This window comes from Mustela nivalis, assembly GCF_964662115.1.
Source record: "Mustela nivalis genome assembly, chromosome: 9".
NCBI classification, from domain to species: domain Eukaryota; kingdom Metazoa; phylum Chordata; class Mammalia; order Carnivora; family Mustelidae; genus Mustela; species Mustela nivalis.
This window is the reverse complement of record NC_139028.1, coordinates 9,268,628-9,412,806: the sequence shown is the minus strand read 5'-3', so window position 1 is coordinate 9,412,806 and position 144,179 is coordinate 9,268,628. Positions and strand designations below refer to the sequence as shown.

The 144,179-nt window shown below is 45.6% G+C and overlaps 1 protein-coding gene and 4 long non-coding RNA genes across 7 annotated transcripts in view; 3 read left to right on the top strand and 2 right to left on the bottom strand.

Annotated features, from left to right (window-relative positions):
* Positions 1-37,050, top strand: part of PDGFD (platelet derived growth factor D) — a 218,623-nt gene extending 181,573 nt beyond the window's left edge. For both annotated transcript variants that reach the window (XM_082684002.1, XM_082684003.1), the window contains exons 4-7: positions 8,723-8,785; positions 11,223-11,421; positions 25,028-25,242; positions 34,429-37,050. In XM_082684002.1, coding sequence (XP_082540128.1) covers positions 8,723-8,785; positions 11,223-11,421; positions 25,028-25,242; positions 34,429-34,554 — 603 coding nt within the window. In that variant the 3' untranslated portion in view covers positions 34,555-37,050. The remainder of the gene's footprint in view (positions 1-8,722; positions 8,786-11,222; positions 11,422-25,027; positions 25,243-34,428) is intronic.
* A 10,178-nt stretch (positions 37,051-47,228) lies between these two features.
* LOC309841122 lies at positions 47,229-48,376 on the top strand. The gene is made up of 2 exons (XR_014298953.1): positions 47,229-47,612; positions 47,925-48,376. It is a non-coding gene; the product is annotated as an uncharacterized lncRNA (long non-coding RNA).
* Positions 47,795-50,141, bottom strand: LOC309841129. 2 transcript variants are annotated; one of them, XR_014298961.1, is made up of 2 exons: positions 49,992-50,141; positions 47,795-48,331 (listed from the first exon to the last, which is right to left on the bottom strand). It is a non-coding gene; the product is annotated as an uncharacterized lncRNA (long non-coding RNA). The 2 variants fall into 2 exon arrangements; XR_014298962.1 differs by lacking the exon at positions 49,992-50,141 and adding an exon at positions 49,655-49,882.
* A 13,721-nt stretch (positions 50,142-63,862) lies between these two features.
* LOC309841125 lies at positions 63,863-93,840 on the top strand. The gene is made up of 5 exons (XR_014298956.1): positions 63,863-66,823; positions 81,786-81,881; positions 89,339-89,441; positions 92,304-92,492; positions 93,727-93,840. It is a non-coding gene; the product is annotated as an uncharacterized lncRNA (long non-coding RNA).
* Positions 93,841-134,501: 40,661 nt separating this feature from the next.
* Positions 134,502-144,179, bottom strand: part of LOC309841133 — a 22,541-nt gene continuing 12,863 nt past the window's right edge. The window contains exon 2 of the long non-coding RNA XR_014298965.1: positions 134,502-134,667. This is a non-coding gene — a long non-coding RNA (uncharacterized lncRNA). The remainder of the gene's footprint in view (positions 134,668-144,179) is intronic.

Sequence of the window (144,179 nt, the reverse complement as noted above, 5' to 3'; positions counted from 1 at the left end):
TCAGCAGAAATCTGCAAGTAGGTCTTACCTGTGGGGGCTATTTACAATTAAAGGTATACTTATTAATATTTTATTTCCAGTCATAGTTGACTCATGTCCAGAGCTTCTTAGAGCTCTCCGAATATATGTTACTAATTTCAGAGGCAAATTCTCTGTCTTTGAAAGACGCTCTTTGAGAAAAAAAAAAAAAAAGAAAAGAAAAAGAAAGAAAGATGCTCTTTGATTCTTGTTCATTATTGATTTTGGAACTCATGATATCCTTGTACTAAACGTTGTTGCCAATAAAAGCTGACCTCCAGCCACGGCCTCTCCCATATTCCTTGTTATAGATCCGATTGGATCACAGAGTTTGATGGAACCAAAGGGTTCTCAATTTTGGCTTTATTCCGTAGACGCCGAGCCATCGGTGTATCATTATTTGCATGTGCACTGATTGCACTCCATGTCAGAAGTGCAGGTACCAGAGTACCAGGAGTCTTTGCTCTGAAGGATCTCCTCCATAGAATGATCTCAGGGCCCAGGCCTGCAAGGTCAACATCATCTGAGTTTTCCTCCGTGGGTCATGAACGGAGGAGTGTCAGGACAAATGAAGATTCACTTAGGGGACGAACGTTGACAGGGCATTTGTTTGTTATCGTTTTACGAATCCAGACAAACCCGTCTGTGTCTTCCACATTTCCAAAGGAACACCTCTAAGCCTTCACTTAATCAAGAAGCCCAGCTTGACGTAGGAGAGGACTTCATTATTTTAGTACCTGCCTCTGAGGAGTAGACAGAAGACATCAAACAGAAGCAGAGTTTTCAAGGTGAAGGAAAATGCTCCGACAAAAGTCCCTCCAAACGTCGCCCCAGTAAGTCACACTTGGTCAGTTAGACATTGTGTTGGGCGAAAGCTTTTTTAAAATCTCTAAGTAAGTGCGTACGTTTTGTTTGAAGAGATGAATGAGCACATCCCTCTGAGCAAGAAGACTTTAAGGCTCGTCTCCTCACGTACTGCACAGTCACCTCGGATGGAGATGAACAGCCCTCCTCCGTGAGATCTGGGAACAATGATCCTAAATGTTGGGAACAGTGGCCTGGACAGTTGTCTCCAAGACTCTAAAGACAGTTGTTCCCGGCTCCACCAACGGGGCTCAGAGAGGGAATCACGCGGACATCCAGCGCTGGCATCCGGTGACTGACCGCGGATCAGCTTGCCGTGGCAGTGGCATGAGTGGCTCATTGACCTGTTAGCGTGTCGTGTACTACCTCCCTCCGCAGTGTACTACCTCCCTCCGCAGCGGCCCCCAGGTGACTGACGGCCAAGGAAGGGTTATCTGGCCACAGCCTGTCTGCACGTGTAATCCCCAGTCAAGTCTGTCTTTCATAGTGAAGATTATTATGGAGAATTTCATGAGCAATAGCGGCATCATGTCTTCAGCTCGATTTTCTTTCAGACTTTGAGTCTGTCCTCACACGAGGCAGACACATGCCTATCGGACGCTGAGCTGATGGGTAACGTCGTGTTTTCTTTTAAGACATCAGAAGTTGGTGTTGCGTTAACCATGTTTTCGGTGGAGCCGAATGTGCTGATTCCAGAACAATTCTTCATTGTCCCATCTTTGAACAATTCTCTCTAGTAATTGGTGAGAATTATTTCTAAAAAAATGCTTTTATTTTCCATGGAATTTCCAGGGACTACATGGTTGACAACAAGTCAGTCTAAGGATATAATGTAAGGCTTTAGGGGTAGGTGCTCCATACACTCCAGTCCATTTCTCTTTTCCATTTTTCTTTTAGAAATCATGTGGTTTCACTCCTAAAAAGGAATAGCGCAGGGGATCCTAGGGGAAGAGGGAAGACTGGGAAGAATTCAGAGACGGAGACAAACCGTGAGAGACGCTGGACTCCAGGAAACAAACTGAGGGCTGCAGGAGGAAGGGGGGTTGGAGGGATGGGGTACAGGTGACGGCCATGAAGGAGAGCACGTGATGTGTTGAGCCCTGGGCATTACATGCAACTACTGAATCATTAAACACTACATCGAAAACTGATGATGTACTATATGTTGGCTAACTAAATAGAATTAAAAAAAGAAATTTATCAATTTCTTATGAACACTCGGTATGTATTATAAAAAGTCAAGGCCCCGTGAATAGACAAATGGAAGAGAGCGAAAGCGTGTGTCATTCCGTGTAGCAATGTGGTGAACGTAGTGTCAGTCTTGCTTCACTCAGACACCTGTGCGTTTTTCTAGTAGAATTAGGTAATTGAAAGATACTCTTATAACCTTTTCGTGTGTAAGGTTTTATTTTAAGGACGTTAACTGTTTATTATGTCTGTTACAAGTATAATTGTGCACTTATCTTTATGCTTCTAATTCTGTCTTAGTATTTGTTTGGGAATCATGCAACACTTAGCGTGTGTGAGGGGCGTCCGTGTTGGTGCTCCCTGACTTGGCTAGCATGAGTGACGTAGCTAGCATGAGTGATGTAGCTAGTGTGAGTGCTGACGGTACTCTTCCTCCCGCACTTCAGTTACACGGGTACCATGTGTGTTTTCAGATGCTCTTAAGATGCTCTTTTTCCAGCTCACCAACCTCCTAGTGAATAACTTTTCTCTCCCACAGATCAGACTTCCAGAACTAAGCTATTTAAAAAGCACAGATCTCAGAATCACATTTGTGTTTTCAAAATTACTTCAGATAGACTGTAAGGGAATGGGTTTTATTTCAAAATGCCAAATAATGAGTTTCACCACCAAAATATGATTATGAAGTGTTATAACATGACGACATAAACTAAGAATAAAGTATTTTTAATGATGTAAATGAATTCTTCGTAGATTAAGGCAGTGCCGACAAAGATGCCTGTAATTAAAGGGTGTCATGTGCCCTGGTTCGGTGGGCTGAAAACCACATGACCAAGAGGGAACACTAGCTTCTTGGAGCCCAGTCCTGACTCTAGTCGTAATTAGTTCAGAGATGCTGGGCAGTCTCTCTGGCTCTCAGCCCCAGAGTGTGCTCTCCTCTCAAAGGATGGCTTGGACCCTGAGATACGGTCCTAGTAATTCACCCACAGCTCCAAAGTGCAGCCCCTGCAGGAAGTAAGGGAACTGAGTAGTCAGAATAGCAGCCTCTTTCCTTCAGGATGAAACAGGCTGCTGTGTAGGCGCAGGAGGTAAGGAAACAAAGCACCGGATTGGTACCCGCTTCTTGGAGCTCACACATACTTCTCTCTCCTCAGAAGAATGGGACATAGCTCTTAAAGCACTTGCTGGAGTTTGTTGTAATAAAACACAGAAATGTGTTTTTGTAAGCTGGACTGTTTCAATTTATGTTAAATGATTATTCACCGTTCTATTTTAGCATTTAAGTCATGCTAAGGGCACTGCTCTGTGAAAAGCACCCACAGTAACAGAGTCTGACTTTGAAAAAGCAAGTTGTCTACCCAGGATGATTCTAAAACCGTGCAGCGAGCAGTCTGACACCGGTCCCGACTGATCAGAACGAGCTCTGGCTCTAGGGGGATGTGGATGAACGTCATCCCCGATAGTGCTCACTGAACCAGTGAGATCGGAGTGTGTACTCAAAACTCCAGTGAGAATTTGAGGTAAAACACGTAAGAACCATACAAGCACCCTGTATTCTAGAGCAAGCATTCTAAATGGGGAAGGAGATCATGAACAGGAGAACAAAAAAAATCTATTCAGATCATCATAAATGTTTAAAGAAAATTAAGCAAATTAAGTGGCCAGGGTGGCAAAGAGTGCAAGTATTTTAAATAAAGTGTTCGAGGAGGGGTTCCCCACTGATGTGGTGTTTGAGCGTAGAACTAAATGATGAGGGGCCAGTCACGTTTGGGGAAAGTGCATCACGGGCAGAGGGAGCAGTAGCAGACTTAGATGGAATAGGAGAAGCCTGGAGTGTTATTTGCTGTAAGAAGGCCAGTGTTAGTGGGAGTGCAGTTTTTGAGAAAGATAGAACATCAACTCAGAGAGAGACGCTGGGGAGGAAACAAGATGGGGTCAGATCACATAAGACCAGATCCTAACTGTGATGGACAGCTATCAGAAGGATTTAAGCAGAAGACCAAAGTAATTTGATTTATACTTTAAGAAGATACCAGTAGAAAAAAGTAGCCCCAAAATACACCCATGCATATACAGTTAATGAAGATTTGACAAAGGAGCCAAGAATACTTGATGGGGAAAGATGCTCCGTTCAATAAGTTGTGTTGGAAAAATTAGATATTCACCTGTGAAAGAATGAAATTGGACCTGTATCTTAATACCGCTCATAAACACTGACTCGATACAGAGTCGACTTCAATGTAAGACTTGAAACTGTAAAACTCCTACAAGACAACAGAGGCAGAAAGCTCCTATACATTGGTTTTGGCAGTGACTTTTTTGGATAAGGCATCAAAAGCAAAGGTAATAAATAAGCAGTGGGACTACATCAAAGTATAAAATCTTTGACACAGCAAAAAGCCAGCATAATGGAAAGGCACCCGAGGGCATGGAAGAAAACATTTGCAAACCACACAACTGAAAAGAGTTTAACATCTAAAATATATAAGGAACTCATACAATGCAATAGCAAAATATCCAAATAATCTGATTTAAAAATTGGCAGAGGACCTGAGTAGATTATTTTTTAAAAGAAGACATATAAATGCTCAATGGGTGCAGGTGCAGAAAAGATACTCAACATTACTAATCAACAGGGAAACCCGAATCATAAGCCCAATGAACTATCACCTTATACCTATTACAGTGACCAGTGTCGAAAAGACAAGCGGTAACAAGTGTCGACACGGGAGTGGGGAAGAGGGAGCATCAGTGCACTGTTGATGGGAATGCAGATAGATGAGTACAGGCCCTGAAGGAAACAGCACGGAGGGGCCTCAAGAAATTAAAAAAAAAAAAAAAAAAAAAAACTATCATGCAATCCAGCAATCCCACTTCTGGTTGTGTAACCAAAAGGAACTCAGTCACGTAGCGGGGAGACTTCTACACACCCACGTTCACTGCAGTGTCCTTCACCACAGCCAAGACACGGAAGCAACCTGAGTGTTCATTGACAGATGAACAGTTGAAGAACACGTGAGAGATATAATTCCACCTGAGAAAGAAGCAAATCCTGCATTTGTGACAACAGGGATGGACCTTGAGGACCTTGGGGACATGAGACATTAAACTAAGGATAACAAGTCAGACAGGAAAAGACAAAACCTGTATCTCACCTCTATGTGTGCTCTTAAAAAGAAGGGGGGAAAAGGTCAAACCCACAGGAACACACGAGTAGGGCACCTGCCCGGGGCAAGAAGGTAGGAAACTGGGAAGTGGTTGGTCAAAGGGTTCAAACTTGCAGTGATGAGATCAAGAAGTTCTGGACATCTGCTGCTCAGCACAGTGACTATAATGAACGATCTCGTTTATACACTTCACTTGAGAGTTGCTGAGAAAGGGTCGTTCTCAAAGATTCTCACCACACACACGTGCACACAGTTGTAATTACGTGAAGTGATCGATGTGTTAACCAGCCTCATTTGGTAACCACTTAGCAAGTTACACGTGTATCAGATTATCATGTTGTACACCTTCAATTTACACAGTGTGGTCTGTCGGTCGTCTTTTGTAAAGCCAGAAAAGACAAGAGCATGGCGGCTGCCGTGGGGAGTGTGGACTCTGGAGACGGCAGCAGCATGTAGAAGCTGGAGTCTGGGAGCCCCGCCAGTATCTCTGACGAGATTGTGGTAGAGGAGATGAGAAATGCATGTGAAGGATAGATTTAGAAAGCAAATGGCTATGTTCCTTCCTGTGCCAAGTTTGTCCTTTCGGGTCTAAATTCTGCAGTTCCGTCTTAGAAGGGGTATTTTTCCCTTTTTTAAAGCTCATTTTAAATGTGTCATTTATAAATAATGGCAAATTTTGAAATAACCTCAAAGAAGGTTGGTTTATTTGAAAAGTCTAATAGTCATGTTGCCAAGAGAAGATAAATTTACTTTTTATCTGGAACTTAATGAAATCCTCTGTCATTGGTGCCTATTAAAGCTTCTAAGCAGACAGTGAAGAAACGAAAAGTTCTTTGTGTAACATTTGTCTGGGTGCATGTGCACGAAGGCCCTCTATACTTAAAAATGCTTAACAAAACACTTTAACCCTATATCTGTGCAAGAAAACGAAGTAAATCTTAGTCACGGAATTTAGTAAGCGTAGATGTAAAATCTAAATCACTAAGAGTACTTCAGGTGATATCCTCATAGAACCTTCCACCGATTCTCTGCTGTACGTCTTTCCTACTTTTCTTTTACCTTCCCTCTGGACCCTGTTTCATCCAAGCCAGCTATGAGGATGTGAAAGACCAGCACACAGTGCATACTGAGAAGTGTGCTCAGGTGGCCTTGAGAATTGGTTTTCTAATCATTAAAATGAAGAGTTTGCATGAGATAATACTACAGTTCTTTCCAGGTCCACGATTTTGAGATCGTCCCTCTCCTGATGTCACACCTGACCAACACAATCCATCACTTGCGTCCTTGCCATCACTGTGCTGGAGGTTCTCAGACCTGCATCCCAGGTGCTGGTCTCCCTCAAGGGGTCCTCTCCTAGAGCAGACAGCATCCTGAGCTTCAGTAGCTGGATAGAGCACAGGCACCTCAGACGTGCTGTACCCAGCATGACTCACTGATTTTCCTCAATAGCTTCCTTTCCTTACATGTTCCTCATGTTTGTCTAGACGTCTGTCTCTCTTGGAGTCTTCTACCCCACCTCTCTCGCAAGCAGCCATCTACTCACTCCTCTCCTTACCTGAGTCTACAAGACTCAGCTCCAGGGTCACAGTCTTCATGAAATTTTCCCATGCCCATTTCCTCCTGGGTAAATTTCCTACTGCCTTTGTTGATGTCTCCAGCAAACCCGAATGATAGCACACACCTGAGTTCACTGCAGGAGCTCTTTACCTGGCTATGGATATGTTGACATTCTGAACTCCTCGAGGGGGAGGTAGAGTTTCTCTGTTCCTTGTGATTCTAGTCTCAGCTTAGAATGCATCATCACGCAGTTGGTGACGAGCCAGTATGAAACTGAATGAGTGAAACGAAAATTCTAGGATGTGAGGATTCCTACCGGCATAGGCCCTCCCCCCAACAGTTCCTTCACAACATGGAAAGCTGGTGGCTTTATGGCCCAGTGTCACCTGTTCTCCTGCTTAGGAAGACTTCTGTCAGTGCCAGTCTTCATTTGTGTTCAGCCATCCTTTAGCTGGAGGAATTCACCATTCAGTGTGCAGAGACCAATTTTCTCTTTCTTTCTTATCTTTCCTGAGGTAGAGATGAGAATAATGATGTCTTGCCAGTTTTTAACAGATCATTCTTTGAACCCCACATTTGACTTAGTTCTATCTCAGTAAACAACGAAAATTTTTTTAACACAGGCATTTATATCTAGACCAGTCTCATCATGAGCAATTAACAAATGCACTTGCAGCTCCTCAAAATGTTAATGAAATTTAGACCTGATACTTAGCTTCATTCGGTAAGTATACTTGGGTAAATAAGCTGCCAGATTTGAAAATCTGAATTTTTCTCAGCATCGTCTTAAAATACATCCTACTCCCTGGCTTGGCTGGAAGGCATCAACCAAGTTGAGTGGTTTTAGCAGGGTCAAGAAACCATCTGTGACATGTGAAAATGGTAGAAATCAGCTTTTTCTTCCCATTATGTTTTTTTTTAAAGATTTTATTTATTTGACAGAGAGAGATCACAAGTAGGCAGAGAGGGGGAGAGAGAGAGAGAGAGGGAGGAGGAAGCAGTCTCCGCACCCAGCAGAGAGCCCGATGCGGGACTCGATCCCAGGACCCTGAAATCATGACCTGAGCTGAAGGCAGAGGCTTAACCCACTGTGCCACCCAGGCAGCCCCTCCCATTATGTTTTTAAAGCTACTGGTGCTGGAGTAATTAATAAGAAACACACACAAATTGGAGACAAATTCACCTTTTAAGAGAAGTTCTTTTTCTGAGATCCATTGCTACCACAAATCCTTCAAGGCTTCCTGAGATAACTTTCTTGGGTCTGCCCTTTTTCCTTCTTTCTTTGAGTGGGCAGTACTTTGCCATTCCATGGCCATCGTCTTCCCACTGCCACTCTTCCTGGTGTGTCCTGACAGAGTCAAGAATAACTCTTTGCTGCTGAATTTGTCTTTGAAAAGATCGCTGATATTAGAGACCAGCTCAGGAAGCAGGACTGAACATGATGCAGAACTAGTTCAAGCCAAATCAATATCAATATGGATAATGGACATTATTACTCTTTATTAAGGACCTAATTAAGTGCTGGTTATAATTACATAATTAGTGCATTTAGTTCATTCTCAAAACTACTCTCTAACTTAAGCATTCCGTACCAGCCTTTTACAGATGGATTGCAGAGGCTAGGTACAGTGCCCCAGGTCACCCAGTGGGCAGAAGGCCGACTTAAATGTGAACTCCCGTCTGCACATTTTCCATTTCACCAGGATTTAGGAGTAAATGTACCCATTATGTCCATAAATGTGCATGTCTTGAATGAGAAGTGTTCTTGAGGAGAGATTCTGAAGACAAATGGTGAACCGTTCAGCAAGTAACCTTATTTCTGTTGTCACTTAGTGGGAAGAAGATTCTGATGGCTGAGATATAGAAACTGCACATAATGAATTGCACAGAGGTTTGACTGACTCACATGGATGTTTCTTGCCTTCTAGGAAGATTTCCAACCCGCAGCAGCCTCAGAGACCAACTGGGAGTCAGTCACAAGCTCCATCTCAGTAAGTAATTTGCTTTTCTGTTGCCAGAGAAAAAAAAGCTGATGGAGAAGCTGAGCTCAACCCCAGAACGGCATCAGCTGCATGAAGGTCCTAGGGCTTTACTCACAATAATGATGTGTCCTTCCATTTCTTTTATGGTTACAGCGGGCTTTGTTACATGCCCTTCCCCCTCTCTTCAAAAAAGTTCTCAGGAAATGCCAGTACCCATCGTAGGATCACAGGCTAGACAATGACTTCAGTATTTATCAGTTTCAAAGTAGAATGTTCCAACTAGACGACTGTCCAGATATATCAAACATAGAAAACTTGTCCATGAGCCCAAGTTCCAGTGGGGAATTTTGAAATAGTGTTTTGAATATTCCAGGGGAAGCTGTTAACCTTTGTGGTTTTAAGGATCTTTGCAGATGTGAAAAATCGCAGTGTTTACAGTAAGATAACTTAAGTGCAAACCAGGCGTGTGTTCTGTTGGACCTCGAAGTAAAACATAACTCACCCCAAAACTATAAAATGGTTCATGCTCTCCATTTTTTCTTCCACGTTTAGTCATTTCTCAGTATTCTATTTCTCTTTGTTCAGAAAGATCAGACCTTGTTTTTACCAGTCCTCCTATAGGTAGCACGTAGATAGCAAGGATATACAAGATGATAAATGTAGGTGTTCACTAGAAGGTCAAGAGCATGGAGAAAGCTTGCCCATGGGTCTGACAGCGTCCATGTGGCTGAGTTAAGAGTGGAATTTTTTTTCAAGTAATATTCCATCCTTTGCTCTCTGGGGGATTTTTAAAGAAATTCCTTCAGAGGGCAGGGTTTCCTTAGCAATGGATTCTGTGACTAATTCACCTGGTGCGTCCGCTGGACTAGAACAACATGGCCTGATCAAGAGGTCAGTGATGTTTCTAATGGTGATACGAAAAGTCTTTTATTTGTTCTCAACAGCCCCAAACCTCTACGTAAAGCATATTTTGTTTTTGTAGAAAGTGGCTTCTAGTTTTCTGAGCATTTTTTTTTCTTTTACAAATTGTTATTTTAAAGTCATTCAGTTAGCTTTAGAATGGATTTTTATAGATAACGAAAGCTGAATGAGATCAGGTCTACAGGGCTGTGAAAACAGGCAGGACCAGTTAGTTCTTTCTCACAAAAACAGTTTTTAAATAATTACAACAAATAACAATTTATAATAATAATAATAATGATTTTTAATAATAATAATAATAAAAGCCCTTCCCCATTCCCTTTCCCTCCAGGCATATTTGAAAACTGCTTTTAAGGCACACGCGGGTGGGTTAATGCTTTGCTTTTGCCATAGAAGGACCACCTGAAAGCAGGCGGGCATCCATTCTCTGGCTTCCAGACCTTTGGACCTCAACTGGTTAACCAGAGAGAAACCCTGAGTTGAAAGTGAGAGTGAGAAGTGTGGGCTTGGCCATCTGAAACGCTGTGGCACGTAGGGGTTCTTGTTAGGACGCTGCCTGACGTCCCAGGAACGCAAGTGCTCGTTAATTCCCTTTCCCGGAGCAGGAGGAGATCTTTGCCCGTGAGGGATCCTATTCGCTTGGCAGTTTCTTGAAAGACCTTTTGAAACCCTTTGTGGCTCTGCTTTCTATTTCCTTGTTATGGGTCATGAATTTGTACAGAGATGTTTGAATCATGGCTCATTGGTCTCTAGATTATCCAAGGGGTAGTGAAGTAAGGGCTTGGGAACTTACGTGGGGACGTAGTGCACGGAATCCCTCCCAAACTTTCAGTGTGTTGCATGCCCCATTTAAAGAATATTTCTGAGAGTATTTTAAGGACAGCTGGGATCGTGAGCAAGCATCAGCCCTTTTAAAAATACATATATGTATGCTTCCCGTGAGGATCTCCCAGTCTTGGTCGAGAGCAGGTTTCATGACTAATTATCCTTGTTGATGCCCAGTAAATAAGCTGGTGAATGTGCCAGATTTTATTGGATTCTCTCCAGAGGAGATTCGAGCCCTGCTCACATGACCCCTGTGATGTGAGGTGACCCGTGAAGAGGAAACACGGAGACTGAACATGGCGGGAGAGAGTGGATTATGGAAGCAGTTCACAATTTAGATTCTAATGCTTATTTGTGAATGCAGATATGGATGCTTTGGGAGCTCGAACCAAGACATGGGATGATGTAATTTAGATATTGCCACTGAGTCGATATCTTCTTTAATGATTATATTTCAGATGTACTGGAGGTTTTGTGATCTGCCTGGTTTTGATTTGCAAAAATGTGAATGACTATCTTTTCCAGTTAATTGCTCTTATTTAAGAACATGGCAGAACTATAGTAGCTTGAGCATGATATCTATGCGTAGAATGTCTCACAATCAGAAGCCTGTTTATGTTCCTTCCGTACACTTGTATGACTATTGTATTTCGTAGCGATGGACCTTCTCTGAGTACACTGAGCTGTATGTCACCCTTAGGGGGTATCCTATCACTCTCCATCAGTAACGGACCCCACCCTCACGGCGGACGCCCTGGACAAGACAGTCGCAGAGTTTGATACTGTGGAAGACCTACTCAAACACTTCAATCCAGAGTCATGGCAGGAAGACCTTGAGAATCTCTATTTGGACACCCCCCATTATCGGGGCAGGTCCTACCACGACAGGAAGTCAAAAGGTAAGAGACAGACCCCTGGCAGTTCTTCCTGAGCACACAAGACCACTGATAGTAACTCTCAGTGAGGACTAAACTCGCAATATATGTAACTCACTAAAATCAGAGGATTACTGCCAGTCTTGTTCCTTATCTCTCCGACAGCACCTTCAGATGAGGTTCTAGGTTTATCACAAACTGTTTTGTTTGTACAGGATTAAGAAAGAGCTAGAAGAAACTTTGTAAAATCGTCTGGACCAGCTTCTTGCATCTTGGCAAGTAAGGTATTATTAGCCTCGCTGTCACTGGAAGGAAGTGTGTTGGTACAAGCTATGTGGCAGTAGAGAGAAGATGAGCATCATGGTCTCTCACCCCTAGGGCCAGTGCCCATGTGGTGGTCCGCTGGGCCTCTCCAACAGATGTGAATGTTGATTTAGCTCAGGACTCGATGATGGTAAGATAGGCTCCTGGGAAAGCAGTGGTCAGAGCTCTTTGGAAGCTTTCACGTTTTCCCATTCAGTGTCTATATTCTTGAATGATTTTATGAAGGTCTACTGTGTGCTTGGTGCTCTGGAGGCTTCGTAGGACGTACATGTCCCAGAGAAGACTCAAGGAAGGCATGGGGTGACTTGGAGGGGGGGGGTCTGGGCATGCGTTCCACTGGAAGTTTCAGGCAAACATCATGAGGGGAGGAGAGAGGAACACTCACAAGAAAACATCTTGAGTTAAAACAATAATACTGAAAGTCACAAAAATTAGTATCTTACTCATACGTCTGAGCAATAGGATCTGAGATGAGGGTGTTTCTTTGCATGTTTAAATTAATAGTGAAATATCTTATAATGACTTTTATTGAATAAAACTATAGTTTCTAACCCTTTTTATTCTTGCTTTATTTGCTAAAATTTATCATTGAAATTTTCACTAAAAGTCTCATAAGGCTCGTTTGCACCACAGATGTGAAGGTATTTTGCTAACATAGAGCTTGTTTCCTACAGTTTATAATGTCAGGGGCGCTTTGAAGAACCATGAACTTGGCCTGCTCTGGTAGAAAATGCTTGTGTCAGTAAGCATGAGCTGTTAGAGCATTTGTCCTGGAATGACTGATTAATTAGATCCTGCCTGGGCCTGCAGCTTATGGCTCAGGTCTGGAACTTTATCTACTTTATCTACTTAAAACACACAGTGAAGGGGTGGACAGGGAGTCCCTGGTGTCCTTGACATCCTGAAGATATGCCGTAGGCAGATTGCCGGAGCTCTCAGAGTCTCCCCGGGTCTCAGGCTGGATTCAACTCAGATAAGAAATTGCTTTTCTGTAGTGTTGCTGTCTTTAGGTCTCTACTTACATCAACTTGAAGGAAAGTAAAAGATTCACAGTGTTTTGAAAACCCCGAAAAAAAACAGGAAAAGATGGTAATGGACAAAGAAATGAAAAACTCTGACTCTTTCTTATCTTCCGTACGATAGCTACTTGAGGAGCAATTCTGCTTGGCACCTATCATTTGGATTTTTAAAATTAAAAAATCACCTAAATCCATTACTTTCTTTCCCCCAGAACTTATGTTGAATTGGAGGCAGAGCATCCAGGTTCGAATCCTAACTGCCGTTTATAGGTGTTTTGACGGTCCAGCAAGTTGCTGGTCTTCCTGTGCCTCCATTTCTCCAGGCAACGTGTGTGATTACATCTACCTCTGGTGGTCATTAGCAGGGCCGTCGAGAGCCCCTGCACGTAGTACTTGTGCAAGAAGCATCAGCTAGCTCTGGCTACTGAGAATTCCAGAATATGTTTGCATCGCTGTGCTGGCGAAGCCTTCCTTGTCCCTCATCCTCTCCCCCTGAACCCCGCCACCTCAGAGTCTGGAGTCCTGGGGACGCTATGGCCTTCCTATGCCTACTACTGCAGTTAACTGTGTCTGGTGTCTTTTGTAAGGCAGTGTGAGATCCTAGGACCTCCAGGTCCGAGTAGTAAGTCAGCTGGGGAACGGCAGGAAGCCGCGCGCGTCTGGTCCCAGCCACACTGACTCCCGGCCTCTGGGGGTGGGCTGAGCAGTCGGTGCTGTTTTACGGCCCATGGGAGACTGAGACCCATCCTGAGTGGCAGCCAACGCTGAGGGCATGGTGTTAGACATTGTTCATCTGTATCTCGGGCTCTCAGCACAGCCTCCGTGAATGTGTGTGGAATTAAAGATATTAATCCAGCAGGAGCATTTATCCAAAGTTTGCAGGAACCCGCCCCATAAGACTGAGGACTGTAGCTTATTAAGAACGCCTTTGGTCCTGACAGAGCCTCGCAAGAACTCTCAAGGTGACGTTCTGTGTAGTCCTGACGGAGTCAAAACTTCTTTCCCCGGTTGGCTTGGGTTCCATTTCTTAATCTCTTGTTTAGGATGGCCCTAAGACGGGTCTGTACTGTTTCTGGAAGCCCTGGCCAGTGTCCACGGTCCCTGCGCTTGTATAAACGTGCTGACTTCATTGTTTATCATTCTGCGCCCACCACACCACCTGCATGCCTGTCTCTCACACGCATGTCTCAGCTGTCACTGTCAGCTTTTCAAACTCAAGAAGTACAAACTCATGGTTTCTGATCTGTTGTATAAGGAAGGGAGCAGTGAATGCAGAGTGGGGACAGAAACATAGTTACAGATAAGGGAGGTCTGTTGGATGGCTAATACAAGAGTGAACTTTGTAGGATCCTGAAAAAATTTCCTCTTGTCAGTATGATAATTCTTTAATGTTGTAAAAAGCAAATATTGGTTATGGATAGCTGTTGAATATTCATTCCTCTAATTTGTCCAGATGGATCAAAGGGACATTTTTTGTGATATCAAAGAGAGGATTCTAAGATGACCCTCCAATGTGAACGTACAAACACAGAGTCTTATAAACGCTAAAATAAAACACAAACACCCTGGGTGTGGAATGTTTGTAACGAGGTGGGGATAGTACCTATTTAGAATTAATGTGTATGCTTCGATTTTAGTGTTTGTTTGAAAGCAGATTTGGTGACAGGGAGATTCAAGGTCTTTCTAGGAAGAGACTTGTACATGGAGAGCAAGAGGTCAATGAAGTTTGGGGAAAAGAGGAAGAGAAAAGGGGCAATAACCTCGCCACATATTGGAGCCAGAACTTCAGCACCTAAGGTCGACTCAAAAATTCGCAAATAAAAGCGAAGCCCAGACTTGTGTATCGCAGCTTCTGGACTGAAGACAACACTACAAGCCTGTGTTTCCCATGTTCTGTGTCTTAAGGGATATGGAGAAAGAGACGACAAGGATTATCAAAATTTGTCCATAACTGTAGTTCCACAACTCAGTTTTTACCAATAATTTCAACCTCATACTTTCACTGAAAGCTGCCGAAAAGTTAAAAAAAAAAAAAACAAGTTCAAGTTGCATTTACTTTTTCTGATGACTCTGCTAATAATAAAAAAACATTTGTACATAATTTGGTAAAAAGTTACATGGATCTTCTGCAAACTATAATCATCGCAAGACCATGGTGGCCTAAACAAAACCACACTGTGATTTCTTTACAGCACAATCCTTTGAATTTAGGGGCAGCACAACTTTATTCAACTTCATAATGGATTTTAGATATCTTTCACTTAAAAATGATCAGTCTTACACTCTATTAGAGTGGAGAGCTCATTGAGATGCCGTGTATGGTCATTGACAATGTAAATGAGATCTGTTGGGTTTTGTTTTGGTTTTTTGGTTTTTTTTTTTTTAACTTATTCCAGAAGAACTTGACTTTCCCCAAACATTTTGTGTCATAGGGAAAAAATCCAACAAATTAGAACGAGGGAGAAGCCTATTTTCACAGCATCAGTGTTGGTCTTCAACTATGGATACAGTTTTTGGAGCATTCCAACCTAATAGTTTTGAACGACAGTTTTACTTACCACAAGTAAATGCTTCCCCAAAGGGTTGCTATTTTTTAATGCGTGTGCCAGAATTCATGTGCACTCTTCTTTAAAAAAAAAAAAAAATCAGCATTTCTACATTAAGTGGAATAAACATATTTATATTAAATTGATTCTAAGTGATAGGGTTTGAAATATGTTATTTTTTAAAGGATTTTGTCTATTTACTTGACAGAGAGAGACAGCGCATGAGGGAACACAAGCAGGGGCAGAAGGAGAGGGAAAAGCAGTCTCTCCACTGAGCAGGGAGCACAAAATGGGGCTCGATCCTGGGACTCCAGGATCGTGACCCCAGCCGAAGACAGACGCTTAACCAGCTGAGCCCCCCAAGTGTCCCTGAAATATGTGATTTTTACAGACTCTAAGTGGTTGGGGGTTCTAACCCTGGGACAGTTAGTAACCCATTTGAGAGGCTCTGATACCAATTCTGTGATTTCTCACATGGCATTATTTTGCTCTACGATCTAAGCCACTTGACTTCTTAATTTGAAGACGATCTGTGGGTGAGCAGCTAGCCTAGAATCTGAGGGTTCAGTGACATACATACATTTAAGATCAAAATGTTTGACTTGGTTCTGAATTCTCCCAGGTCAAAATACTTCTAATTTTTAAGTTTGTCATGTATTGCCACTTCTTTGTCATGCCCTTGTCTACGAACTAGGACAATCAAGTTTTGTTCTTTCAAATATGATTTCGCATGAGGGAAATAATTTCATAGCATATTAAGATGTGAACGTAGTCTAGAACGGGCTGAAGCCATCACAACACCAACGCCTTCGCTTGGCCTATTTGCTATCTGGTAGCAACCTGCCGGGGGCCTTTGGCTGACACTAGTGATGAATCCGTTGAGTCAGTCTGGAGATAACATCCCCTGTAACTATCTCTGTGTCAATTAAACGAGGTACAGGGGACGTTAAATCAAAACAGATTTATTTTTCTAATTTCTGAGGTTGAAAGAGGGTCAGTTTCCTTGAACTTGCTGAACCATGTCGTATGCCCCAAGTAAACAGCCGTCCTTATCTGGACGAAAATTGTCTTCCACAAATTTGATGGAATGGGAGCAGGAGAACGGCTGCGGCAGCAGGAAAGCATGGACTCTGTCATCAAGTACGCTTGTGATAAAATTCTAACTCACATCCGAAGAACTGTGGCCTCGGGGAGTCACTGGTAGCCCGTGGGCGGCCGCGTTCTGCCCTTTGCTGGACGGCTCTAGTTACAACCACTTTGCAAAGCTGTGCTGGGATGAACAAGAGACACTAACACGGGCCCTCGGCACATTACAGCTACTACTGTTACTTAGGTAAAACGGCACAGAACCAAGATATTTCTGTGAACTCTTCCGCTTTCTTCCCTGGAGGGCGGTCAGATAATCCTCGCTAATCTGAAGAGCCTCCTACGGAGTATCCAAATATTGCCAGGTTTAAGGATCCGTAAAATCAGTCCACTCCTCACAAGTTTACAAAATAATCGGCAAGTACTAAACTTTTCTAGGATACTGTTGACCCAGAAACTTTTCTGGCTTGTTAGATGTTTCCTTTGAAAAGCACTTTTTTTTTTTTTTTAAGAGTGCAGCCCCTGTTGATGACCCGTAGGACTTGTAAGGATCTGGATTCCCCACTCCGTTCGCCAGAAAGCGTTAAGGAAAGACGCATTTTTGTTGATCACATTGTGTGTATCTGTGCGGGCTCACGTAAAAGCTTTGAAGGAAGTCTCCGTGCGGGGACAAGGATTTGGGTCCTTTGCCTCCTGGCGCCTCGCTTTCCTCCTACATGATGAGGTTGTCCACCTTTGTGGGTATCCTGACCCCCTTTAATTGCCCATTACCCCCCTCCCATGAGAGCACAGTTTACTGGAAAACATTTAATGGTGGAGAATAGTAGGTAACTTTGGTGTCTGGGGTGACGTGTGTGCCTTTCGCCCAATGGTCACTCTGGCTAATGATGGATGTCTTTGCCTCCTGGGTCCCTTATCCACTTTTTCTGGGAAGCATCCTTTTGTCCTGTGCCCCTGTGGATGCAGGGAAAGCGCACACCCTTCCTACAGCACACACTCCTTTCAGAACCACCAGTGCTGGAAAAACCAGCCCATTGACTCTTGACTTACAAAGGACCATGTTAAGCCCCAGGGAATTAAACTGAACACATGCCTTCTGACATGGGGGGTCGAGGTGAATGTGATGCTCCTTCCCTTAATGACCTCGACTGCAGCATCGGAGCTGTTTGGGGCATCCTGGGCTTAACCCTACTCATTTATCTCTTTTATTCATTGTGACAGTGTTGTGGGGGACACCTGCCGAGGGCTAGGGTTTGGATCTGTGCTTCAAACACCCTTCACTCATTCAATTTTTAGATTTTTTTAAATTTATTTTCAGCATAACAGTATTCATTATTTTTGCACACCACACCCAGTGCTCCATGCAATCTGTGCCCTCTATAATACCCACCACCTGGTTCCCCCAATCTCTCACCCCCCGCCCCTTCAAAACCCTCAGATTAAGTTTTTCAGAGTCCATAGTCTCTCATGGTTAAGATTGTATTTATTTTAGAGAGAGAGAACATGAGAAGAAGGGGTAGATGGAGAGAAAGAGAAGACGCCACACTGAGCGTGGAACCTGACGTGGGGCTCGATCCCACGATCCTGAGATCAAGACCTGAGCTGAAACCAAGAATGGGACGTTGAACTAACTGCATGACCCAAGCGCCCCTTAACTCATTCAATCTTTATACATTTCTTGGCAGGAAAGTACCGTTATTGCCAATTTATATACTAAAAGAAAATCAGAATGTCTGATGGTAGCTGCGAAGGAGAGAGTCGTGCCACGGACTGGGGTTTGTTCGCTGCCCAGGCCAGGCCTTGGGGAGCTCAGCGGTGTTTGAAGCTCCGAGACTCAGTCTCTTCCGTGAGAGAAAGATGTTTCAAGACCCGCTTGATTCAGATTCCCCTCCTAGCTTGTTTTCCTGTTTCTTGTTGCGTTGATGGACTTCACACGTCCTACCAGGTCACAGTTCTTAGAGTTCAGAGAATTGCCGTCTGATGGTATCAGCGGCCGTCTTGCCTCATTCAGCACCTTGCAGACGGCCGTGCACTCACCCCCTTTGTTGCACGTGTTTGTCAAATGCCTACTCTGTGTCCAGCGACCTTAGGCAGGTCAGTTAAGTTCTCTGCCTGTCAGTCCCCACATCTATCAGTTGGAGACAGTTGTGTCTCCCATGAGAGTTTGTTACCAGAAGTCACTGAGAGTTGCACATATGACAGCATCTCACAGAGAACCACGCACACAAAAGGTGCTCAGTACCTTTCTATTTACGTTTTTAAACCCCGAAAATTCACTGTTGTCTGATTGGGAACCTGGTGACGTAGGTTAATCACTATAAATACACGTGGTAAATATGTCCGTTCTTGAGAAACTAAACCAGCAAACGGAGTCGTGAAATTCATGATTTTAAGTTTAAGATATCCTGATATTTTCTCATTAAAAGTTATAAAGTCATTGCTCTCTCCAGATTTATTTGTGCTTCCAAATGGGGGTTGAGGTGTGGAAACAGTTTTCACAATTATGGGCTGATTTATGGAAGAGGGAGTCTGAAAATCACAATGAGGTGTAATGTCCGTAAAAATGAACAGACTCCTCCTGGGGAATTTATGAACCTTGAAAGGGGCTGAGAAACCCTAGTTACTTGGTATAAAATACTACAATTACTCATCTATCCCTCTTCCCTCCCACCCTCTCCCAAAGCCTCATAAATCTAGGGTTGTAGAATCAAAGGCTTATTTTTAGTGTTTTCCGTAACACATTGTGGCCCTTCTCCCCATGGGGCAGAGGGCGCGTCGAGCCACGTATCTGAAAGCGAGCCTTCCTGACGCCCTCTTCTCCCGGGGGCACTGCTTCTAGATTCTGTGGGTCTCAGAGCCAGTCATTGCCACGCGTCATGGTTCCTCCTTGGTAGAGCTGGTTCTCGAAGGCTAGTTTCTCTGTCCTGCACCAGCAGCAGTCTGATTCCTTCAGATAGTGCAGAGAGAAAACTGGACTGAGGAGTAGGGCTACCAGTGTCCGCAACACTCTCTGACCTTGACTTTAAGTTTATGGGTATCCATTCAGAGTCTCGGAAGTCTTCCGATTTAAGGAAAATCTGGTGAAGTCCCTACTTCACCAGACAGAAAACACCTGTCTGGTGAAGTAGGGACTTCAGTTGTTTTTACTGGCCTTGGTTATTCCAGACATCCTGAAATGGCACACATGCTCTGTCCTCAGAGATGCCGTACGTCTTTCAGCAGGATTTGGTTGAAACCAAATGGTTTTAGGAGACCAGGTTGAAACCAGATGGTTTTAGGAGAGCAGGACTTAAATGACCTCCGTTCGGGCTAAGCCCTAGGAGAGGAGGAATCAAACGGTGATTAACTCTCTGCTTCCATGAACCTTATATTTTAATGGAAGAGAAACGCCTAAATAAAAGAAAGGGGCAAAGCAAGGTCTTTGAAGTAAGGGCTATGGCAGAAGGCAGAGAAAGTGTGGTGAGCCTGTAGCAGGGGATCAGAGGAGATGGAGGCTGAATATGGCTTTTGACTTGAGCCCTAGAAGATTAAAATGACATAGTCGACTTGAGTGCTAGGGAAAGTGAACTAGAATGACAAGAGCACGGTCTTAAAAAGTTACACATATATTTTTTATATATAAAATATGTATTTTTTATATTTTAAATTTGTTTTTATATATAACATATGTATAACTTATATACATGTAATAGGTATATATACATGCATATATAGCCCTACTTCAAGCACACAGACTTCCCATGCCTTCAGCACATGCTGTGTGTGTGTGTGTGTGTGTGTGTGTGTGTGTGTGTGTGTGGTAATATATTGCTGGTGTGTGGCTGCTAAAAGAGTTTATAAAGAATTTGAGCACTGTGAAGTCTTGGTCTGGTTGTTAGAAAATGCTTGCTGGCTCTAAGAACTTGGGGAAGTCTAATTGGAGACCCAGGGGAGTCCGGGAGATCAAGCAAAGGCTGGGGACACACGCAGCCGAGTGGCGACGGTTGGAAGACCAGCCCGGCGAAAGCTGCCAATCAACTTGACCCCCAGGCGCTGACCCAAGGGGATCATCTCCCTGTTAAGCAAAGCAAGCAGCAAATCAAACCTGCGTAGAGAGAAAAAAATCAAAAACAAAACCAAAAAAACAGTGCTTTCCTACATTCAGAAGGAGGACATTATTTTGTTTCGCAGAGAATTTTTGTATTCACCAAAAACCTTGAAATAGATTGACTGGCGTCCATGCCGTGTGCCAAGCCCGTGGGTCCTCCCGCAGGCACACGTCGGAGACACTTTGTGCTCGGCTCCAGCCCGGGGGGTCCACGGGAAGAAAGCAGATACTGCAAGGGAGCAGGTCAGAGGAACGCTGTGGTTTCCTGGTGTGTAGAAAAGTTGTTTTTACGCCGTGGTGTGGTGTCGTGTGCAATCGCATTCCGTCGGAAGAAACAATGTTCACAGTTTGGTTAAAAAAGGCTTTAGAACTGAAAATGCTTACCCGCCACCTGAGCTTTGCGTGAGCCCCAATCGCTGGTCACAGATCACTGTAACAGATACCATAATAATGGAAGAGTCTGAAATATTGTGAGATTTATCAAAATGCGACAAAGGGGACAAAGGCTGGTTTGTACAACTCGTGTTGCCACACCCCTCCACTTTGTGAAAAGGGCGGCGTCTACAAGTATCTGCAAGTGTGGTGAAGCGAGACTTGACACCGCGAGGGAGGTGTGCCTATCCGGCTGTATCTGTCCCGTCAAAACGGTCGTTAGGGCCCCAGCACGGGTTCCCTCTAAAGACAGATTTTTGTTACCAATCCGTTCAGCTCTCGGCGCGGGCTTGCGACCGGTTTTCATGGCTAAGGCCGCAGTCCGGCGAGGGCAAAAAGGTGCTTGTCTCCATGTCTTCTTCAGATGCAGATCGTGCACAGACGTGGGCTCCTTCCGTTTGGGGGCGATGGAGAAATGCATTGTGTTGTTCGATGCCAAAGAAGAAAGTAGGCTCTAGGCGGTCAGCCAGAACCTGGCGTACTTCTCCTGCGGAACCCAATAAATGAGTGTGTGTGCTCGGGGCGCACAGGCTTGGGGGTACGTCACCGGCAACATCTTGAAAATGGCAGGTCACGGTCTGTCACAGACTTGGGAAACCTGGTCCTTGGGACAGCGAGTGGTCCTCCAGTGGGGAGACCCCAGCATGGTTCATGGAAGCTGTTCTTTGCCCCACAACCCCCTGCCCGCCTTCAGATCCTCAGACCACAGTCAGAAGCGTGCAGAGGCAGGAGAAAGCCTGGATTCAGACTCTAGCCTGGGCGGCTGGGATCATCCAGACCAGGCTGACTCTCCATCCTGTCCTGCCACACTGGAGCCTCCGTGGGTTGGAGACTGAATGCTCTCTCCTGCTTGACATGTCCCTAGTGTTCAGACCCCAGAACTCATCACAGCACAAGGATCTCCAGCGAAGGACCTGTGTTTGAGGCCAGGGCTACAAAAAGAGGGCCTCTCCCACTGCCCTGTGCCGGGCCCCACATTGGACTAATATGTCCAGGGAAAGCCTCTGAGGACGGCCCCTTCTCGGCCCTTTGAACAGATTGTCAGTGCCCAGCCTGGAAAACTGATGTTGAAGATCCATGGAAAGACAAGACTCAAATTCAAAAGGACAGCAAAAGAAGAATTGTAACATTATGTACACCAGGGTGAAATAAGGGAAAATAGATGAAATTCCAGGGCCCTTGAATCACATTGGGGACTTCCTTGCTGCCCTGTCCTGTTCCTGTCTGGAGACCGAAGCAGAAATGGAAAGCAAAGCCCCCTCCCTGGATCTCCCTCCAGAGGCTCAAGCCGAGCCCCCATCCTGGGAGGCCCCGACGTTTGCTCACCACTCCGCCTGCTGCCCGGCGTCCTGCTCCGGGCGCCGCCTCATGCGTCCCCTTTGACGGAGAGCTCAGTGTCCCCTGCAGAACGCCCACAGTCACGTCTGCAGCTGTTTGCATCTGCTCAGAAGCATGTTTTATGCCAAGTTCTATATTGAGTGCCTTGGTGGTTTCAGTCCCCAGAGACACAGGGCTGCTGGATGCCAGGGAGTCAGCCCGGGCCACAGCCAAAGCGATCACGTCGGTGACCTGAAGCTAGAATGGACAGCGTTGTACATCTCTTCCCAGTGGGCAGGGAACGGGGGGGGGGGGGCAGTGCTGGTCAGTAAAGCACTTACGTGATGTGAAGAGTCCTGCTTCCAGACAAGGCAGGAGGACGTGCCTCTCCCTGGTTTGCTGAGGGCAACTTGAGGCTTAGCTACATCTCCGGGAGAGGCATGCTGTCTCGGGGCTCTGGGCTATCCCAGGGAGAAGGCTGCACCAGACGTCCTGCGGCACCAGGGAGCTCTTCTTCCTTTGGTTTTCGGAGACAGCCATGCCCCCGTTCTCCTAGATGTGCCAGAAGCTGGGGCCAAAGGGGGAAGAGCTCCGAAGCCCAGTGTCCCATTTCCCATTCGCCTTAACAGGGTTGGGGTGGGGGACGGTGAAGTGCGGTGATGGGTAGAAGGTGCCTCATGGGGGGCTGACCTGGAGACCCTCAGCACGCGCCCTCCTGCCTGTCCCCCTCTGCCTTCCTGCACCCCAACCCCTTCTCCTCGCTAACAGCACCTGTTGACTGCTCAGCGGTCGACCAGATAGACCCCCGTTAGCATCCTCGGCAGCTGCAGCCGCCGGCACAAGCCCCGTCCATGGCGTGGCACTGCGCCAGCCAGCATCACTGTTTGTCTCAAGGTGACACTTGGAATGGATGATGGCGGCGCTTCCTAATGCATTTACGTAATCCTTCCTGCTTTGCTGGCAGTTACTTCCAGGGCTTTAGCAGCAATAAAACGGTTCCTTTCCCAAGACACAGTTCACTCGATTTAAATCTGGATTGATTATAGCTAAACTTAGGACACGTCTTTACAAAGGAAGGAAAAAAACAGCCATACATGATGCACAGAAGTTATTCAGCATTCCTTCAGCTGCCCCCTTCCTGCCCTCCCCCCGTGTCGCAGGCTCAGCATAGGGAAGCTGGTGGGGGCAGGGGGAGTTCCCTGCCCTGGAGAATCAAAGCCCAGTCGCTCCTATGGAAAGGCTCTCGGGGCAGGGCATTAACCCAACTGCCATTAATTCCTTAGTCAGGGGGTCGTCTGCCCATATCGCCGGACCGTCCGCTGACTTCGTGGTGTGAAGGGGACCCCTCATCCCCGTGAGCCTCCCTTGTTTTGGGTTTCCCTCCCCTGCATTCTCCGGACAGCACCCCTAGCCTCTGGCTTTGACCCCAAAAGAGCACGCTTGCCACTCCTCAGCCGGTTTAGGTTTAAGACTAAGATGCTTGCAGGGGCTGGAGTGCAGAGGCAGCCTGGTGCTTGCTGTCTGCTTGCCTTTGTGGGATTCCTCCCGGGCCCTCTAGGGCGTGGTCGGGGGCATGTACCCCAAGTGCATAGAGGATTAGCTGACTTTTGCAGAACACTGATTGGAACCTATGTAAACACAGTACTATAAATTTAATTCACGGACATACTGTGACTAGAATTTGAAAATTGGGGGTGTTGGTCTTAATTAACAGAAGTCCCAGTAACCATACCCCCTTGGTTGTCAGTGACCCGGAGTCACGACCAACAGAGAGAACCAGAGAAAGGCCTGGATTTTTTTTTTTTTAACCATTTGACTTGAAAGGGAAAGATCAAAATGAATCACGAAGAATAATCCTAATCAGCACTGACTGTGTGCCAGGTATGCTAGCGTCAGCCTTCGGTATTGCTGTGGGACAGGTGAAGTTCTGCTGTTGACATTTCCTAAATGAGGAAACAGAGGTTGGAAGCAGTTGGGTGCCTTTCCAGCTCTCGGGAGGGAGGCAGCCACAGCTTTGGGGCAGAGCCCAGCCCTTGTCCTCTCTCTGTGCTGTGGCCATCTAGGATGCAGGGCACAAATACGCCTCAATACCCACTCCCCAAAATGCCAGCTCCGTGGACATTTTGGTTTACTTTGGAGTCAAAATGAAATTAAAACCTTTTCTTCTTCATACTTCCCTGTAAAATTGCATCACCAGCCAAGCATAATAGAGTAGTTGTCCCTGATGCATCCCTGATAGATTTCAAATTATATTTAAATCATGGTTTAGAGAATCATGGTTTAGGTTTTATTGGTTTAGGTTTTATTGAGAATTGAGAGGCCATGTATTTTGGGGTTTTTGTTTTGTTTTGTTTTTAAGATAAAGGCAGTTATTTTAAATTGCTAAACACTTCATTTTCTTTCCTCGGAATTCTTTTTTTATATTAAAAAAATATAATTGAACCAAGATAAAGATTTAGCCATGTTTTTGAGGCTTTTGTTTTTTCTTTGTTGTTGTTATTTTTTTCTTTTCAAGCAAATAAATACTTTTATTAACATGGTAATTTTTTTCTTTCTAATACGCATAGTATTATAATATTTATTATATATAATTTATTAAATTATCTGATTTATTTTTTTTTTTTTGAAGAGTAGATAGGATCAAAAGAGAATCAGATTTTCCACCTTGCATGTGAGGTTAATAAATGAGATCCCAAGGAAAGATTCAATGTCTGCATTAAGGTCATTGTCACATCTTCCCACACGCTTCCCAAAAACCCATGCTGGGAGTTTTTGCTTCGGGTCAGGTGCTGGCTCACACCTGTGTGTGTTTCTTACAGTCGACCTGGACAGGCTCAATGATGACGTCAAGCGCTACAGCTGCACTCCCAGGAATTATTCCGTCAACTTAAGAGAGGAACTGAAGCTGACGCACGTGGTCTTCTTTCCCCGCTGCCTCCTCGTGCAGCGCTGTGGGGGCAACTGTGGCTGTGGGACTGCAAACTGGAAATCCTGCACGTGCAGTTCTGGGAAGACTGTGAAAAAGTATCATGAGGTATGTCCTTCTCAAACATGCATGAGCTCTGGAAATGTTAGGGTAGGGTGCTGGACGACCAGGCCATGGGTTACAGTTGTTCTAGTTGTTCACTGCACAAAGGCAGCCATCTGGAAGGATGACTGGGAGCTGAAATTATACATGAGCTAAACTGAGCAAGCCAAATGCCTTAGAGGGGCTAAGTACCTCCTGAAAGATGGACTCTTTTCTCTATTCTTCTTTTTTTAAAGATTTCATTTATTTATTCATTTCAGAAAGAGCAACAGCAGAGAGGTGGGGGGGATCAAAGGGAGAGGGAGAAGCAGACTCCCTCCTGAGCGGGGTACCCATGCCAGGCTTGATCCCAGGACCCCAAGGCCATGAATGAGCCGAAGGCAGACACCTTACTGACCGAGTCACCCAGGTGCCCTTGGACTCTGTTTTCTAATCATCAGAAAGCAACCTGTGGGACAACATCCTTGTTTATTTATATGATCAAATGCATGATGCAGTGATTCAGAGCTCACATGACCTCTTTGTAGTAATATGTGGTATTTGTAAAGGCTGTCATGGCAAAATTTAGGTCATTTTAAGAAAAATCTAAGGGCCAAACCTGAATGCAGTCAAGCCCTTAAGAAATTTAGGAGAGTGAAGATAGCAAAATGTAAATTGACAGAAGATGTTTAGAGAGACTTTTTAATTCTCTAAATAGGATATTATTTTTATTCTAAAAGTACCATTTTTTCCTAAAGACTACTGAGTGCTACCTGGGAAATCAGCTGTGAAAGTAGGCAAAACTAAACAAAAGTAAATATGAAGATAAAAGAGGAATAAAATTTAGGGAGAACAGAGTTCTACAGAACCCTGTGTTCCTGACTCTGTGTTCCTATCACTAGTAACAATGCTTATCCTTTTTGAACACACAGCACTTTATTGAGCATTAAAGGATTTAAGGGGAGCTCAGAGCTGTTCCTGACCTTGGCAGCAGCTCTTACTTCCCAATCGTGGGAGTATTTCCAAGTCACAAATATGGAGACTCCGTTTTCACATATGTGAAATGAGACTAAGACATTATAACAGATAATCACTTATAGAGTGGTTCTGGGGCTCAAATAAAATAGTGCATATGGAATGCCTTTTGTAAGATGTGAAACGTCATACCAAAATGTGTTTAAGAACATAATCTAAACAATTAAGCAGACATTACCATGAGAAATGATTGTTTGTGTTGCTTTTCCTCTTGTATCCACCAAAACAAAGGAGTAAAGTGTGCCCCCTAAATAAAACCTTCAGCTTTTAAAAGGTGGTTTTTTTTTTTTCTTTTTTTAGTCCTGAAAACAGTAAGTCAATACAAACAAGTTTAAGGAGGTGACGGTAGCTAAATGAGAACGGGGACGTCATAACTGGTATTTCCAACTTGGGAAGTGTAGGAAATTAAATGCCACAGGGACCAGGCTTACCTCACATGGGAGAAACACATTATTTTAGACTTCCATGGAGCTTATTTTCTTAGTCATAAGAATTCCTTACTCCACCCTGCAGTTTTCAAGGGGAACCAAAAAAAAAAAGTTCTCCTGTCCAGAGAATGCTATAGTCTGCGTTCATTGTGTTTTATTTTTGTATGACCCAATGAACTCTAGATAGGATGTTGTCCTTTGCATCTAAGAACCTGAATTTTGTAATGTTTAGTCAGACCCTGAGGATTAGTGCTGAATACAGTAATCAGGCTAGAATTAAAATAATCTAGCAAGTGACAAGATCACTACCTAGGCATAAATGCAGAGGAAAAACAGTTAAGTACAGGCCTTTGATCTATCTGTAGAGTGTTTTATTTTCCTCTGGACTCCACTCAGTTTGAAGTTACAGCTTCATGTTTTATATTGTTTATTGCAGAAATGTCAGAGTTGAAGGTGACACCACCCCTTTAAAACAAAACAAAAAAACCTTCACATTCCAGACAGTGAATGCTAAAGAACTCTAAAGGGTCCTTTTCTTGCTTCTTTTCTTGTCTCTGTCTGCCCACCCAAGAGGTTACCTGTAAATTTCTGTTCACAATTAACATCTAGAAAAGGAAGCCCTTGATCTCTGCTCATCACAGGAGCAGGTCTGAGATGCCAGCATCTTTTTGAAGCTGCTCTCTGAAGCAGCTCTTTGAAACACTGTAGTTTAGTATTTTTACTTCTGGGGTCTGCAGAGCTCTACACGAAGTCACTCTGCCAGGCTCTGGACAAAGGGACAAAACAACATCGATCACTCTCTCAGCCGCCACATACCTGACACAAACATGTCTGGCTCCTTGACCCCCAGGCTCCTAAAATACCTTGCAACATGTTACAGTGATCCCTCTGCTGAGTGCCCCCGGGAAAGAGTAGAGACTTGTTCTCTTTCCAGCAGTGGGGGCGGCTTGAGCCTGGCTCATTAGGGAAAAATCCTGGTTCTTTTTTCTATTCTGTATCTGTGCTCTAACCCAGAGACACAAGAAATCAGTTTCCCCAGCTGCTGCTTGTAACTGATGAGATGTGAAATGAGTTTCCATGGGCCGTGAGCACCCTTAAGGGGTAACTGGAACTTGTCACATAAGCAGGCCTGTGTGACTCTGCACAAATATTTCAGCACTCAGCGTTTAAAGCATAAAATGGGAAAAATTATAAAGCTCCTAATGAAGCTTAGATAATTGTTCTGTTCTTGGGTCATGCTGTTTCCCAAGCAGGGGGTTGAGCGAGTTTCCCCCTAGCCCCACCAGAACGATACAGTGTTACCTTCTTTATGATTTCCTGTTCTCCAAAGCTGGTAGGTATCCTTTAAGGCATTTTCCCTGTTTGCTAATAATAGTTCTTTGCAGCCTCTTGGAATGCATAGGATATAAAAGTTACTTTGGGGTAGTGAGTTTTCAGAAGGAAGTTTCCAGAGAACATACCATGTAGATGCTGTTATTTCAGGTCCCATCTTGCCTGGATAATGTGCCATGGAGAAGCAGGATCTTCCCCAGAAATAAGGTTACCTTAGCGGTTTGTCATCCTCTGGTTCCCATCAATGGACATTCGGGCAACAGCCAAAAATTCACGAAGCAGCAGAGAGAGAGAGATCAGAGTTAATTTCTCTGTCCCTCCTCTCGTGATTTTGTCGCTATGCTGCTGTAACTGTCCATCGTGTCGAGTAGAACTTTCTACAGTGAAGGGAGGGTTCCCTCCCTGCCCCCCCAGTATGGCAGTCGTCGGTGACACGTGGCTAGTTGGCACTTGACGAGGACCTGACACAAACAGGAGATCGGACTTTGAGTTCTATGTGATTTTAAGTTATGTAAATGTAGATAGCTGCACATGGCTGGGGGTTGCCGTATTGAAAAACACAGCCTAGACCCATCTCTGTTTCTGGACTAAGTGGAAAAAAATAATGACTTTAGAAGATTCTTTTTATTTTGCTCAAGAATTTTATATTAAAAATCTGCTTCCTATTAACAGCTTAAGAGTCAGGACGTGTAAGCACATGTTTATATATGAAAAGAGATTAATTAGAGGTTTTAAACTGTTGAGTTTTAGACTTGGGATAAAATAATCATACTTTTAGGTTTTTACATGTTTTAAGCATCTGGTATAGAAACAAATTTAGCTAAAATGGGAAATTGAGACCAAAGAGACAGGAAACAAAATGAGTTGGTGAAGAGTTTCTACTCTGTGGCAAAAGCAATGAGATTTGGGGTTATGATTCTAACCAACCATAACAAAAGTCAAGGAAACTTGGTTCCTTTCTCTGGAAATAGCATTTCTAACGTAAGGAGAGTCTCCCTGCTTCATCCTCTTTCTGTCTCTTTGGGTGAGACTGTGAGACCACGCTCCCGGGGGCTTTTCCTGTGTTTGCAATGAGCTGAGGTAACAGAGCACAACACTGTCTGACCGGAAGGAAGATGTGGCCCCTGGTTCCAGCTCTGCCGTGTGGAAGGCAGCCTAGGGGCCTAGGAGTTCCTCAGTTCATCCCCACAATAACCCCCAATTTGGGGTTCCCAGGCAGACTTGAAATGACATGGCATCCGTTAACCATGACACCATCCTATCCCCCAAATCCTACCTTACCTTACACAAGGAATAGAAGCAAACTGGAGGTGGCAGTGCTAGGTCAACGTAAAGGAGTAAAGATAGGATCGGACAATCAGCAGTTAATGCTGATGGAGAAATTCACTCACCCATCAGTGATAACAGTGACACTTGGCTCATGGGGCTACTGAACAGATGTGAGGGCAGAAGACTGGAAAGTCCAGAAGAGATATGGGTGGAGTTTTCTGAGAGGTCTGGCTTCCCTGCAACCTCGATGGCTCCCTGAGTGAATGGACCCTGCATTTCATTACAGCCGAATGTGCACATTCCTTTCCTTGTAGACCTAGCTTCCTGCCATCGCTTCGCACACCTGCTTTGGGCCATGCTCCCCCTCAGGTAGACAAGACCATCTGTGACATGAATGGTCATCCCTGCCAATTCTGCACTCTGAATGTGGTGCCCAGTTAGCCTTCCATTACATTTTCCACAGTGTGTGGACATGAGCCCTGTAAGGTGCTGTTGGAATTATGGATGAAACTGCTTCGCTCTTTCAAGGCTGGACTGCAGCTGAGTGCACCCCCACAGTAGCCCCCGTGTGCTCCCAGAAAACATAATGTCTACAGAGAGCAAGACTGGATTTTCAGTATTCATGAGCGTTTTATGGACCCTGACTACAATCCCAGCCTTTGGTCACCTGCAGACTTCCATCAGCCAGGGAACTGTTCCTAAACACTGTCGTCTGTGTCTTTCTTCCTGAGTACCCTATCTTACCACATACAGTCAGTCCTTCTGCTGCGAGGCTCCGGGTCTGCTGGGACTGCTGCCCGCAAGCTCGGTAATTGTCCAGGCAGAAAATAATGTGTTATCCCTTCTCGAGATGTTCTCGTTCATAATCACTTAGGTTTCAGAAAAATGGTCTAGCAGCCCTTAAAAATCTAAACTCTCTGCACATTTTTCATGAAGTCTAGAAGCATGGAAAAGCTCAAAAGGGAAACAAAAATAGGAAGCTTTTTTCTTTCTTTTTTTAAAGATCAGAAACTATGTATATGGAGTACAGCCTGCTTTAGAAGTTGGGAACAATCTTAAATAAACTCTTAATGGTTCCAGCTCATACAATGCATTTCTCCTGAAATATGTGTTTGTGTTCCTATGTCAGCCATTAATCTGAGAACTATTAAAGGCATTAACTTTTTTTTTTTTATATTCCCAATCAAGAAGAACCCAACTCAGCAGATAGCTTTTCTGCCTAGTCTTGTTTTATTAGTGGAATAGCTTTATGGCAATGATTCATTCAGTGGTTTATTGGCAACGAGGCGAGTGAATGAAGTGAAAAATCTTTCGTGATGTGGTAATTTGCAGATTGAGCATCTTTGACTTTGTGTAGCGTTGCGCAAGCCACCACCCGGCTTAGTCCTTCTCCAGTTAGTCCGAGTCAACTTTGCCTGGACTCGCGTGGTTCTCCGGGTGGTGGAGAGGGCTCAGGGTTTCCACCCACAGGTAGTAAGAAGTGGCTGGCGGGTCGTCAGTGGGCTTTTACTTTGGGGTGCGCTCGCAGCTGTGAGCCCTAGCTCAGAGAATAGGAAAGCATTTTGGGATGGTCTTATTAGTATGTATCCTTCGGCAGCTGAAATTAATTCAGTGGCTCCTTCCTTCCCTTTAAAAGTGAGCAGATAACCTATAACCAGCCAGTTTGCCTTCCCAGATAAAAGCTTTTCATTTCTCTTTTAACTTCCCATGCTCTCTCAAGTCAGTTTTGCTTTCTTCCTCCTCTCAGTGCGGCGTACCTGAACCTCAGACTATTACATGGTCTGAAAGCTTTGAACATCAGCGCCGTGATCAGCTGGGAAAGCAGTCGATTTCCGCTTTGTTCAAACAGTGCTTTCCGGTCTTGTCTGGGAGAGTGTCTGCCAATTCATTTTTTTCTCTTCTTATCAGCAAAACCCATATATACCATGCTCGCGTTCCTTCATATAAAGCACAGGGAAAATCCCTGAACCATCAGGAGATGGGTTAGAAGAACCACCTGGGCTCTGTGCTCACGCCGTCGCCAGGCTCTTCTGTTGGCTGTCAGATGAGAAGGCGAAGAGCCCCAGGAGTCCAGTGGGCGGTCATCACTGCTCATTAGGCTCTTGTGACAGTCATGCTCTTCAGACACTCACATCTTGGGACTCACTTCCTTCCCCTCCATCTGCAGAACCCTCAGTCTGGTTAACGCAGAGTCTTGGACAATAGCGACTCATGCACATCGAAGAAGTGCTCAGCAAAGCTGTGGGACTCAAGCCTGAAACGCCTTCCAAGCGCGCCGCCAGGGCAGAGCTCAGCTGCACTTTTGGGCCATCACGGGTGGGGCTGTTCAGTACCCAAAATGTCAGACATTCTGCAACCACTGTTGCTGGGTGGGGTTTTTTTTGTGTGGGGGGGGAATCTTTTGGGGTTTTTTTGTTTGTTTTATTTTTTAAATGAAGAAGCAGAACCCTCAAGTTCCCAGCAGGCGAGCACATGGTGACCACACACGGAAGGCACAGACCACTGTGATTCTGCTCTTGGTATTTCAAATTTTCCAAAACTGTGAAAGCGTTACAAATAGCCCAAAGCATGGGGCCCTGTTTTTGGCCCCTGCTTTATTTCCTGGCGTGTATATCTGTCCGCTGTGTCTGTTGGAGGTGCAGGAAGGGAGGTGACAAGAGGAGATGCAGGGGGGGAGGTGAACAGGAGAGAGCAGGAGTGTCCCGGGCTCCGATGGCACCGCCCCCGGCCCGGGGGTGCTGCTTCACCCGCCGCTGTGTGCGCAGACTGCCCACGAGCCGTCCACACGTAAGTTCCCATGGCATAGGCGAGCTCAGCCACGTGGGGTCAAGTCCCCGTGCCAGCTCCGTAACGGTGGGCAAGTAGCTTATCCTCTCTCTTTTCTCACGTATGAAAATTAGAAAAGTACTAATATGTTGCAGGGAAATCCAAATAATATTTGCAAAAAAGCCCCTTATGACAGCGTGTGGCATCAGTACCGTGAGTCGTTGTTTCCGCTGTTCTCGAAGGGCTTCGATCCAAACTAAGACACAAAATAAATTGGGTGGAATCGGTGACACAGACTGTCAGAGTAGTCGAGTCGCAGGAGGGAAAGAGAACAACAGAATTAGCTCAGAGAATGGCCATTTGGACTGAGTTTACCAACAGCAGATGGTTTGGAGTGTTTGCGCCTCTGGCAGGAGCTCTCGTCGGCCCCCCTCCCCCGCTTCCCCGGTGCTCATCAGCATCCGTCGGGAGCTCTGCTGCAGGTGGGAATCCATGTCCCGCTCGGTATGCGCCGAGCGCAGACTCCGTAGCTTGATCAAACATGAAAGAGACGAGCTGATCTGTTCTCCTCCTCCCTGGGGCCCCCATGGCCCAGCCTGGCTTCGTACCAGGGGACAAGCGATGAGGTCTCTGCACCCGCTTTTCCTAGTTGAGGGTTTGGGTCTGTTCATGGCTCCAAGCAGGTAATGACGTGAGGACGAGCAAACGTCTGGGAAGGAATTCCTGGTCAAGAAGCAGAGGAGTACCATGAAACGTCCCACAGAGTCCAAAGCAAGATTTTGCCACACGTAGCCTTCACCAGGGACCAGCGTAGCCGGGCACATCCCCACTCTGGCTCCCACGTGGAGCCTGACAGCCCTTGGAGACACAAGGAAATCACGGGCTCATCAGAAGGCATGGATGCCGGGGTGCTAGGACCCTAGCGGACAGCCCCGCACACGAGTCGCAGTGGCCGGAAGACCCCACACAAGGCAAGGGGCCTCCTTGAGGATCTCGGTCCCCCCGTCTATAAAACGGGGATAAGGACCCGTCCTCTACTACGTGACAAGGTTTGTCGGAGGGGAGAAGGAACAACGTGTCTATGCTCATCCTTGGAAAACTATAACATACAATATCGTTATATGGTAGCGCCTGCTGGAGTTCAGAGTCTGAAAGGAAAATGGAAAAAAATCCAAACAGATGGCGGACGGGAGCCTGAGAGCCTACAGAGGAGAAGCGGACTGAGAGACCGTGTCGGTGGGGGCGCGTGTGTAGTTTCCAAAGGCATCGTGTCTGAGACGAGGAACGTTTGATTTCGGCAAAGGCCACTGCGGGGAAGAAGTTAGCTTCCATGTAAATATACTATAATTATGTTTCAACTTAGAGTTTTTTAAGTTTTTACTCACATTCCAGTGTGTTAACATATCACGTGATACTAGTTTCTGGTGTACAACACAGTGGTTCACTTTCCCGCCCGGAGCTCATCCCCGCGGTGCCCTCCTTCAGCCCCGTCCCCCGTTCCCCTGCCCCCCGCCCGCCTCCCCTCTGCTGGTCACCAGCAGATCGCTGTGATCGCTGTAGCTCAGTCTGTTTCTTGGTTTGCCTCTTTCTCTCTTTTTCCCCTGCTTTGCTCATCTGCTTTGTTTCTTAAATTCCACGTTGGAGTGCAATCATTTGGTATTTGTCTTTCTCTGACTTACTTCCCTTAGCACGATGCTCTCTAGCCCCGCGTCATCCCAATCAATTTATTGACTTCAGAGATTAAGGATATACTTTATGAAGAAACATTGTATCAATACAGTATTGAGGTAGAAAAATTCTGGTGGAGCTTGGTCTGTTTTAAATCGCAAAAGGTATTGCATTTTAACAAATGGATAAGGACATACACGCATTTTCAAGTAATTATGGTCACTACGCACCTTCATCAGGCATTACATCCGGGCGTTACATCAAACATTGAGCCGCACCGGCGTATTCGCCCTCGTGACACTATCCGCTGTTCTGTTTCCAGAAATAACCAATACTCGGTATTGTATTTATCCATAACATATGCTCTGTTCAAAGAATATTTATAACAGGGTTTGGAGCAGCACTTGGCACACAACGGGCCCTTGGAAAGCTGTCGTAAGTCCCGCTGGGACCCTGGAGCTCATCCTGCGCCGCCGGCGGGTGATGCTGATGGCGTTACCTTGTGGTCCAGTGACCACGCTGCCCGCGTCGGGAAGTCGACAGTTGTCAAAATGTTAACGTGAGGGCGTCATCGTGGCAAGCCCAGAGTTCTTATGGGCTTCTCAAAGGGTTGGGAACCAGTTGTCATAAAGAGCAGAAGGGGCATCTCGTTGTGCTAAACCCTCCGGGCTTTCTAACAGGAACTTTCTAACAGGCGCTGTGCTTCTGGTCCTAGGTGTTGAAGTTTGAGCCGGGCCACTTCAAGAGGAGGGGTAGAGCAAAGCACATGGCTCTCGTCGACATCCAGCTGGACCATCACGAGCGCTGCGACTGTGTCTGCAGCTCAAGACCGCCGAGATAAAGGGGTGTGCACACACACACGCTGAGCACAAATGAATCCTTAGTTTGAGGAGGGTGTGGCGAGAGACTCTTTTCCTCCCAGCAGCCGAACTTAACTACTAGCCTGCAAAGCAATGAATACAAGTGGTTGCTGAGTTTCAACCCAGCTTGGTTAGCCGTGGCAAGTAGCAAGGTATATGGTCAACGTCTATAGCCCAGAATATAGGATTGCAGCCAATAATAGTGTCAGAGAATCCATACACGTACGTACACATACGTACATACTCTTCACGTCTCTGTGTCAATACATCAAACAGTTTATTCCGTGTCTACAATGAGGTACACCAGAGCCGATGCATGGTGGCATCATTTAGACCCTTAAAAATCTTTTGACAAATTCAGGGACATATTAAATACAAGAAACATGACCTTGGAAGATTCAGAAGATTATTTAGGTTATTTTAAAATTTGAATCACAAAACAATCTTGGAGCTTGCTCTTTTAAAGAAAGCACCTTGTATATTAAAAACCAACAAATGAGCTTTTCTTATATATACCTCTTAACTGTAAAGAAAAAAAAGGAAAACTATGGATTCTGGGACAAAGGCACAGACCTAACCATGTTTCCTATGGGACACACTACGTGCTTACCTGGGTAGACAATACTTGCCCATCTCCAGAAGCATGCCATGATAATATAGATGCGTTAGGAAGTAAGTCATTGAGTCTTTTTCTGCATCCTGCTGAGGCATGCAAATTCATTGAACACCTGTCTCCAAAAAATTTCTCAGAAGGTTTATTATTATAATCCTCCCAGAGACAGTTTTTAACTGTAGCAGAAATTTGAATTGTTTCCTTCTGGAAAACACCTCCACAGAAATAACTCTTTTGGAAAACGGCATGGGGACTCTGTATGACCCTTTCCAACTAGTGTTCATTGAAAGACTTGGGTAGTTGAAAGTAAGAACAGTGAATGTAGAGACAGTAACGGAACTGGAAATTGGATGGAGTATTTGATTGGGTCCTTAATAATAACGGATCCAAACCTCTCCAAACTATGCCAGTCCATTTTATGTCTCTTGCATTCATGCTCCCGTCTATCTGATATACAAACTTGGATTTATAATGGCATTTAAATTTGACAAACATCCTGAATTATTTATAGCCTAAAAGCTTTCCTGTATAGAAACCACCTGGTTTTATTGATGTAACTTCCTAATTGTATCCTCACTCACCATTCTGAATTCCTGTTTCTGAACTAAGTGGAATCAGGTCTGGAGTCTGTGGTTCTCTCCAGATCCATGGAGCTCGTTCTTAGAAGGCTGTCCTGGGGACACAAATTTGGCCTTGCTCCGCCACTAGAAACCTTGAGTTCGGATCGGTGGTCTTCTCATTTCTCCCTCCCAGGCTCCTCAATGTCTGTTGGAAAGGAGACTGAGTCCCAGAGTAGGAAGCGATTCATCATTCTCCAGGCTCAAGAGAGAGAGAAACACTGAAATCCAGATAGCCCCAGGGCCACCCGGAGAGAGTCCCACTTTTCTTGCTGCCTGGAAACAAAAAAAGGAAAGCCGACTTCTCCCGTGAGTCTAGGGCCCTAGTGACCAGGACCGGTTGAGTGAGGGGTGTGTGACGTGGGCTGCACCAGCCCAGTGCTCAGGTGCGGGGTCGAAATACACCTGGACTTCAAAGCATGGACCACCTTCCCCACCGTCCTCACTCGTAGCCTCCTTCCCTCTCAGCTCTCGGAGACGAAGGCCATTGCTTATTAACGATGTGAAAGTTCCCTAGAAGCACCCAGTGTTCTCGCTGCGGAGGGGTGAGGGCGGGAATCCCTGCCTTGTTTAGTTGCCCAGAATCCCAGAGCACAGTCAGAAATGTCCCAAGCAGACACACTTGCGGTCAGGGACCTGCTGGTCCCCTTCACGGCCACATGCAAGTTTACCGTGAAAACATCGGCTCGGGTGCCCAGATATAAATGAGTGTCCCCTGACTGTGGCCTGTGCCGTTCACGCTGTCGTGGGTGTGTGAAAGCTGAGCATGTTCTCCCTGGTTTTCAATAAACCTTCCAGGCTGCAATAACTGCGGTGGTTTTCGGTTAAAGCCCTATCTGTGCTCTTTATTTATTAGCTGAAATGGAAGCAGGCATATTCGCTCACTTTCCTTTCTTCTTTCCTGAGTGTTTTATTAAAACGTCTCCCTTGGTTATCTGTTATCTGTTGCACTTCCAACGTGTAGCCAATAAATCTGTTCCATCGCCATCAGAGGAATAGAAAAGCTTGCCGTACAAATTACATTTCAAAACAAACCCTAATAAATCCGCAATTCTGCATGGCTCGCTCACCTGGAATAATGCCTTTCATTCACTCCGTTCTTATGGGGCAGAACACTCTCATAAGCAGAACTGGTTGTATTTTGTCATGTCGGCAACACGCACTTTTTTCCTCTCACCGCATGGTTCTATAGCAAATGTAATATGGCTCTTATCTTCGTGAAAAATATATGTTGCTTTTGAACAAAACTACTCCGTTATTTAGTCCCCAACGGCACTTTTGAAAGGAGTACAGTGCTACGACCTTCCTCTCACCAACGCATGCAAGTCTTCAGGGTGACGGGACGGGGTGACATCTGTGGGCTTCATTTTGGAAAGCAGGAAGGGCGCGAACCTCGTCCCCTAACAGCAGGTTTTGGCTCTGTCCCTGTGCCGAGCCTGGGCAGCCAGACGGGGCTTGAGTTTCGCTGTTCTGCTGTGCCACTGTGCCTCTTGGACTGTTTGTTCTCCCTCCAGCCTTTTAATAAAACAGAGTCGCATCAGACCTCCCTCCCTGAAGACAGCTCTCAGCCTGTGTCTTCCTTGGGGGCTGACATCTGGACCTTTGGGACTCATTTCCCTTTTGTCTGCCCTGGAAGCTTTTCCCTCCTCGAGGGGCAGCCCAGCCGGGGAGGGGTGCTCCCGCTCAGGGAGACCAGCGAGGGGTTGTGAGCCTAAGGACTTTGATTATGATCAGGGGCCGGGGGAGCGGGGACAAAGGGCAAAGCGAGCTCTGCTCAGACGAGAACTTGAGCCCCTCCTCGCAGCTTTGTCCTGCCGGACGCAGCCGCGGCACCGAGCTGGTGAAACTCGGCCACTTCATTTAGCGGAATGGCTTCAGGTTGCTTAGGGAAAGGCAGTGGGGACGTGTTTTCTTTGCCAAGAATCAATTTTCCCATCAGAAATACCAGCTAATGTGTGAGACAAAGTGGGGGGAGGGCCAGGAAGGAATCCAATAATGCTGTGCCTAGTGGTTAATTCAGAGAACTTGGATTTTTATATAAAAATCATGCTAGCTGTAGATCATGATTCTTACATAAAAATCCAAGTTATCAGACTATATATACACATGCACAGCTATCTGAATATGCTTATATATATATATATGTGCAGTATCTTAATGCAGAAACCTGAATCATCTTGTGTTATTTCCTGAAGTGTATACATGTGTCCAGTTTTACTCTGAGAATAACTTAACAGATGTCCAAATTGTTCATATCCTCCCGGGGTCCTCTGGTAGAATATTAAATCAAAATTCATAGATTAGTTTTCACGCCTGAACTCCCAGGAAATACGGTTTTGTTTATTGACGGCTCTGATCAAATGTGCTGGAAGAGAGAATATTTATAATTCACTGGTTTTTATTGACATCCACTTAAATTGTGTTGTTTTTAAAGATCAAGTTAAGACTTACAGCCCTGGGTGGGGGTGGGGGAGGTCTCCTCAGTGGCAGGGGAGGCATCACCAGTGGGAATGGAGGAGCCACTAACCGCTTCATTTAATACCTCATGCTTGCCGTCCGGGTTATCGTCCTCAATTATAAGTTAACTTGTATTATTTTTTTTATATAAAGCTCATTTCTATAGAGATCTGTAAAAATTCTTTAGCAGACGACATTAGAAGAGAGTGGGGCTGAATCAGGCCAAGAAATCTTCATTTTCCAATAAAACCATTTGAATTTCTAATTATTTTAAACTATTGGATATAGGCTGCCGGGTTCAGTGGCCAGGAACCAAACATTAAAATTACTCTCAGATTCAGTTTCTATTTTACATAATTCCTATAATATAGATTCTCTTTTAAGAACACATTCTGGGTCATGTTCTCGTCTCTGGTTGAGGTCATATTACAAATTCGTTCTCTTCTGATAGCTTCTGGCCTTTCCTTTCTCCCTGTGAGCCCTACCTTCCTCCTCTTTCTCATCAGTCTCTACACACCAATCTTTGGGTCAGGGAGAATCAGGATCAGTGTCTGCTTTGGGAAGGCACAAGAGGTGGGGGCCATTCAAGGAGATCAGGAGAGCAAATGCTTTCCCAAGTGAGTTGGTCACAGGCTTAGAACGCCAACTGTTAAAAAAAAAAATCCCTACTTTTTGAAAGTTGAGCACGACAAGTGAATCTTTGCTGTTATTGTCCATTTTGGTAAAAACTTCAGAATATGGTGGTGGATGTTTCCTGACTTCTATCAAAGGATATCTAGCCACCATCAATATGGGGAAAACTGACTAAATTAAATGTTTCATTAGTTCATTGAACAACAAAATGCATTAAAACACATTATGTAAAAAAAAAAAAAAAAACAACACACATTATGTATCAGGATTGCTTTGGGTTCAATACACAAGGTGCACAACAGAGGATAAAAGTAGGGATAGATATTCTAGGCAGCATAAACAAGAAGAACAAAGATCTTCCGGCAAAAATGCAAAAGGTAAATGTAGGCCTTTCAAAGAATGAAAAGTAACTTGGCAGGAAAGAACCACGATGGGTGGTAAGTTTGATAAGGCAGAAAAGCAGCTGGTCACACCAAGTCTGCGTGGATGGCTAGCAAAGTTTGGTCCTTTATGTGGAGCTGAGGAAGCCGTGGGGGCTCTTAAGCCCAGTGGGGCTGCAAGTGTCACACTGTGTCGGAACATTAGAAGGTCTTGGGTTCAGTGAACCAGCCAGCCACTTGCTGGACCTGTTTCCTCATTTACAAAATCAGAAGGCTGAGATAGAGCCTTTCCAGCAGAACAGTTCTGCATTTTGGAAAATGGCAGCCTGCAGGAAGGATGGGGCTAGGAATACGAATTATAAAGCTCCTCGGAGTTCTCCAGAGGAGGCGTCAGAGACAGGAGGGGTGCAGGCCCCCTCTGGTTGTGCAGGCTCTGCACTGCAAGTTCTGGAAGGTGCTGTCTGCATGGACGGAGGCTGCAAGGAAAGTTCACAGGGTGATTCAGAGGTCTTACTGACTCAGCCTGCAGAGCAGTGCAGGCTCAGGGCACATCCTAGAGGAAGAAGTCCCTGTGAGTTGGACTGTTGAGAATGTTCTCCCCGGAACACTAGGCAGGCAGGAAGGAGAGGCTGATTTTGAGAGAGGAGATCACAACTGTCTTAAGAGCCAGGCCTGTGACATTGACTGGAGTCACGCTTAGAGCCACGAAGCAGAACCCAAGAGAAGGACGGTAAATAACAGAAGCTAAAGGACCACAGAGAAGAGGGGAAGGAGGAGTTCACAGGCTTACAAGTAAAGGTTCTGAGGTGGGGTGAATACGTCACTGGTTACGTGTCCGGAACTCTGCCAGATGCAACAGATTTGAAGAACAATAAAATAACCATGCTTTCTGCCCTTATCAAACTAGGGAAGGGATGGTACATATTAAATAAATAATTCATTGTATTTGTGAGAAGGAAAAGGATGAGGTGAGAAGAAATTAAAAAGTAGAATTTCCCTCAGCAGCAGAAACGGATTCCTGAAGCATTGGTCATTTCCTGGAGACACTGGAGCAGGAACAGAGATTTGAATAAATGTTAGGCAGCAGGAAAGTGGAAGGAGACTGTGGTATTAGAAATGAAAATAAAATTATGACTCAATTAGAGAAGTATTTTGAATTTTTAACTGACCACAGATGATATATGGATTGGGTGTCGAGAAGCGAGCGGAGGAGGGTGTCAAGGGTTTTTCTAGGGCTTCTGGCAAAACAAACTGGGCAGATAGAGATGCCTTTATTGAGGCTGGGGCCCGGGAAGAAGAGGAAATTTGTGGTAAATCAAGAGCTTGGTATGAGACATTAGTGCCCAATGGTCTTTGACACACCCACTCGGAGATACTAGGTGGACAGGTCTGGTCTGGCACTCAGGAAGGGTTTGGAGTGAGATGTAAGCTTGGGAGCCATCATCACATAGTGACTGAAAGTCACAGGACTGGTCGAGTCCCTTGGAGGAGGAAAAGGATGACAGGACAATCGCAAGGGTATAAAAGTAGTCTGGGTGCCGGAGGAAGCAGTGGGTCCATGGGGGCTGGGCCTGTCTCATCAATATGGCGAAGAAGATGGAGCAGACGTGCCCAGAAACACCCTTCCCAACCTGCCCCCTCACAGACCTTTTCGGGGAAAAGCGGCTTGATTGATGGTTGCACTGTGCACGGGAACTTGGCGCCATGATGCCCAGCCCTCTCCTGGGGTCATGAGCTGTGTGTGCCTGTTGAGCCCCTGGAATGTGGCTTCAGGCTGAAGACATCTTTCTTGCACTACCTTAAACTGACTCACATTCAAGTGTGAATGGCCACATGGGAGTACTAGCTGCTCCTCAGAGCAGCTCTGGACGTAAGGCGTTTCCCACGGACTTGCGGCCACAGTCACACTTCACAGAACCACACACACACACATACACACACACACACACACACACACAAGCACGCGCATCTAGGCTGGATATCCAGGGTCGGCTGGATATCTCAGCGGCACCTGACCCAGCCCAGGACCTACCTTTCTCATGACATATGGAGCTGGGAAGAGATTCAAATGGTCTCTCTGGTTATTGGCATAATAAGACGTAAACATCGATGGCTGTGGCACCAAACTCCTTCCACATGGACCGGAAAGCCCAGGGAAGGCCCAGCCTCAAAGGAAGGGGAGGAATGACACCCGTGTGGGGAAGTAGTGGGGAGTCCAGAGGGAGCCCCCCACTCCGTGCCCCTGGGTCCTGAGGTCTGGCCACATTCCAGTCCTGGTTCTCCCGGAATGTCGCTGGTGACCCTCAGAGGGTCACATGCTGTGCATGGAAGAACTGTGCTGCAATCGAGGTTTTGAGTGAAAACCACTTACTGGAGAAGCTGATCAGTGAGCAGAAAGAGAGATAGTCGATCCCTGTTATTCATGGTGGTGAGGTGCTCTAATGGCGCCCCAGACACCAAGTTAGTGAGCCCCGAGTCACCCTTCCAGCGGGAGGAGACACGTGGTTAGGCTTTCTAAGCATCTGGTCGCAATACTTTCATCAAGTGATAGACACATGACCTTGTCTTCTGTGTGTCTCTGCTTAAGGAGGTCTTCTTATTTAATGCGTGCTATTGATTAACATTGAACTCACTGACAAAGCACTATAACCCTTGCCTTACCTAATGCACACATGTTCACCATAAGGCACGTCCCAGCCTTCTCGCCCTTAGGAGAAACACACAGCACGTTAGTACCATGCCTGGGAGCCATTTCAAATGGCAAAGGCACCAACAAAAAAAAACACAAAAATGTAAAAAACCTGGCACTAAAAAGACCATGAAAAAGACCCTTGTTTACCATGTGAGCACTGAAAAAAGAAGGCAGAGTGGCACCTCGTTCGACCCCAGCTGGGCGTATGTGTGCTGGACACGTCCAGTGGTTCAATGACCACGTCTGTAAAAGCACACAAGGGGAACAGATTGTGGAGGCACATGTGAATGGTAGGGAACAGGCAAATCTGCAAATACAGAAGCTGCACATGATAAATGTTGACTGTGTCCATTTATTGAGTGCTCACAGGATCCCCCAAATTTTCGGAAGCTCAGGACTATTTACCTAATTTTCAAACTTACCCAATGATAATGAGTTTTCTGAAATTGACAAATGAATCTGTATAAATGGTTCCTTCTACAGTGTCATTGTATTTATTACGTTTCCTGAAAATGAGAGGTGAAGCATAGAGACATCGAGTAAGGTCTTCAAGGTCAGCAGGCGCTAGACTCCAGGCAGTTCTGTAACCTACATCCATCATCGCATGGTCTCACCACCTGTCCTGGTCACTGGATGGGGTGGAGCTAAAGAATTTCTTCATCAAGTCTTCTCATCTAGAATCCCAGGCAAGTGTCCTGAAGTCATCAGTGAGTATTCTGGTCCACTTTCACTCATTTAACTAACTAACTAACTAACTAATTAGGACAGGCACAGTTTTGGGCACCAGGGCCAATGAACAAGATAAGGAACAACACAAAGTTCTAGCTTTTGTGGACTTGGTAGCAAGGTAGAAACAAAAAATAATCATGTATGTAATTTTATAGAATGATCAGTGCTATTTTTTAAAAAAAGGAAAAGCTAATTAGGTAAAAGGTCTCTCCTTAAGGAAGTGACATTTTTGCTGAGATCTAAAGGAAGTGAAAAGTAACAGGGGGAAGCATCTTGGGGAGGAGCATTCTAGGCAAAGGGAAACAGGAAGTGCAAAGGTCCTGAGGCAGAAACAAGTAAAGGATGGTGTGAGGAGAAGCTAGAGGGCTAGGGTAATGTGGACAAGGAACAGCAGCAAATAAACAGAAGTTTAAAAAGTAGGGAGGGCTCATTCATAGGGGTCTTCTTGGTCATAGCAAAGCCTTTAGATTTTTAGTGTATTGGGAGGTCCTTGGGGAGTTTTGACCAGGGGAGCAAAGTATTAGGACAGGTGGCTAAAAGGGCCATCACTGGGTAGAGAGTTGACCGTGAGAAAGCAGAGTAGCGGGGCCACAGGCTTGGGAGCGACGAGCGACAGAGGCTCGTTGAAGGAGGCCAGAGCAGGCAGTTTTCTGATGTCTGAAAAGCAAAGCTTTAGAGCACGAGGGAGGGAGTAGGGTCAAGAATGCCTCCGCGAGCATGGCCCTGACTCCCCAGTGGATGCTAGAACCTTTCACCCCCCTGGGGAATGTCCTAATACAGGAGGATTGGGGGTGGAGGGTTCAGTTTTCTTCAGACCTGCACAGCCTTTTCATAAATCCTAGATTCTGGAGTCGGGTTTTTTTCTTTTTTCTTTTTTCGAAAGAAAAAGGTGATTTCTGGGTCTCCTGGGAAAGTATGTTCTCAGTACATAGGAGTCAAACAGCTTTGCTGATTCACTTAAATCCCCATTTTGTAAAAACAAAAAACAAAACAACAAAAAACCAAAAGAACCCTGATATTTTTCAGGTTAAACCTTATCTCAATACCAAATTTGATCTTGGTTATTACATAAATGAAAAGTAGAAGTTTCTGTGACACATTACTTGTCCCTGCATGACATGGGAAATGAAGACTCTTGGGCTTGATAGAAACTCTGACAAGAAGCCGCGAACAGCTCTGCTGAGAAGACAGCTTGCACTCATCCTGAAGGAGAGAAAAGCCCAGAGCACATAGCAAATGTATTCGTTGGGGGGAAAAAAAAAAGGAAAACAAGGAAACACTTTGGTCCACTATTTATCCAAAAAAGCATTCAGAAAGAAACCAGATATAATTGTCTGAATTCTGGGACCTCCAGCTCACCCTGCCTTGGTCCCACAAGAATAACAATCAGTTGCTGTTTTAGCTGTAGGAGGAGGCGTACCCCTTCAGCGAACATTTTCAAGCAATGTATGAACGTCTGCACAAGATCGGACCAAATATGACTTTCCTTTTTCTTCTCATACAAATTAAAATAGACTAAAAGCCCCAGAGCTGTGAATGGTAGAGCTCTCAATCTGACGTCAAGGAGACAAGCCAGAGTTTAACCATAATCATGTTTTGTGTCTAGAATATAATGTGTCTAGAAGAGACCTACCGTTTTACTATTGTACTTTTTCTCAGTTATTCAGTCCACGATCATTTCTGAGGACCTACTACATATCAGAAACTGGAGGAGAAACGGGCAAAGGACCCGTGAATAACACCAATTCAGCTCCTGCCCGTGTAGTTCTAACCATGTCACATGGACAGGTAGTAAAGCGAAGATTACCCAAAGCAACTTCCAGAACCCCTATGACCAGGGCCTCTCCTTTCCCCCGGAGCAGCGTTTCTCCAGCTCAGATCTGTTGACATGTGGGGTGGACGATTCTTTACTGGTGCCTTGCAGACTGCGTGGCGGCATTCCTAGACTCCATGCCCGAGATGCTAGGAACATGCTTCCCCCTCTTAGTGATAACTAGATGTGCCTTTCGATAATGCCACGTGACCTTGGGGGAAACCATTAGTCCTCATGTGACAACACTGACCCGAGAGCGTGATCTTAGCAGTGAGAGTCTTACTTCCTCTATAATCTCCTTTTCATTCTGCAAAGTTGCCTTTGCCAAACGATACTGCCAGGAGAGGAGCTTGAGGACGAGGATAACGGGAAAGGCTGGCCGGTACCCCCGGGCTGGACCCCGCTGAGGATACAGCAGAACCCCTTCACTGGCTCTTGAACTAGAAAAACAATCACTGTTTCTTAGGACAAAACTACTAACTTCCAGGATATTCATTCTTTTGTTCAGCAACAACAAAAAATAATGAAACGGCTACTCTCCTATATACCAGGCACAGTTCCAGGGATTGGAGAGAGGGGACAAGACTGACCAAAATCCCTGTCCCTGAAGAGTCCAGAATGACGGGAGGTAGATAAATAAGTAAAATGCACATACCCTGTGAGACAAATAATTGTTATCACTACAGAAATATAAAATCAGGAAAAGAGGATCAGTGGTGGAGGGGAATTCAATTTTAGATAAGGCATGTAAGTAAAGGCCCAAAGGATGTAAGGGAGAAAGCCATGGAAATACCTGATAAGAGTATTCCCTGCAGAATGGACAGTAAGTGCAAAGGCCCTGAGGTAGAAGCTTGCTTGGTATGGGGCTAGCATGGCATGAGCTAGGTCAAGCTAAAAGCCAGATTTTATTGACTCTTGTAGGCCATCATAAGGACACCAGTTAATATTACTAAGGGTCGTTAGTGAGATTCAACAAACATTTCTAATCATCCTTCCAGACACACAGAAGGGTGTTACTCTGCTCTCTCAGAGGCAGGCGTGTGGTCGTCTGGATTATTTGCCCCAGTACTTCACTCCTTCTCCGCATCTGCACACATGCCCTGGCTTCACCTTGACTGTGATTTTGGCCACAGTAAATAGAAGAGAGGGTGTCCTGGCCTCAGGGTCTGGGGACAGGAACAGCCAGGGAAGGAAGACGGCCATCTGACAAGGCTGTGGCCACACCGGACATCTCGCCGGCGTACCTTCAGCTCCTTTCTTCCAGTTCTCCCCCTGGACCTCTGTCCCCGGAGGCTCATCTGTTTTATTCTCTGCTATTCTTTTTTATATCTTACATTTGAAATACTTTTATCTGTACAGGAGGTTATAGTAGTAAATCGTTTCACTTGTTTCCAATTAGATTCAAAACCGTTATCTTACTAACAAATATTCTTCGAAGTAAAGATGATACGGTATACCCTGGTGAATTAGAGTGAGGAGCACAAGAAGAAAGGGAAAGAAAATTCCATAAAAGTAAGCGACTGCTGCTGGCAAGCAGTACGTTCCTTTGTTCTACCCTCCGGGAAGTGCCGGGGCAGGTTCCTCTGTTTACTTGCTTACTCATGATTGAAGCAGAGTCGACACACGACGTTCCGTGACCGGCACGTGGAGGATGTGGGGATCGGACAAGGGTCTGCCTTACGCGGTGCCCCCTCCAGGGTCACCACCACCCGTCCTGGCCCAGCACTATCAGACCACTGCAGACTCTGTTCCCTATGCTGTGCCTTGTCTCCCCAGGACTTACTCAGCCCCAGGAGGAAGAGCTGAATGGAATGACGCCTGCGTCTTCCAGAGGGTGGTTGGGTTTGGCTCCTGGGAAGGAGCCCTCAGGGGAGATGAGGAAGAGGAGACTAGGGTTACGTCAGTGGCTCTCTGCTTTAAAAATGTGAATCTTTGGGGCGCCTGGGTGGCTCAGTAGGTTAAGTCTCTGCCTTTGGCTCAGGTCATGATCTCAGGGTCCTGGGATCTAGCCCCACATCAGGGTCACTACTCAGTGGGGAGCCTGCTTCTCCCTCTCTCCCTGCCTGCCTCTCCTCCTGCTTGTGCTCTCTCTCTGTCACATAAATAAAAAATCTTTTTAAAAAACTGTGAATCTTTGAATCACTCCCAAGGATTATTAGGCAGAGTGCTGGACCCATCCTCGGAAGGACTGATTCTTCTCTGATCCGTGGGTGAGAAACGGTTTTGCATTTGTAAGTTCCCAGGAGCTGCCGACGCTGCTTGGCTGGGGACCAGGCTTGGAGAACCTCAGGGCTGGGGTACGTGTCCCTTGCTTTCCTCCCTGTGAGACGGCTTCAGCCCGCTGTGACCAGGGGGTCACTGTTCTGCTGGAGCTGGTCCATGGTACATGACTCAGTTTCCCCTGGTGTTTCCGTCACAGCCTCCTCTCCTCTTGCCCTCAGGGTCTCAAAGGCGGTCGCGCTTCCCTCCCGAGGTCCCGAGCTCCTGTGCATCACCTGTCCTTCCCCTACGCCCCACTCTTAGCTTGGTCATTAGTTTCTTTGGAAATAGAGCTTCCCTGAATTGCCCTAATTTGGGTGAGCCAGATTCGAAGACAGAAGAGTCCTGGGGAAAAATGAATAAGCAAATTTAAAAGGCACACGATATCCACAAAGAAATCCAGTCCTCTTTAAGATCCTGTCATAGGAGGCCAAGGGTGAGGAGGTCTCCTGCTATCGGTGGGCCAGCGTGCCAACCGCTGAACCAGACGCTCACAGCCGGGCTCTCCCAACATCAAGACAAGCCCACACACTGGAAATCGAGCTGAAGGTGGGGCCTTCAATGTCAGCAAGCATTGGAATCACCTGGAGGGCCTGCTAGACCAGCACGATGGGCCCTGCCCCAGAGCTGGGATTACACTGATCAGCCCGGAAGGCCAATCGCCGGCCCTTGAACTGGTTCCCAGGTGCTGCTGACGCTGCCAGTCATGGGACCACGCTTTAGAAATCATGGCTCCGTCGGCCCTTCCTCCTCCCCCACTTCCCCTTCGGCACTGGGCCAGTCCAGACTCTCACAACGTCCACACGAATGACTGCCCGACCTTCCAAAACATCTGGTAACAAGCAGGTAAGTTTAAAAAGCCGGGTGATGGGGATCTGGGGGGCTTTTGTGCTGTGGTTCTTTGGTTTTCTTTTAAGTGGGTATGTGTGTGATTTCTGACTTCACAGGCCAAGGCGAGGCTTGTCCCCTGCTCGGGGAAGGGATTCAGGGAAATGTTCAGTCGCCTGTAGGGAAAGCAAGAGAAACACTGAACTCTGAGGTTCTTTATTGGTCTCACAAACATGGTTCTCCCTCGAGAACCGACAGGCTTATGGAGTTTTAAAAATTATTTTAATAATCATTTTTCTTACCAGTTACATGATATCATCCCTGTTTCAGAGTTGTTCCTTCAAAACCCGTCTCCCACCAACAGTTGTGTTTTCCTGTGGGATAGCGCTTAGCATGTGCGAGGAAGCAGACCGGCCCGCTGGCCGTAAGCACCAGCGAGGCACGCTCCGAACAAACTCCACGGGATTACCACGCATTTCTGCGTCACTGGTGGAAGACGGTTGTGTTATTTTCAGAGTCAACCAATCTCTTATAAACATGGCTTAAATATCCAATCCTCCAAACATCAGATATGGATTTAGAATTATTTCCACAAATGGCTGAGACCAAGCATTGGATCTGTGGAGGCTAATGGTCCTGTGAGAAGTCATCCGAGAAGAACCAGGGGCCAGGGACCAATGGTGTGGGGGGAGCAGGCAACGTGTCGAGGGACCTAGGTGATCAGGTTGTCTGGTGTCCTGCCCAGAGAAGGACATAAAGTAAATTTTATTTCCTTCAGAAAATAATCTATACTCTTTTTTTTTTTTTTAAGAGATGGGCTAAAGAAAAACTTAGAAGTTGAGGACAAGTAGGGGCACCTGGGTGTCTCAGCGGGTTAAGCATCCAGCATTTCAGCTCAGGTCACTGTCTCAGGGTCGTGAGATCGAGCCTTCTTATGTCAGGCTCTGCGCTCAGTGGGGAGTCTGCTTGGGATTCTGTCTCTCCCTCTGCCCCTCCTGCTCGTGCTCTCTCTCTCTCTCTAAAACAAATAAATCTTCAAAAAAACTAAGGACAAATAGCTCCATCTCATGTAAATGATGAGATACGAGGAGATTATGGTCAGAATCATTTTTGTAAAATGTGCTTTTGGTCAGGGGATGGTGTGGGTCGGTACCCTGGATGGTGATGCTGGGAAGGAAGGAGAGGAGGAGCCCTGAGGAAGGGGGACTGAATGGGGGGGCTGTGAGAGGAGCTCTGTGCTGGTCCAGGGCGGGGGGGAGACATGGGGTAGGCTTTGGGTGGCCACCAATGTCTACAATTTTGTTCTCTAGCCAAGGAGGAGTCCAGATCTCTGACAAACTGACAGAAAGTATCTTAGTCTTTATGGACCCAAATCAGTAGGAGCTGGGATAAGAAGACCACAGAACAAAATCTCGGGCGGGGCTGGAGAAGACCTGGAGCACGGGGAGGTCCTTGTCACCTCTTCCAGCAGAGAGGAGCGGAGGACAGTTGTCATTTACCAAAAGTCCTTCCGGGGGCGCCAGGCTGCCCGCACATCTGAGATGTTATGTAAATAGATGTTGGTAGGAGCAGTGAGGTGAGCTAAAACAGGAGCCGAGAGGGGGAGAAATACATCCCCCCTCTCCGACCCCATCCCAGGCTTGAGCGACAAGAAAGGTTCCTCCCATCCCCCCACAGGGAGCTCGACTGAGCCGTGATCTCTCCACCAGTGCCTTCCCCTTCGGGGCTCCGACGGAAGAGACCTCCCCTCTGAACAGAAGCACTGAAGCGGGGAATTCTCCCTGGGATCCAGGCAAGAACTGCTGTAACATGCGTCGAGATGGTGCTAAGACTCTGCTAGGTATTCCGTTCATCCGCTGAACTCTTAAAAATTCGTCTTCTTCTATGCACACGTTAAAGATGAGAAAAGTAAGAGAAAAAATTTTAGGAGCCAAAGCTAGAAAGGCTCCAAGCCAGAACATAATGGAGGGGGTCTGGTTCAGGGGCCTGTGCTCTTAAGCACTAAGCATCGGCTCCCCGGACCTTTGAAAGGGGCTTTTCCTCTGGTCTCTCTTCCTTACCTGCAGAAAGTGTCCCACTGGGTTTAAAACAATCGAGTTCAGACCATATTGCGGGCTGTGAGCGCACCTCGTGCTGCTTACTCTGTCGGAAGTCCAGCTCCAGCACCTTCCCCTTCTCTGTGAGCCGCCACAGCCTTCCAAGGCCCCCTGAAGGCCGCCTCACAAGGCCTTCCTTGTCCTCCCACCACATCCTGAACTGGGCTGTCACAGGCAGAGTCAGACCGCTCTGAACCTCTAATTCCCACAGGGACCTTTCACTGCAGTGTCTCTCCACCCGCAGGGCCCTCCCCTGCTCTGCCCTGGGCCCTCGAGCCCCGACACATCCTGTCTTTCTTACCTTGAACTTCCTAATGCCTGAGACCGCATGTGGCCCAGAAAAGGTGTCCAGGAAACCAGAGGAGTTAAGCAATCGCTTCGCTGTCCTGAAGTCTTTCTTGGCACTTGCGCTGCTGGGATTGTATTTTGCTAAGTGGATGCTTTGTCTAGATGTCTGTCAGAAAACAAATGCAGAGTTTTCCCTTCCCTACGGGGAAGTTAGAGGATTCCAGAAATACATCGGCTCATTTCCGCTGTGCTAATATCCTGTCATTGCCTCTGGGCCGTGTATGAGTGAGTGTGCAGCTGGGCATAAAGTCTCTGAAAGCAGAGATCTCTCCTTTTTTCTCCTGCGAGGTCCCTGTTGCACCCCTGTCCCGGACAGTACTCATGCTGGCGGGCAGGGGTGCAGAGTGAGCTCTGAGCTTCCAATCCGAGACCCAGGTCTGTATCCGCAGTGGTGTGCCACCAGCTTTCCACACAACCTTCGTAGAGCCCTACCCATTCTGGCCTCGGCCTGATTCCCCTCAGAGGAAGCATCAAGATCAGGAGACGTACAGGCCTGATGTGGGTAGACACAGCTACAGGAGGTTTTACACAGATGGCGGCGGTAGAATGGTCAAAAGGACGTCTGGTCACCAAGCCACAGGGCAGCCGTCACCGGAGGCCGTCACCAGCTGAGTGACCGGGCAGAGATGACTCACCTGGCACGGCCTAGATGAGACCCGTGAAGTCCCTTCCAGGGTTCAACACTCCAGGTCTGTGGTACGTACAGCTGAAATGACGTAAGAGGCTGTTTGGAAGGACCCAGCATCCGAGCACTCAAAGGTCACTTCAATGGCCTGAGGAGCGGACCTACTGGCCTTTCTGCTTCGTCCAAGCTCTCGCTTTGTCATTTGAAGTCACACTCTGCTTAGGGCAGAGGGCAAACGGGCTCTTCGTCTTGTTCGCATATCGGAGATGTAATCTGCCCCAAACTGGAAACGCACGGGTGCCCCCGCTCCGCCTTTTCTGCCTCCGCCTGAAAGAGCAGACGGAGGCGGCGGGAGTCGCACTGGGACCCACGTGCAAATGGGAACACGCGCCGTCACACTTGGCAGCTTTGCACTCCTATGAAGTGGAAAGTTTTCGCTTTGAGAGCAGTGTCGAAAAAATTGCAAGAGAGGTAAGTGTGATGTCGGCGATCTGTATTCCACCCAAGTTTTCTCGAAAGCCGGGGACCTGAAGACCCGTAGCATGTTGAATGGCCACAGTCAGAATTTCTAACAGCTTCTTCTCCAGGTGCTGAAGGGCTACCTCTGGCTCAGGCAGCGTCCCTGGAGCCACCTCTGCAGAGCTCTGGAGCTGGAGCGGCCGCGGGTCTCTCCTGCATCCCGCGCTCCCACAAGAGGGTGGAGAGCCCAGGAGAAGGGGACACCCCCGTCCCAGGCTGTTCGACACCAACACGGAGCAACAAACTCTGCAGCCCAGGCCACAGCTGGGGTCCTCTTCCCAGGGAGGGGTCTGTGTCTCCAAAGGGCATCCACTTCCCCAGGGATCCATGACAGGAATTTAGGTAAGAAATGGAGGGACCATGTTTTACGCAGTGTTCACGAAGTCTTCGCTGTATGTGACTACCGTGTCGTGTTTCAGACACACGTGGTAGCCTCACCCCAGAGGCTGCTGTGTTCATGGAGAAATACAGCTGGGATGGGGGCATTACTGAGTTTTCCTTCTCCCTTTGGCCGTGGGGAACCCGGAGAGACCTGCGGGCAGTCAGGGCAGTCTGTGTGCACAGGGGGCGTCCTCCGGGAGCTTGGCCAGTGCACACGTGCTGCATCCACGGGGACCCTGGAGAGGCCTGCTGGTGGTCCCGGCAGTCTGTGCACATGTGGGGCGTCTGTGGGGAATAGGGAGAGGCCTGCTGTGGGGGCAGCAGGCGCACGTGTGGGGCATCCATGGGGAACCAGGAGAGGCCTCCAGTGAGCCAGGGCGGCAGGTGCACGCAAGGGGCGTGTGCGCCGCGGGGAGTGGGTGACAGGAAGGTGACGTTTGCTGTGTGGACTGCAGGTGCTCAGAGACATACCAGGGCACGGCAGCCTAGCACAGGGGGTACAACCCGGGCCACGAGACCACGTGGCACCACACAGGCTGGTTTACTTCATGAACATGGAGAGGCTTGGGAGCCCGTCATTATTTAAAGCTGGGTTGCGCAGCAGCTCCCCACAAGAACTCCTTGGAGTTACTGCCTCGTGTAGAGGAAGACCACAGACTCCTGCAAACGGGTCCAGTTCCTGTGGGGGGACCCTCCAGGGGCAGACAGTGAACATGGATATTGGGAACTGTTGGGAACTCCGTGTGAACTCTGGGCCTGTGGAGAACAGCCGTAGAACAAGGCCGCAGAAGCCGTACAGAGAGTTCAAGACTAAGGGGCGTCCTCAGAGAAAAGGCACATTTCACTAACACCTCAATTTCCTGTGCCTAAAGAGTTTCTAGAGTGCAGCCCAGATTTTGAGAACCCCGTCCTTAAGGGGAACATGCACGATGTCTGCTGTTCTCAACCAAGATCACCCCAGGGAAGGGGACATCCGTTCCACCATGGAAGGGAAAATGGTGACCAGGGAGGGGGGAATCCAGAGCCCGGGGCAGAGGTCAAGGATGTGAGTGGAACAGCCTCACTCACTCCCGGAGGGAGAAGGTGTGAAGGATTGGAAGTGTCAGAACCACAGAACCATCTGGAGATAGGCTGAGGAGTCTTTATTTTATGTTACTAAAGGAGATATTTCAAAACAGACATGACTTTAAAGGTGTTTAAATAGTGCTAGCAAGTCCTATGCCCAAGAGTACCGAATGCACCCAAAAAGAACACAGAAGGATGGCGTCCACGGTGCGCAACTGCCTGGCACAGGGTCTGGACACGGAAGTCTCCCTTCGCCTGGAAATAACTGCTGTCAGGGTCACGTACTCCTGTGAACGGTGCCCAGCCAAGACTTGACATCAGCCCCCATGAGACAAATTCTACTCAGGACCCGAAGTATCCACCTGTCAGTCAATTCAATTGCCATGTCCCCTTATTATTTGCCAAAGTCAGACTTTTAAAACGTTTAACAAACAAGACTGCCCTTAAAGCATGTATAATTTCGTTGCTATACACCAGACTCAGCCTGGGCTCTCCGTAAGCATTCCCTAAACAGCTCTGAAAAATGCGGGACTTCTCCCAGAAATTCTGCTTGGAGAGGGGAGGGCCCTTACATCTGTACTTTTAAAGCTCCTTAGGAAATTCTAGTGTGAAAACCACTGGTCCTGCTCATCTCTTAATTAGTCCCCTATGCTACAACTTCCCCTGTACTTTGCCATCAGGAGACCTTTCCTTTTCAAATTACATCAACTTTTCTCATTAAAAATATGGAATAGTTTCCCATGGCATGATAAAATGAATTTAAATTCTAACCTGGCATTCACGAGCCTTAGAAGTCTACTTCCAACCTATCAACCAGTTCTACGTGTTGCCATATTCTATAAAGCTGCACCGTTCCATTTAATAAATCTCTGTTCTCCCCAGAAGCATGTGCATCTCCACAGCTCAGAAATGACCCCACTGCATCCCCTGTGAGGTCTCCATCCTCTCTGCAGCTCCGGGGTCTAACACACATAGGAGGTGCTCAAAAATATTTACCAATTGAAGCCAATATACAGTAAGAGAAAAGTAAGTGGAATTAGAAGCTTACAAACAAAGCTGAGAGCTGATAACTGCTGGCAAGGCAGGACACAGGCCAGTCAATGGGGAACACAACAGATAAGCACAGAGGTAACGGTTTCCAAAAGGTCCGAGCCTCCTTTGGGAAAGTAGCCGGTGCCCGTGGGGGTCAGCATGGCGCTTGTCTTCAAAGCAGCTAAAAGGCTCCAGAACGGGTTTGTAGTGATGGTGATGACCAACTTTTGATTCCTCGTGGCCGCTTCATATGCCGTATGTTCCCTAAGATACGTTATTACCTCTTCTTTAACTTGGTTAAAGAGTGTTGAAATGGGCTTCGTCATTTCTGTTTCTAACAATGAAATTGCAGTTGAGCGAAGTCAAGTCTTTTGCTCGGGGTCTCACCTTAAGTAGTGGTGGGGTCAGAGCCCACTTTCCCATGAGCAGGAGGGCTGTGACACGGCACCACCTGTCACCGCCCTGTCATCTGTGTGTCCCGTGAGATTCTCAATTATCAAGTGGTAAAGTTGAAGACGGTAGAGGGGGCTGGTTCACCAGCATCACTGGTTCATCCATTCCTAAGACTTTTCCTGTTGTTCCTCAAATGGCCTCACCTCTGAGGTCCCAGAGAACTAACTGAACTAAGAAAGCCAAACTTAGAATTATAAGCAACAGACATAAGGCAAGAAGGGAGACGTTTTAGCTTCTGGGACCCACTGAGATGAGACACAGAGAAACCGAGGGGTTGTGTATGTGACAGCTTTGGTCGGCCTGTAAGACAAAGAGGCTGGGCTGAAAGTTCCCCGCGGCTGCACTTAGCACGTAGATGAAGCAGCTCCAGCAGCCCAGTGGCCGAGATGAGCTTCTGTTGACAGGGAATGAGACAAAGTTATGGGGTCAGGACCTGCGTCTCCCCCGTGAGCTCCGTGATAGGCCACCTCAGGAAGATGGAGAGTTCGGGTCAACCCAGGCCCGTAACAGAGGAGCCGCAGAGAGCCTGTGTTCTGACAAGGGCAGGCTGTTCTGGAGAGGCTGCTCATTGTTAGCGAGGTCAGCAGAGTGGTCCCCAGCGAGAGTGAGGCTATAGGCATCTTTCACTTCTCAAGCGACTCCATTTGCCGCCAGCACATTGGTTTCATACCAACCGCACTAACCATCAAGAAATACTACCACAGCGAGGCTGCCCGGCTGCGGAAATGCCCAGCTCTGTCCGTTCCCGTACGACGGGGTAGGTAGCGCGCCGCCGTGGTAACGTTAGCTGCTGGGTGTTAAAAGGCTAGTGTGCAGCAGCGGAATGTGATTTGTTACCGTCACAAGAGGATGTAGAAGCATCAAACAGGTAACTAAGGTCTCTCGAGGAGAAAGGCAAGATTCCAAGTCCCTGGTCTTTCAAGAGAGCAAATAACTTGGAAAGACAGGAGAGGAGAAGGAAGGGGAGAGTCCTGTCTGTTGTGAAAACGTGAGCACTTGTTATGTTCAAGAGAAGCCCCTTTCTTTGTCCCGGGTCCTCCCCAGCGGCGGTTTCAACCCACAGGGGCTTCCTGAGCCTGTTCTGCTGCAGCCTTGAGATCGGACTGGAGGGCCCTTCCGCCAGCGTCTAATCTTGTCCTTAGGGCTCAGGGGTTGGTGCCAAGTGTTGGCCCCAGGGAGCGAAGGCTGGCTGGAGGGCTCCTCAAGGCGTAGGGCTCGTCATTTGCCTGGCTTCACCTCCATCATGGGTTAAAAAGGCCATTATGGGCTGGCCTAGGCCCCGGACTACTGTGAGCTCCACCCTTCCTATGGGGAAGTAGTTACGAATTCCAAAGAAGGGACTTACAAGTAAATCTGGGGACTCTTCCTTTCATAAATTTGGGACAGACTATATAGATATGACAAGAACCTATATTTTTTCTACCTAAATGAAAATTTAAGGGTATGATCTCTACATGAACACTGCTCAGAGTTAGGCAATTTAAAAATTCTGTGGGTTTTTTATCACTCACATGAGGGTGATGTACTTTTCCTAAGACCCATAAAACTGTAGTATTATTAAAGAGCTTTGTCACAGGCAGCACTTCCATAAACCACTCTCTCTTTAGCAAGCACTCCCCCATGGGATCATCCTGAGTGAGCGTTCAGTTCTGTTTCCTGTCTTTGGAATGAAAAAGGTGAGTGCGAATGTCCCCATCACCCCAAGACCACACAGGAAATAGTCCCACCTGGCTTGGCCTGGGTGCTCTTCAGGGCTCTGCAGGTGTGGCCACGTGGAGTCTCTGCGGCAGGTGCCCGATGGTCCAAAGGCGGGAAAGTGGGAAAAGGGAAAAAGAGAGACACTGTGTCTGTGCAGTGTAATACGTTGGCAGAGCTTGCTGTCGTCAGGATGATGAATTTACATCTGGAAGAAGCAGATCTGCTCTTCCCAAGGCCAGTATCATTTCTCATGAGCCTTTCATAATCTGTGCATTTGGCTGAGCTGAACTATCTAAAGTTACAGTTTTTTCTTATAACATGTGCCTTCGACTCAAGCCAACAACTTCATCTAGTTTCCACTTAAACAAAAAAATGGGGCAAATGATCATGACCAGATCAGCAAGGGATCGTGCATGAGTCCGACATTTCCCAAGAAATGCTCTGCATAGTTTCCACCTTATGTGCTCACTCTAGAGCCTCATCCCTGGGTAAACTGTGACTCTGCTCTGCCAGGCGTGAGGGTTCGATTCATAAGCCAGGTGTCGGTGTGGGCTACCTGAGTCACTGGAACCATTCATCAAACATTCTGTCGTTTTGGGCTCTTTGTTGTCTTCTGTGACAGTCTGTGATCATCTTTGCCACATTGTGCACGACACGTACACAGCTGCTGCTGGAACCACCGGTGGGAGCATCAGTGTATTCACCGATTTGGGCAGCCATAACAAAAACACCAAAAATTGGGTGGCTTATCAACAACAAAAATGGACTTCTCACAATTCTGGAAGCTGGAAGTCCAAGATCACGGCGCCGTCAGATTCGGGCATCTGATGAGAACTCACTCCCTCCTAAACGGCCATCTTCCTGCCATGTCCTCAAATGGCTGAAAAGGCAGGGGCTCTCTCTGGGGTCTCTTTTATAAGTACTGTCTTCCCATTCATGAGGGCTGAGCCCTCGTGATCTAATCGCCTCCCAAAACCTCCTCCTCCAAGACCATCACACTGAGGATTGCGTCTTAACATGAATGCTCAGAGGATATAAATACTCAGTCCATAGCGATTAGGAATTCAGACATCCAGGTGATAGGAGAATGCAGGATCCCACAGGGGAGAGGGCTAGTAGGGTCAATAGGAGTATAAAGACTCACTTATTTAGAGCTGTGAAATTATGCTAGGAAATAACACGAAAGGGGTTGGCAAAGCACGGCTGATGAACATTAAAACAGAATTGATCTTCAGTTTGAACAGTGAAACCAAGCAAGTAGAAATACGATGCCGAAATGGGCAATGAGTGTGCTGTAGGACTTCACGAGGGGGAGTGAAATGATGGGAACGGTGTTCACCCAACAGGCACGTTTCCACGAAGCATGAGCCATTTATACAAAAGAAGCAAAAGGTCTTGTGTAATTTATGATCCAGCAGTATCAAATAAGACGTGCGCGCATGTTCAAACCAGTGAACCAGATGATCTCAAATGAAGAGCCCAGCCATGTATAAAGGACTGCCAATAGAACAAGGCATCCTGGAGGGACACTAGTCTGACTGGGATTCACTGAACGGATTAAAACAAGGAAAGTATTAGAGGCTGGTGGCGGCATCTAGGTTAGATAAAAAGAAATTAAATTAAGATGGCAGCTTTAGGAGTCAAGATGGCGGAGAAGTAGCAAGCTGAGACTGCTTCAGCTAGCCGGAGATCAGCTAAATAGCTTATCTAAAAATTGCAAACACCTGAAAATCCATCGGCAGATCGAAGAGAAGAAGAACAGCAATTCTGGAAACAGAAAAACAACCACTTTCTGAAAGGTAGGACCGGCAGAGAAGTGAATCCAAAGCGACGGGAAGATAGACCCCGGGGGGAGGGGCCGGCTCCCGGCAAGCGGCGGAGCAACCGCGCACAAAATCAGGACTTTTAAAAGTCTGTTCCGCTGAGGGACATCGCTCCAGAGGCTACCCGGGGCAAAGCCCACACGGGGTCAGCGTGGCCTCAAGTCCCGCAGGGTCACAGAAGGATCGGGGGTGTCTGAGTGTTGCAGAGCTTGCGGGTATTGGAACGGGAAAGCCGGCTGCAGAGACAGAGCCGACAGTAAGCTCACAGCTCGGTGTTACCTTGAAACGGTCGCAGGCTCGGTGAGCTCGGAGCGCGGCCGGAGGTCAGGCAGACGGGAGTGACTGGGCGCTGTTCTCTGAGGGCGCACTGAGGAGTGGGGCCCTGGGCTCTCAGCTCCTCCGGGCCGGAGACTAGGGGGCCGCCATTTGTATTCCCGTCCTCCGGAAATCTACGGAAAGCGCTCAGGGAACAAAAGCTCCTGAAAGCAAACCCGAGCGGATTACTCACCCCGGCCCCCGGTAAGGGCGGTGTAATTCCGCCTGGGGCAAAGACACTTGAGAATCACTACAACAGGCCCCTCCCCCAGAAGATCAACAAGAAATCCAGCCTAGACCAAGTTCACCTACCAAGGAGTGCGGTTTCAATACCAAGGAGAGCAGCAGAATTCCAGAGGAGGAGAAAGCCAAGCACGGAACTCATGGCTTTTTTCCTGTGATTTTTTTAGTCTTGCAGTTAATTTAATTTTTTCTTTTTCATTTTTTTTTTTTTCTTCTCGCCTTCGGGTAAAAATTTTTTTTTTTTAACTGTTACCTTTTTCTTTTTTAACGATTTTTTACTAGTTTATCTAATATATATATATTTTTTCTTTTTTACATTTTTCTCAAGTGTTTTCTTTTTTTAAAAAAATTTTTTTTCTTTTCTTTTTTTTTTTTCTTTTCTTTGTTCTTTTTTTTTTTTTTTTCCTTTCTTCCTTTTTGAACCTCTTTTTATCCCCTTTCTCCCCACTCACGATTTGGGATCTCTTCTAATTTGGTTAAAGCATATTTTCCTGGGGTTGTTGCCACCCTTTTAGTATTTTACTTGCCCCTTCATTTACTCTTATCTGGCCAAAATGACAAGACATAAAAATTCAACACAAAAAAAAGAACAAGAGGCAGTACCGAAGGCTAGGGACCTAATCAATACAGACATCAGTGATATGTCAGATCTAGAGTTCAGAATGACAATTCTCAAGGTTCTAGCCGGGCTCGAAAAAGGCATGGAAGATGTTAGAGAAACCCTCTCGAGAGATATAAAAGCCCTTTCTGGAGAAATAAAAGAACTAAAATCTAACCAAGTTGAAATCAAAAAAGCTATTAATGAGGTGCAATCAAAAATGGAGGCTCTAACTGCTAGGATAAATGAGGCAGAAGAAAGAATTAGTGATATAGAAGACCAAATGACAGAGAATAAAGAAGCTGAGCAAAAGAGGGACAAACAGCTACTGGACCACGAGGGGAGAATTCGAGAGATAAGTGACACCATAAGACGAAACAACATTAGAATAATTGGGATTCCAGAAGAAGAAGAAAGAGAGAGGGGAGCAGAAGGTATACTGGAGAGAATTATTGGGGAGAATTTCCCCAATATGGCAAAGGGAACGAGCATCAAAATTCAGGAGGCTCAGAGAATGCCCCTCAAAATCAATAAGAATAGGCCCACACCCCGTCACCTAATAGTAAAATTTACAAGTCTCAGTGACAAAGAGAAAATCCTGAAAGCAGCCCGGGAAAAGAAGTCTGTAACATACAATGGTAAAAATATTAGATTGGCAGCTGACTTATCCACAGAGACCTGGCAGGCCAGAAAGAGCTGGCATGATATTTTTAGAGCACTAAACGAGAAAAACATGCAGCCCAGAATACTATATCCAGCTAGGCTATCATTGAAAATAGAAGGAGAGATTAAAAGCTTCCAGGACAAACAACAACTGAAAGAATTTGCAAATACCAAACCAGCTCTACAGGAAATATTGAAAGGGGTCCTCTAAGCAAAGAGAGAGCCTACAAGTGGTAGATCAGAAAGGAACAGAGACCATATACAGTAACAGTCACCTTACAGGCAATACAATGGCACTAAATTCATATCTCTCAATAGTTACCCTGAATGTGAATGGGCTAAATGCCCCTGTCAAAAGACACAGGGTATCAGAATGGATAAAAAAACAAAACCCATCTATATGTTGCCTCCAAGAAACTCATTTTAAGCCCGAAGACACCTCCAGATTTAAAGTGAGGGGGTGGAAAAGAATTTACCATGCTAATGGACATCAGAAGAAAGCAGGAGTGGCAATCCTTATATCAGATCAATTAGATTTTAAGCCAAAGACTATAATAAGAGATGAGGAAGGACACTATATCATACTCAAAGGGTCTGTCCAACAAGAAGATTTAACAATTTTAAATATCTATGCCCCCAACGTGGGAGCAGCCAACTATATAAACCAATTAATAACAAAATCAAAGAAACACATCAACAATAATACAATAATAGTAGGGGACTTTAACACTCCCCTCACTGAAATGGACAGGTCATCCAAGCAAAAGATCAGCAAGGAAATAAAGGTCTTAAACGACACACTGGACCAGATGGACATCACAGATATATTCAGAACATTTCATCCCAAAGCAACAGAATACACATTCTTCTCTAGTGCACATGGAACATTCTCCAGAATAGATCACATCCTCGGTCCTAAATCAGGACTCAACCGGTATCAAAAGATTGGGATCATTCCCTGCATATTTTCAGACCACAATGCTCTAAAGCTAGAACTCAACCACAAAAGGAAGTTTGGAAAGAACGCAAATACATGGAGACTAAACAGTATCCTTCTAAAGAATGAATGGGTCAACCAGGAAATTAAAGAAGAATTGAAAAAAATCATGGAAACAAATGATAATGAAAATACAACGGTTCAAAATCTGTGGGACACAACAAAGGCAGTCCTGAGAGGAAAATATATAGCGGTACAAGCCTTTCTCAAGAAACAAGAAAGGTCTCAGGTACACAACCTAACCCTACACCTAAAGGAGCTGGAGAAAGAACAAGAAAGAAACCCTAAGCCCAGCAGGAGAAGAGAAATCATAAAGATCAGAGCAGAAATCAATGAAATAGAAACCAAAAAAACAATAGAACAAATCAACAAAAGTAGGAGCTGGTTCTTTGAAAGAATTAATAAAATTGATAAACCCCTGGCCGGACTTATCAAAAAGAAAAGAGAAAGGACCCAAATAAATAAAATCATGAATGAAAGAGGAGAGATCACAACTAACACCAAAGAAATACAAACTATTATAAGAACATACTATGAGCAACTCTACGGCAATAAATTTGACAATCTGGAAGAAATGGATGCATTCCTAGAAACATATAAACTACCACAACTGAACCAGGAAGAAATAGAAAGCCTGAACAGAACCATAACCAGTAAGGAGATTGAAACAGTCATTAAAAATCTCCAAACAAACAAAAGCCCAGGGCCAGACGGCTTCCCGGGGGAATTCTACCAAACATTTAAAGAAGAACTAATTCCTATTCTCCTGAAACTGTTCCAAAAAATAGAAATGGAAGGAAAACTTCCAAACTCATTTTATGAGGCCAGCATCACCTTGATCCCAAAACCAGACAAGGATCCCACCAAAAAAGAGAGCTATAGACCGATATCCTTGATGAACACAGATGCGAAAATACTCAACAAAATACTAGCCAATAGGATTCAACAGTACATTAAAAAGATTATTCACCACGACCAAGTGGGATTTATTCCAGGGCTGCAAGGTTGGTTCAACATCCGCAAATCAGTCAATGTGATACAACACATCAATAAAAGAAAGAACAAGAACCATATGATACTCTCAATAGATGCTGAAAAAGCATTTGACAAAGTACAGCATCCTTTCCTGATCAAAACTCTTCAAAGTGTAGGGATAGAGGGCACATACCTCAATATCATCAAAGCCATCTATGAAAAACCCACCGCAAATATCATTCTCAATGGAGAAAAACTGAAAGCTTTTCCGCTAAGGTCAGGAATACAGCAGGGATGTCCATTATCACCACTGCTATTCAACATAGTACTAGAGGTCCTAGCCTCAGCAATCAGACAACAAAAGGAAATTAAAGGCATCCAAATCGGCAAAGAAGAAGTCAAATTATCACTCTTCGCAGATGATATGATACTATATGTGGAAAACCCAAAAGACTCCACTCCAAAACTGCTAGAACTTATACAGGAATTCAGTAAAGTGTCAGGATATAAAATCAATGCACAGAAATCAGTTGCATTTCTCTACACCAACAGCAAGACAGAAGAAAGAGATATTAAGGAGTCAATCCCATTTACAATTGCATCCAAAACCATAAGATACCTAGGAATAAACCTAACCAAAGAGACACAGAATCTATACTCAGAAAACTATAAAGTACTCATGAAAGAAATTGAGGAAGACACAAAGAAATGGAAAAATGTTCCATGCTCCTGGATTGGAAGAATAAATATTGTGAAAATGTCTATGCTACCTAAAGCAATCTACACATTTAATGCAATTCCTATCAAAGTACCATCCATCTTTTTCAAAGAAATGGAACAAATAATGCTAAAATTTATATGGAACCAGAAAAGACCTCGAATAGCCAAAGGGATATTGAAAAAGAAAGCCAACGTTGGTGGCATCACAATTCCGGACTTCAAGCTCTATTACAAAGCTGTCATCATCAAGACAGCATGGTACTGGCACAAAAACAGACACATAGATCAATGGAACAGAATAGAGAGCCCAGAAATAGACCCTCAAATCTATGGTCAACTAATCTTCGATAAAGCAGGAAAGAATGTCCAATGGAAAAAAGACAGCCTCTTCAATAAATGGTGCTGGGAAAATTGGACAGCCACATGCAGAAAAATGAAATTGGACCATTTCCTTACACCACACACAAAAATAGACTCAAAATGGATGAAGAACCTCAATGTGCAAAAGGAATCCATCAAAATCCTTGAGGAGAACACAGGCAGCAACCTCTTCGACCTCTGCCGCAGCAACATCTTCCTAGGAACAACGCAAAAGGCAAGGGAGGCAAGGGAAAAAATGAACTATTGGGATTTCATCAAGATCAAAAGCTTTTGCACAGCAAAGGAAACAGTTAACAAAATCAAAAGACAACTGACAGAATGGGAGAAGATATTTGCAAACGACATTTCAGATAAAGGACTAGTGTCCAGAATCTATAAAGAACTTAGCAAACTCAACACCCAAAGAACAAATAATCCAATCAAGAAATGGGCAGAGGACATGAACAGACATTTCTGCAAAGAAGACATCCAGATGGCGAACAGACACATGAAAAAGTGCTCCATATCACTCGGCATCAGGGAAATACAAATCAAAACCACAATGAGATATCACCTCACACCAGTCAGAATGGCTAAAATAAACAAGTCAGGAAATGACAGATGCTGGCGAGGATGTGGAGAAAGGGGAACCCTCCTACACTGTTGGTGGGAATGCAAGCTGCTGCAGCCACTCTGGAAAACAGCATGGAGGTTCCTCAGAATGTTGAAAATAGAGCTGCCCTATGACCCAGCAATTGCACTATTGGGTATTTACCCTAAAGATACAAACGTAGTGATCCAAAGGGGCACATGCACCCGAATGTTTATAGCAGCAATGTCCACAATAGCCAAACTATGGAAAGAACCTAGATGTCCATCAACAGATGAATGGATCACGAAGTTGTGGTATATATACACAATGGAATACTATGCAGCCATCAAAAGAAATGAAATCTTGCCATTTGCGACAACATGGATGGAACTAGAGCGAATCATGCTTAGCGAAATAAGTCAAGCAGAGAAAGACAACTATCATATGATCTCCCTGATATGAGGAAGTGGTGATGCAACATGGAGGCTTAAGTGGGTAGGAGAAGAATAAAAGAAACAAGATGGGATTGGGAGGGAGACAAACCATAAGTGACTCTTAATCTCACAAAACAAACTGAGGGTTGCTGGGGGGAGGGGGTTTGGGAGAAGAGGGTGGGATTATGGACATTGGGTAGGGTATGTGCTTTGGTGAGTGCTGTGAAGTGTGTAAACCTGGTGATTCACAGACCTGTACCACTGGGGATAAAAATATATGTTTATAAAAAATAAAAAATTAAAAAAAAAAAAAGATGGCAGCTTTAGAAAAAGACAGAAGGAGCAAGTAGAAGCATCATGGGAAAAAAAAAACCCATGATTTAAGGATGAATTGGAAGTTCGGGGTGGGGAGTGTTCCAAGAGACTCAGTGTGAATGAGCGTCAGGGAAATCAGATGTATCATGAGAAGAAACATTGTAGCAAGTGCAGGAAGTAGAGTTTAGGAAGTCATTAGCCCACATTATATCAAGTAACCTGAATTGATCCAGACAGAGATGCGTGCTGGGCAGTGAGGCTCGGGTGACAAGATGCCCCCCAAGAGGGATCTGCAGTGAGGTCAGGTCTTTATAAACTGAATCCTGAATCCAGCTGTCTGTATAGATCGTGTTTCCAAAGTTCAGAGTAAGAAAAATTCATTAAGGGTCAGAGAAGTCACAGAAAGATGTGGGAGGAAGTGTGACCTTCAGGGATGAATATGAATTGAATAGGTAGAACTCAGAAAAATTGCTTTGAAGTAAGGTGTTGGTCTGAGAAAAGGGATCCAGGATTGGCCAAATGTGGGAGCTGTCGAACATGAGTCTGCAGTCTGCCTTTTCCAGTGAAGGGTTTCTAAGGAGGAGGAAAGGGAAACAAGCTTCCTGAGACACTTTGGCAGCAGGTTCTAGAAATGGCGACCAGGTCCTGGCAACTGGAGATTTTTGAGTTTGCTGGGAAAGAACCAGCACTTGTTGGAGCAGGTCAGTGGAGACATCGAGCGGAGGGACCACAGTTTGGTGGAAAGGAAAACAGGAGACTCAGACCCAGGGTCAGGTTCAGACCTGCCAAGTACTGGGTGTGTGACTTTTTCCACACTATTGCCCTTTCTGAGCCTTAGAATTTTTCTTAAATAGAGACATAGGTGTGGGGGGGGTGGGGCCAATGCCTGGCACAGAGCGGGGCTGCCGTGTGAGTTCAGTGAGTGCAGGGGAGGGTGGGAGTCTTCAAGGAGGATTGAGTCTTCAGCCAAGTTACTTTAATAACCTAGCGTAATTCTGGATGACCGCTTTGCCGGAAGGAAAGGGAAAATTGGGAGAGATGGGAGAGACGTTCTGAGAGGAGACGAGCTGACAGAAACGGGCAGTCCGCTGGGCTGAGTAAAGGAAGGATGCAGATGAGCCCCCGCTGATGCTAAGTGCTCCGCTGGGATGAGAGTCACTATTGCCAGAACCCAGGGCGAGCAGAAAGGACCTCATTGGGCTTTTGGTGGATTCCATGGCAGATGTGGGCAACACTCGAAATAGCATCGTTTCCCATATTTCTAAGGTCAAATTAACCCCCTTTATAGTCTTTAAAAAATGGCGACCTTTTGTTGGACCCTGTCACCCTATGAAATTTGGACTCCATTGTTCCTTCTCCTAAACGGGCCAGGAGAGGAGGCGGAAGGCAGCTCAGAGTGGAGAAGCAACTGCAATGGTTTTGTGACTTTTGGTGACAGTCGCTCTGCCTTCTGGGAGCCAAGAGGGACTTTCCACGTCAGCATAGGTGAATGCCAACAGCCCCTCAGCTGGCACTGACGGCCCGTCACAATGCAGGAACTTCTCTGGAGAATGAGTCTGTGTCCGTGTCACAGGTGCTAAAAAATGGTGGCTTCTTTCCTGCCTGAGGGTGACAGTGTGAAGGTGTCCCCCCTGGGCACACTGGAAAGTAAAAATGAAACTTAGTATTCCTGCAGTAGCTTCCTACTCAAGAGGTCTCAGCACTCATGAACAATGTCTCCGTATTCCATATCCTGTCTACAACTCTCTGGAAAGTGACAGTTTCTCACAGAGAGGTGATGAGTAGGGTCTGTTATCAAGGACCGGTTGGCCATTCTTGATGTGTCGAGGTTACATGTGAAGCGATTGTGATGTCACCATTTGAAGAGTTCTCTGGAGTTCACAGACTGTGTTCATATACGTGACATAAGATTTCAGAGCAGGGTTTTGATACCCACATCGTCCAGTCAACCCCATCTCTGAGGTCTTAAACACAATAGAGTTGGACGCTCAAGGAGCAACTGCCAATCAGACACTACATTTTGGGTGTATTTTGGTCTGTTAGAAGAAACTCCCTCCCAAAATCTTAAAGAAAGAAAAATTTATGTATACACAAAATAAGGGTAAACACAATGAAGAGATGGAATGTGACAGTAAAGATGAAAATTAAAAAACATTCTAAAAAAGGAATTGATAAGAAATTGGTTGGAAAAAAAGGAAAGGATGTGATCAGGCTAGAGGCTAGAACAAAGCCATGCCCTAGATTTAGGGTATATTTTGATCTATTAGAAGAAATTGTATCCCAATTTTAAAGGAAATAAAAACCCTACATGTATACAAAAAATAAGGTTAAATACATTGAGAGATAAAATATGACTATAATAATGAAGGTTTAAAAAGATTTTTTTAGAAAGGTATTGTTAAGATGAACTAGTTAAAAATGCTAAAAGAAATAAAGTTTAAAAAATTAGAATAAGAAAAAAATTTTTAAAAATTAATTTAACTTTGCAAGACTAAAGAATCACGGGGAGAAAGCCATTAATTCTGTGTGTTGCTTTCCCCTCCTCTGGAGTTCCGCAGTTCTCCTTGATTGGTGAGCTTGGTCGTGGCTGGATGTTCTTGTTGATCCTCTGCGTCTGTTGCAGTGATTGTCACATGTTCTTGCCCGAGGTGGAATCCACCGCCCTTGCCAGTGGCCGGGCTAAGTGATCTGCGCAGGTTGGCACTCCGCAGCTTTTGTTCCCTGATCGCTTTCCGTACCGCTTTGGAGGACGGGAATGAAGATGGCGGCACCCAGTGTCCCACCGGAGGAGCCAAGACCTCGAGCCCCAATCCTCAGTGCCCTCGGAGAAAAGCCGTCAGTCCCTCCCATCTCCCTGGTCTCCGGCCGCGCTCTGTGCTCACCGGCCTGTGACCCAGCGTCTCTGTCTGGTGCACAGCCCCGTTTGGAGCCTGCATAGCCTGCCGTGCTCCCGTGCCGCCTGTCCCGGAGAAGGAGGGTGAGTCTCCTGGATCTGCCACTTGCGGGGTCCCTGGTCGAAGAGCAGAGGCCCAGCTGTGCCTTGGATCATGGGTTAAGGTAACCCTGAGCTGGGAGTCCCCCCTCGGCTCTGTCTCTGCAGCGGCTTCCCCGCTCCATCCCTGGCAGCTCTGTCGCACTCAGACACCCCCGGTCTTTCTGTGACCCCGCGGGTCCTGAGACCACACTGGCCCCGCGAGGGCTCACCCCTGCTTGGCCTCTGCAGCGCCATCCCTCCGTGGAGCGGACTCTAAAAGTGCCGGTTTTGTGCTCGGCCGCCGCTGCTTGCCCGAGCCGGCCCCTCCCCCCATGGTCTATCTTCGCGTCCTTCCGGTTCACGTCTCCGCGCGTCCCACCTGCCAGACAGTGGTCGATGTTCTGTTTCTAGAACTGCTGCTCTTCTCCTCTTCGCTCTCCTGGTGAGTCTGTAGGTGTTGGGATGGTTTGGTGACTTTCTCGCTGAACTCCTGGGGCCCGATGACATTTAGGTCTCCTACTTCTCCCCCATCTTGCTCCTCTGCCTTGACACCCTCTCTCTAAGGCAGGAAAAGAGTGAGCTCAGATTGGCCTTCCCAGAAAATCAGTGTACAAGTTTGGATTATCTTCCAGGTGTTTCCTGAAACGTTATGTAGATTTGAATGGTCAGTCTACTTAAATGTAAACTCAAACCCTAGGATCTTTGAAGTGAGCATAGCATTTTGATCATTCCTGTAAGGTCACATCTCACTGAGGCTTAGAAGTTCCTCCTCCATTGTCTTGAAGGGGATAAAGCCGGGATAAGGCAGCCCTTACTCTGAGACTAACAGGGCTATGGAGTGAGCTGACCAGAAATGCAAATTATAATGGCCTAAAAAACAAAATGAGCAGATGGCTTCACCCAGGCCAAAGTCACCATGCAGAGGTGTAGTGACACACGACTACAGGTGGGCAGTGGACACACTGGGAGCCACCACAACATGGACACCCTGATGACCCTTGGTCTGGAGCAGAGTCCAGTCTGTAGAGTAAGGAGCTGGAGGGAGCTAGGCTGTGACTCACTCGGGGCCCTGAGGAAGTGGACATAGCTCAGGGCACAGCTGCTCTCAAGGAGGACAAAGGAGGGTCCATCAGCAAGCCACAGCTCTGTGGTAGGAATGAGCGAGAAGGGCAAAGCTTGGTGGGTAAAGTTGTCCCTGGGGCTCCACTTAGGGACACTGGCATCAAGACAAACTCTGCTTTGTTATTTTATTTTATTTATTTTATTTTTTACTTCCTAGTTCTGTTACCTTTTGGCAGCGTAATCATCATCCAATATGACAATTCTAAAGCAATGTTTGGTTCATACTTACTGTGGTGTATTTCTTTTTCCTACTGGAGTCATTAACGTCATGAACCCAGAACCTATGTCTTGTACCTTTTTTTTTTTTTTTGTAGGCAAGACCAACTTTGATGGTGAGTCCAAGCCTTTCAATTGTTACTTAGACAAGATTAGTTTTAAAGGAAAGGCAGGAACATTTATAGGGCAGAGACAGGAAGACAAATCCATTCATTACATGAATTACTGGTATTTATGTGGGCTGAGAGTTGCTACCAGAGACCAAGTCTTAATTCTCTGCTGGGATTCAGAAACATCTGGTCATTTCAGGGGAACAAGTGAAAAGGGAGCATCAGACATTGCCTTTTATCAGGAGCCAAGGAATCTGGGAGCAAACCTTCCCATAACAAGAGAACTAAGGCATCCGGTTCTGCCTATTCACAAACCCATTCTGTGTTAGCCTCCTTCCAGCCCCGTGGGTATGTGTCCGTCCTTGTTCTTCCAAGGACTTAGGTCTGAGGGAGTGAATTCTAAAATTCAAGGATGGGTTTTACCGACTGTCCCATAAGTCATCAAAACAGGTGAAACACAACTTGACAGCATGGATATGTCATTAAATGATACCCAAGTGAGGACAGAGACGATCTGTGAGCCCGTGATGTTTTCTGTCCCCAGAGACTGCCCTGCAACCCCAACCTCGAAGGACCAAGACGTGTGAGCAGATGTCATGCCCGGGAATAACCACTGACTGAGGCCAGCGACTGTCTCACCCCCTCTGCTCATTTCACCCCTGCTGTCAGAGCTCTCTTTCTTTTTTTTTTTTTTTTTAATTTTTTCAATTTATTTATTTTCAGAAAAACAGTATTCATTATTTTTTCACCACACCCAGTGCTCCATGCAATCCGTGCCCTCTATAATACCCACCACCTCGTACCCCAACCTCCCACACCCCCACCACTTCAAACCCCTCAGATTGATTTTCAGAGTCCATAGTCTCTCATGGTTCACCTCCCCTTCCAATTTCCCTCAACTCCCTTCTCCTCTCTACCACCCCTTGTCCTCCATGATATTTGTTATGCTCCACAAATAAGTGAAACCATATAATTGACTCTCTCTGCTTGCCTTATTTCACTCAGCATAATCTCTTCCAGTCCCGTCCATGTTGCTACAAAAGTTGGGTATTCATCCTTTCTGATGGAGGCATAACACTCCATAGTGTATATGGACCACATCTTCCTAATCCATTCGTCCGTTGAAGGACATCTTGGTTCTTTCCATAGTTTGGTGACCGTGGCCATTGCTGCTATAAACATTTGGGTACAGATGGCCCTTCTTTTTGCTACATCTGTATCTTTGGGGTAAATACCCAGGAGTGCAATTGCAGGGTCATAGGGAAGTTCTGTGATATCCAGGATCTATAATGAACTCCTCAAACTTAACACACACAAAACAGAGCTCTCTTTCTAGAGCCGTGCTTCTCAAATGCAGTCTCCAGCATACCTGCAGAGGAATCATTGGCTGCTTGTTGAAAACACTCAACAGCTAGACCTCAAACAGGGCCCACAGACTGGTAAAATCTAGATGAATGTCCTCAGAATTGGCATTTTCGTCAACTGTTAAGTAATTCTTGTTTTCATTCAGGTTTAGGAATCATTATTCTAGAACTTACATTTTGTACCCTGGTGTTTTCATACCCATTTTGAATGTTTTTTTTTTTTTTTCTGTTGTTTGTCAAACAAATTCGACCTGGTGAATGTGTCCCTTGGAGGTCACTCACAGTAGGGCCTGGAGACCGGCTCTTCAGTCTCCTTTTCCTCTGCCCTGTATGGACCTCACTGTCCAGCCACCTTGAGAAATTGCTTCTTCCTAGACCACACTCTCCTTGTCATGCCTCTGTGGGTCTGTGTCTCCTTCTGACAGTGACTTTTGCTTTCCTTGTTTTCTTAGAGAACAAACTTCTACTACTTCTTAAAGACTAAATCTTATACATAAACCACGCTATGATTTTTTGTAACTACCCCATCCAAAATTGTCACTATTGTTTCCTGCTATGATGGTTAATTTTACGTGTCCACTTGGTTAGGCCATGATGTCCAGTTGTTTGGTCAAATCCAGTCTAGATATTTCTGTGAAGGTATCTGTGGGTGTGACTAACATTTGTAATCAGCTGACATTAAGTAAAGCCAATTGCCTTCCGTGGTGTTGGTGGGCCTTGTCTAATCAGTTGAAGGTTTGTGAGACTAAGACTGAGCTTTCCCAAAGAAGGAATTTTGACTCAGCATTTCAACATAAAAATCCTGCCTTTGTGTCCAGGCTATAGGCCCATCCTGCAGATTTCAGACAAAACTGTGGTATCAACTCTTATCTGAAGTTCCAGCTTGCTGGAAATGGACTTCATACTTGCTGGCACCCATAATGGCATGAGCTAATTCCTTTCTTTCTCCTTCCCCCCTCCCTCCCCCTCCTCCCTATGGGCCCTGTTTCTTTGGATAGCCCTGATTAATGCGCCCGACCCCTATGCCACCACTTCTATTTACCTTCATGTTAAGATGGTAACACTGGAAAGGAAGAGTCGCAAGTTAGTCAAGGCACTGGCCTTATTCCTGGAGTGAACTGTGGGGAAGACTGCTGCTCCCAGCTCCTGACCTGTTCCCCAGGATAGAGAGGAAAAAGACCTCGGCTTGCTAGACCTGTGTCTCCTCTCCAACACCGTTCTCTAACACCTATATGTTCAAAGGGGAAGGTGGCTTTTTCTGAAAATGCAAGCCATCCCCCGGATTTCTGCGAGCTCTCATGTGAAGCCTGTTGGTCCCTCACCATTAGGTCAAGCTCCCTTAACCTCCCTTCTCATCTGTAGATTTTTGTGAACAGTCCCTGTGTGTGATGTTTCCTTCTGTTGACCCCCACGACTCCAGAGCCCAGCTCAGGGACCTGCAGTGTCACCATGCCTCATAACTGTTCGGGTCCTGGCTGCTAGACGATTCTCCACGGCCTCTTCCGAGCCCTTGCATTGTCCCTGAGTGGCTCTGTGCCCCCTCAGAGAGGGGCGGTTCAGCCGTGCTACAGACTTCACAGTGTTGGTTTCCAGCGTCACGCAGAGAAGTTTCCCGGAACAAGGTGAACTTCGATTCAGAGCACCATCATCCCTCCCTCTCTTCCTCATAAACACAGCCTGACAGCTTGATCTTAGCTTTGATTGTAAAGTCAGAGTGGTGACTTGCTTTCTAACCTTTTGTTTGGAACGTGGATCACTTCAGAATGAAAGGTCTGTGCTTCCCAAGTGGAATTTTAATCAGAGGTGATTGTGAAATGAATGTGAATCTCATTCTTCTGTTGAAAACCCTCTAGCCAACAGCTGTGTGCACCTCTTCCTTCTCATAGCACTTTACATCGTGGGGAGGCCTTTCAGACCGAGTCATAAGGCTTCAGGAAATGTTAGCTGCTCTTTTTTCTTTAATCCTGACAACAGAGCCGGGAGGTGGTTATTAATATCAAATAGTGGAGGCAGCTCAGAGAGGTTAAGGGGATTGTTCAAGGTTACAGAGCTAGTCGTTCAAGGATACAGGTGTATATGTACGCATACAGCAAGAGCTACTGTTTATTACTGTTTGTTACATGCAGAGCAGTAACTAAGAGCCTTGCACGCGCGCTCTTTCTTCTAATTCTTGCAACAACCCCGTGAATTAGGGACTGCCATTATTCTCACTTGAGAGCGGCAGGAACGCACGTAAGGAAGGTGAGCAGCTGCACACGGTTGCGTGACGAGTCAGCAGGGAGCTGGGTGTCGACCGCAGGTGCTTCTGAATCCACAGCCCGCCGGCCTCCCTGCGCCCTGCTATGGCTGTGCCACCCATGGAAGCACGCGTGTGCACGCGTGTGAGCGTTTACAGGTGTGCATTATGCGTCACTGTGTTTCACGAAACAATGAAATGGTGGAGGCCACTGGGAAGAGACACAGCTGGGAGCCACGTGGGGCCCAGCACGGCTGCGGTCCGGAGCTCATGCGGGCCGTGCGCCTCACTTTCAGTTAGTCCTGATGTTTGCGCACGGCCGGGGCAGACACAAGTCCCGGAAATCCAGAAATACCCAGACACTGTATTTCAGGCCGTGTCCTGCCAGAACTTTTTGCAGTCCTGGCAATGTGTCCCGGTTTGCCTCCTTTCCCTTCCTGTCCATCCTGGAACAGCAGTTTAGACCAAAACCCAGATGACCAGGCTGGACGGCAGGGAAGGGGCCCAGGGGACCATGCTGGGGGAGAAGGGGGTGTTCATGACAGCCACGAGAGAGCGGGTAACTGAGGAGTTCGGAGTCTGCGAGTCTAGGAGCGGGAAGGAGAGGAACTAGAGAGAAGGACCAATGGGTGTGTGATGGGTGTTGGGGGCCTTCACGGAATCAGGCCCTAAACGTGGCGCTTTGTCCGTGCTGACCACTGGATAGCTGAGTAGATAAAGGACTGAATGAAGGTATGAGGGATTTGAAACTGTTTGGCCTCAATACCATATCGGACTTATTCTGCAGGCACCTGAAAGGGGGTACAATGGGCAAGAACGATTTGAGGGACTTGCGTCTGTCCTTGTCTAACACAACCCGCAATTCCTATTAACACCCGAATTTCTTAGTAATCCCTCCTTCGTGCCATTCGGGAGTGAACAATGCCCTTTCTCCGAAGGCACTGGAGTCCTTCACTATCCACCTCCCCTGAGGCGGTGACAGGTGTGTGTCTTCAGTTCAGCCCCTCAGACTCGCTCTCCGTGACCATGAAACGGGGCTTCTCGGCTGGCTGGAGGTCACCTCCTCAGCAGCGGATCAGCTAGTGACTCTCTGCCCTTGATCCTCACTTCGCCCTCGTCTCTGGGATAAGAGTCTTTGTGTTCAGGCATGATGGAACCCAGGAAAGAAGGAGCCTGGGTCCCTGGGTGACCACATGGAGCAGAGGCCCCTGTAACATGTATTCAACCCAGAGGAGAAGATGGATTTTTTCCGGGAACATCAAGACTCTGGGGCCAGCTGTGTGAATCTCTGGCCCCTCTCTGAACCTTAACACCCTCATCATGAAAATGCAGATGACGATCCCAGTCCTACAGAGCAGCCATGAGGACAGGGGACAACAGCTCTAGGTGCTTGCAAAATCTATGTAATTGATATCAGAGGTCTTCAGACACCAGCCAGTGAACTGGGACTAAAAATAAGGACAACACAGTGGAATGTCATTAAGGCAAATGGACACCATCTGTAGGACAGTCCTTTACCCTGAACTGATGACCTTCCTAATTGGAGAGGTGATGAAATTCATTTTTGTATAAGCTGAGGATGATTATAAATAATACCTGTGGGTTCTTGGACTCAGAACCTGGAGCTATGGTTGTGTGTCAGGTGTGGCTGAACTTGGGCCCCAGAGGAGAGCAGAAGGGCAGCAGGGAAACAAGGGAGGTACAAAAAGTCAAGTTCAAGCAGGAAAGGGGGCTCAGTGATCAGTGCATTGCCTCTCAGCTCTAAACCCACCATTCATCACCTGCTTCTGGGATGGTGGTGATGATGGCAGGAGACCGTTGTTGGGCCTTTCCCACCTGCAGGAAGGGTGAATTCGCCTTTCCTAGCACAGAGCCCTTAGGGTGGGAAGGTGTTTCAGGAGGAGGAGCCTCTCTTTCCCGTACTGGAGGCTGCTCTTTGGTTTCTTTCTTGCTTCTGTCCCACGATCACAGCCACAGGAGGGAGAACAATCTGGTGGCCCTCCTCTCTAGCCCCCTGTGTGTTTGCAGCCCCAGCCTCGACCCTGGACGGCTGCTCCCCTCTCTGAGGACGGCCCCGTGTAGCTCTCGTGTCGCCCTGGTGGTGGTGGTCCCCCATCCTTGACTCTCTCTGTGGGCTTCTTGCCAGGGTCATCCAGACATAACCCGGAGGGATGTCTCCTGCTTGCCTGGTACTGGGGCAACCCAGGGAAATTTCTTTTCCATCTAGAGGACTGAAAATGTGCCTCCAACAAGGTCTAAATCCCAGCTTTGCGCAGGGACCCTCTTCCAAGTTTGTTCCTTCTTGAGATATTGTTTCCAGGCCCTGGAAAATTCTTTAGGGTCACTCCCCTGTTATAATGATGTTTGATATTAAAGTTACTTGTGTGGGGCAACTGGATGGCTCAGTTGGTTCAGTGTCTGCCTTTGGCTCAGGTCATGGTCCCCGGGGTCCTGGGATTGAGCCCCAAGTCGGGCTCCCTGCTCAGTGGGGAGTCTGCTTCTCCCTCTCCGTCTGCCCCTTCTTCTGCTCAGGCTTTGTCTTGCGCGCTCTCTCTCAAATAAATAAATAAATAAATCTTTAAAAAATAAAATGTAAGGGAAAACTTTCCTGGCGTGTTTTCTCTCTCCAGATTGGAGCCTGACTGTTAAAGGATTGAGGGAGGCAGTCATCCCCCACAGATGGGGTTTGGGAAGTGCTTTGGTCATGTCCTTCTGCTGAAGTGCTAAGCTCCCTGACAGCGGGGCACAGGATGCTAGTAACCCTTGTCACAGGGCAGCTTTGTAATTAATCACGCAATAACCTGTGTTTGATTTTGATGAAGTGTCAAGTGAAGTGAGTGCTTTGGGAGCCCAAGTGGGCTGCTGCTCTTGACTCTTACGGGCGAGACGATGACTGCAAGGACTGTGATTTGGGATTGATTTTTTTCAGTGCACTTGAGCGTTTACAAAAAGAAAATGACACACTCAGTCCCTCTAACTTCAAGCTTAAGTGGCTGAGAGCTTCCATGACAGCCTTGAAAAGATCTCCTTTCTCTTACAGCCGCAGGGCTGATACTGCTGGAAATAAAGTACAACATTTACTTGTGTGGGTTGCTGCATTACAGTGATACTTAGATTCACAGTCTCATCAAGCATCTCATGTGACATTTAGGACATTAGTTAGGAAAGAACACAACCATGGAACTTCAAATGGAAACAATCGGTTGGACCCCAATAAAGCTGATGTTGAATCCCCATGTTGTTCTGAGCCTCCCTGAACCAAAAGCATCAGCCTTTTCTCCATTGTCTGAGGAGGAGAGCCTGTCCTTGCTTGGAAGCCCTGTGATAACTCCCCTCAGGCAAGCCTTGGAAGTGGATTCTCATTTCTCTCCAGACACACCGTGAACATACTCTGTTGCTGCTAAACCCAGGATTAGATCTCACCATGTGCTAAGGGGCTAGGACATACTATAACCCAAGAGAAAATAGCTTGTACACTAAAAGAATTGTAAACTCTGGGGAAGATGGGCAGGAGTGAATTCTAAGCATGGTAGCAAGTGCTACACAGATAAAATAAAATAAAAATATTTACCACCAAGCCTAGCATAAATGTACCAGCAACCAAGATGCTTTACAAGGATAGCCTACAGGACGCAAATTGATCATAGTGGCTCTAGCAATGAAATAGATTGGTAACCCACTAGTATGTTTTCTAGATCTGGAGCTAAAACCTTGCCTTGAGTCATCACAGTGAAGAATCGTGGCCCCTCAGTGGGTTTCCAGACCTTAGTCAGTTCACAGACCCAGAGAGGCCAAGTAAGTTGAGGAAGGACACTGTGCCATTATTACAAACACCGACTGCAAAAAGAATCCTGTAGGCATTGATAAGAGTGAGAGGGTCTAATGCAATGATCTTTCAGGGAGTATGAAGTCATCATTCCTAAATGATGTTAGTTGATGCCACTATGACTCCACAGTCAAAGTGGGGACTGGAACCAGTGAAAGAATAGAGCCTTACTTCCAAAGTGACTCACAGTGGGCTTTGTTTGCCCAAACTAACTCTCTGGCCATGGGCTGTCGTCGTGGCCACAATGACTACGTGAAAGTCCCTGGAATGTCCTCTCCTGATCAACACTGTGGACCAGAAGCAATACCCCATCTCTAGAAAAACTGCAGACTCATGTCGCCATCGAAGATTTGAAAAAATATATGGGATGATGCTATCTATCACATTCCCATTTAACTCTCCATGAGGCCTGTGATGAAGTCAGATGGCTCTTGGAGAATGGCCAGAGGCTATTGCAAGCATACCCAGATGGTGACTCCAGTCCCTGCCACTGTCTCAGATGTGACATCTCTACTGGAATGAAGCGACCAGAGCTCTGATGCTTGGTATGAAGCCAGTGGCCGCGCCAATGCCTTCATTTCCACCCCAATATGGAAGGAACACATAACAAGCTTGGCTTTTACTTGGCAGGATAACCAGTATAACTCTACGGTCCTGCATCAGGGCTGTCAGTTCTGCTCTAAGAGTATTAATTTCAGGAATCAAGGAATGCAGATGGCTCTTCTCACTGTGATGCCCATTCAGGGAATTTCTGTTTACCAAGAAACTTGGGGCTCTGTGGGTTTGGATGTCTTAGTACTTCACTTAGTACTTAGTACTTCACAGGGGAATGCCTCCACCAAAGGAACAATGGTGTTTCCCCTGAACTGGAGATGAGACTTCTACCTGACCATTTCGGGCTCCTTACGCTGCTCGAACAAATAGGGGGAAGAGTTCCTGTATTTGTTGGTGTCACTGATCTTGAACACCAAGGGGAAACTGGATTGCTGTAGCACAGTGAGGCCAAGGAGGATTTTGTTTTCAATCCAGTGGACTCTCTGGAGTGTCTCTTGGTACTTCCATACCCAATAGAAAAAGTTAATGAAAATGACAGCGTCATAAAGCCAGTCCATAACGTAGGCCCCTTGGGGATTAATTTTAGGGACCTTCCATCTGGTAAATAACCCAAATCAGCTGAGATTCTGGCTGAGGATGGGAGAAATACAGAAATCATAGTGAGAAATAAAAAGGATGATTGAATATCCACTAGAGTATTGTAATCAGTTACAGAAACAAGATATATAGGAGCCTTGCATGTTTTTTTTATTTGCTGGTTATAAGTGCTCACTCACATAGATTAATAACTTTCTTCTCCTTTGCCCATTTTTAAAATTTTACATACAGGTAGTTCTGGGTTAATTTTGAAATGTACTCATTAATAAAATACTCAGTGAGAATGTGATGGAATTTGGGAGTCATTAATGCAGCCAGACCTGAATGAGTTTTGGGGCTGTGTACTTGCTGACTTTTGGGGAAAGGGTGACAATTCTTCGCTTGTCAAGATAACTGTATCTTACGAGGGTGGAAGAACAGAGTTGTTTAAACGCTGTGCAGAACGTGTGTAGCATGCGGGCAGGACGGTGAGTCACCAAAGTGGGGACTGCGATACCAGTCCATCTGTTGCTTTTCATCTCCAAATCTCTCGTGCATTACCTGCTGTGTGGTGACGGAGCAGGACTGCAGGCATTTCAGCTCTGAGGCGAGCGCAACGTCAATAAAGGGAGATGGGATACTGCAGGATGGAGATGTTTCCTTCTTGGTTCTGTGAAGCCTTCATCTTGGACTTTCCCTACCCCTACTACATGGCCTCCAGCAGCACATATGGCAAGACCTGGGTAATGCTCCTGCCCTCCGCTTGTCCAGAGCGTGCAGCCCCTTCACATGTCTCGTCCTAGCCCGGTGACCGCCTCAGCAGGGCCCTCCCCTCAGACACTACACAGATGGATGGCTGGGTGTATAGAGGAGGCCGTGTCTCTGGAGCTAGAGCTTAATCAGTGTTCGTTGTTCAGCGAGTGAGTGGGCTCAGAATCGTCAGGGTGTGGAGATGACAAGGAACATGTACCTCTTCCAAAACAAAAACTTATGAGGACTTATCGATTTCACTTAATTAAATCATAACTCTTATATGCACGGCTTTTGGATAGCCCTTTCTGTTCTTGCAGTTTAAGTGAAAAAGGAGTGACCAGAAGGGAGACGGGGAAGCAGGTGGTGGTTGCAGAGGGTGCTCCGGTGTCAGGCCTTTTCCTCCGCTCTGCCCTTTTGTAGACAAAACCACAGGTGGCGTGAGCTCCAGACCTGCAGAGAGAATTACCTCCCTCTTGTCACAGTTCAGTGATGAATCCGTCGTGACAGGAGGAGAAGAGGGAACGTAACTCTGGGTACACATGGCACCAGCGTTAAATCAAGCTAGTTCATCCTGATTAACATGGGTTCGCTCAGAAGCAAATAAATGAGTCGTCACCTCTGGTTGAAACATGCTCATGAGAAGAGACATCGTAGGACCACTCTGGAAAGTATTGTTTCGATCCCTGAAATTGAAAAAAGATCTGACCGTGCAATTCAACAGTAGTCCATCCCGACTGCCCACAGCTGAGGGCTGGCCGCAGTTTTCGAGCACCCACTTCCGTTCCCAAGGGGAGGACATGGGAGCCCTCCACACCCACTTCCAGAACCCCTGTCCTGCTGTCTCTCAGGACCACAAGGGCCTTAGGCTGACTGAATGGCTTCTCAAAGGGTAGGACCAGGGTCTGCGAGTGAGGCATTTCTTCCAGCCACAAAATTGAGGGGATCACCAAAACCCTCAGGAATAAGGACAGATATTCTCAAAAGGAAGGACCAAAATTTACAATGGACAAAATATCCAAATTTTAAATAAAGACAGAATTGATTTATTGGTCTTACCTTTCGCCATTGGCTCCAGTAGAGCTCATGGTTGTACGGCTGAACGGGAAGAATCTCATTTCCAGGGATGAGGTGAACTAGACCTCCTGTCTGGAGTGTCTGGACTCCGGAGCATGCAAGGGTTCACCGTCCATACCCAGCAGCAGAATCACCTGCCAGGCTTGTGGAAATACAGATTGCTCAACCCCAAACCAACCCAGAATTTCTGATTTAGTGGATCTGAGGTAGGACACTCAGCAATTTGCATTTCTAACTGGTTCCTGATAATGGGGTTCCTGCTGATGTAGGGATCACATTCAGAACCACTATGAAGAATAAGCCACAAAATAAGAAGCCAGCAGGACCCATAGTAGGAGCTCCTTGAAAGGAAATACCTCTGCTCACTGAGTGAGTGGTTGAGATGTCATAGTGCCAAGGTCCGCTAATGAGTATATTCTGAGGGGAGGGGATATTGAAGATGAATCTCTTACCCTTTGTATTTTTAAGGGGCGTGTCATTACTCACACAGGATGGGGGGGCACCCAGCTCTCTGCTGCCCAGGACAAGATGACCTATTTCAGACACTGGGGATAGTGGGACCCTGATGCCCACCCCCATGTTCTAGGGCGGGTATAACCCTGACAGGGCTTGGATTTCAACGTGGCTTCAAAGACCACAGTTCTGTAGCGCTCCCTGCACCCTTCCCTGCTGTTCTTGACACCCTTCCCTGGACTGCTACCCGGAGCCTTCCCGGAGTGATGCAGCGAGACCCGGCTTCCTCGGCCCCCCTCTGAGATGGAGGGGATGATCCACTTCAGGTCAGGCCAGGCCAAAGGACATCTTGAAAGCTAGCCGTGGGTTGGGAACTAAATTTCCCAACTCCATTAAGCTGCCACTGCTCCCACCTGAAACCCCATTCTGCTGGCTGTATTGATAGAACCTCCAAGTCTCATCTGGCAGGGGACCCAGGAAGGGGCTATTTCTTGTTGTGTACACTTTTTTAAAATTTATTTTTAATAATTTTTTATTATGTCATGCTAGTCACCATGACTAGTTTTTAAGGTAGGGTTCCAAGATTCATTGTTTGCATGTAATACCCAGTGCTCTGTGCAATACGTGCCCTCCTTAATACCTACCACTGGGCTAAACCATCCCCCTACTGCTCTCCCCTCTAAAGTCCTCAGTTTGATTCCCAGAGTCCAGGTTCGTCTTCCCCTCCAAGTCTCCCCTTCATTTTCCCCTTCCTTCCCCTAATGTCCTCCATGCTATTCTTTATGTTCCACAAGTAAGTGAATCTTATAATTGTCTTTCTCTGTTTTACTTATTTCACTTAACATAATCTCCTCCAGTACCATCCATGTTGACACAAAAGTTGGGTATTCATCCTTTCTGCTGGCTGAGTAATATTCCATTCTGTATATGGACCATATCTTCTTTAGCCGTTCGTCCATTGAAGGGCATCTCATCTCTTTCCATAGTTTGGTGATTGTGGATATTGCTACTGTGAACATTGGGGGTACAGATGGCCCTTCTTTTCACTGCATCTGTATCTTTGGGGGTAAATACACAGTAGTGCAATTGCAGGGTCATATACTTTAAATGATGTTCTTATTTATTTATTTTTTATTTTGATGTTCTTCTTTTGATTCAGTCTGACAGTCCATGGTTTTATGACGTGGTTTGGCACAACCTAACAACTTAAACGATCGATTAAATTAAGTAGAAGGGTCAAAGCACAAATTAGGAAATGTGAGAAAATATTAGTAGGGCCCTGGGTGGCTCATTTGGTTAATCATCTGCCTTTGGCTCAGGTCGTGATCCAGGGATAGTAGGATCAAGCCTCATGTTGGGCTCCTTGCTCAGTGGGGAATCTGCTTCTTCCTCTCCCTCTGCCCTTCTCTGCTCACACTCACACACGCACTCTCTCTCTGTCAAATGAAATCTTTTTTTAAAAAAGAAAATATTAGCATCATTGCTATTTTAAAATTTCTGTTCTTTCTACTTATATAATTACCTGCAAGTCATTTAGGCAGTGGGATTTTGTTGTTGTTATCTTTTCTATTATAGCACCTCAAAGAACAGATGTAAGTCTATGATGGTCCTGCTGGAAAGGAGGCAGGAAACCATGTGCTGTCATTGAGAAATGAATTCAAATGAAGGCAGTGAAAATGGAGATAAATACTCAGATCTTCTCCACCTTATCTTGTTTTCCACCCCCACCACCACCCCCAGGTCGGGGAAGGGAAAACGTCTCTGACTCCCAAGTCCTTCTCTGGATCCCAGGATTTCCAGAAGAATGGGGAGTTAGGAGAGGTGTTGGAGAAACGTCCAGGGAGTTGTGTGCGACTTGGGTTGTTCAAGCACAGGCTGCAGGTGTTAGTGAAGATAGTAGGTCTCTAGACACCATGCAAAGGGGCAGTCAAGGAACGGAGCCAGGCAATGAAAAGTGTTGGAGGCCCAGGATGTACTCTCCATGTCCTGACTCCGTTCCCTGCTGCACATCTGCCTCATCTTTCTAGTTTTGCAGGTTGGCTCACTGGGGAAGGTAGATGTACTCTCACTTCCAACATTATCCACTACCCATGAAAACAGTCCAGGCTGAGACTGTAGTAGCGTCATTGCCACTTTGGCTGTGGAGGAGGGTCGTCTGATTGCCCGGCTAGCTGTAGGTGGCCGAGCAGGGTCCAGTCCACATCAGTTGGATGAAGCGTCATCAGTCGGGTCCACTCCCATTGCTACTTGGGGTTCTCATTGGTTGGATAAAATGTATAGACAGTTGGGCAGTCCTTGGTCTTGGGCTTGGAAGACACTCCCAAATCATCCCCCACACCAGGTGAGTGCCTGGCGAGAAAGTTTGTGAGAATTAACCGTCAGATGTGATTTAAAGCAAACGACCTTGCAGGTCTCCTCTGACGCCCCTCTCACAACGTGACTGACGAGGGAAAATGGAGAGAATGCAGGAGGAGGGACAGCGCTAGGATTGTGCCTCCCTTCGTGACATTTTGAAGATTAATTCAATGTTTTCATAAGAGCTTTAAAGATGAAAGGGGCTGGAAACAACATTATGTCTTTACTACCAATTCCTGGGAAAGGAGGTTGAGAGATGAATTGCTTTCAGGGCTGTAATTTGCAATGACATTCACTGAAGAATTGCCTTCACTGTGTTTTACAGCATCTTTCACCTCATGGAGACTTACATAAGGCCCAAGAAACTGGAGCTCTGAGAGGAGAGGAAACTAGGACTTCAGGGTTACCAATTAGCCCTAAGGTAAGCTCACCATACCCACTCCATGTAACCAATCCTTCACAAATGGTGTGTCAGGGCTAGGAACAGCCCCTAGGGGTGACCTGGTCTCACTCCCTCATTTTACAGATGAGGAACGAAAGCTGGAAGCTCATTGCTATCATTTGGGTCTCCTCATGCTCATCGGAGTCACAGAAGCACAGACCATTTCTCTACGTGGTGTGGTTTGGGGGATTCTGGGATGCCCTTTTCTAGAAACTTGAAAATATTTAAGGGTTAGCCTATTACTTATTGTAAGAGCCACACCAGTTGTAATTCCTAAATTTCCATGAAGCAGGACTTTCTACTGCCTGTCCTCTTTACACATGAAAATACCTCAAGGACAGACACTAGATGGATTTAGCCACCCATTGTGATGTTAACTGGAATAATAAATGAAATGAACTCAGAAGTCACAGGAACAGGAGACTGAGTCTCCTCCTTCCCCAAATGAGCTGTGGGGCTTCTGACAAATTATTTCCCTCTGGAAATGTCAGTTTTATCATCTGTAAGATGGGAAAACTGAGTATCAGTCTCATAGGGCAGATAGGATTACACAAAATGGCTTAAAACCCGAATTGACTCTCAGCACTGAGTAAATACCATGTAAATGGTGGTGACCCAATAAATGGAAGGCACAGTCCTCATCATCCTCCTCATCATTTCTGGGCACATGTCAAATGCAAACAGTGTCTTCCCAGTGAAGGATGGGCCTGCAATAAGAGGAGAAGAAAAGAAGAAGGAACGTGGGTGTAGAAAAGGAGATCTAGGACATGGAAGAAATCCCGTGTCTTTCGTAGTTTGGTAGATGATCGGTTCTGGCTTATGCTGACCAAATCAAGACTCTCAGGGACTCATGGGTTAAGATTAAAAAAATATATCCCTTGTGTTCAAGAAATTCCCAGTGATGGTTATGTTGCTATTGAAGTTGCCACCAGTCATATTTCAATCATTTGATTCTTTTTTGTTGTTGTTGTTGTTGTTGCTTTTGTTTGTTTGTTTTGTTTTGTTTTGTTTTGATTTTTAATAATGTTTTGTTTATTTTGGGGACATAGAATGATGACTACTTTTGACATCTCATCATCGAAGACCTTATATAATAATGGGAAAAATATTGCCCTGTTAAAAAGTATTGCAAACTAACTTCTTGAAAGCTTTTTGGTAGCAGAGCCATTTTTCCAGAAACGGTAATATAATATTGATCTTCACTGTATTGTATGCTTAACTTTGTTTTCCACATTCATGAATATTACTGACTTCACTGAAGCAACATTTAAAAATGTATTTGTGTACTAAGTGGCGAGATGGTAATGGAACTCCAGTAAGATAATATATGATTGAATATTTTGAATTCAACATGATTGTTAGTTATTATTTCTATTTTTACAATTTTATTTGAAAAAAAAATTATACTGAAAAAAATACTATATTTGCAATCAATCATTGGAATACTGTCTCTCTCTTTTTTAATTTATTTTTTATTTTCAGCATAACAGTATTCATTATTTTTGCACCACACCCAGTGCTCCATGCAATCCGTGCCCTCTATAATACCCACCACCTGGTTCCCCCAACCTCCCACCCCCCACCCCTTAAAAACCCTCAGATTGTTTTTCAGAGTCCATAGTCTCTCATGGTTCACCTCCCCTTCCAATTTCCCCCAACTCCCTTCTCCTCTCTAATTCCCCATGTCCTCCATGCTATTTGTTATGCTCCACAAATAAGTGAAGAAGTCTTTCAAAAGGCAAATGAGACATGACCAATGGAAGCAAATGTGGGTGTATGTTCTTTTCACTCTGTTTTCACGAGCAAATGTTTGGAGCTTGTTTTTCATTTTGAGCATAGAAAGTTTTGAGGACCTCTTGGTTTGAGCCAAGGACCTGAGGACATGTGAAACAACCCTGAGCCAACCACATCTGACTTGGGGCTCTACAGATAACTCCTGAGGTCTGTCTGACTCCAGTTCCTCAACCTGCCATGAAGCCTGCCGACCAAATCTGGTGTTCCTGGGAACAGGGCAAAGAGAAGTCAGCTATGTATAGAAGAATGAAACTTGACTATTCTCTTATACCATACACAAAGATAAACTCGAAATGGATTAAAAAAAACCCTCAATGTGAGGCAGGAATCTGTCAAAATTCTATAGAAAAACAGGCAGTAACCTCTTTTACATTGGCCACAGCAACTTCTTTCAAGATTTGTATCCAAAGGCAAAGGAAACAAAAGCAAAAATGAACTTCTGGGACTTCATCAAAATCAAAGCTTCTGCACAGCAAAGGAAATAGTCAACAAAACAAGGGCAACCCACAGAATGCAAGAAGATATTCGCAAAGGACACTACAGACAAAGGGCTGATATCCAAGATCTACAAAGAACTCTTCAAACTCAGCACACACAAAACAGATAATCATGTCAAAAAATGGGCAGAAGACAGGAACAGATACTTCTCCAAAGACATACAAATGGCTAACAGACACAAGGAAAAATGTTCATCATCATTAGCCACCAAGGAGAGTTAAATCAAAACTGCATTGAGATACCACCTTGCAAGAGTTAGAATAGCCAAAATCAACAAGACAATAAACAACAAGTGTTGGAGAGGATATGGAGAAAGGGGAACGCTCTTACACTGTTGGTGGGAGCACAAGTTGGTGCAACCACTTTGGAAAACAGTGTGAAGATTCCTTAAGAAATTAAAAATAGAGGGGCGCCTGGGTGGCTCAGTGGTTTGGGCTGCTGCCTTCGGCTCGGGTCCTGATCTCAGGGTCCTGGGATCGAGCCCCGCATAGGGCTCTCTGCTTCGCAGGAAGCCTGCTTCCCTCTCTCTCTCTCTCTCTCTGCCTGCCTCTCTGCCTACTTGTGATCTCTGTCTGTCAAATAAATAAATAAAATCTTAAAAAAAAAAAGAAAAAAAAATAAATTAAAAATAGAGAAGTCGAAGCTAATGCATTTTATTTATTTGATACATGTAGGTTCCTAGAGTCAACATGAAGATGGCCTGTTTCATTTCGGTGGTAGAAACCAAAATGCTCCAATTGGCAGCTACTCCAAGATTCAGTAGTGGAGAGGTTGGACCCTCCAGTAGAGAAGACCTTGCCTGTTTATCACACCATCAAGGAGCCTGAAGTTCTTATCGGGAGAATCCGTGGTGAGGAGGAGAAGGTACTAGATCCAGGGAAGTCTGAGTTTGAGTCCTAGCTCTACTCTTTATTCCCTGTGTAATTCGGATTGAGTCACTGAAAATTCCTGGGTCTCGTTGTCTCTTCTCCAAAGTGAAGATAAAACTTTTCCTATCAGCCTCGGCCCTTGTGTGAATAAATGACCAAACCAAGTGAAAATACCTGATCATCAACATATAGATGAAGACATGGTGACTCTCACTCTGGCTCATTAATTTATCCGCTAAATCAAAAAGCCTATAGTTTACCTTTCCATGGGTTCTCTGGACAACACAGGTTTGTCAAGCGCTCAAGGCTGATTTCTTCCTGTGTGAGGTTTATAGAAGTTTCACCAAGGAGTTCTCGGTTCTCGGCAAAAGAAGTTGGGAGCTCAACAATCCTTGCAGACTCTCTTGATTCCTCAGTAGTGCACATTTCCCACTATTCCCCGCCCCATCTCATCTCCCTCTGGATTCTCTGGTTACAGCTGTTTAACCATGTGACTCAAGTAGGATCTGTCATATGGATTGAAGAGATGGGCACCTGTGACAAACACTGGGTCTCCGAATCATTCCATGCAATGTGTCAAATATGAACCAAGTTTCTCTTGTTTGCAAATAAAATGACCCCCTCACTATGTATACCAAGTTGCAATCACAGGTTTTGTTGTTTACAATACATTTGAGTGGGATCTTACCAGCTGTTTTTGAGCCAAGTATGATCATTAAATACATAACCCTGACATTGTGTTTATCAAAAGGTGACGTTTATGTCCTCTTCTTTGGTATCTTGGGGGGTTTCCGGAGACTTCTTTGGTATCCTGGTGGGCTTCTGATTGTTCCAGCCAATAAAGTATGGCAAAAGTGGTGCCATGTGACTCCTGAAGCTGCCCACAAAGGGTTATGTATCTCCTACTCAGTCTTGTGGAGCACGGGCTATGGGGGAGGCTGGAAATCCTGTAAGAAGTCTGGTCATCCTGAGAGCACCAGGCTTCCTGGAGAGGCTCTCTGTGGGTGTTCTGGTCAACAGTCCCCTCTCCGTCCCCAGCTGACACCTAGCAATATCTGCCGGTCCTGCGAGTGAGCCACCCTGGCGCCCAGCCCAGACTAGCCTTTCAAGGGTGGAAGTCCCCATGACAACGGGCTTCCACCACCCAAAAGGCTAAGTGAGAACTGCCCAGCCAAGCTTCTTCCAAATTCCTGACCAACGTATCTTGAGAAAGAGAGGGAAAAAAGTTGTTTTAAACTCCTGCATTTTGGCACAAATTCTTACACCGCAAGAGTAACTGTGCAACAAGTCACTTAAAAATTTTGAAGCTCAGCTTGCCTGGGTGGTTCAGTTGGTTAAGCATCTGACTCTTGATTTCGGCTCAGGTCATGATCTCACTGGGATGGAGCGCAGTGTTGGGCTCTGTGCTCAGCAGGGAATCTGCTTGAGATACTTTCTCTATCTCTCTCTCTCTTTCCCTCTGACCTTCCCACCTCTAAAAAATAAATACATCTTTTAAAAAATGTGAGGCTCTGGGAGATTCTCTATAACCCAGGATTGCTGTGAGACATTAAGGACCCAGTGTCTGGAAGTGCCTCACAGCGTGTCTGTGCATCAGTGACTCCTCAACTCTTCTCTCTGCCATCCTTCCATTCAGGGACAGGATCTTGGTTTAAAAAAAAAAAATCTAGAGGCTATAGATAGTTTGCTAATATTATTTTTTCTTTTGGCCCCATTAACCCAGTGGCTGTGGATTCCCAGAGAACTCCGGGTCAGTCATGAGTCTGAGGCATACTTGGAGCTTTTCTTCATTGGGGTCCTTTATTCAGAACTTCCTCTTTAGTGCTCACAAGTTCTTAGTGATAGTCATGTTCATGTTAATTTTCTGTCTCCTGTAGCTCCTCAATGAGTTACTTAACAGTAGGGACAGTCTTTGGTAGAATACTCTTTTAGCTCCATAAGTAGATCAGCAAGTTGTAAATCCTTCTTGAAGTTCAGGACCACTTGTTTGAATTTTCAATGGTAGGAGACAAACCATGTGCTTTATGAGAGTCAAGAACATAAGGATTCACTCGTTGTGCCCAGTGTTTTCTTATTCTACTAGCTGGTAGATTATTATTATTATTTCATTGTCTTCATGATAGTAGATGAAGCTATCATGATTTCTCTTTGCTTTCAACTTAAAAAGTTTTCAAGATTTCTGGGGAGAAAACCACATTGGCCAGGGAAACGGACAATAATCAGAGCAACAATCCCTCTTTCTCAAGTCATAAATCCCAGTTATAAAAAAGAGAAAGAAAAAAATTATGTAGAAGTAGACTAAGGTAATGCCACATCTCCCAGCTGCCTCGGACTCTTAGACCTTTTGAGAAACTTGAGGTATTTCATCATGGGTGAGGGTTTTGGGACTCTATTTGTGGAATTTATTTTTCATGGTCCAATGATGAAAATAACACTAAGTTCCACAAATAGATTTCAAGTGGGTCAAGCGTTTCAGTTTGGAAAGTTAATCTCCTGAGCGGTGAGTTCCATCCAAGCCTGGGAGGGCTTAGGACAAGGACGTGTAAGAGCAAAGCAGCCAAGTCCTGCTCAGTCCTGGTCCTTGTGCCACCAAGTGGGACTTGAGGGGTTGGAGGGGAGAGGACTGGGAGGGATTTGCGTTGTGGCCCTTCTTTCTGTAACTGCCCCCAGAAGCTATGGGGTCAGCACACCCTTACATAACGGGTCTTAATGGAAGACTCCTGACTCCAGTTCTTTTCCTCACGGACATGGTTGGGTGTCTTCATAGGTCCTGGGGAGAGAAGTGCCCCAGCAGGTGTGTGGCCCCGTGAGGTGTGGAGTCGCAGGGTGGGTGGAGTGACATAGCACTTGGTCTCCCTGTTGGGAGACACACTCTGTCCTTCCCTCCAGGTCGTCCCGTAACTCCGTGCTGTAGACTAAATGCTCTCTCCTCTCCTGCCCTCCGTGGATTTGAAGCCAAACATGATTTCACATAGAGTTCTCAGGTCATTGGTTAAGTCACCCTCTGGACGGCTACGTTAAGAAGCCCCTGTCCCTTAATGTTTCCAGGAACTCTAACCTATGAAGCACGTGGAATGCCTCACCAAACAACATGGAATCCTTACCAACTAGTATTTTCCCCACCAACACAATCTACTTTATTTATGGCTCCTTAACAAAATACAACAGAGCTTATTTAATGGGCAGAATTCTAAGAAGGCGCCGGCCCCATATGCCTGGATGATCCCTTTCCCTTGAGAGTGGGCAGGCCTGTGAATGGGAGGGGCTGACACTCCTGTGCCCACTTACTCATCCTCGGCCTCTGAGCGAACCAAAATGAAGATTATTCCGGTGGTCCTGACCTCATCAGGCAAGCCCTTTCTGAAGTCAGAAAAAGTGTAATAATGTAAGAGACATTCAGTGTGAGGGGGTTCTCTGTCATGGACTTTGACCTTGAAGGGGACTCCTCGTGGGTGGGAGTGAGCCCCAGCTGAAGCTAGCAGGGAATCGAACCTTGTGGAGAATCTGAGTGGGCTGGAAAGGAATCCTTCCCTAGTGAAGCCTCTGGAGGGGAAGGCAGGCGAGGAATCAGCCCGTAGTGCTTGGGCTTGGGACAGACAGGACTGTGAGATTAGAAATGTCTGTTATTTAAAACCACTAAACTTATGGTAACTTGTTAGACATTGGAGAAAGTAAATACAGGCACTCATCCATGTGCCGAACATTGTAGTAAAGATACGCCCTGTATTATCTCATTTAATTCCTGTAACAATCCTCAACAGCGTCACTATATCCACTGTTAGAACGGGAAAACAGGAGCTTGGCTCAATGGACCAAAGCAGCAAAGGTTGCTTCCTCAAATCCTGCAAATGTCCCCCTCCCTGTATTTGAATCTGTGAGACTCCCCCAAGCCATGTCCTTCCCTCGGCATTGCTGTGTCTGTCCTCACAGTTTTGATGCTGATGCCCTGTGGAAGTATTTTATGCTGAACCCATTGGGTTATAGGTACGAGCGTCTGTGGATGCAAACTGCCATTCAATTGTGCTCTTGAAGAATCTAACTCAGCCTTGAGTATTAAAATTATTAAGTTAAAGTCTTTCACAAAATGCAAGTCCTTCCTTCCTTTTTAAAAGATGAAGAGTGTGCATGAGGGCACCGGCTCTGAGCTCCCACCGCGTCCTGCCCACGCTCGCGCTACCTTCCCCGGACCCCTCCCCCACCCCCCGAGAGGCTTTATTGACTTGCTTTATTGGCTTTATTACTGAGTTCGTACCTAATCTCCAATCTCCCTCCCAGGCCAAGAAAACAAAACACTGCTGGATCTGCGGCTTGAAGCTTAAAAGCGAGTCGGCGTGCTGCTGGACTCCTTCCGACCCAGCACCTCAGACCAGGTGAGCGGGTGAGTGTTTTCCTTGTGACAACTTCTTCACCTTGTAGCCAAGCTCCTTGTATTGAATCACGATCTGGTCCCATCATGCATTCCTGCAAGGAATTGCTCTATATTTAGAACTGCCAGAAACCCGATCTTTCCCCCTCCAAACACAAGATGGCTAGAGAGGTTAAGTAAATGTGCCCTTGCTCCCACACGGGAGAACAGAAAAGGCAGAGTGAAAATTGCAGACAGAATTGGAAGACAGAGTGGAGGGCAGGGTTCCGTTGTGGGCAAGAACTGGAATATGAAGGCAAGATGGAAAATGACATTACACCGAAATGAAGGGAAAAGCTCAGACAAAATTGAGAAATATAAAACCACTTTCCCCCAAACAATGAGTAAGGAAGAAAATTCAGGGCAGGCCACAAGTGCATAAGACCTAGCAGCAGGGGCTCAGGGAACCCAGGAGGATTTGACACTCTTGAGTTTTAAGTCTCTGCAGCGAGGGTCTGACAGAGGCTTTGTAGGAAGAAGCTGAAACGTCGCTGGCCCCTGTCCAAGATTACTGGTGCTGCAGGAGTCAAATCATCAGAAATTTGGGAAAATCAGATGGAGGCCATGAAAAGTATGGCAAGGATAATGTAATATTGAATGTTCGACAGGCTGTCGAACGGATTTAATCCTAACAGAAATCTTCTGATACTCTTGCTATTATTGTGCCCATTTTAGAGACTGGCATGTTGAGGCACTGAGAACTGAAGTAGTTTGCTGAAGGGGAGGGCAGGGACAGGGGGGTGAGGAGACCGGGGCGGCAGGAGTGCAGGACACAAACGGAAGAAGAGGGAGAAGGCACCGAGGCGAGACGAGGTTCTGAGGGACGCAGGGGCCGTGGCAAGAATGGCGGCGGCTTTCCTGCTGAGTGAGAGGGGAAAGCCCGGTGGCTCTGAACGGAGCAATGATGCAGTTGGACCCACATTTAAAAATCGTTCTTCTGGCTGCGACGGTGAGAAGCAATGATGGAACGGGCTGGGGGCAGGATCTGCCTCCCCGCGGGGAGGGCCTGGGGGAGGCGTGGTGGCCTGACGGATGCCTGGCACTGGCTCTGTTCCATGGGGCCCCTGCTCTCCCCTTACTCAGCGTGGAGAGGGCGAGGTCCGCGACGGTCCGCACAGTCACACTGTGCCTCCTTCGTGACAGTGTCCTCTGGGGGCTCAGTCTGGGGGAGTGGCTTCTGTGTACACTCGGGCAAGCTCCTGCTCAACCCATGATACGAACATGACACTGGCTGGTTTACAAAGCGATTTCATGTGAACTGTTTGGGAAACAGCCCAGGAAGGTAAGGGTGTTCGTCTCGTACTCCTCCTGCCACTGGACGGGAGAGGGGACAGACACGTGAATGCGCAGGTGAGCCTGTCCAGTGTCCCAGGGACTGGGGACTTTGGTGGGAAAGTGAGCCCATGGCCATGCTCTGGGCTCCCCCATGGGAGGGACGCCTGCTTCCCATAAATACCACACATGGTGCTCAGCCTTTCCGTCAGGCGCCTTCAAAGTTCTACTGTGATAAAAGTGGCAAATCACTGTAGAGAAGATGAGCGAAGATGAAGGAAAACCAAATAAACTAAGATCTCATACAGTCAGGTTGCAACAAAGGCTTTCCGTTTATAAGACGGTTTTAAGGCTCGACACAGAAGAGCCTTTTGAGAATGAGTTCAAAGCGTTTCCTCTGCTCACCGCAGCTCCAAGAATCAGCAAAGCATCCACATCTATTAGCTTTGATTCCCAAGTCATGAAAACCCCTCATTGTTTTTTCTTTTTGTTCCATAGGAAGTGTCATTAGCTCAGCCTTTATAAGCTTTTTTGCAAGTTAAATAGATGATCTCCCCTCTAATGACACGGCTAAGATGAAGGGGAGGTACCCAGCGTGGGCACAAAATTTAGGGGATAGGGCATTCAGAAACTGGCAACCAAAATAAATAATATTTTCATGCGATATTTTCAGATATCAAAATGCCCCAACTTCCATCCTGAACAAAACCTCAGAACTCGAAATGCAGGCAGTTATCAGGATGAGTGACTTCTCCTTTTGCTTTAGGCTTCAAGGAAGTGGTGTTCCCCTCTGATGTTTTATGCAGCAATATTCTCTGTGCATTTCGTGTTCCGTACAAGCCAGGGGTTGTTTCTCAGGCATCGGGCTCAAAGAGGAGACAGTGCGAGCGTTGCATCTTGTAAGGCCTCTTGGACACAACACAATTTGGCTTTAATTGGTTACATCTCCCCGAAGCATTTTAAAATGCAGCCTGTCATGGTCTTAAATCTCCAGCTTGTAGAGGAGCCCCCCCGTCGGCACAACCTCCTTGTTGCCCAGGCAGCAGGGCATTCTGCCAACTCAGGGGTCTGCCCGGCCCCTCCTGGCAGGTGCCCTCCGTGTTGGAAGGGGAGGCTGGTGATCCAGGCGTGATCATAAGGAGACTTTCACATAAGCACGCGCAGGCAGCAGTCACACAGTCAGCACGAAGCTCTGACTATGAAGCTGTTGTTATACTTTGCACGATGGCTTGAGCCATTAATTAGAGGATGGTTTTCCTCTTGAGATGCTGCTGATTAAAATATATGTACACTCTGTTGGAAAACAACTTCAGGGCGGATGGGAAAATAGTGAAGAGAGATCTCCAATAAATACCTTTGAAAGAAAGGGCATTTTCGTGAAGAGGAAAAGACTTGTCTTCTTGCCCTGCTGGGAGCCGAGTCTCCCAGAGCCCTTTTGTGGTTGGCTGGGCCGGCTTTGCTTAAAGATAAAAGAGATGAAGAATGGAGTGAATCAGCCAAACTCTTCCATAGCTAACAATCAGAATTTTCTTCGGAGTTGACTTTCTTCTTTTGTAATCACAGACACGCGATTCCAGGTGCTTCCATGAACTACGCATGGCATTCTCCCTGTAAACAGGGGGAAGGACAGGCCTTACCGGTTACAGAACCCGCACGCTCACCAGTTTCACTGACCCTGTGCGCATCTGTGGACCCCTGCAGCATGAGGGAGCTGGGCCTTTTTGGTCTTTGAAAATGGACTAAAAGCTATAGGTAGGTCAGACCTTCGTGGGGGCCAGTGTAGGAGGTGTGGGAGCATCAGTTCAAGACTTCAGGAAGGATCTTGGAGCCTGGAACATGGCCCATCCTGCCTTCTCCTAGCCTGGGCCATGATCTTGGATGTGGACTCTGAGGACCAGTGGCATTAATAGCCCCCGCGAGCTCCTCAGACTGTACATTCTCAGACCTGTTGAGTCCGCGTCCACACTGGGACTAGATCCAGGGAATTCTGATCCACAGGCAAGTCTGAGAAGCACTGGTATAAGATCATGGTGTTCACCAGCCTGGGCTTTCAAGACCATCCTTGTGGGCGGGAGGAAATATTACAAGAGTGGCCTGATGACCAGCCCCTGGACTTAAATGTGGACTCACAGGCACAGACTGCGACTTAGATGTGGACTCACAGATGGGAGCCCTTACAAATGTGACAGACCTTCTCAGCAAGAAGGAGCATGCCGGGGTGGGTGGGTGCATGGACATGGATCTTCAATAAAAGAGAGACTTCGTTGTAGATCAGCCATTCTCAGATCTCTAGGAATTTTAGTGAAGGACATCCACATCAGTGAGGTTCAGTGGAGGTCAAGGCTGGGAGATGCTGAGGACTGAGTAGCTGGGAAGGAGAAAGATGGAAACCATCCTTTGGTGTCTATGGACTGGGCCATGCAAGACTCGGCAGGTGACGGTCCCTACTGGTCTGGTGTCACAGAGCCCTCTGGGTGGCTCATAGCTGCTGCCTTGTTGACCGTTTTCACATTTTTTCTAGCCAGATCCTTAAGCTCTTGGGTCGATTTTGCAACATACAAGTCAACATGGGTCTCTGACAAGCAAGAGCAGTGGTTTCCACTACGGAGCGTCTGCTTTATATCAGATGCCGTCCCAATGACTTGGAGTATCTCTTTAACCCACCTGACCCCCGAAGGAGGCATTTTCTCATTTTAGAAATGAGGAACTTGAGACACGGGCGCTGCTATTTCAAATTTTGCCCCAAACCATTGGATTTGTCCTAATTTGTTTGAATGAGTAGGTGACGGTTCTTGCTGGTGCCTGTCCTGAGGGAGACCCGTCTTCTCCTTCAGTTGACCTCCAGCCACCATCTTCACTCATCTTTGTCATCTGTCCCCTGACCAGTGACTGGCCACATCTTGCCACTCCCTGCCTCATGGGTTCTTTTGAATATAGTCTTTGCTTACCTCTACTGTACTGAGGCAGACCACCTCTCTCCCCACAGAATATTTCATGGGTTATTTGTTCTACCATAAAGACCTGCTTCCTCTTGGGAGAATGACTCCCTGGCTAAGGAGAACTGGAAGGTCTGGATGTCTTCCTTCTCTCCATGACCACCATTCAGGTAAGAAGCTTCTCTCATCTCCTGCTAAAAATTTATCAGCCCAGGTATACAGAACTTTGGAACTGAAATGATCCCTAATGTAGGAAAAGGGAAGTTTCTTTTAAGCAGCAAGTCAGTCCCCCATTAGGATCAACACTCGTGTCCCTTCACCTGCTAAGGCAGGTTCATTCTTGAAGATCTAGGGTCTTCTAATCCTGGAATAACCTAGGGGGGTATGTCTCCAAGTTTCCCCCACAAGATGGTGTAAGGTAGTGCATCAGCACAGGAGAGAGAGAAGGGGTCTGGGAGCCTGCATCTCCAAAAGGACAGGAAACAAATGAGAAAGTCATTTTAGGCCTGGACTTTAATCTTTAAAAAAGCATGCAAAGTGTGACTACTCTAGAATAATGTTTCTTTGTTTTACCGTAAACACCCTTTGAATTTCATACCAGATTAAATCACCTAAATGTTTGCCTCCAAGGTTCTGGGTGAAGTGAAATCTCCTGGTGGACATGACGTGTTTATTTTGCGGCATTTGGTATCCCCAGTATGTTGCCATGTGGCCCCCTGGACAGCCCAGTGCTCAGATAGTATGGTCCCCTGATGGTTTTGCTGAATAACTATTATAGGGAACAGGACAGTCATTCAGAAAAAGACAAGTGTCTAAACACTCGCCTTACAAAACACTTAAAAAGAGTGGTGGTAATTATAGCTGCTGTGTGGCCCTGTAATCTAGCATCGATTTCCAACAAGCACCCAAATGAGCCAGAATTGGAATCCATGTCACTAAAGCAGATGTTCTTGGTGAGTGGCTGACCCTCCCTGTGACCACTCTGGACACATGGGGCACCTGGGGGGCTCAGTCGGTTAACGTCTGCCTTCAGCTCAGGTCATGATCTCAGGGTCCTGGGATCGAGCCCCGCATCGGGCTCCCTGCTCAGTGGGAAGCCTGCTTCTCCCTCTCCCTCTCCCTCTACCTGTTGCTCCCCCTGCTTGTGCTCTCTCTCTCTATCAACTAAATAAACAGAATTATAACAACAACAACAACAAAGAAACCTCTTTCAGTACCTTCTTATCCCTGATTTTTTGAGAAACATCATAATGAGATCTCGTTGCCAATATCCCATGAAGAAAACTTTTTTCCACCTTATTCAGTCATGAGGAAAAGCCATTGAGTCTGCTAGGTAGGGGTTCTACTAAGTAATCTTAAAATAAAAAATAAGTGCATCCACATAACTTTACCATTTTACCACAAATCTTCTTTTCCAAAGGAGCAAATCTTGTCCTATGAGAGGAAGTTTGGAACCAGGGCTTAGGGACCATCCGTTATCTCATCATGAAGCACAGTGATATCCAGCAGACTTCATTAGCTGCGCCACTGAGCCTTGGGACCCTCGTGATTCTCATTGATGAAGCTATCTTTGGTTCTGAAAGATTTTGCCAAGTAAATGCCTTTGGCTCAAGGCATTTAAATAATTTTAGCTTCAGAATTAATGAAAAGATTACTGAAAACATCCTGACAGTAATTTGGAAGACAATCTGCACATCTATTTCTCTTTGGAAGAATAGTAATTTTTAAGCTGAATCCATCTTAGATCCTAATTTCAAGCGTCAGACAGTGAAAGGACTGGTGAATTTGAGAAAGAGAAATTGAAAACAAAACCTCAAGAAATAAGTCAGAGTATCTTAATGGTATAAAATAAATAAGACAAAGAGATATAGAAATTTCCTTAATTCATAATATAGTTCTCTGGAGACTTGGTTGTTATTGTGGAAATCAGCCACATTTACTATTTTAGGTTGTTATGAGAATACTTCCCTTCACTTATTTTGAAATATATCCTACTAAAAAAAGTATATATAAACATATGTCCAGTTTAAAGAGTAACATTGAAGCAAACATGTACCTACTCACCAGGCACCAATGGGAAGAAAACATTATTTGTTACCTTGATATCTGTTCTGTCATTGCCAGGATCAATGTCAGTGAGCTTATCCCATATATTTTTTTCTAGAATTTTTATTTCTTTTAATTTTTTTTTAAGATTTTATTTGTTTATCCGACAGAGAGAAAGATCACAAGCAGACAGAGAGGGAGGCAGAGAGAGAGAGGGAGAAGCAGGCTCCCCGCCGAGCAGAGAGCCTGAGGCGGGGCTCGATTCCAGGACCCCGAGATCATGACCTGAGCCGAAGGCAGAAGCCCAAACCACTGAGCCACCCAGGGGCTGCATCTTCTAGAATTTTTAATGATTTCAGGTCTTAGGAGTCCCCTCTCAATTTTAACACAGTTCTGTGGTGGGGTTTAGGGTGAGTGTGCATTCTGGTCTTTCCTATCCATCTCGGTATGGGTACTTTCCCAGCTGTCTGATATGTAGGGTCACTCAAGTAATTTCTGGATTTCTGTCAGAAGAAATTGACCCGTGCATAACCATACATTTTGTGTATCCATGGGAGAAGGGAATGCTGGAAGCATTCTGTGTCACTGTTTTGGTGTGATCCTCTTACTAATTTCTAGTGGCTCTAGTAGTTGTATATTATAGGCACGAGTCCTTTATTGATGAGTTGTGTGGCACTGTGGCTTCCATTCTCACTTCCATGATATCTTTTGATGGACACAAGGATTTTGGTTTTGGGGAAGTTGACCTATTAGTACTTTCCTTAATGAATTATGGTTTTAGGCTTTTAGGTGGAAACCCTTCTCTACGCAGCCCAGAAAAATACTCTCCAATGTTTCCTTTAAAAGTTTTAAAGTTTCAACTTTGACATTTAAGTTATTAATCGGGTGAGAATGAACAACTTCCAGATACGTGAGTTTTCTGTTCTCACTTCATTGATTAATTTGGGTAACTTGTATCCAATACTTCGCCATCCAAATTGACATAAGTTTATAATTTCTGATATTTGAGGTGCCGTATTCTCCCAAGGTGTTCATCCTTTTGGATAGTCTCAGTTCTTTGCTCCTTCTTTTTTTAATTTAATTTTATTCCTTTTCAGTGTCCCAAAATTCATTGTTTATGCACCATACCCGGTGCCTCATGCAATCTGTACCTTCCTTAATACTCACCACCAGGCTCACCCATCCCCCCCACCCCCTTTCACCCCAAAACTGTCAGTTTGTTTCTCAGAGTCCACAGTCTGTCATGGTTCATCTCCCCCTCCAATTTCCCCCAACTCTCTGCTCTTTCGTGTAAAATTTTGAATCATCTTATTGATAACTCTTCAAAATTTGACATTTTTAAGACTGAATCTTCTTACCCATGAATGTGAAGTATTGTTAGGCTTATTATATATCGTTCAATGTTTTTCTTTAAAGTTTTATGATTTTCTGTCTAGAGAAATCACACATCTTTGTTTTAGTCTTTGATTTGCTAATTTTACTGCTTTTATAAATGATGTGTGTGTTGGGAGTCCCCAAGACCTCCCTCATATTTGATGACTCTCTAGAAGTTCTTACAAACCTTAGAAGCTGTGGTGTTCATGATATGGTATATTATAGCAAAAAAAAAACCCCAAAATTAGCAAAAAAGACACATGGGGCAAAAACCAGGTGCAGCCAGGTTTTTGAGAATTCCCTTCCAGTAGAAAGTATTCACACTAAGGCACACACACAAAACCCAATTCCGAAAAAAAGCATAAAAGGCATGTATAACATAGTGAAACATGTAATATGTGTGTAACTGGAGACCCAGAAGGAGGAGAGGAAGAGAATAGGGAAGAAATAATATTTAAAGAAATCATAGCCAAAGATTTCCCAAAACATTTGCAAAACCAGCATGCCAAATGAAGATGGTCTGAAGACCCTATGCAAGATAGGTAAAAACTAATTCCTCTCTGACTTATCATAGTAAACGCGCTAAACTCCAAAAAGGACAAAATCTTTAAAGAATCCAGAAAAAAATACATTAATTTCAAATAACAATGAAATACTGAGAGCTGAATTCTACACAGACACACACACACACACACACACGCACATGCGCGCGCACGATAGAAGTTAAGAGACCTAAAGATCATAAAAGATGTATTGTCTTTCTCAAATTGATATACTTTAGTCCTAATTTTTTTTAAAAAGCCCGAAATAAGTCTGTAAATATTTTGTTTCATATTTTCACATATATGTTTGTGGATGGCATTATTCTGAAATTTTTCATTTTTTGATTATCTTATCTGCAAGAGTTATCAAGTTTAAAAATAGCCTCCTTAGAAGTTCCTTTTTTTTTTCTGTTAACTGAAATTGTTTCTGTACAGTTGGTCTCAACCTTTTGACACACATTTGATAGAATTTTCTGTGCACCTACATCTGGTTTTCTATGTATAGTTGGCTTTTAAATTATGTTCTTTTAAATATTAAAGAGATCTTTAATATTCATGGGACAATTGAAGTTTTCTGTGACTCTAAATGGCACCTACACATCTTATATTTAATTCTCATTATCATTTAGTTCCAAGTATTTTCTATGTTTCATTATAATTTATTCTTGGCTTTAGGAGATATTTAAAAGTTTGCTTTTCAACTTGAATTGGGAGAATTAATGCTGTTAAAATGTTGATACTACCACATCTACAAATAAATGCTGTCCCTAACAAGATTCCAAGGGCATTTTTTTATGGAAGAAAGAAAAAAAAAACACCTAAAATTTACATAGAACACGTGAGGTCCCAAATAGCCAAAGCAAACCTGAGAAAGAAGGATGAAGCAGGAGGTATCATAATTTCTGATTTCAGGCTAAGCTGTAAAGCTACAGTCCTCAAACCAGAATGGTTTGGGCATTAAACAGTCAAACAGACCAGGGAACAGGTTTGGGAGCCCAGAAATTAACCCAAGCATATACAGTCAACTAATGTTTGATAAGAGGGTCAAGAATAAATACTTAGTAGAGAAAAGTCTCTTCGTAAATGATGTGAGATTAACTGGATATTTGTTTGTAAAGGAATGAAACCAGACCCCTACCTCACACCACTCACAAAACTAACTCAAAATGGATTAATTTAAATGTAAGACCTGAAACTATGAAAATACTAGAAAAGAATAGAGGAATAAAACCCCTTGAAATGGGTCTTGGTAGTGAAATTTTGAATATGATACCTAAAGTACTAGCAACAAAATAAAAAATAAACAAGTGGGACTATATTAAACTAAAAAGCTTTTGTACAGCAAAAGACCATCAGTGAAGTGAATGGGAAAAATATTTGCAAGCCATATATCTGCTAAGAGGTTAGTACTCAAAATATATAAAGAACCCATACAACTCAATAGCAAAAACATAAAGAACCCAATTAAAAAAATGGCCAGAGGCTATGCAGCCATCAAAAGAAATGAAATCTTGCCATTTGCGACAACATGGATGGAACTAGAGCGTATCATGCTTAGCAAAATAAGTCAAGCAGTGAAAGACAACTATCATATGATCTCCCTGATATGAGGAAGTGGTGATGCAACATGGGGGCTTAAGTGGGTAGGAGAAGAATCAATGAAACATGTTGGGATTGGGAGGGAGACAAACCATAAATGACTCTTAATCTCACAAAACAAACTGAGGGTTGCTGGGGGGAGGGGGTTTGGGAGAAGGGGGTGGGATTATGGACATTGGGGAGGGTATGTGCTTTGGTGAGTGCTGTGAAGTGTGTAAACCTGGTGATTCACAGACCTGTACCCCTGGGGATAAAAATATATGTTTATAAAAAATAAAAATTAAAAGTAAATATTAAAAAAAAATGGCCAGAGGTTATGAATAGACATTTCTCCAAAGAAGATATATAAAAGGCCAACAGGTACATGAAAAGATCCTCCACAACACCAGTCACTAGGGAAATGGACATCAAGACCACCACGAGATGTCATCTCACTCATACCTGTTAGAATGGTCATCACCAAAAAGATAAGTGATAATAAATGTCGGTGTGGTTACGGAGAAAAGGGAGCTCTTGTAAACTTCCAACTGTATGGGATTTTCTTAGTAATCCTTTTATCATTGATAGCTAAATTAATGTTTTGAAGTGAGAAAATGTAGTACTTGATACTGATTGAAATATTTGAAGACTATTTTGGCTAAGTATGTGATGAATTGAGGCAAATGTTTTTGTGCATCTGAAAGAATGAGCTAAAAACCAGATAAAATGGCCCTTATATATTCGTCAGATCAGTTGTGTTACTTGTGTTTTTTATGCTGTCTGCAACATTGTTGCATCTCGATCTGCTTCACATATTGATAACTGAGAAAGATATATGGACATTTCCTACCTATGAGAGTGGATTTACCAAATTTTTATGGTAGCCTGTCATATTTTACTTTATAAATTTTGGAGGAATACTCTTTTTTTTTTTTTTAAGATTATTTATTTATTTATTTGACAGAGAGAGATCACAAGTAGGCAGAGAGGCAGGCAGAGAGAGAGAGAGAGGAGGAAGCAGGCTCCCTGCTGAGCAGAGAGCCCGATGCAGGACTTGATCCCAGGACCCTGAGATCATGACCTGAGCCAAAGGCAGCGGCTTAACCCACTGAGCCACCCAGGCGCCCCTTGGAGGAAAACTCTTAACATAGAATCATTTTATCTTCCTGGCAAATTGCACTTTGTATCAATATGTGCTCATCTTTTGTTTGCGAGTAATTATTTTGGCCTTAAGGTCGTGACCAGCAAGTGTTTGTGTAGTATTTTTCTGGTGTATCTCTTACCATTTTTTTCAACAGTTCTGTGTTCTGACTTAGATGTGCTTTTGAAAAAGAGTGCACAGTGAGACTTTGTCTTTGAAACTGGAGAGTCATTCCCTCTTACTGATTGTGATGATTGAATTGTTTGAATTTGGAGATGTTATCTTACTGGTGCTCATTAGATTGCCTTTTCTGTTTTTAGCTTTATCCTTTCTTGCTTCCTTTGGATTGACGGAGTTGTTTGCTTTCCCCCTTGATTACTTCGAGCTTGCATATTAAACATCCTATCTCTCTTCTTTTTGTGTTTATCTTGAAGTATTTAGGTGCCCTTTTAACTCTACAAGGTCTAAAATTAATCATCATTTTAATCCTCCTCCACAACACTAAGGACCTGAGATGTCTAAGCTTCTCCGTCCTCCTCCTCCTCTTAGACTCCATTGCTGCCCAAGACTTAAGTTAGTTTTTCTCTGCAAAGCACACATTATCACTGTTTTCACAGTCCACACGTGTTTCCATTTACCACAGCCTTGCATTTTTAAGCCTTCTTCCTTCTTTTAGTTCATATTATTTTTATGTATTTTTTCTCCCCAAATCAAAACTGTACATCTGTACTAATTACAATATCTTCCTTTTAATTTCAGTGGACTCATGGATCCTTTGAAACTCCACACGTGGACCCCAGGTTAAGAGCTCCTGATGTAACTAAAAATCATCTTTAATATTATACTGTTCTGGCATCTTAAACCCAAATAAAAGACTTTTTTTTCTCCCCAGTGACTCTGTCATTTGCAGAAATAAGCAGTGACAATTTCAGGGGGTAGATGAGGTTGTTGTTCCCACAGCCCCAATCCTTCAAAAGATTAGCTCATGGGGAAAACCCAGCAAAGGAACACTGAATTCTGCCACAAGGTGAGCCCCGCCATGCCCTGCCAAGAGCTGATCTTTCCCGTTCCTGCCCTTGGCCATTGGCAGCGAGTGGGCATACATTTATGACAAAGTAATGGCTTGTGTGTGCTGACTTCTGTGCAGTGTTCACAGGATCTTGTGCACCTAAACTTGTAGGACTGGGGACACAGCCTCCAGCAATAAGCAGACTCTTGGCTCGGCCTATTAGGTCATTCAAGCTCTCCGCTCTAGGATGCTGGAGTTGATGGCCATGCCACCGCGGGGTCCGCAGAGGCTGTGTGCATCAGAATAGTGTCGAAACAGTAATGGGCAACAGTAGAGCAGTGTCCTGAGAGCTCCGAGACAGCCTCCTCCGACGGCTGCGGGTTCTACAGCTCGGAGCTGCCTCGCAGCTGATTTTATGATGGAGAACAGGGGACAGAGCGTGGAAAGGGAAGAAGCTCCGAGGAGAGAGGACAAAGTAGGGGTGGAGTGGGGGAGCGCCAAAGGGGGGGGGTTGACATGCTCATTTATTTGTTTATGGTCAAGTCCGGAAAGTGCTGACCTGAGTATCGAGACTTTAATTCAATTCACAGTTGCGGAGAGAGCTGTGAGGGGCACGGGGAACACATGGGCTTGGGAATCACAGGAGCCTAGCTTCCAAGGCCGGTTGTCGTCCTTGCTGGACTTCTGACACCTGAAGTGACATTTAGGACAATTCCATTTAACAGAGTCCTTCAAGAATCCTGGAGAAAGAAAGAAAAGGCAAGAAGCTGGGAGGAAGGAAGGAAGGAAGGAAGGAATTCAAGTTAGATGTTGAAGGGTGAGCTGGTCCTCCTCAAACAGTAACATCACCCGAACTTTGCTGCCAAGCCATGACTGTTTCTTTATTCGTTTTTCCTCATATTTTTCTCAACTTAGCATCCAGATTTCTTCACAGTCCTTCCAGTCCAGGACCACAAAACATGCACTGGCAGAATCTTCTTGTGCGATAGGTAGTCTCCTTCTAGGGCGGAGATGCGCGAACTTGAACTTAGCACCGAGCCCCACGTGCTCTCTCCTCCCTGCCTCTGGGGCCCCTGGGCGCCAGCCGGCCGGGAGCCCCTTGCCTCTGGTCTGCATAGCCGCTGTCCCTGGGCGGCAGCCTGGCCCCTGCTAACTTGAGTGTCCCATCTGCATTCTTCTCGGGAGCTCCTGTTCCACCCTCCCGGCCCCTCTGGCCTGGCTTACTGAACGCCTCCCTGAGGCTGCTGTCTCCTCCTTTGACTGTGCCAGAGCTGGAAGCCCCAGCCTCTTGACGCCACCGTCCTCCTGCCTGGAGGCTAGGAGCATAGCTGGTGCTTGGCAGCTGGCTCCAGCCTCTGGCTCCCCTGGGCCACTCCCTGGCCTGACTTCCTCCTGCGAGAACACACGCTCGGCCTCGTCCCCTAGGACCCCAAATTCTATTCCCAAAGTAGAATAAAAGGAAAAGGAGAACAAAAAAAGAGAAAAAGAACCCAAGTTCTTCTCTCTACCTTTTTAGCTTGTTTATCCCTGGATCTAGAGAGAGTGTCTAAAACATGGCAGGAACTCAGTACATATTTATGATATGAACGAACAGACAACATAAGGTTTTCCAAAACCTTATGAAGCAGGTTTTCCAAAGCCCAGTTCTGCGGGCATGGTTGGCTTCCATGCCGACCTCGTTCTCCTGTGTCTTCCCAAAATATCCAGGCCAGAAAGCTCCAAGCAATGCTGCCCAGATTTCCTGGCAGCTGGAGCCATAGGTACGACCTGGGCTCCGCTAACCTGGACACTCTTAGGAGATCTGCGTTTGAAACCGAGTCAGGCGGGTGGGGCGGGGCACCCGGCGTTGTTTTCCAGCATGAGTCATGAGGCCAGATTAAACCATGCCTGGCAGCAGCCTGATTTTAGGCCACAGCACAGGGGCAGTTTCCCATCCCTGGGAGATGTTACGGAAGCTGAAGCCAGAGCCCGCTTCTCCAGTCTTTCTGATGATTTAAGTCCCTCAGTCCATCAGAATCCACCCATGTTTGCGTGAACCCTTGCCTGGGTCCTAACGCTGCTGTAGCATCCCCGTCCAAGTTCATGACCTCTCATCTCCCTTCCCCCTACACGCCCTTCTGTAATTTGTCTGGTACCTGCCTTAATGCGCGGTCTGAGACATATTTGATCCTTGTGCACTTAGAAAAGTAAACAATCAGATCATTCCATCCGTTGGGCCAATGTTTATGGTCAGTATTTCTCCAGAACACAGTAGCTTGGTCGGAGGATGCCTGGACGTGAATATGGTTTCATCGCTACCACCTGTGTAACGTGGGCGCTTCCACCCCCGGTACCGCATCCAAACCTCCCCTCATCCGTGTGTCCTTTTCAGTTCAGCATCTTAGCAAACTCCCGCAACCTTAGAGTTGATTGTATTTTTTTTTTTAACTGAGCACAGTGTGATGCCTTTTTGAATCCTTTTTTGTCTGGATTATAAAATGTGGGGGGTAGGGGAGAAGGAATTTGATGCAGTCAACAAACATCTGTGTCTCTGTAAAACAAAAACAAAGAAAATCTCACAAAGGTTTAAATATTTTTAAAAGGATTTGTGTACTCTATTTTAAAACCACAACATTTAAAAAAGGGACACACCCGCAGCTATCCCAGAAGTCCTTCCCAGACTCACGCACCCCCAGCCGTGCAGGCTGACTGCCCCCTTTCCATGCACGCATCATCTGGGGTGACGAGGACCCTCATTCTTAAAAGCAGACCTGTTGTACTGAAGCCAGAACCCCAAAGCTTTGTATTTTGAATTTCCGGGTGTTTCTCCCTCCTGTTCATGAACGATCCTTCTTTGCTTTCCATGCAGCTTTCCCCACGAGCTCATCAGTTCTCACCAAGAAGGGGGCTTCTGGGGGCTTCCTAAGTAATCCGACTCTCAAAGGGACTCTGCTGTGGGGTAAGCCCCCTGGTCATCTCTCCCATGACTTCTTGCCTTCTCTTGCCCCACCTTCCCTGCAGCCGAAAGTAAACCCCCTAAAACGAGATTAAATAGCATCTCCATCCCATCCCTCACCCACAACCCCAGCAAGGGAAAGGCCCCACCTTCCGACTTAGATCAGCACGGCTCATGGACGGGAGCCTCTCCCTGGTGTGAGGCACGGACGTCCTGCAGGTGGGTCATAGGGACCCTGACCTTCAGGACTCCCTTCCTCACCTCGTGGCTCTTGGTTGGAGCAGCCACCTTCAGGACAGGCCGTGCGGAAACGCAGAATCAGGAGAAACCCTGTATCAGGGTGTGCCTTAGGTTTGAGTCCCCAAAACAGAGCTGAAGGAAGCTGGGAAGTGTCCTTTACCCTTTCTAGTAAATGAGTATATCTACTGGGGAGGGGGAATCTTTTTTTTTTTTTTTTTTGGTATTCAAACCTGAAAAAAATAGATTTGGAATCACTATTTATTTATGTATTTAATCATTTATTTATTTTTGTAACCTTTCCTTTGAAAGCAAGGGGTTAGAACACTGAAGGAACACAGAAGATTGGGTTGTCAGATCAGACTCTCACAAGTCGGAAATCTCATGCCAGCTTGAGGTTTAAGAATAATTTCAAGGATCCAAGTAATCAGAAGGCAGAGGCAAAGCAGTGAGAGGTCCAGGCGTGTCCTCAGGCTCTGTCCTGCTGCGTGGAGAAGCCCTTGGGCCCAGGGTCAGAGGACTCAAAACTGTGTGCGCAGAGATCTTACTCCTAGAAGAAGGCGGTGCTTCAGTCAGTGGAACCTCCCCATTTTACATCCAGATGGACATTTATGTCCAGTGACATTTCTGAGGATCCATGCCTGATAATTCCAGGGATCGCAGGTTTGTTTTCCACAAGCAATCCTAGAGAGATCGCACACATCCCTGTGCAAGTCTTCTCCGGCAGGCGCCCATCATTGTTTTCCAGGAAGTCTGTCGGTTGGGTAACCTTCTTTCCTTCCTCAAGGCCTCTTTCTAAGCCCACCCTCGAGGCAGAAGTGGGATGGAGAGCCCCCCTCCGACCACCTGAACCACTTCCAAATCAGGGGCCGGGGGCAGACTGTGCTAGCATCGGCCCATCTCCCACCTCTGGGACAGAGAGCAGGACGTCCGGCGCTGCTGCTGCTGTGGAAGACGGAGAGTGAGTTCTTTTGGAAACAGAGTGGTAATGGAGCATTTTTGTATTCCCCTTCCTCTCCTTTGGGAAAACGGGTGCTGCCCTTTTTTCACAAGTCCAATGATGGGACTTCAAAGAATCATTCAAATCTCGTGTGAAGGTTAGGAATTTGAAACTCATGCTCAGAAATGTTGAAAGTAAGAGGCTCCTTGAAACTGGCGCAAAGGGAAGAGAGCTAGACTCCCACTGGCAGAAGGAAGACTGGACTCGACTTGTCCTCCCAAAGGAGACATTACCTGGGCGGGGAAGGTGATCCCAGCAGAGGGCTTCTGTTGTGCAGTAGACCGGCTGAAGACGGAGGTTGATGCGGAAGCCTGTGAGAAGGCACCACCCACCGAGAACTTTAGGTCTAAGGTCCTCAGAAGTCGTGGTTCTAAAAATCTGCCTAAGCCCCCAGGAGAGGACTTAGTATCTGGACCTCAGTATGTATTATACGTGGAGGGCTCCAAAGTCAGATGCATAACTGTTCCGGTCAGACACGATCCTCTCTGCCCCTTCCCCGTCCTGTCCCATCCTGTAGAGTCAGGGGTGGCTGGTGGGCAGACAGAATGCAGGAGAAGAGCCAATCCGAGGACAGAGAAACGACCACCTGGTTTCATCAGTGCCTGTCCTGAAGGACTGCGTGTGTGTACTTTTGTGTGTAATCTGTGTGTGTACTTTTGTGCGTAATCTGTGTGTGCACATACATTTTCCTCATCTCTCCCTTTTGGTGCTCAGATCAGTCAGTGATACACATCACGCTTTAGACCAGAAGGAGTTTGGGAGTGTTCTATGTGATTTATTTTCCACTTACAAGAGAATGATTCCTTTAATGAGAAAGTACACTGAGCCTTGGTTAAAAACCAATACTGGATCATCTGCACTTCAGTTGGAAAAAACAAACAAACAAAAAACCAACCAACCAACCATAGGGCCCCCTGAGCACTGAGACCCCTCCTGAAGCACGAGCATTATTTTTTCCACAGGGTGGGAAGAGCACATAGGATGCAGTCTGAAGACAATTTGCCCCAAATCCTCAGTGGTCTCCAGGAGAAATAAAACCCATGGTTTCTTCAGTTCAAAAAAATGTGCATTGAACAGGTATGCAGACAAACACACCCTGTTAACACACATTTGACAAAACGGTTTAGGTTTAGGATGGATTTTTTTGTGGCCAGGTTCTCTCAGGCTCCGTGTTTGGTGAAGGAGCTTCCTCTCCCTGGACTCTGTCCACACAGGGGTCTCTCCCTGGGACAGGTCCTGTCACCTCCCTGTTGCTGTCACTTCCCGTAAGTTTTCATGAAATGATTCCCCCTTCTGTAAGAAAAAACTGGAAAACCCTATTCAGAGAGTAATAAGAGAAGTTCCAACTATTTCTGCAGAAACTGGCCAAAGCAACAAGCCCAAGAGATAGGAAAACAATGACAACCCATCTTTTTTTTTTCCTGAATCTTGAGATTGATGACTGATAAAGCAGTGAGGGCTCTTGCTGTAGAAGGCTTGCGTCGGGTTTATCGGTGAGACCTCCTGATGTCCGTGCTGACCCATAAACAAGGGGAGCAAGGCAAATCCCATGGATGAAGATGCGACTGATTTACCTTCTTAAAAACAGTGCAGTATAAAAATAATAGTTTAAATGTGCATCGATTTTTCAATCGGAGGTTATTTTGGAAATCAGAAAGAAAAGAGAAAGGATTAATGCATCCTGTTTATTTTTATCTAGTAGTTCCTACAGCGTAGGATTTCATTTTTAAAATATTGAACATCTTAGATGCAAAGGACGATGATATTAATTGCCAGTTAGTTTCCTAGTTTCCTTGTTTTTTTGCAGACCAGTTTTGTAATGATTAACTCCTCTTAATCATAAAATCCATAATCTGGACATTCCACAGCAGAAACTTTCTGAGGAACTTATCACCCAACAATCATCTAAATATGCTTCCTCGGATAATATGCTTCCTCAGATACAGACTGGGAAAACAACACTGATAAAGCTATTGTGCAAGGCAGAACTTTTGGTCTTTTATTAACAGTGAACCAAATGTGATTGAAGCAGATTATAATACGTAATGACATATTGGCTGAACAGATGCTTAAATGGAATGTCACATCCAAAGGTCCCTCAAATGTAACAAGGGCTCTCCAGAGAAAAATGGGTTTTGTGATGTTATGATGTCTTTGTCTATTATATACATTGGAGCTTTCTTAAAAAGTGGATAATGTTTGAATGAGCTGTTAAATAGTCTCTGATGCTTGCCGGAAGGAGGACGTTGGTTAGAGGAGAGTGCGCTCACGGTTGAGATGGAAATCCACTTCCGTGCTTTCTCCATGTGAATTCCCTTGCTTGCTTTTTTTTTTTTTAAGATTTTATTTATTTATTTGACAGAGAGGTAGAGAGATCACAAGTAGGCAGAGAGGCAGGCAGAGAGAGAAGGGGAAGCAGGCTTTCTGCTGAGCGGGGAGCCCCGTGCGGGTCTTGATCCCAGGACCCCAGGATCATGGCTTGAGCTGAAGACAGAAGCTTCACAATGGATGGCACTGCATTCAGCCTTGCCACTCCCCAAGGAAAGGCACCCCATCTGCCCCAACCCCTTCTGTGGACCCTGATGGGGAAGCATTCTAGATTTTTTCCCTTCATGCCCAAAGATACTAAAATCCTCCTCGTGGGTTCTGTTCCAAACATGCTCACATGAATGTTGGGTTTTGAGAAAAGATCAGTGTTTGGAAAAATGAAAACATGCACGTGAACAGAATTACAGCCAGTGATTCCGGTGTGTGGAAGAGAGGACATGATGAGCATGAAAGTCGCACGGTCCCACCTTCTACTGGCAGAGCCGTGGGGCACACACTGGACGTGCCTGCATTCATTCGTGAAATACCCAAGCTCCTGTGTCTACTTGTGCATTGACGTACGTGTGGGTCTCTGCACATGCCCTGCAGAATTCATGAATCCGTGTTTTCTTCAGTGGTTGTTCAAGATTTTCTTTGCTTCCTCCAGGCCTTTCTGTTACTCCAACACTCAGAAAAGTGTAGGCTTTGATCACAGAAGTCATGCGTATGTGAACCAGAGCGTCAGTGTTCCCAAGGAAGGAAGGTTCATGCACTATTTTGGCATGATGTCTTGAGTGTGCACCATGTGCCAGGTCCTGACCAGGCCCCCTGTGTGGAAGGGGACATGCTGTGGAAAAGAACCCACAAGCCTGATGGCAATCATCATGAAATACTGAGTCACCGGGGGAGGCACTGAGCTCCCTGCCCACCCCATCTGAACCCTTCAGAATCAAAGCTCACAGCAGTGCACAAAGGCAGGACTGAAATAGTGTCCTCATCAGCAATCCGCACACAAGTATGATCAGGGGTCCTACCTGAATTTGTTCTTGGATATCATCCTGGGTTGTGATTTTTCATTTTTAAGCATGGGGTAAATTCACTTTGTATATGCCGGTGTCATGACACTAGCTCCAAGCAAATCCCTGAGCCCAGCCCAGGTCTGGAGGAGACCATATCCTGTGTTGCAGGTATACCTAAATCTGCAGGGCTCTAGTCATCACAACCCCTGGTCTGGTCTTGAAGCAGAGACAGAAACCCTCTTCGTCAGGTCTACATTGATCCCGACTCTTGGTAGACAGGGAGGAGGAGGCTCACCCGTCGGCCTCCTTAAAAAAGAATGGCCATAAACGGAGTCAGGGCCTAATAGAGCAGATCAATAAAGAGCTGGTGTGGGTGGTGCTGATCACCGTTTACAGAGGCTCCGAAGCCCAGAGTCGTCATCGTTCATTTCACTCCACACGCGTGCAGGCAGAATAATAGGATTCAGACAGGCCTCTGAGGGGACGATCTATCATATTGATCGAAAGCCGCAGGCAGAAAGATGGGCTCTCGGGTCTCCTGTCTGACAGTGTATGATGCAGTAAAAGGCGATCTGTAGGGCCCTCCCAGCTGGCTGGACTGCCCACGGCTTGGAACACAGCCTCGCGCGGGTGGTGACCTCCTTCCCTCTCAAGGCTGCTTCCTGCTTGATGCTTGGTGGCAAGTCCCCTGCACCCTCTTCTGTCCTCAGGGTGGAATTCTGTGTGACCCTTGGGCCACATCCCTCTTTTCTACTGTATGTGACTGTGTGGAACCCTGCTTTGTTCTCTGAGCTCAGCTGTCTGAAGTTTGTCAGCACGTTTAATGTCCATTCCTTCCAGAAAGGAGGCTTTGCCCTTGTTGTCTGTGTGTCTGATTTCCCTGTGCTTGGAAGCTGGCCTCTGAACTCAGTCACATGGCTGGGCTCCCACCCGAAATCCGTCATGCCTGTCAGCCCTGTGTGCCTCCCAGAACCTGATGCTGGTTCCCCATCACTGTGTTCTGGCTCCAAGCTGGAACATAGAAGCTAACTGCTTACCAAGTGTCACTTGTGGTTTAGAGCTGGTCTCACAGAAGCTACCTTCTGCGTGGTGGTCTGGTTGGCTGCTCTGCTTCTGCAAAGGGACCTTCATCGTCCTCTGGCACCTTTCAGTCTACCTTGTGGAATGAACTGGGCCAAACTCCATCCTGTCTTAGAATAGGGTTAGCCATGTAGGAGACGACAATTGTCCTTGACGTGAAGAAGGGCCATTAATAACGGCAACTTTACAGCAACGACTTAGTACGATAATTAATTCAGTGAGTGTCTTTTTATGGCTCCTATGCCCTAAGTGTTGGAATCGAAGCAACAACAACAAAAAAACAAGATGCCCGCTCTCACAGAACTTACATTTCTCAGTGTGCATGCAAGCATGCGTGTGTGTGTTGCTCTTTTTTGAAAAGAGGGGTCAGACATCGAAAACCATCATGAGGCTGTAAACAGCTCAGTGAAGAATATGTGAAGGGGTGAAGTGATAGAGCCACTTCACAGACTCTGTACGGAGGTGGCATTTGAAGTAGATGTTTGAGGGAACATGAAAGAGCCAGTCACTGGGTGATCAAATAGAATGTGTTTCCAGAGTTGGAGAGAGCTGGGGGGTGCGGAGTCCAAAAACAGGAATGATCCTAAGGATCTGAGACTTACCCTGGGTGGAGTTAGTGGACAGGAAAAGAAGGGTCTGGGATAGGGCTGGAGCCTTTGCCAGAGGCTGGATCTCCAGGGACTTTATGAACCTTTCATTTGAATATAATGAGAAGATACTTGTGGGTTTTAAGGAGGTGAGCAACTTAGAATCTGAAGGACCACACTCCTGAAGCAGGAGGGATTTATAGGAAAGTCTGGGAGGCCCCTGAGAGATGAGTTAGGAGGCTCCTGGTGGAGTTTTAAGCAAGAGGAGTGGAAGTTTAGATGAGGCTCTGTGTGCGCAAGTGGGGAAGAGATGAGGAAGAACCTACAGGATTTACAAGAGGGGGTGATGTGGGAATCAAGAGTCTTAGATTTTTATCATGAGCAAAAGGGCTGGTGGTGATACCATTTTCTGAGGATGGAGAAGACAGAAAAGGAAAAACATGGTAGGAGGAGAAAAATTAAGTGTGCTGTTTTCAGTTGTGTTAAGCGTGAGTTATCTCTGAGACAGGACACAAGTAGGACAGATAAGTAGTGTGGCATGTGGGTCTGAAGGTGGGTGATGTCAGGGGTGGAAATGGAAGGCTGGGAAATTATATGTATATTGGTCTTTGATCCCAGTTCCTAAAGCCCTCGGAATTTCCTGGGCAATAGACAGGTCTCGTGTTCTCTAACGAAGTGACTCCTCCGGGGCCCCTGGAGAGCTTTGGCACGGGAGCTGGTCATCAGATATATGAATCCACAGGTAGTCTTGGAATTTTCAGAGGGGAGAGAGGCTGGAGATTGAGTTAGTGATTAATCATGCCTACAATGATGAAACCTTCCTAAAAATCCCAAAGTTACAGGATATGGAAAACTCCTGGGTCGGGTCAGGTGAGCCTAAGCACATGCGGGGAGGGTGGTGCATCTCTACGCCATGGGACAGGAGCTCCCACGCTCAGGACCCTTCTAGATCACACCGTCTATATTCCTCATCTGTCTGTTCACGGTGCCCTTTATTGTACCCTGTATTAGATAAGAGGCCGGGAAGCATAAGTAAGTGTTTCCTTTACTCTGTGAGCTGTTCTAGCAAAGACCAAACCCAAGGAAGGGGTCATGGAAACCCCAATTTGTAGCCTGTCCGTCACAAGTACAAGGGACACCCTGGGACTTTGGTGTCTGAAGTGGGGGCCGGAGGCCATCCTGTGGGACTGAGCACTGAATCTGTAGGATCTGAGGCTCCCTCCACGCAGACAGCGTCAGAGCTGAGTTAAATTGTAGGTCCTCGCATTGATGCCTGAGAATTGGTTACGAAGTGAAACACACACACCTCAGGTGTCAGAAGTATTGTCGGTGAGAGAGGAAACACAGGAGTGCGATTTCCTTCACGGAGCCATCGGCAGAGATGGTGTTTACAGGTGTGGCACAAAGGAGTTTGCATGGGGGCCGGGGGTCGGGGGAATGTGGGTAGACAGGAGAGGGGACAGGAGAGACCTCTGAGGCCCTGTGGCGTCTTTATGCCTGGGAGAGGGAACGGAACTTCAGCGGTGCTCAGAAATGTAAGGCGACACATGTGACAGGACTTTGTCATGTGTGAGGTCACCTGCTCATCTTTCACACGCATCAACCACTCGAATCTTCAACTTCTGTGACTGGTTAGAAAGTGAGGCCTGCCTCAGACTGTCTTCCTTAGGACCCAAAGGCCCTCTGCTGGCCAGCTGTGCAACCATGGACAAATCACTTAGCCTCTCTGTAACTTACTTTCCTTATATGTAAAACGGAGTTATAAAAATATCTACGTCATAGGGACATCTGGGTGGCTCACATGTTTGACCTTTGGACTCCTGGTTTCGCTCAGGTCGTGATATCAGGGTCCTGAGATAGAGCCCCAGGTTGGTCTCCTTGCTGGGCATGGAGTCTGCTGGAGAGTCTCACCCCCCCCCGGCCCCACACCTAGCTCACACCTGTGTGCTCGCTCTCTAACACAAATAAATATCTTTAAATAAATAAATAAATAAATAAATACCACAGGCTTGATGGTTGGATTAAACGGATTCATATGTACTAAGCCCCTGCGACCGCTCCTGGTAAGCACCCAGTGAATGTGACCCAGCATTTGCTAAACAGCTACCACTTGTTCTGTGCATGCAAGTCAGGCTCAGAGAAGTTTGCGTCCTCCAGGGTCCCAGGGTTAGTAAAGGGTAGAGCCAAGCTACGTAACCAGCCACAGCTACGTAACCAGCCATAAATATACAACGTGTGGACCATTACTGTGAACTGTACAGAAAACAAGTATCGTTTTTAAGAGCAGATTTACTCATTTTCCCTGGGTACCCAAATGGGGGGGGGGGGTCAGTGTCAACAAAATAATAAATTTTAAATGAAATGTTATCTATTAATTTCCATTAAATAAAGTAAATCGAGTCAGGCTAAGAAAGCACTGTCAAGCAAGGGTGCTGGGAAGCTATTTCAATAAGTAGAGAAGAATGATTTGTACTTAACATACTGGTTGTTTACACATAAATTGGTGTTTTTAATTGTTTGGAAGCAATTTGTTCTCTTCGGCAAATTAAATGCTCCTCTATGCAAGTGTTAGACAGTTTTATTGGCAAATTTTTTTTTTATAAAGCAAAGTTAGCTTCAGCTTAATTCCTATCCAAATTAATGAAAGTTTCTTTCATTTTATGGGATTCTAAATCTTTTCCACTAGTGTTGAAATTAGGTTCTCTTACTGAATTTGAAAAAGAAGAATGTCTCTGCCCATAATTCCAGTAGCCAATAACAATAAATTATGCAAGCGGACTCTTGTTCTGGAAGAAATTGTGAGGAACATCTGATGGCCCAAACAGGTGACAGGTCTGACTAGGATACAGTGTCTTAGGGGTCAGTCCAGTTGGAATTTGGTCTGCGTATCCCCCAGGGCTCTACACACCCCAGACATCCTGGACATGGTGAAAGGAAGGAATAAGGGAGAAAGGAAGGGAGAGAGGAAATGAAGGAGGAAAGAGGGAAAGAAAACCTTGATTGGACTATGGTTTGGAAGCACCAGTTTCTGAACAAGGTCAGTCACCAAGGACTGGCCCAACCCTGCAGAGTTCCCAGAGCCAGGCTGCTGTGCACAGTGGAAATTCAGCCAAAAATCGCACACCTTATTGCTGACGAGTCACACCAGATGTGTTGTCCAAGGACGAATAATGTCTATTCCTGTAGGCTCCATCCATATGTGAGGAAGCAGAAGAGAGCATTTCAGAGCTGGTTGGTCAACTTTAAGTTATGCTCAGTGCAGTGTGCCGGGAATACGAAAGCATTTTCCAGATGGCATCATAAAGTCAGCTCGTTTTTGCAAAGCACCATCTCATTTTTGAGAAATAGCCCCTTGTTTTTCATTCCCCTTGGTCGTTTTAGAGTTGCTTTCTCTTGCCATAAACGCAACACTTAAACTAGAGGGCTGGGTAGGATATCTGCTGTATATTATGAAAAATATCTACCAGGCTGTGAGTGTTCAGATAGGAATTGTCCAGGAGTATGGCAAGATGTCATCCTAACCATTGGCCAGGCCATCGAGGAGACAGAGTACCAGAAGGACATTGGGATTCTTTTGTTAATGGTATAACCGTGAGAAAGTCACCTGACCATCTGTGTTTCAGTGTCTACCACTGTGGGAGAGCTGTGCTACCTCTCCGAAGTTCCTCTGTGTGGGACCCAGAGCTCACCTCTCTCCCTGGAGTTGTTTCTCTACTTGCTTAGCTGCATGAGCTCTGCTGTGGCCAAATCGGTCAACGCCCTTTCTTCCAGATACTCCTTGTACTTCCCCCGAATTCCTGTCTCTCATCTTGGCCCAGAGTGTTCTCTCTCCTTGTCTGTCTAGCCAGACCCTACCGTCTTTTGACTGGAGGACTGGAGACCAGTCCTTTGAGGTGTTGGTCTGGTGGTCCCCTCAATGAAAACACACGTGTCCCCATCACTCCCTGAAAGGTTGCACACATAATTCCGCTGAGCCATCAGATCAACTTGAGAAAGCATTTTTATGAAATAGGCATATTTCACACATAAGAATATGAGACTCTAGTAAAAGGCCTCTTGTCCAGGGTCCAAAGGTGTTATCAGAATCTGGATTTGAACTTCGGTTTCTTGGACACTGTGGGTTCCTGCCACTCGCCTGGTGACATTTCTTGTATCCTTTATTGCAATGATTTTTTTTCTATTTTTTAAATATAAAAGTTCATGTATCTTTAAATAAATAGCAAGTTCCCTGAAGAAAAGAGTGATCTCTTTATATTTCTTACATTTCTTTATATCCGACTCTGTGATTCACTGTTCTTTCTCCAGGACACAGAGCAGTGCCCAACATACGGTAGAGACAAAATCAACACTTACTAAATGAATTTTTCTGTATGTCTCTGATAGTGTCTGGCCTTGCACACTGAGGCCCAAAATAAATATTTGTTCTTCCAGAGCGATGAGACTGTCCCCTCATGAAGATTTTAGATTAACTCTTCTTGCATATTTACAGAACTCTTTCCTGTTACAGCATTCCATTCCTCTTACCCACCTTCTGTGAGTGACCTTGTGTACCTAACGCAGCTATTATCAAACAATTACTTGACTGATTCTTGGCTTCTCATGCCGATGTGAGACTGTCGCATCCGTCTCTAGTGATGCAGAAGGAGAGGCACGATCTCTCTAAGAATTGATCCTCCATAAAAATTGCTTACTAAATATCACTTATTGATTATTATCCTATGGTAAGCACTTCATTTATATAACTGTATTTAATTCTCAAAGAAGAGCAGAGATCTTTCTCCCCATTTCACAGGTTGGGAAAACTAGGGCTCGGAGAGGTTAAGGAACTTCTTCAGGACCACATAGCCTACAAAGAGTGAGCTAGGATTGAAACTCCAGCTCCAGCCACCGAGCTCGGCTATGTCCATGGGGCTCGTGATGTTCTGGGAAAGGAGGCTGACTATTCTTATAAGGTGTCAGGATCAGATTATAAAAGTCCTAACAGTCAGTCAGATACAGTGAGTGATGGTGCTGTGATTGGGGGGGATGATTATGGGTTAAATTGTGAAATCATGCCTAGTGGCACAGATATGAATGGTTTCTGATTGTTTTATTGACATAGTCTTAGAAATTATTAAGCATTCTAACTGAAGTTCTACCTCTGAGTCATGTTTCTCTAGTGGGTGAAAACTAGCTGCTATTCATTAGTGGGAAAGGTCATTAACACGGACCAGTGTTATCTTTAACTGGACCCTAGTAAGGGCCAGGTGGCATTTATTAACATTTGGAATATGACCATATTTCACTATGTTTATTTAACAAGACTTCATCAGCTAAGTTGACTTGAGCGTTGGTTTGGCACCGTGTCACATCCTTTTGTAATTTCAGGGAGTCAGAATGAGTGAATCAGGAGTGTTCAGTAAATATTTAAATGGGAACATGAAAACACAATGAAGAATATGACTTGTCAGTATTTGCAACAGCGTTCACGGTTTTTACAGTTTGGGGGGCTGGTGATAGTCTGGCTGTTTTTCTGTTTTCTAAAATGAGCTGAATCTGGAGACTTGGTTTAACTTGTTTTTTAATTCCTTCCAGTAAATACCACTATAGTGTTTCTCATGGCTGTGAATACCTTTCACGAGATGACATAATCACACAAAGAGTGGTCTAAGTTGCAGATTTTTAGATTTTTAGAATTTAGGTGTTATTTCTCTGTCTACTACCTACCAGATGTTACACCGAACAAATTCTTCATAAAACAAATGTTAGCTTACTCAACTCTGAGTTGGAGTTAATATATAATTCAAAGAATGTGAAAGGGATCGACAAGCCCACCAAGGGCTTCGCTGTGCCTTGGGTCTAATCACACGGCAAATATTGGGTAGAAGACTGTGACATTCTGCTGTTTTCTCCCCTCGATCTTATTTTGATTTCTGTGTAGGTGGTAACAGATGCACCACACACGGGGACTTTTGTCCATAATACCTCTTGTATAGTTCGATTCCAGCAGATGGGGGAGGAACTGGAGTGCGGATTAGGAAACCGTTGTGCTGGTGCGGTTCTATTGTGATATTAATAAATCAGTAGCTTGTGACAGGCTTGGGCAGGGAGCTGACTCTTATCTTATTGTAGGAGTCTGAAGTCTCCTGATCTGTGGGCTTTGAATCACTGCTTGGAAGAGGATTAGACCATATCCCCTTTTACAGCAAATCAGTAATTAATGATAAATTATTTAAATGACTGCAAATTGCCTTTGGCGTTCACCTTGACTATATGCACAATAAGCAGATGAGTCTGTTAAAATGATATCTGACGCTGCCTTTTTTAAGCTTTTATTTATTTATTTGAGAGAGACCGAGAGAGCACAAGACGGGGGAGCAGCAGAGGGAGGAGGAGAGGCAAGTTCCTTGATGAACAAGGAACCTGATGCAGGACTCAAGCCCAGGACCCCGAGGTCATGACCTGAGCTAAAACCAAGAGTCAGATGCTCAACCCACTGGGTCCCCCAGACGTCCCTGGCATTCCTTTATTAGCAGAAAGGATAACTTCATATACTCTGCACGAAACACTCATGGAGCACCTGCTGTGTGTTAGGCTCTGAACAGGGTGCTGACTTTCGGTGCTGAATCTGATCTACTCCCTACCTTTAAGGAACTCACCATCTTGTGGAAGAGAAAGGGCCATCAGAGACAAACCGCAGTACACATCCTAACATTGTATTTTTTTGGTCAGCAGTGTTGTAAGCGGAAGAAAAATAATGTGGGAAACATGGCAACATTCCCAAAAGTCAGATCAGGGGAGGTGAACCATGAGAGACTGTGGACTCTGAAGAACAATCTGAGGGGTTTGAAGGGGCAGGGGGTGGGAGGTCAGGGTACCAGGTGGTGGGTATTATAGAGGGCACGGATTGCATGGAGCACTGGGTGTGGTGAAAAAATAATGATACTGTTATGCTGAAAATAAATAAATTTTTAAAAACGTCAGATCAGGAGGGCGGTGGAAGAAAAATTATGAACTAATAACAACATTTAGAAAGGACAGAATTTGTATGTGGGCATCTCAATGTGGAAGGAGATAAGGTTAGAGGTATTGTGCACAGAGACCTGGCAAGGGGAGTTATGGAGGTAGGGGAAGTCTAAGGGAAGCTGCCTTCTGGCCTGGGCTAGATGAAGCAGGCTTCATATCCTGGAGGAAGCCAGCACCAAAGAGACAGCTTCTCCCATCCGCAGGAAGCTCTGCAGGGAGCCAACAGAAGCCTGTCTGTTTCCCGAGGAAGCAGGACACTTGCAGAAGTCTTCGGAGGGGCTGCAGGGAACACCGCGGCCCATCTTACATCCCTGCTTGCTTGTCCTCACGTCACCTTCATGAGCCTTGATCAGGCTTGTATGGTAAGATAAACTATGACATCAATACTACAGAAAATGGAGCACTTCTCTTGCATTTGCCTTAATCCTACAACCTACTGTCTAACCCGCCCACCCACAATCTTAGCTTGGAGACATATGGCTGACGCTGTCCAATGGTGGATGGAGGGGACCCCAAACCCCAAAATTTATATTCTTGATTTTAAACTTAAAAGATTTAAGAGAGAGATGCAAAGATTTTGAGAAAAAATATTTGATAATCTGGTCGTTTCCTCTTGTCACCAATGCTGCAATGTTTCAGTTTGGGTCCGTGGCTGGGACAAGGTAGGGTTCCTGTGTATGGCTGTGTTGGAAGTCTAAATGACGGAGAAATCACTGAGTGACATAAGTCACCTTGGAAGAGCCTACAGAAACAAGTCTCAAGGTAGAAATTAAGCCCAGTTTTAGGAAGACAGAGAAGGCAACATTTTTGCACAACAGAAGTTATGGCTGGAGGAAGTTGTATCAGCTAAGACCAGTCTGGTGGTGGCCGCATGCCATTTCACGGACACCCGCAAAGAAGAATTTCCATCTATTTTCTGATGTCCTCCGTTTCTTTTAAACTGGTGAAATGTGTTTCATTGTACAAATAGGGTCTTGAGTTCGCTAGATAACAAGAGTTTCCATTAAAATATAATTAATTTGTCAGTCATTGGGGAAGGAAAAGTGATTGATGATGAAGGCCTCCCTCCTCTCAGTTTGTAAACGGGATAAAGCTATGCGTCCGTGTGGATCTGGAGGGTCGACCGTAAGGAAGCCCTTGTGGGAAGAAGAGGCAAATATTCCCTCCCAAGGGGACTGATCCCGGAGGTGTTGCTGGTCAAGCAGCTCCTCCTGCCATGATTTATGAAGCTGTTTCCTTTTAACGGATTTCTGAGGACTTGCGTGTAGAAAAAATTCTTATTGTCCTTTATTAGCTGTAGCTTAAATGCCCTCTTTAGGAGTATTTTGCTTTGGCTTTATAATAACTTGCATCTGAAATCCTGATTCCTGGCACATGAAATGCTGTGGTTATGGGGATTGATGGCGCGCTGGACGCCGTGTCCAGGGATGCCTTGGTGGGTGTAAATAGGGTACCCCAACCCTGACAGTCACACGGGTCACCCACCCCCAGTTCCCAGGAGGCTGGCATGCCTGGAGAACTCGGAGGAGATGGACCGTTGGTTTCAGGGTGGAGGTGTTATTTATTTTAGGGGCTCCTTTGAAAGAACTTAGCAGAAGGAGAGAAGTCAAGATGCAAAAGGCTGCTCTCCCAACTCCTGTCTAGCCCCCATGGGAGGACAGAACCAGGAGTGGAGTGACTCCCTCACATCGCCACAGAGAGAGCTGCGAGAGAGCTCCAGGAAGCAGGGCTGTGTGGTCTCTGTAATGGCCATCAGGTGAGAGGCCCTTGCCCGGCTCAGAGAGGCTGAGAGGTGGCCACGATTAAGGACATGCTGTGTGTGGTGTTTCTTATGAGTTGAAGTCCATTTTCTATTCCCAGGCTGGTATGGCTCAGAAAGGAAAGACCACAGATTCTGGCCACACTTTCCAAGGAGATTCTTGAATTACATCTTTTCTGGGGTCCCTTTGATGTAGAGAGCCCGCTGAGGGGCTCCCAGCACTTTTATCAACTTCATTACCTCCAAGTGCTGTATGGAGTTGTAGGGCCATCAGGGAAGGACCCCCCCCCCCGCCCCCGCTGTTTCAGCTTCTGAGGGAGAGCAAGTTGTGTTGCTGGTTTATCTCCACTGTTTTGCACATGAGGGGTGACTGGTGTAGAGGGAAGTTCACCCCAGTGGAGGGGAAAGAGCTTTGGGATCAGGAGGCTTTCATTCACCTCTCTAGTGATTCTTAATGTGGCATGTATAACCGAATCATCTGCAAGACCTAAAACAGAAAACAGCTCTCCGACCTCTAAATACCAAATGGTGCGTTTGAAGGGAGGTCCCTTCAAATGTGTGTGTGCCCACCCAGTGGTCAAAGACCACGGAACCAGATTTTTCTCCAGGTTCCCTTCCAGCTTCAAAATATTGTCTTCCCCAATATATTTTTGTATGTTGCTTATGGGAGAGTACATTGGCACAATATACATCAAAAGTCTTAAGCCCTTGCCTGCCTTTTAACATAGCAAATCCCTTTGTTGAAATTTATGCTACAGAAATTAGGTCATGTACACAAACCTATGTCTTCTTGAATAGTCATTCTTGGTTAGAAAAGCAAACTATTGTCAACAGAAGCAAGTAATCAAAAGACCTCACTTATGAGATAAACTACGGTGTATGCCTAGAACAAAATCCTATGTAGTCACTGAAAATTAATTTTCAAGTGAATAATTAGTGATGTGGGAACTGTTCATGATAGGCTTTAAAAAATGGAAAAATGCAGATGTTCCGGGGTAATGTGAATATACTGCGTGGTGGTTTACACGTGAGAGACTGTGCAGTGTGGAAGGAGCTAGACACACAGGGTACATACCGTATGATTCCATTGATGTAGAACTCTTGTTGACAAGTCAGAGGAGTGCTTGCCTGAACCAGGGTGGAGGGACCAGAAGGGGCAGGGACGCAGAGTGACTTTCACAGTGATGGGAATGCTTTTCATCCTGGTTGTGGTGGCTCCACAGTGCATATGCTTGAACCCTGGAAATTGGTCCATTTTATTATATGGAAATAACGCTAAATTTAAAAATACAGAATGAAAGTTTATGTAAAGTTCTCTATACAATATTTTTTAAATACCTAAAATGTGAACTGTTGGAACTAGTTAACTTCCAAAACAAAACCATGAAAACATGACCCCACCTTTTTTAAACAAATAGACATGTTTGTGCCTTAAAAACGATCAGAATTATTTATATATAAATGTAACTGGTGGTGGTTATACTTGGCTGGTGAGTTGAAAGATGATTTTCTTCTTTGCACTTCTCTAGTTTTGCAAAATTGCTATAATGAGCAGGTTACAGTTTTTATAACAGGAAATTGATGATTTAAAAAATTTATGTTTAGATGTTCAGCTGAATCTCAAAGGCACTGGAAGAATAGATGAGGCAGGAGTTTCAAAAACCTCAAGTTATTTTTGTCTTAATAAAATGTGACCTTTATTAAAACAAAAAAAATCTGTAAAAGAGCAGAAACAATGTGGGTGAGAAGTGTCCCCCCCAGGATGTGCACATGACTTAGGGTGGGGCGCACACCTGACTTAGGGCGGGACGCGCACGTGAGCCAGGGCGGGGCGCGCACGTGAGTCCGGGGGTGGGGGGACGGCTCGCAGACAGGGCAGCTGCGAGTGTGAATATCCGCTTCCCTTTGCGGAGCTGCGTAGGGCCTTGGCTGGTTGCAGCAGCAATCAGATCGGCCGGTTTTCACGCGGGAACTGAGGGTGTCCGTCTGTCCGTCCGTCCGTCCGGAGCTGAGCTGGCGCTGCCGCGGTCGGTGCGGCCCCAGGCCCCGATCGCATCGCAGCTCTGCGCGGCCGCCTTGCGGGCCCCCCGTGAACGGTGCCAGTGTGCGGTGGGCCGGGATGCCGCACAGGCGGGGCAATCTGGGGGTGGCTGGGAGCCCAGGCGAGGTGCGGAGGAGGAGATGGACAAGACACAGACTCCGGCTGAGACCTCTGGAACAGAAGCGCAGCCCCAAAGTCCCCCTGCGGGCACCAGGGGATGTCGGGGACTTGCTCAGTCAGGGGGACGGGGCCTGGCCTGGGGCGAGGCCTAGCCCCTCTGTGGGTCCGCGGGCTCCAGAAGGAAGGGTGGCTTCGGTCCAGGCGGATCTGGCTCCTCGCAGGGCCAGTGGGGAGCGCTCGGGCCCGAGCTGCCATGGAGAGCCGTGGGCGTGCTGGGGGCGTCTGGACCTGCAGACGGCAACAGGGTCCCCGCTGGTGCAGCCACAGTCACCTGCGTGCCCCACCCGTGACGCGGGGGTCGTCCTGCCCACCTCAGTTTCGCGGGGGGCCGACTACAGACAAGAGGACACCCTCCGGGTCTGCACTCACGAAGTCCTGGTCCCCAGAGAGGAGGGTGGGGTCTCACTGTCCCCTTGTCGCCCATCGTACTGCGCTGGGTGGGGGGCGCTCCGGGACTCATACCTGCGTCGTGAACTTTGTTGCTGCCGTAACCAGGTGGGCTGCTGTTTGCTCTCCTTGCCAAGGCTCCACCGAGGTCCCCGCAGATGAGACTAGAACCAGCTCCCGAGCAAAGACACCTGCTGTTCCCAGCCCCATACCTGGTTCCTGACCAAACCTCCTTCTGTCTGACTCCACCTTCCCTCCGGACGACTCTTGACTAAGAGACACCCTGGGGTCTCATGTGACCGGCGGGGAACCTTGGCCCCAGACGCGAAGTCCGCAGCAGGATGTGTCTGCCTGGGACACGGCGAGCGCCCAGGGAAGGGAAGGTCACTGTCCGCTGGGAAACAATGGTCGTGGGAATGAGGACCAGGGAAAACGCTCCCTTCTGAGCACTCCTCTGAGTCTCTTCTCAGCTGTCTGAACCCAGAAGGATGCAGAGATTGTGAGGATTGGCAGGACAAAAGGAAAAGGAGGTTCCTCCCCCCCCCCCAATATGTGGTTAGGAGTTGTGTGGGGGCTCTTGGATTCATTCTTGGCGTGTTTTAACTTTTCATTCCAGAATTGTGCTGTTTGGAATATTTTATTGAACATATCTTAGGAGAACAGACTGTTTAAAAAGCTTAACTTCAAAATCAGGGTTGTTAATAGACTAGGGAGTCAGCGTGCATTTCAGCCTCTGCAGGGATGACACAGGTGGAAATTCACATATTCCTTCTTCTCAGATAGCATCAGGAATAAGGAATAACTCACATCCCAGGTAGTCACCTGGAGCTCATGCTGCTGAGACTCCCCTCTGCATCCAGTCCAGCCCTCGTGAAGAATGTGCCAGACGAACCGCTACAAGGCTGAGCTCCCAGAGAACGGGGATTGATTGCATGAGGCAGTTACCCATTGGCCCATCTCAAGGGAGTACTCCATAAATGTCATCACTTGACCTTCAGTGTTTCTTTTGGGAGCTTGGAAGCTTGAGTTAGGCAGGGAACAGCACACACAAAAGGTCTCAGCTTGAGGCTGAGATACCTGGTAAAACACAAGATGGGAAAATGGCTCTGAAGAAATTTATCAAAAGTCTGTGCAGATCCTAGTGGTCTCGTGTAAGAGGACACTCAACTGTTACAGGACAGAGTTTCCCCAAAGAAATGCTTCCAATGCACTTGGACACCATTATCCATTTGTTGAAGACTCTTGTCCTATTTGTGAATGAACATCTAAGCAAGAAGAAAAGAAACAGACCGGTCATCATAAGCAAACAAAGGCGCAGGTTTCAGACCACATATCTAAGAATAAAACTGGTAGAAGTTTCTATTGTGTAGCTCAGGAAAGTGCTGCCTGGTAGATGATTTAGTATGTGTCTCTAGTCTATAAAGGGTCATTATCTGGTGGTTTATGACCATCTGTTCCTTACTTTCCCCAAGGATGGGGAAAAGGAAGTCAGCTTAAACTACAGGAAAATAAATTTGGGTTGGGCCAAAGGGGTTTCCAGACTGAGGTCTGTGTAACATTGCAAGCTTGGGTGGTTGTGGCATTTCTTCCTCTGACCTTGTCTGGGACGCGGACAGGCACTCACCCATCTGGGATGAATTCCATAGCCCAGCTGGGATAAGTGCTTGAATACTTCCATACTTAGAAATGTGACTAAATGTCACTTTGATATAACTTCCTCTCTTCTGCTATAAAGCTTTGCCTCAGATGGAAATCCTTCTTGTGTCTTGAGTGAAGAATTATCTGTTGATACTGCTGACCCACAATTAAGTAGGAATGAACTTTTCATTGATCACCCCTAAGATGGGGCTCATTCATTCACACCCTTCTGCCCTGTTGTCCCAGTGCCACAGAATGCTGTTTCTGTGCAAAGTCTAAAGCATCCCTTTGCTTGAGATCTTCCCATATCTTGAGTCCACTTTAAAATCCCAAAGTCTCAGTAGTGTGTACCTTCCATGACCTGACTCATTCAGCCGGCTGACACTCAACTCCTGTCTGCCTTGGATCCCAGCCCTGTGGAACTACTGACTCCTGTCTTCCTTGTTCTCAACTCTGTAGAGTCACTGACTTCTGACTTCATTGGGTTCAAGTTCTATAGAACCACAGTCCCCAAGTTCAAAATGGCACCCCAACACCCTGTGCCTTTCCACCGGCATCTCCTTTCACTAAAAAGGTGTTGCTTCCTTTGGGTGGCGAGCTAGAAACTCTTCAGTCCCCCACTCAAATGTTGCCTATCTGAAAGGTCTCTGGCTTTCCTGGAGAAATCTGTATTCTCTTTCCCCCATAAACTACAGTGCTTTGAGCATCCACACATCCCTAAGAATTTAACATGTATTGATGGTGAGCTTCAAGTCTGCCTTTTGTCCAACTTGAGTAGACTTAACAGCAAAAATGGAGATAATTTTTGATCCCTTATGTCCAGCTGCCCAATGACTATCTGTTGATGAAGAGGAAGAATGAACACTTTGTGACAATTGTTCCCTAGCCTTTGGGGTAGAAACCGTTAAGGTAAAAATTAAAATCCTAGCACATAGCAGAAAAACACTTGACAATTGCTTCAATTTTATTTGTTTATAGTTCTAACCCCAAATCAGTTATTGGTTTACCGTGGAGAGTCTGTTTGAATTAATGCCATTAACGAATGAGTATTTGTTGTTGCCATATTTGTAGATATTATGGAAACCGAGCTCTAACCAACTTTATATATGTGTATTCAAACACGATTATCTTCCATGGAAACTAAAAGATGTGATTTTCAACCCTGTAGGCAGCAATTTTTGAAGTAACATTTGAAAGCTGAATAAAAGAAAGGTGACACCATTAGAGAAAATAGAAATTTTCATCATTGCCTCCATTTTAATTCATTTCACTGCAATTAAATAAATACACTTTCCACTATAGTGAATTCTAGATCTGGTTGTCTAAGAAAATACGATTTTAAATTACATCTGTTGTCAAGAAACTTACAATCCAGAAGAAAGGGAAAGACCCCAGCACAAATGACTGTAGTCTGAGAGAAGTTAGAGGAAAACTGACAGACCAGGGCAAGGTTTCAAAGGAAGGTGTGGCATTTGGAACTGGTCCCCAAGGCTGGCATGGATGTTCATGGGAGCTGGGTGGTCGGGTTCAGTTAATTGACAAATAGGTCAGGAACCTGTAGGACCCAGAAGTGTGTTTTCAGAAATGTCAGCATTGCAGAAGGCTGGGGTAGGCCCAGTTCAGGGAGGGGTTAAGTCCACAGGTGATTGGAGAGGCACCGAGGGTCTCCCGCAGGGGAGTGATGGAATGGCATGCGGGTGGCCAGGAATGGCTGGAAAGAGGTTGACCTCCCATCCACAGGAGGTGCGGCTGAAGAAGGGCAGCACTGATGGGAGCAAACAGGGTAAGACAGTTTATGAAGAACAAATGCAGTCTGCAGGATTAGGCAACAAATGGGTAAAATGTGAGCAAGAACAGGCCGAGTCCAAGAAAAGGCTATGTCCCCATCAGGGTGTAGGAAGAAAAGTGCCACTGAGTGACACAGCGTGGAAACCAGAGGGGAAGGGAGCCTCTGAGGTTTAGGTACACGGGGCAAGTGTGGTGGAAACAGGACGATGGAGCTGCCTGGTGCACAGCTGTTTGTTTCTCTTTCTTTCTTTCTTTCTTTCTTTCTTTCTTTCTTTCTTTCTTTCTTTCTTTCTTTCTTTCTTTCTTTCTTTCTTTTTCTTTTTTTGAGGAAGAGGGAGAGCACATGAGTAGGGATGGGGAGGGGCAGAGGGAGAGAGAGACTCTCCAGAAGGCTCCATGCCCAATGTGGAGTCCCACACGGGGCTTGCTCTCATGACCCTGAGATCATGACCTGAGCTGAAATCAAGTCACTCAACCGACTGAGCCACCCTGGTGCCCCCACCCCCCGGCCAGGCACCTTTCTTAAGCTAAGCCTCTCCCAGAGCTCAGAAGCAAAGTGTAGAGTAGAGCCATAGCGTCATCTCTGTAGAGAAGAGTCTTAACACTTGCTTCCTCCTTTCATGGGCTCGACCCTTCAGAGGCCCCCACGTTTTGTGAGACTGTCGACTTCACTCCTCCTCTGCCGGCGCCCTGGAGTCAGCTCGGAATTCTCAGTCTGTAGAAGACACGGGCTCGAAACAAAAGCAGTCAGTAAAGGGCATTTATGGAGTCGCTAAGATGTTAGAGATGCTCTGCGAAGTGTAAAGGGGTGATTAGAGATCCGTTCTGGACTGTCAGCAAGTAGGGACCAGTGGCCTTGAGCATACCCTGGAGACCTACGAAGAGACTGAATTATCCCCAGGGTGGTGTGTGTGTTAGAGAGCGAGCAAGGGAATGAGGACTTCGCTTTCAGTGTTCAGTGTAAGAACGCACGGGTTTTCCTGCCGTTCTGGGGGTGTGGGGTGCGGGGGAAGTGCTCGCTTCCCGAAGGCTCAGCTGTAGTCCTTGTGGTTCCGGCAAGCGTGTGCAGGTCCTCGCCGTACACCAGCTCTTTTTTGAGAAGCTGCTTCTCTACGTTCTTCTCCCTCAGAGCTCTTCAGCTAATACCCAGGTGAGAAACGATAAAGCACTCTTTACAAGTTAAAGGAACACAAGAAAAAGACTTTTATTTCCATTACTTGTTGTGTCTTATTTGTGGGTTGTTTTTTTTTTTCTTATTTCTTCCAATTCGAGAAGCCTCAAGATCCACATTCATGACCATAGGCGACCTATGGCCGCGTTCAGTGTGCTTCCTGTCTCTGACCCTGTTGTCCTTCACTCTGGTGATAGAAAATAAGGGTGTTGTAGACTCCTTTTGACTATTAATGAGGTGTTGCTTTTATGACCCCTAGAAAGTAACTTACTTTTTGTTCATTGTAACTTCCTTACCATGTTCATAGTTACAATTTAAACAATTCCTGTACACAACCGACAAGAAAATTTCTTGACCATAAACTTACCTTCTGATAAGCTCTTTAAAAAATATTTACGTTGTAGTGAGAGGGACTAGCTGGCACTCTGAACTCAGTGTTTTCTTAAGAATTATGCCCCCTTACATGAACAAATGGGGTTTGTTCAACAATAGCTGGTGCGAGTAGGATTACTTGGCCTTTTAGGGATTTCTGGCATTGCAGTGAAGCCAAGCAGACTGTGAATTCTTCCATTAAGTGTTTGGTCATGAAGATGGTGGCAATGATAACTGGCCTGGAAAAAGCTATTTTAAAATGTGATTAATAAGGCTCCACCTTTGACTTTGAATGACCCAGAGTGAATTTCCTGCTCTCGCACAACTTAAGAACACTGTTCTAGCACCATCATCTGGACAACACACAGTCTTTCCAAAAACACAACTGGAAGCAAATCAACGATTGTGTTCATCTTCTTTAAAAACAGTTTAAAAACGTGTCATCTCATTTATCATTATTTCAGAATATCTGGCAATTAATTTTACCACAGTGTGATGTTGAGTATGAAAAGTCAAGAAAAATGAGATCGAGAATTCTTAAATAAAATGAGTCATTGCTCTAATTTTCCCCTCTATTTTTAGTAGAGTGAAGGCCAATTCGAATTGTAAATGGTGCACTGCAAAGTTTCATCTTGGCATTGGCTTGTTGCGTGGGATCCACAAAGAAGCCCCATCTCAAAGTAAAGCTCTATTTTTGCTGGAGGGAGGCAGAGGTAGGAAGGCAGAAGCGGATTAGCAATCATGGTGTCCTATAGGAGGTGGGCCAACATATCCCTATGTTAATATGGAGCTAAATACTTGTTTTATTAAACTTCTAATTTTGAGATAATTGTAGATTCACTTGCACTTATAAAGAATAATACAGAAAGATCCCACGTCCCCTTTACCTAGGTTCCTCCAGAGATAACATGTTGCACAACCACAGTACAATGTCACAAGTGGGATATTGATACTGGTAAGGTCAAGACATAGAACACTGATATCCCCACAAAGACCCTTTTACCCTTTTATGGCCACACCCACTTCTCCTCAACCCTGACAATCACTAACCTGGTCTCCAGATCTATATGTGGTCATTATTTTTATTATGTTCAATTAACCAGCATACAGTATGTCATTAGTTTCTGATGTAGTGTTCAATGACTCATCGGTTGCGTGTGACACCCGATGCTCATCACATGTGCCCTCCTCAAAACCCATCACCAGCTTCCCCAACCCCCTACCCCTCTCCCTTGTTTCCCAGAGTCCAGAGTCTCTCATGGTTTGTCCCCCTTCCTAGCCACCATGGAAATCTGTTTGGTCATTTTTAAGAACATTATCTAAATGGAATTAGAAATAATGTGATCTTCTGACATTGGCTTTTTTTTTGGTCAACATATTCTCTGGAGAAACAACCAGGTTGTTGTGTTGTATGTACCAATAGCTCACTCCTCTGCAGTGCTGAGTCATATGTCATCATGTGGACGGACTGTGCTTTGTTTAACCATTTGCCCATTCATGGACCTTTGGGTTGTTCCCAATTTGGGACCATTACTACAAAAAGGTGCTATGAACATTCATGCTTAGTTTTTTCTGTGTAAACATACATCTTTATTTCTCTGGGGTGAATGCCCAAGAGTGAACTTTCTGGGTCATAAAGTAGTACTTGCATTTTTAGGGTTTTTTTAAGAAATGCCAAATTGTTTTCCAGAGTGGCTGTCCCTTCACACTATCAGTGTAGGAGTGACCTGGTATCTCTGTGTCCTCACCAAAATTTAGTGTTTCCCTTAGTTTTTTTTTTTTTTTTTTTTTTTTTTTTAGTGTTAGCTGTTCTGATGGGTTTGAGTCAACATTGAGTTGTGATTTCAATTTGCATTTCTCTCATGGCTAATGATACTCTACATCTTTTCATGTGCTTATTGTCCATTTGTACATCCTCTCTGAGGAAACATCTCTATATTACTTTTGTCCACTTCCAGTTTGGCTGGTTTGTTCTTTCACAGAACAAAAGTCTTTAATTTTGATAAGATCCAATTTATTAATTTTTCTTTTTATGGATTGTACATTGAGTGTCAGGCTTAAGAACTCTTTGACTTGCTGTAGATTCCAAAGATTTCCCATGTTTTTATTCTAAAAGTTTTATAGTTTTACATTTTAACTGAAGTGTGTCATCTCTTTTGAACTAATTTTTTTATACCATACGACAAAGGGGTTTTGTTTTTCATTATTGTTTTTTTGCTTATACAAGTCCAGTTGCTTGAGCACCATTTCCTGAAAAGACCATCTTTCCTCTAGTGAATTGTCTTTGCATGTTTGTCAGAAATCATTTGGGTTCCATGGACCTTTGGATCTATCTTTCTGACAATATCGTGTGATTTTGATTACTGTAGTTATGTAATAAGTCTTGAAATTGGGTAATTCATCCTACTTTATCCTTAGCAAGATTGTTTTACCTCTTCTAGATCTTTTTGGCTTTCATAGAATTTTAAAAAATAATCTTGTCTAAGTCTACCAAAAAAAAACTTCCTCGAATTCCAGTAGGAGCTGTGTTAATTCTGTATGCCGTTTGGGGAGAATTGCCGTCTTCACTAGACTGAGTCTCCCAATCCAATGACATTGTCTGTATCTTCATTTACGTGGAACTTTTTAAAAAATTTCAATAGTGTTGGTTTTTTTTTCTTTCAATAAAGTTTTTATAATCTTTTTAGATTTACAGAAAAGTTATGGAGATAGTACAGAGAGTTCTCATATACACCTACCCACCACCCCACCCCCGCGAACAGTTTCCCCTACTGTTAACATCTTATATTAGTATGGTACTTTGGTCACAATTAATGAATCAACATAGGTACATTAGTATTAACTAAAGTCAATACAGTATTCATATACCTTTAATTCTTACCAAAGTCTTTGTATTGGTCCAGGATCTCATACAAGATGCCATACTATTTATTTGTCAGATTCCCCTTAAGCTTCTCTTGGCTATCATAATTCTTCAGACTTCCCTTGTTTTTAATGACTTGGACAGTTTTGAGGAATACTAATCAGGGATTTTGTGGAGTGTTTCTCAATATGGACTTGTCTGATAATATTCTGTTAGTGGGCTAGGGTTATTTTTTAAGAGATTGGGAAAAGTGTGAAGAAGACCAGAGGTAAAGTGCTATATCCCCATCTCATTACACGGTTTTCCTTTTCTGTTGTTGTTTTTGTTTGTTTGTTGTTTTGTTTTCCTTTTTTGTTTCTAAGTTCTTTTAGAAAACTTAAACTATACAATACAGTGTTATTAACTATAATTACCAAGTTATACAGTAGATCCTCAGACCTTTTTCATTTTATAACTGAAAGTTTGTATGAAGGGTAATTTTTGATTTGCTATTTTTTGTTTCATACATTAGAAGCCTAACATCAGTACAAGTCCAACTGATCATGGTAGAATGTGTTTTGTGTTTCCAGTGTAAAAGCCCTTTGTGTTCTTTTATTAGATATACACAAAAGTACTTCATTTTCTGAGAAATTGTAAATGTTATGTATTTTTAATTTTGGTCCTCCTGGGTTTATTGTTGGTTTATAGAAATCCATTTGATTTTTGTGTATCAACCTGCTATACTGTGACTTCAGTGGGCTCACTTTTTTAGTTCTTGGAGGTTTCTTTGGAGATTTCTGTTAAAGTTTGTTATGTGGACAATGGTGTCATCTGCCATCTTCCTTTCTGATCTGTACGTCTCTTATTTTCTCTTATTCTTTTCTGATCTGTATGGCATTTCTTTCTTTCTCATCCGTATACCTTTTATTTCCTTTTTGTGCACTGGCTAGAACTCCCAGCATTATGTTAAATAAAGTAATGAGGGCTATTTCCTCATTGTGTTCCTGATCCTAGGAGGCAAAGCATTCAATTTTGCAACTTTAAGTATAATGTTACCTGCAGCATTTTTGTATTTGCTTTTTATCAAATAGAGAAAGTTTCCCTTTTTTCTTAGTTTTCTAAGAGTTTGTTTGTTTTTACCATTAATGGTTGTTGAATTTTGTCAAATGCTTTTGCTGCATTGATTGATGTGATCATGTGATTTTCTTTTTTAACCTATTAGTATGGTTGATTACATTGGTTGATTTTTAAATATTTAACCCACCTTGCATCCCTGGACTAAACTCCACTTAAAAATGGTGTATAATTTTTTAATGTATTGCTAAATATATCTGTTTGTTAATATTTCATTAAGGTTTTCAGCATCCATATACATGCAGTTTGTGGTTTTCTTTCATTCTTTCTTGCCTTTTTTTTTTTTAGGAGGGTGAGTGATATGGTATGTCTTCAGTGAGTTTTGCTATCAGAGTAATAATAGCTTCATGCAGTAAATTGGGAAGTACTCCTTCCTCTTCTTTTTTTCCAGAAGAGATTGCATAGAACAGTTGTTAGTTCTTTTTTCAAACATTTGGGAGAATACTTCAGTGAAATCATCTGTGCCTAGAAATTTCTTTTATGGGAATTTCAAGGCTATGAATTCAATTTTCTTGTTATTTATAGAGCCATTCAAATTATCTATTTCCTGTTGGGTGAATTGTATTAGTCTATGTTTTTAAGGAATTAGTACACTGCAGGTATACTGTCAAATTTATGCCTATGGAGTTGTTCATAGTATTCCCTGGTCATCTTTTTGATATCTGTAGGGTCTGTAGTGATATTCCCCATTTCATTCCTGATATTGGTAAATATCTCCCCCCATGCCATTCTTTTTGCTGGAGAACTGTTGATTTTATTGACCTTTTCAAAGAACCAACTCTGTTTCATTGATTTTCTCTCTTGTTCTTCCATTTTTACATTCATTGATTTCTGCTCTTATATTTGTTATTCCTTCCTTCTGCTGACTTTGAGTTTATTTTTCATTTTTTTCTAGATACTTGACATGAGAATTTGTATTATTGAGACTCTTCTTATTTCTCAGGTATACTATCACTCTCCTTTGTTGCAGTGCTTTAGATGCATCCTGCAAATTGGGATGTCTTATATTTTCATGTTCATTGATTTTTTTTTTCCTTGAGACTTTTTCTTTGACCCATGGATTATTAAGCAATATGTTCTTTAGTTTCTGAGTGTTTGGAAATTTTCCTTTTATTTTTCTTGTATTGATTTGTAGTTTAATCCAACTGCAGACAGAGAATACCTTCTACATGATTTCAGTTAGCCTAGATGTGTTGAGGTTTGTTTTATCATGCAGGCTGTGGTTGATCTGGGTTTATATGTTATGAGCAATTGAAAAGACTGGGTTTTGCTGCCATTAGGTGGAACGCGCTGTATCTGTCAGTAAGATCTTGGTAGGTGATGTTAAGTTATTTTACATGCTTGGTGACGTTCTATCTAGTTGTTCTATCAGTTGTTGAGAGGGGGACACTGAAGTGTCCACAGATAACTGTGAATATGTCTATCTTTCTTTGTAGTCTGATACTTTTTGCTTCATATATTTTGGAGCTCTGTTGTTTGGTGCATACACATTTAGGATTTTATGTCTTTGTGGTAGATTTACCTTTAATTATTACACAATGTTCGTCTTTGTTGCTAGTAAATTTTGTGGGTTACAGTGTTTATTTCATCTGATATTAATGTAGCCATTTCTATTTTTCTTCGATTAGTGCTTGCAAGACATATCATTTCCCATCCTTTTACTAGCAGTCTATGTCATTTTATTTAAAGTGAGGTGTGCTTGTGTATGTGCATGTGTTTTTAGATAGCATGATTGTTGGGTCCTGTTTTTAATACCCTCTGTCAGTCTCTGTTTCCCCTTACCTTTTGGTCCTTTTCTGCTTTTGTTCTTGCCTTTCACTTATTCTGCCTCAGACGCACAAACCTCATGGCTCTTGCTTGAACTTAACAGGCGTGCATCCCCTCAAAGCTTTTGCTCTCTCTCAGCCCTCCACCAGGAAAGGTGTTCCCCAGGTATCATCTGCTCCTTCATCTTCCTCAGGTTTACCCAAATGTCAGTTTCTTTTCTCTAAGATGTTCAAGTGATGTTCAAGTCTGCTGAGTTGGGAATGGTGGTGTGGAGATGCTAGTGTTTCTCATCCACAGCTCTACTGACGTCCTGTTTGAGGTATTCCTTGTCATGGGGCTTCCTGTGTCTTGTATGATGTTCAGCATCATCTTTGGCCTGTACCTACTACATGCCCTAGCATAGATAGCCGCCACCATTTGGCCACTTGTGACAACCAAATTGTCTCCTGACAAATGTCCCTTGGAAGGCAAACCTGCCTCAGGGTGGGCACCACTGAAACAGATTTTAAGGTGTTGAGAGAGCTTGAACAAAAATTATGAGAAATGAGACAGGAAGAAAGAAAGCTCATATGTGAGACAGAAAATGAGCATGGCAGTAAATGAGCCGAGTCAGGCCTTCCTTGTATCATGACAGTTAGAAACATCGGAGGGCCCTGCCGACCTGAGACAGTACATCTGTACTGAATCAAGGATCAGGATATGCACCTGCGTTATTTTATCCTCAGGCGCACAGCAATGTGGTTAAAGAATCACCAGTGCAGCAGATGGGCTGATCCAAGCTCAGGGCTTCTGCCTGCAAATGCCAGTGAAACGAAAGGGTGAGGGAATGGGGACATTACAACTCCGCAGGATTTTGCTGGATGTTAGTCACGAGGAGAGGCAGAGAGAGGTATACCTTGTATACCAGGCCCCACACTTTGCTGTGCTTCAGAATCGCACAGGGAGCTTCGGAAAGCACTAAGCTCAGGTCACACCCCGTACCAGCGAAATCCGGATTTCTGGGGTTGGCGCCAGGCTTCAGTGGTTTGGCAGGTGTCTAGTGCAGAAGAGTTTGGAGACCTCTGGCCCTTCTCATGAATCTCTGCACCAACGGTCCTCAGAACGCAGTCCTCCAAACGACAGCCTCAGCACCCCGGGGGCCTGCCCCCAGGGCAGACCCTCCGGCCTCCCCCCACACAGGCTCAGTCAGAAACTGCGGATAAGGTTCAGCAGCTTTATTTTAGCAAGACCTTCAGGCTAACGTGCGCTCCATTTTGAGAATCACTGTTCTTTTTAAAAAGGGCTTTGAGGGATGTGTTGAAGAAATTGTTTAGAAGCAGTCCAGCCTCTTTCTGTCCCAGTGGCGTGTGGAACGAACATGGAAAAAAGCACATGCCCTTTGGACGCTGTCACTGATACCCACGTGAGCCTGCAGCCTACTGTACAGAACAGCCAGAGAGACAGGGGACGGGCTGGGCTGTCCCTTTGGTGCCACACACACAAGAGGCCATTCTTCAGTGTGTACGTCAGACATACAGTTTTTGTTTTCTGTTCCTGTACCAAAGACGGCTGTATTGTCCTTCCCAGGGACAGGAAACGCTAAGTAGGAAATGTTTCGCATTTTCTCTGTATCACCTCACAGAGCCCCCGTTCATTGTTCGGACTTTGTTGACAAATCCCACAGGCCTGTCAGCTGGCCCAGGTGAGGAGGGCACAACACTGAGCCTCCGTCCTCAGGCTTTGCGGTGATCATGTGTGCGTTGCCTGCTACCTTGTTTGGGGTGTCCTGGGCCTGTGTCTCTTTCTGGTCCACATTTGTGCTGGTGTATGTGTGTTGAGGGGCAGCAATGGTTTTCTTAGAGAATCCTGGGGTTCTCTAATTTGCATGAGATACAATACAGCCCGACTGTTTATCCTGCCTTTAATTATTTCTGTATTTGCCTGGGTTGAAACTCTTCTCCCGTTTCGCCGGCATCCTTCCTCCCTTTCCTGTGGGGGATTCCTCGCATAGCCTTTTCATCGGCAATCACCCAAGACTGCCAAGAAATGCCTTTCAGTAGACAGCAGCAGAATCTGTGAATACAAATAAATACAGGGGCTTATCAAACAGCATCCAGAGCACAGACCAGTTTCCGCCTGAGAAGAATAATATCAATTAATGAAGAATCTGAGTTTAAAATTCAGCTGATGAGAGAATTATTTACTTATGCAGATGTTTGGCCAGGAAGAGAAATAACATTATATGAACTGGGTTAAAAAAACAAGAAAAGGGGGGGGTGGGGGGAAAGAGGGAGAATGGTTCACTTCTCCAAACATAAAAATGAAAAAGTAGGGAAAGAAAAATGCATTTCCTTAAATTTCTTCTTTGTCCATTGTGTTTGGATTCTGGGCATCACGCGGCCTTTCCCTTAGAGGTGAATATCCGGAGATGGTTTGGTTTTGCACTGATTCGGCACCTACGTGTACCCTGCGAGCATGTCAACTGCTAACACATTGCAGAGGGGCATCTCTGAACAGAATATTTACCCAGGGCTCTGCGCCACCCACAACACAAGTAGGAACCCAGGATTTAAAAACCTTCTCTGAAACAACCACACAAGATATTTCAATCTATCTTTTCTAGAGCAACGCAGTTCTTAGCCTTTCTGGGTTGGTCTGAAAGAGTTGCAGACCTTCTTAGGGACAGTTTGTTATGTGTTTAGCATTTGGCACCCATGGAAACCATGGTGCTTACTATGGGAACTGGGAAGTGTTCTAAGTGTTATATAAATCTGATTCATTTTATCCTCGAGTAGGTCCTACGAGGGTGGGTGATTTTTTTAAGGGGGGGGGAGGGGCAGAGGGGAAGAGAGAATGTCAGGCAGGCTCCCTGCTGAGCACAGAACCCAACACAGGGCTTGATCTCAGGACCCCGAGATCATGACCTGAGCTGAAATCAAGAGTTGGGCCCTTAACTGACTGAGCCACCCAGGCACCCGGGTACTTACATGATTTTTAAACTCATTTTACATGTGAGGAATGTGAGTTACAGAGATGAGGTAGCCCAGGCCACCCAACTAGAGAATGAAAGAGCTGGGATTTGAACTCAGGAAATACGGCTTCGGGGTTTATGTGCTAGACCACACTGCTGTGTTGTCCTTTCCACTCATACACGAAACAGTCTGCAACTCTGTTAGCACATTTCAGTCACTACCTTTAAATACATACACCTGTGAGGGGCACCTGGGTGGCTCAGTGGGTTAAGTCTCATGCCTTCAGCTCCGGTCAAGATCTCAGGGTCCTGGGATCGAGCCCCACATTGGGCTCTCTGCTCAGCGGGGAGCCTGCTTCCCCCTCTCTCTCTGCCTCTCTGCCTACTTGTGATCTCTGCCTGTCAAATAAATAAACAAAATCTTTTTAAAAAATGAAAAAAAAAATACATACACCTGTGAATGGTGGTCGACCACGCGCAGCTCTGAGAGACAGAGAAGCAGCATCCCAAAGGGACTGAAGGAAAATATGTACGTGGTGAAAACTCGCAATGCCTGAGCTGTTTTGCGTAGCTTCGTACACCTCATGTCCTTGCCGTTCCCAACACTGGCTCGAGTCGACGCCCCCAAAGCCGGAGACACTATTATTAGAATTTCTTAAACAGAATGCAGCACTTACATATTTTGGCCTTTGGTACAGTTTTAATGAGTTTGGCCACCAGGTTTTTAATTCCACAGCACTGGTTAATAACCTTGATTTTGACCTCAAAATACCTCTGTTCCATCCCAGCCACAGCCAGCTGTTGACCTCTGTCATCTTACTCAGGTTAACTAACTTACCGGGATCTGATTTCTCATGTATAAAAGGTCCGTGGAGAACTTACTGCACGTATTCAGAGGATGAAATGAGATGTAACGTGTGCTGAGCTCCCTGGTCAGTTGACACGCGGAGGCCCCCCACCGTGGTGGCTGCGGGGGGTCCTGCAGGTGGTGGCACCAGTGGCAGCCATGAGGGGGCAGTGAAAATGCTCGATGACAGTAGCCAAGGAGCCTCACAGTCAGCTGTCAAGGTCAGTGATTACATTGGCTTGGAGCTTAGACATAGTCTCCAGAGACTCACACAGCTTTGGAAATATTAATAAAGGCTCTTTAATGGTGCCATTTTACAAACTGGCAAACAGGAGTTTGGGGGAGGTACAAGGATCAGTTTTTGACAAGTCACACGGAAGATGAAAATTTCTCTCTGTGCCCTCAAACACAGGGAGGACGCATATTGTTCTCATGCCCCATAGTTGCCAGAGCGACAGCTCCAACCACTGCTCGCTCTCCTCACATTATCCCCTCAGGTGCGGTGTCCGCCCGGTTCTTCCATCGTCTCCTGGCATGACTTTGTGGAACGCCGATCAAGGCCACGTAGAAAAGGCAGAGAGGACCGTATGAGGTTAGTCTGCAGGCTGGAAATGAAATGACCAGTACCATTTATTACCAGTCAAAAATGTATTTGCACAGAAGATAGACTGGCAGGAATTATTCAAGTACAAAAACCCCAGTCGAGTTAAGAATGGAATCATTGCTGATCAGACACATCAGTCACCTTTGCAATGATAGAGTTCCTTTAAAAATTCCCTCATCTTCATGATTATGTAAAAGACACGCTTTTCAGAAAGCAATCTTTATTAATGAGCCATAAATACAGTCTTCTCACTGCCTGCTGCGGAATTTGGTAAAGAGATTCTGGTGAAAAAAGATTCAGAAGCATGAATGGGCTCTTTAAAACCCTCATTATAGATGTTTTGTGGTTAAATCTTTATTAAGCCAGCATTTATGAGAGGGGCCCCTGCGTCAGCACCCACAAAATCTGCCCCCATGGCTTCCTTCCTTTTGCAATCATCGACACGATTGTTTACAGAGAAAGCTGCTGACATGAGCTGATCGTGGAGAACCCAACAATCCCATCCATTAGTGTGATGGGATTTTATTTTAAAGATTGTTTAATAGGCAGGGGAAGGAGACAATTTTGCAGTAAAGGCCAGGCACTTAGCAGAGTGGAAAGGATGATTTTCAGTCCTAAGAAGCGGTTGGGTAGACTTTGGCTGGAAACAATGAACATTTCCTCCCTGGAGCACGTGGGAAAGTGCATTCGTCAGGTTGGAAGGAGGGTCCCTTTGCTCCCAGATTCTTTATTTGTTCCATGGAAGACATAAAGTGTAATCCTTGTGCTCACACTTGAGCATTCTTCTCTCCTTACTCCCCGCTGCACACACGTACCTCGAACCTCATGCCAGGATCACCTCCTACTAGGCCAGGTGATGGCCTTGAACATCACAGGATGGGAGATTCTATTGGAGTGACAACTGGGCTGGGCCCGACGGTCTGGGTCCTCACCATGCCCTCTGCTTACTGCTGTCGGATGTAGGCAGGCTGGGAGGTACGAAGGCCGTCTCCACAGCTCATGTGTTATTACGGCGGACAGAGAGAGTATGGGCAGAAGAGGTCATGGAGCTGGTTCTAAAAAAGCTTCATGATGAGAAAAGAATTTGAGCTGAATCTGAGCAGTGGGTGTAACTTAGAGTCACTAAGTTGGAATTTGTGTTCAATGAGAATACTTTGGAATGAAAATCTCACGATGTGGGAAGAGCCTGGAGAAAGAGATGATCAGCGAGCATTGCTCGCGTCAGATGTTCTGCTTCCTGTCTCGGTTGTTGTTCCCAGTGTGCGTTAGCTGCTGAGGAAAACCCATTATTTACAGCCATTTTTATGGGCAAACTTGAACAAAATCAACTTGCCTTCAACTCCAGGCATTTCCCAAATATGGCTTATTGAAGGCCATCAAGAAGACATTCCTTAAGGCTGGGCTCCGAATGTCCCTTCTAGGAAGCCCAATAGTTCTTATTCATTTAGCTTTGGGTCTGTCTTTTCAGCAAGACGTAGGAGTAATGAAGTCTTGGATGGTCCCATGCCCACCTTTCTACATCTCAACCCCACCCGGGGCCATTCAGAAATCAGTTTCTTTGGAAATACATAGGCTGGGGAACAGGTAGGAATGTGGCATGTAGAGAGAGATAAATGATTTAAGATTAAGGCTTCAGGTAGCAAGAGGCTGTGGAAGGTCTTATATTTGACAGCATTCACTGTACGGTGAGGTCCAGAGTAGGAACTCAGGACACACGGCTCCCAGCACTCGTGGCTGCCTTGTCTGTCTGCGTGCCTGTGCACCGGTGGGCAGATCTATTTGTTCTTGGAGCATGGAGGTGTTTTCCAATGAACCGTAGTGGTCACCGTGTTTTATTTTTCTACTCTGTCTTCTGCTGCTGCACATATTTGCAACACTGGGTTAGCCCTGAAGCCACTTGAACTTGGAAGCTTCAGTTAAAGAGTCGGAGAACCCCAGATGGTTTCACCAGCAAGTTTCACAGACATTTAAGGAAGGAAGAAGTAAGAGCAACGTACACAAATTCTCCCGTGAAATCAAGAAAGAATGAATACTAAGCAGTTCATATTATGAATTGCCATAACTTCGTAAAGGAGAATCCAGGAAAGAGGAGATACAGGCCAGTCTCACCCATGAATGCAGACGCAAAAATGGAAATCAAAGTATTAGCAAGTTGAATTCAGCAGTGTGTAAGTACATTGAATCATGGTCAGGTTGGATTTATTCTAGAAAGGCAAAGTTGGTGTAATAGTCAAAAACCCATCGATGTGGTGAGTCCCATAAATTAAAAAAAAAAAAAAAGGAAAAGCATATGATCATCTTAATGGGCACCAAAAAGCAAGCATCTAATTAAATGCAACATCTCTTTAATGTAAAGCCTTTTAATGAATTAGTAGTAGGAGGGCTAGTCGTTAACCTGGTAGAAATGTTATCTACAAAAAAACCACAGCAGACTCATACTTAATGGGGAAGCACGGACACGTTTTCCTTCGCAATCAGGCCATTATATCCATGCTGCCTCTTACAGCTGGGTGCAGTGGCGTCGAGAGAAACCAACAAAATGATGAGTGAATCGAAAGATAGAAAAGAATGCACACTTCAAACATAAAGTTCGAAAATAGTTAAGGCAAAAATGTTTAAATATTTGAGTGGTGATTGACAAAGAAAACCTGGGAACCAAGTCAGAGGAGTGAGGAAAAAGGAGGTGTCCTCTCGGGTAAGGACCACGGGGACTTGGCGGGGGTGCAGTTCTCGGCTCTTGGCAGTTCTCCCCTTCGGGACCTGACTGGTGGTTGTGTGAGTATCCAGGGGCGGAGTAATTCATTAATCTGCACATTCCTATTGTATTCAATTTCTTTATAATATTGGGTTGCCCAGTCCTGTTAAAAGCAGAAAAATGTCTGTGAAGGACCTGGATAATACACCAGCAATTGTTCGCCCCAATGAGAAAACCACTGGGTTTGCAGAAATCACAAGTCATGGAAAGCAGGAGTTCTCCATCTTGGTACAACTGATATTTGGGGATAAATACGTGGCCAGTTCCCTGTGTGGAAGGCAGTGCTGCGTGTGACAAGATGCTGGGCACCGTCTCCGGCGTCCGCCCACCACATGCTGCATCACCCTCTCCCCGCCCTGTCGTGACAACCAGTGGAGAGCCACTGACTTGAAGGAACTCGCACGTGGAGGCATTGTGCTCTGGTAACACGTTTGTTAGAGTAGCCCTTGCTGAGTCCATTTTCCGGAGGTCTCTGTAACCTTACACATTCATCATTCTGCTCCAACTTTCCCTCATAGTTTATTCTAAAACCCCCTGAGATTAATTTCTCTGTAACTTGTTTTCCAGATATGTGGACCCGTGTGGCTTGAGGAGCAGTCCAATTTCTCTCATAATTATTTTAAGTATTATGTTGCAAGTTTTGCCCAAGAGGAGCTATTTTAGAATGGAATGCTGTGACAGCGCGAACCAACCGGTATCAGAGACTCTAATCTCAGTCTTTATGAAACGGGCAGATTGGCAGGAAACCCCAAGGGTTCACCCACCACGAATTATGGTGAGGAATGCAGAAGCAGGGCACCTTCTCCTCCATCGGTGGAAGGCTGCCCCCTCCCCCAGGCCCCTTTCTCACTGGTCCCACCAGCCCCCTACCGCCACACCTTCTCTTACTTCCACGTTAACAAAGACAGGTTTTGGCAGGCATAACTCAGCCAGTGATTTCAATTATACCTTCCAGTGAGCCACATCAAGAACTGAAAATATAGGGTCAAAACCACACTCTGCAGTGGCATTTTCATTGTTTTATTTTAAGTCATGACCAGTAACTGGAATCTATATACTTCACGGAACTTTTGAAAGCAAAGCTCATTTACAGCACAGTCTGCATTTTTGGGAAAACGAGTAACCAGTTTTTCTAACTCTGGTGGCTTTCAATTGGCTGGCAATCTCCAAGCCCATCTGTGGGACAAACAGTGATAAGCCACCCCCAGCTTTCCAAAGAGACAAACAGAATGTCAATTCGACTGAACGTATTTCTTGTTCTTTGAGATGAAACCAAACCAGTCCTCCCACACTTGTGGGTAGATTCTGCCTCGGGTTTACGCCCTCCCACGGGGTCTCTGTCATCCGCTCCTCTCTGCTTCTCCTTCCACAAGCACAGTCACTGGGGTCAGCATGAGCTGACTGGTGGCCCAGGCTGGGTGGTTCCAACAGCGGGGGCTTTCGTAGGCTTGAGGCGTCTTAATGGCCGGTCGCCTGTCCGGTCACTTCCAGGCCCACCTGCTCACGGGGCTAGCTGCCATCTTTGGGATATGCGGCCATCCTGCTCCTCTCCGGAGTGGCCAGACCCTGCTTCTCTAGCTGTTGAAGCCCCCACGTTCCTCCCAGCCTTCCTTCTCTTCTGTGTAGAGGTCAGGACCCAACGAGACTTCTAAATCACACGTCTGGGTCTTCCCTGGCATTCCCAGACCCTTGCCCTGTTTCTCAGTTCGCCACTTTTCCACCGCCGTATTCCAAGAGAGTGATTTAGGCCATAGTAATAACTGACCCTCGCAGAGCATACGTGTTCTACGCACTTCAATCTTTGCGACAACCCTGTGATGTACATTCTCTTGGGATCACCGTTTTACAGATGAGGAAACTGAGGCACAAATGAGTTCAGTACGTTGTCTAAGGACACACATCTGAGATGGGGTGGGGCCCCTTTCCAGCCCAGGTATCTAGCTGTAAGAGCAGTTTCTGAGAACCAGCAGCTGGTACAAGCCCCCCCCTCCTCTAAACTCCTGGGGTCGTCCATCTGCATTTCCATGCACCCCTGCTGCTACTGCTGTCTCTGTCCTTGTCTTTCAAGCCCTAATATCTTGTGATTCCCTGGAGGGTAGACAGTGTCCCCTGAATCTTGGTGTCCCTCCCTTAGGGACTCACAACATGATGAAAGGTGTTTTTGCCACTTACCAAAATCTTTTTTTAATTGCTTCAAAGTACTGGCATATTAAAAACTCAGTTTATGTCAAGATGGTCTCAAATCTGGGTAAGATTTGGCCAATGAATGTTTGGGGCCCTAATGAGTTCTTCTCTCCTCTTCCTGTGTTCAGGTCATTCGGGACACACCATTCTCTTTTCTCGGCTTCCTCCTCTACCTCCTCCTCTTTTTCTTTCCACTATTCCCCCTTTATTCCTCCCCCCAACCCCTGCTTTTTTCCTTTCTTTCTTTTTTGTCCTGCAGTATTTTCTCAGTTGATTTCAAATGCTGACGACATCAACACCAGGACATGAAGACTGGGTACGACGTTTCCTACAGTACATCTCCGAGGTTCTTTATGTGGGAGAGGGGGAGGGGGAGGGCTGGGGCGAGCCATAGGAAAACAGATGTAAGAAATGCAGCAGTGAGGAAATACAAGTAGATTCATAGACAGAAGCCACCGACAAGCCCGGAGCCGGAACTCGGCTGCTGTGCGCTCCAGGTCCTCAGGAGGGGGACACCGCCTGCAGAACCCCGAGCCTGCCTGACACCAGACCCCAGCAGCCGGCGCCAAAAGTCACTCCGTGAGGACTAAACATAGATTCAAACTAAAGGTTTCATTTCTGGAGCCACAGAGCCTGGGGTTTAAATTTTGCTTTTTTCATGAAATAACTGTGGGACGTTGGGCAAGTCTCCAACCTGTCTTAGAAATAATCACGCTTATGTCTTAGGATTTTTTAAATAGCTGTGTGCCCGAATGACCCAGGCAATGATTTTTAAATTTTTATTTTTTTGTCTTTAATGTTATTTGTTTTTACATGATTGTTTTTATTAACTGTGCAAGTATCCAAAACAGAGAGCTGTGTGTGCCCATGAAAACAAGGACTCAGAGGGAAAGGTGGGTTCCTCAATCGTCCTTGACACATCAGTTCTTACGATGACTGAGCTGGGAGAGAGCTGCCCTGTTATGGCTGGCTTAGGTCAACACGTCTGGGCCAGTCATGGTTGCTAAGAGCCAAGAACAACAGAGAACTCACCATCCAAGGCCCCACAGCCCTCGGTTCCAGACAAGCCCCCCCCGCCACAACCCAGAGATTATGCTGTTGACTAGTCTTGGCCTGGAGCCATTACAGAGAAAGAATCATTAAAACTGCTTTGTGGGCTTGGCTGTGATTCAAGACTTTTCATGAGTTGCTTTTGAAGGTGTTTTCAAGGTAAGCACCGTGTGGGAAGTAGCTGTCACTCCCCCGAAGACGGAAAAGGGACCACTGCGGTGTCTGCAGTCAGTTCTCTGTGAACTCACGAAGCTCATTTGCAGTAATGCTTCTCCAAGACTCTTGGAACAAGAGTCTTCCCATTTCCTCATTCACTGCATTTTATCCCTGAGTCATCCGAGTGTGCAATCTTCACTAAACGTACGAGATACCGAGATACTGGGGAGAGAGATGGGGAAAGCACACGTCATTTTCGACCATGGAGGAGGAGGACAGACTCCAGCGATGAGGAACCACGTCTCAGGGTCCCGCCAAAAGGCAGCAAACTCCCATCGTGACGGAAAGTCTCCATAGACACCCGGTCATTTTATTTTAAGGCCGGTGAGACTCATCTGTTTTTAGGTAGAAAGACAGATTGTAATGCCCTATTTTAAGACACTATTGATTAATAAAAATACTTGTTTGTTTTTAGAGCTGTAAACCAGAGTTTTCCTCTGTGCCTTAGACAAGTCCCATGTTTCGATGTTGTAAGAGTACATCTTAGTCCATTCAAGCGGCTCTAACAAAATGCCACAGACCCTCATTGCTCGTGGCCCTGGAGGCTGGCAGTCCGTGATCAGGGCGCCACACAGCCGAGCTCTAGGGAAGCCTCTCTTTTCAAGTGCAGACTGCTGACTTCTTGCCATGTCCTCACATAGTGGAAGGGACAAACTAGCTCTCTGGGGTCTCCATAAAAGGCGGGACCTTCATGATCTGATCACACTCCCTAAAGCCCCATCAGCTTTGCAGTTAGAATTTCAGCATAAGAATTTTGTAGACACACAAACAGTCAGGTCCTGGCATGGTGCTGAGCTGAACCAGGGCAAGCAGGAATGACTCAGCCTGGCCAGTTGTTCCCTGAGAAGAGCCACTGCGGAAACCCTGGCATTCCCTGCAGTGTAGACCTGCAGGGCCTCAAGAGGAGAGAAGGTCGTTCATATCTTTGAGTCTAATGGCAACAGGCAGAAGACGGATA